General features: G+C 44.3%; 1 protein-coding gene across 1 annotated transcript; it reads right to left on the bottom strand.

The window, feature by feature from the left end:
* Positions 1-34,175: 34,175 nt before the first annotated feature.
* Positions 34,176-89,071, bottom strand: LOC144767691 (chemerin-like receptor 1). Its single transcript, XM_078651086.1, has 2 exons — positions 88,973-89,071; positions 34,176-35,742 (listed from the first exon to the last, which is right to left on the bottom strand). Exon 2 carries the CDS (start codon positions 35,718-35,720, stop codon positions 34,527-34,529), a length of 1,194 nt encoding a protein of 397 aa, XP_078507212.1. The 5' UTR covers positions 35,721-35,742; positions 88,973-89,071; the 3' UTR covers positions 34,176-34,526.
* Between the last annotated feature and the right edge of the window lie 55,108 nt (positions 89,072-144,179).

Here is a 144,179-nt window from a genome sequence, read left to right as displayed (position 1 = left end):
GCCATCCTACAATACTGCTCCGAATAACGGTGTGGGGTGCCCGAAGGGGGGGGGGGCGGCGTGAACGGGCCTTCCTAGGTGGAGGCTCGTCTGCTGTAGTGGGGCGCCCCTTTACCGTTTCAGTTGCCATTCAGCTGAGTTTCGGCCGCTCTTGATGCTACAGCGACAGGCGGCTGCAACAGGACTCTCAAAATGGCGGCCTGTTCTTTGGATTTGGGCCTGGTCTACTAAAATGGCCCTGGGACACTTTAGAACTCGGACGCTCGATTTTTTTTTTTCCTTTCCTGTACATGCAAAAAAAGGTAAATTCCCGGTACGTTACACGCTTCATCTGCCACGATGTACTCTCCAGAGGAACCGAAAAAATATATAGTTATGGTAACTATACCATGCATCGTCATATGGAGAGGTGGCACCAATTAATTATAGTGCTGCATAAAAGAGAGATTTGGAGGAGAACCCCTGACCTGCCAGTACATTCATCAAAGAAATGGCACTGACAGCATCAGAGGCAAGGGAAATGGTCCCAAATATTTAGAACTTTGGAAAGATTAAAATGACATGTTTAGATTGTGGCAAATTAATTTCATGTGGACAGATGAGTGTTACTCTAATAAATACAGCATATGAACATCATCATAGTCGATGGTTGGTAGAGACATTTTGACTATATCCTGGACCTGCCCGTCCTCGCCCAAAATGGCGCCGGAATAAATGGGACTCGTAACTCCTTGTTGTGTACTGGTTGCAGAACCTTGAAATCACGAGATACGTATGCAGTTTTGAAGCATATGGCGGGCGGGGACGAGAATTGATTGAATATTTCGACATCCCTATTGATATTAAGTTCTGATGTGTTATTGATTACTGTACTATTGAAAGTTCGAATTAACGTCACCCATGGTACTTGCCCGCAAATGTATATCTAGATAATTTTATTGTAACTGGCCCTGTCGTATTTTAATTATAAAATGTACGTCCACCGATTCCGCAACTGTTAGACACCTTAGTTCTTGCAACCTAATGGCCCGCCCGTTACGTTCCTCTACAGTGTAAATGTCTACTCATCATATACGATTACAGTTTGCTCCGTGGCCGGCCCACGTGGTTATAGGCTCGTATTTGTATAATGAAATTTTCACAATAAAGGTTTTTAAAAGAAAACATGGTAGTAGTATATACATTGGTAACGTTTTTAATAATAGTCACTGTTTTAGAATCATTAACAGGCAAGTGAAATAAAGCAGACCAATTACATGAAGGGTAAAAGGTATAATACGCAGGAACGCAGTAAAGATAAATGGTCAAGGGCTGTTGTGTTTTCTACTCCTGCAACATAAAGTGATCGATAAGAATCTCATATTCAGGCGTATCGGCGACTAAGACAGCAGGTCGACCCTCTTTTGCTCAACGGCTCCGTCATGGGACGAAGAAACGCTCTTTTTCTCGAAAAAAGAATATATTTTACTTGCAGGACAGTTGTAAATTTTCCGGGAAAGTACATTAGCCTGGAACATTATAACATATATTTAAGAAAAAATAATGTTCGGAAGTAATAAAAAGCGTAATTTTTAGGTCATATGACCAAGCCTTTCATCATTAGAATAAGAAAAGTAAAATGAACCAATGAAAAGTTTTATTAACAAGTCACATGACTTTCAGACTGAAGCTGGGGTTAGCATGAGAGCACCACCATTTCGTAGCTCCGTCGTGGCCATTCCGCAACCAATCATGGCAGCCGCTCTTTATCGTTATTTTGGGCGGGGTGGGTGGCGGAGCCGAGCTGTTTTGCAGCCATCATTGTGTGGAGTTCAGTTCATCTCACTAGTTTTGTATTTGTCATGAGGGGTTGTTCCTAATGTTTCTATTTTAGCGAGGTCAAAAAGAGATCCCATTAGTGGCCTACTGATTTTGCTCGATTCCTTTTCTTTTTTTTACACGATTTTTCGTTATCTGCAAAGACTAAACAGAGTATTGCGACTCTGTGTTTGTTTGTAAATAGAGAATGAACCAAAGAGAACCAATTCTAAAACAGTAAATGCTTGGATAACAATCAATCAAATGGAGAGAGAAGCAGGCACGACGTATTACAACGGGGGCAAAGGCCTGCGTTAACTACCTTTCACTATCTGCAAAGAGAGAGTACTCCTAATAGAAATAAGGGGGGGGGCACCATTCAAAGCAGATCAGTGTGCATAAACACGAAAATGTTTTCACTTACCACGTACTTGAGATGAGATGTCATCAGTGATGTCATCAGTGATGTCACTGACCATGTCATGAATGATGTAATATGTGACATCATCAGCAGTGGATTGCGGGTGCGCGATATATAGTTAGTGCAACTAACTATATATGGAATTTCAATGGTTTTGTGTGAGTAAAATAAGGTTTTTTTAAATGCTAATTCCTAACTATATATGGTCTATAACCTATGGTTTTTTCAGTGAATTTTCAAGGTTTTGTAAATGCTAATTCCTAACTATATATGGTCTATAACCTATGGTTTTTTCAGTGAATATATATATATATATATATATATATATATATACATATATTACCTACTGGCGGTCGCCAGTAGGTATATATAGTTAGGATTTTTTCTCTATGGGATTTTTGAAAATTCTATGTCTAATAACTTTGGCGTTTGTGGACGGAATTGGCTGAAATTTTCAGGAAAATGGCACATTGTGTTTCTGAGCAGCCCTTGAAAATTTGGGGGGGGGTTCGTCAAGGGGGGGCCGATAAAAAAGGGGGGTCCCAAAACGTGTTTTTAACATTGAGTTTTCCATAGGGCGGTTGGTCTCACTTTTAGCCCGAACGGCTGAATGGATTTGCACGAAACTTGGCAAAATTGTAGGGACTGGTAGCCCGATGTGCCTTTTGTAGGTCTCAATATATGTGCTCCAGTGGATTTTGAGAAATTAACGTTTAAAAAAAGATATATATCTGTAACAGCGGACCGGGCAGCGCTCCAGTACGCGTACTTTTCGCGCAACGGAGCTTTGTGAAGCGAAGCTGATTGGTTCTCCGGCGTCTGTAAACATTCCAAACAGTCCGTAGCGGCCGCCATCTTGTCTCTCGGTAGGATCGAGAGACAAGAGGAGGCCAAAGCGAAGGGGCAAATGACCATAAGGGGGAATAGTAGATCCTCGCTGACCCCCTAGGTTTGATGTGGAGGTTTTAAAAGGGCCCCGCGGGGCAAAAAAAAAAAATAATAATAATAATCGAACGGCTGAATGGATTTGCACGAAACTTGGCAAAATATTAGGGACTGGTAGCCCGATGTGCCTTTGCTAGGTCTCAATATATGTGCTCCAGTGGATTTTGAGAAATTAACGTTCAAAAAAAGATATATATCTGTAACAGCGCTCCGCTTCGCGTAACGGAGGTTTGCGAAGCTGATTGGTCATTCTGTCACTGGGCTATAGTTGGGCTACTTCTGGCTGATATTTGGGCTACATCTGGCTGATATTTGGGCTACATTTGTTTTTTTTGTCTCTGGCGGCCATCTTTGGGCTACATTGGGCTACATTGGGCTTCATTGGGCTTCATTGGGCTACATTGGGATACATTTGGGCTCCAACATATATATAGGCCAATGTAGCCCAATATATATTTTTCAAAGTTAATTTTCGTAAAAACCACTGGAGCATATATCTTGAGACATAGCAAAGGCACATCGGGCTACCAGTCCCTACAATTTTGCCAAGTTTCGTGGAAATCCATTCAGCCGTTCGAGCTAAAAGTGAGTCCAACCGCCCTATGGAAATGAAGGAAATGAATGGGTAATTTGTAATTAGCAAATAGCTCATCGCAAACTAGGAATGGTAAAGAATCGCTATTTATTCCTTAAAGTTCGCTATTTAGGAAATGCAAAAAACTTTGATGATACATATGGCGGTTCATCTCTAACAAGATAAGAAGCATAGGGATAGATTTATGATGACTGGCGCATCACCAGGGATGTGTTAGTCATTCTGTGCCGCTGTTCCGTCACCTATGGTGTGCTGCATTTACAATGCGGCGCATTATGGGGCAAAAACAGCACAGATGCGTGATGTATCTGTGCCGTAAAGGTGGCGCATTGCTGGAGTTGTATCGCAAGTGTGATGAAGCTCCAGCAAGGGTCGGGGGTGCCCCTGTCGCAGGGTTTCTGTTCTCACACAGAACTGTGGACAGAGGATTGGAACCTCGGCGAATTAGGGTGCCCCAAAACTCACCTTAGTAATCAAAAACCCCTTAGCAAGCTAGGTACAGTGTCACATTGGATATAACAAACTCTCAATCTTTAGACAATCCAGAATATGAAATTATAGTACCTCAGGATACGTGGAACTCATGAACAGTCGGTTGTTATATATTTCTTAGAAACCAGAACATGGAGTTAAGAAGAACACATGTGTATTTGAAATGTTTATTTACTAATGCCGTCTTCTCAGGCGTAGTATCTTAGATAATACAAGTACACATATTATCAGTAGCAAAATTACCAGCATAGTTACTAGTACATAAAAAGCGAATGGTGACAGTATGTTAACATGCTGTAAATGAATAAGAGTTAGCAACACTTATAAGCAGCCGCGGGCCGTGGAGGGAGTTACGGTGGGGCAGGGAGGCGGGGAGGGGGAGGGGCAGGGTGGAGAGGGCTCCACCCTGCCCCTCCCCCTCCCCGCCTCCCTGCCCCACCGTAACTCCCTCCACGGCCCGCGGCTGCTTATATCTCACCCTCCCTAATACACATATTATATTATTTGCTAAGAAGGTCTCTTTGTGTTGGTTTAGGGCGTGCCCATACTTTAGTGTCTTAGATTTGAAGGAATCACATCAGCATACACCAGCTCTCTCTTCATGTGAACCGCATCAACTGTTGTGTATGTGTGTTCGGCAAAGCAATATAAAACCCGCCTCATGCCCAGAATTGGCAGAAGTTGCACTTATGTTATGAGTATGAAGTCGTGGAGATCAGACCTCATAACAATTCTGTATCGTGTTGTTCTTGAAACTTCAGCACTCGCTGTACAGATATAGTTTAACAAGCAAAGCAGATAGTAGAGCAATAACATATTATTCTCATGTAAACCACGATGAACTACTAGGTTGAAAGCTAAAGCAACAACTAAGTGTCGTGTGCAGAAGTTGCAAAAAAGGAAAAATGGCGTTTAAACCGGTAATGAGCCCATGCTAACTTAACACGGTGTAAAGATATCCAGGACCTAGATGACAGCTCCTCATGATCCGGAAACGAACTGAATAAGATAATAGAAGTGCCATCTCATGAGAGCAGATTGCAAGTTTATATGTGGACGGTCCGCAAGGTAAAGCATTAAAAACTAGGAAAATGTAATGCTAAAGAAAAATAAAACAGCCAAGTACTTTATCGAGTCTTAAGCCAATAGGCAAGCTAAATAATAAAAACTTGACAAATAAGTCAATGAATTGTCAATGAAATGCTAGTACTCAGCATATCAAACATGAAAAAGGTCTATGACATAACTGTGTATGCAAAATAAGCTGCAACAGCCTCCAATAGGAAGTCACCGTCTTCATCCGAAAAGAGTTCAGCCATCCAATTTAAAAGCGGAAAAGAACATACGTGCTCTCCCAGCACCGGATCCTCTATCACCATCAGAGGACAGCTCGGTGGGTTTCAAGAAAGCTCTGTTCCAAGAAAGACTGTGTTGCCGCCAGTAAATTCCAGGGACCAATTAGTCCATGCATCAATGCCACAGCCATAATCCTTTCACCAGGACAAACCAACTCGTGAGTAATGATAGGAGTCATAAGCTGATTAAAGTCGACGTCAGGAGAAACCGGTCCGCAGAGACACAAATCAATGGCCCAATCGAAATCACAGGTCAGGCAGTGAAATACAGGCTGGACACAGGTGAAGTAGGAGAATCGAAAAGATAATCCATATGCCGTGCTTAATATCGCCAACGGCATTGTGCAATAATATTCTAGCATGCGATTGCGGAACAGTGTCAGCAGCTGCAGGGCGGGAGCTTGCACAGGAGGGACATCCATATTTAAAAATGTAAAAAAGCACAAGAGCGTCCGCTGGTAATGCAAGTAAAAATGGGAATCCACGAAGCAGAGTGGAAAAAATAGAATGAAAGAAAGCAGGGATGACTCCAAAGATTTTCTCAAATGAAGTCACGAGACCACTGGTAACAACTTTAAAAAAGTGCGCCAGGGCCTTTGTGGAGGACGCGTTAAAGATAGTCCGAACCATCTTGCTGAAATGGAAAGGCAAATCTGTATTGAAAAGGGTCTGCACCTCTGTACGGGTGTTCGCTATGTGAAGCACGAAAGTTTCACGGGCTGAACTCAAGGCCACCTCTCTCTGAGACAAAAGAGCTCTTATTCTTGCCATGCCGTTGAAATCTGCTCCCAAGGTTGGTATTTGTGGCGAGATTGAAAACTCCCTATGTTCATGTGTGGGAGGAAATAGAACATTTCTGCAGCAAATAACCCGTTCACTTACTGTTACGATAAAAGGAATACTTTTAATTAACCCAGAACAATCTTCATTATTGAGCATCAAATAACTACCATTTTCCAACAACTTGAACGTGGGGATGATAGCAGGAACTGGCGTGCCTTGCAACACGCAAGCCATATTTGGTCGGTGTTTGTTGCATGAACCGTGTAACTGTATGTGCCTACACATTAGTGAATGATGTGGCGTCTCAGTGCATTCCTCTCCATTCAGATAAACTTCTTGATCATCTTTGAAACATCTGTATGTGTATGGAAGCGACCAGACCTCATGAAGAAAAGCACTACCTAAAGATTCATAACGACCTATTGGTATATATTTCATACAATTTGAAAACTTATATAAAGCAAAAGGCAGCGTTATTAAACCGTGGATAAGGCACGCTGCCAAAAAACCCGCAATCCTCTGCTGATGATGTCACTGAGCATGTCATGAATGATGTAATATGTGACATCATCAGCAGTGGATTACGGGTAATAGTATCTCTAGTTTACTCCCCTATAGCCGTCTTTCTTTTAACATAAGTGTCTGTTTCCTTCCCTTATACTTACTGTTCTTTTTTTTAAAACCCATGCACTCAGTGAGACACATTTAATCACTCACTCATACAGTCAGTCATGCACCTACTAAATCCTTCGTCCAGACACTTATACATCCACTCATTCTTCAATATGTAAGACATATTTAAACTTTACAGAAACATAAAATCACTGGATGTTGTTATCAGTGATGTCATTTGAGATATCATCAGTGATGTCATCAGTGATGTCACTGACCATGTCATGAATGATGTAATATGTGACATCATCAGCAGTGGATTGCGGGTGCGCGATATATAGTTAGTGCAACTAACTATATATGGAATTTCAATGGTTTTGTGTGAGTAAAATAAGGTTTTGTAAATGCTAATTCCTAACTATATATGGTCTATAACCTATGGTTTTTTCAGTGAATTTTCAAGGTTTTGTAAATGCTAATTCCTAACTATATATGGTCTATAACCTATGGTTTTTTCAGTGAATTTCATTGGTTTTTTAACAGCTAATATCTGTAGCTGTAAAATGTATTCTTCTTTAAATCCAAAAATATATTTTATATGTTTATGAATAATTTTTTTTTTAAATATTTTTTTTTCTTCGTTCCCGCTTCGCGAATCGGGAAGCTTCCCGTTAGCTGACCTTGATGCCGCGAAATAGACCGCGAGCCGGTAAACGTTTCTTTACCGCAACTGCCGCGTTAGAAAACAACATCGTGACGCCTCCCGTCCGCATGACGTTTCACGTTGTCGCGTGATACGTCATATGACGTGCTACGTTAGCGAACTGGTACGCGAAGCGAGTCGCAAAGCGCAGGTTTCTGGAAGCAAACCGGGAGGCCCTGCAAAGCGCTTAACGTAAACACAGCAGGTCATGTGACTTGGTAATAACACTTTTCATTGGTTCATTTCACTTTTGGTTTCCTAATGATGTAAGACTAGGTCATATAATCTAAAATGAACACTTTTCATTGGTTGAGAACTCTTGTTTTTCCCAAATGATGAAAATCCCTCCTTCTTTCCTCACTCTGACTTTCATCATTGTGAGAGAAAGACCCTTTGTTACCAGTGAGCAATGGCTTCTTTAGTAGCTTCAGCTGGTGCTTCCCCACCACCTCCACCACATCCAAGGAAGAGTGGACCACCTGCTCAAGTTATAATTCAACAAGAAGAGGAAGAAGAGGAACAGGACGACGAGCACGAAGAGAGGCAGTTTTTGCATTAGGAGCCCAGGACGTCTCACCGGAAAGAAAACTTCATTTGGCAATTTTTTAAAATTCCCAAAGGTCAGAAAAAAGTAAATGCAAGATACGTAACTTGCCTTATATGTGAAGATAGACTGTCCAGAGGGACCGAGAAAAAATACAGTTTCGGAAACTACACAATGCATCGCCATATGACTAGGTGGCATCCTAACAACTACAGTGCTGCACAGTTTCGGAACGACCTAGATAATCTCCCTATTATGGCCAGAAGATCTGTTGTACCGGAAGTAACGGGACCAGAGGGCAGGGAGATGGTGCCAAATATACAAATGAGATTTGGTGAAGTAAAACAAGTCTGCGTACATTGCAATGGATTCATTTGCTACAGAGAAAGTAGCATCACTCTGATCAACAGAGCTATTGACAATCATATGCAAGTTTGTACGAAACGCCCCAAATAATAAATACTTTTTTTTTGTTTTGTTGCTCCTGTTGAGCCCTTTACAATGAATCGTTTTCATTGCCCCCTCCAAGAAAAACCCCAAAAAATATAAAACTGTTCAGAAAAATTCAAAAAAAGTAAAAAAATGTACAGAAAAATAATAAAAAAAATATAAAACAACAAAAACAATAAAAAAAAAGTTCTTTTCAGAACTACCTCCCCGTTATTAAAAAATTGGTACAATATTTGGAACTGTGCCAACCTCTATTTCTCGTAGTTCGCTTCCCAGTTCGCTCGCCGGTACGCGAACCGGAAGTGAACCAAAAATTTTTTTTAAAAAAAAGAACAGTAAGTATAAGGGAAGGAAACAGACACTTATGTTAAAAGAAAGACAGCTATAGGGGAGTAAACTAGAGATACTATTACCCGTAATCCACTGCTGATGATGTCACATATTACATCATTCATGACATGCTCAGTGACATCATCAGCAGAGGATTGCGGGTTTTTTGGCAACGTGCCTTATCCACGGTTTAATAACGCTGCCTTTTGCTTTATATAAGTTTTCAAATTGTATGAAATATATACCAATAGGTCGTTATGAACCTTTAGGTAGTGCTTTTCTTCATGAGGTCTGGTCGCTTCCATACACATACAGATGTTTCAAAGATGATCAAGAAGTTTATCTGAATGGAGAGGAATGCACTGAGACGCCAGATCATTCACTAATGTGTAGGCACATACAGTTACACGGTTCATGCAACAAACACCGACCAAATATGGCTTGCGTGTTGCAAGGCACGCCAGTTCCTGCTATCATCCCCACGTTCAAGTTGTTGGAAAATGGTAGTTATTTGATGCTCAATAATGAAGATTGTTCTGGGTTAATTAAAAGTATTCCTTTTATCGTAACAGTAAGTGAACGGGTTATTTGCTGCAGAAATGTTCTATTTCCTCCCACACATGAACATAGGGAGTTTTCAATCTGGCCACAAATACCAACCTTGGGAGCACATTTCAACGGCATGGCAAGAATAAGAGCTCTTTTGTCTCAGAGAGAGGTGGCCTTGAGTTCGGCCCGTGAAACTTTCGTGCTTCACATAGCGAACACCCGTACAGAGGTGCAGACCCTTTTAAATACTGATTCGCCTTTGCATTTCAGCGACATGGTTCGGACTATCTTTAACGCGTCCTCCACAAAGGCCCTGGCGCACTTTTTTAAAGTTGTTACCGGTGGTCTCGTGACTTCATTTGAGAAAATCTTTGGAGTCATCCCTGCTTTCTTTCATTCTATTTTTTCCACTCTGCTTCGTGGATTCCCATTTTTACTTGCATTACCAGCGGACGCTCTTGTGCTTTTTTACATTTTTAAATATGGATGTCCCTCCTGTGCAAGCTCCCGCCCTGCAGCTGCTGACACTGTTCCGCAATCGCATGCTAGAATATTATGGCACAATGCCGTTGGCGATATTAAGCACGGCATATGGATTATCTTTTCGATTCTCCTACTTCACCTGTGTCCAGCCTGTATTTCACTGCCTGACCTGTGATTTCGATTGGGCCATTGATTTGTGTCTCTGCGGACCGGTTTCTCCTGACGTCGACTTTAATCAGCTGATGACTCCTATCATTACTCACGAGTTGGTTTGTCCTGGCGAAAGGATTATGGCTGTGGCATTGATGCATGGACTAATTGGTCCCTGGAATTTACTGGCGGCAACACAGTCTTTCTTGGAACAGAGCTTTCTTGAAAACCCACCGAGCTGTCCTCTGATGGTGATAGAGGATCCGGTGCTGGGAGAGCACGTATGTTCTTTTCCGCTTTTAAATTGGATGGCTGAACTCTTTTCGGATGAAGACGGTGACTTCCTATTGGAGGCTGTTGCAGCTTATTTTGCATACACAGTTATGTCATAGACCTTTTTCATGTTTGATATGCTGAGTACTAGCATTTCATTGACAATTCATTGACTTATTTGTCAAGTTTTTATTATTTAGCTTGCCTATTGGCTTAAGACTCGATAAAGTACTTGGCTGTTTTATTTTTCTTTAGCATTAAATTTTCCTAGTTTTTAATGTTTTACCTTGCGGACCGTCCACATATAAAGTTGCAATCTGCTCTCATGAGATGGCACTTCTATTATCTTATTCAGTTCGTTTCCGGATCATGGGGAGGTGTCATCTAGGTCCTGGATATCTTTACACCGTGTTAAGTTAGCATGGGCTCATTACCGGTTTAAACGCCATTTTTCCTTTTTTGCAACTTCTGCACACGACACTTAGTTGTTGCTTTAGCTTTCAACCTAGTAGTTCATCGTGGTTTACATGAGAATAATATGTTATTGCTCTACTATCTGCTTTGCTTGTTAAACTATATCTGTACAGCGAGTGCTGAAGTTTCAAGAACAACACGATACAGAATTGTTATGAGGTCTGATCTCCACGACTTCATACTCATAACATAAGTGCAGCTTCTGCCAATTCTGGGCATGAGGCGGGTTTTATATTGCTTTGCCGAACACACATACACAACAGTTGATGCGGTTCACATGAAGAGAGAGCTGGTGTATGCTGATGTGATTCCTTCAAATCTAAGACACTAAAGTATGGGCACGCCCTAAACCAACACAAACAGACCTTCTTAGCAAATAATATAATATGTGTATTAGGGAGGGTGAGATATAAGCAGCCGCGGGCCGTGGAGGGAGTTACGGTGGGGCAGGGAGGCGGGGAGGGGGAGGGGCAGGGTGGAGCCCTCTCCACCCTGCCCCTCCCCCTCCCCGCCTCCCTGCCCCACCGTAACTCCCTCCACGGCCCGTGGCTGCTTATAAGTGTTGCTAACTCTTATTCATTTACAGCATGTTAACATACTGTCACCATTCGCTTTTTATGTACTAGTAACTATGCTGGTAATTTTGCTACTGATAATATGTGTACTTGTATTATCTAAGATACTACGCCTGAGAAGACGGCATTAGTAAATAAACATTTCAAATACACATGTGTTCTTCTTAACTCCATGTTCTGGTTTCTAAGAAATATATAACGACCGACTGTTCATGAGTTCCACGTATCCTGAGGTACTATAAGTTCATATTCTGGATTGTCTAAACATTGAGAGTTTGTTATATCCAATGTGACACTGTACCTAGCTTGCTAAGGGGTTTTTGATTACTAAGGTGAGTTTTGGGGCACCCTAATTCGCCGAGGTTCCAATCCTCTGTCCACAGTTCTGTGTGAGAACAGAAACCCTGCGACAGGGGCACCCCCGACCCTTGCTGGAGCTTCATCACACTTGCGATACAACTCCAGCAATGCGCCACCTTTACGGCACAGATACATCACGCATCTGTGCTGTTTTTGCCCCATGATGCGCCGCATTGTAAATGCAGCACACCATAGGTGACGGAACAGCGGCACAGAATGACTAACACATCCCTGGTGATGCGCCAGTCATCATAAATCTATCCCTATGCTTCTTATCTTGTTAGAGATGAACCGCCATATGTATCATCAAAGTTTTTTGCATTTCCTAAATAGCGAACTTTAAGGAATAAATAGCGATTCTTTACCATTCCTAGTTTGCGATGAGCTATTTGCTAATTACAAATTACCCATTCATTTCCTTCATTTCCATAGGGCGGTTGGACTCACTTTTAGCTCGAACGGCTGAATGGATTTCCACGAAACTTGGCAAAATTGTAGGGACTGGTAGCCCGATGTGCCTTTGCTATGTCTCAAGATATATGCTCCAGTGGTTTTTACGAAAATTAACTTTGAAAAATATATATTGGGCTACATTGGCCTATATATATGTTGGAGCCCAAATGTAGCCCAATGTAGCCCAATGAAGCCCAATGAAGCCCAATGTAGCCCAATGTAGCCCAAAGATGGCCGCCAGAGACAAAAAAAACAAATGTAGCCCAAATATCAGCCAGATGTAGCCCAACTATAGCCCAGTGACAGAATGACCAATCAGCTTCGCAAATCTCCGTTACGCGAAGCGGAGCGCTGTTACAGATATATATCTTTTTTTGAACGTTAATTTCTCAAAATCCACTGGAGCACATATATTGAGACCTAGCAAAGGCACATCGGGCTACCAGTCCCTAATATTTTACCAAGATTCGTGCAAATCCATTCAGCCGTTCGATTATTATTATTATTTTTTTTTTTTGCCCCGCGGGGCCCTTTTAAAACCTCCACATCAAACCTAGGGGGTCAGCGAGGATCTACTATGCCCCCTTATGGTCATTTGCCCCTTCGCTTTGGCCTCCTCTTGTCTCTCGATCCTACCGAGAGACAAGATGGCGGCCGCTACGGACTGTTTGGAATGTTTACAGACGCCGGAGAACCAATCAGCTTCGCTTCACAAAGCTCCGTTGCGCGAAAAGTACGCGTACTGGAGCGCTGCCCGGTCCGCTGTTACAGATATATATCTTTTTTTAAACGTTAATTTCTCAAAATCCACTGTAGCACATATATTGAGACCTACAAAAGGCACATCGGGCTACCAGTCCCTACATTTTTGCCAAGTTTCGTGCAAATCCATTCAGCCGTTCGGGCTAAAAGTGAGGCCAACCGCCCTATGGAAAACTCAATGTTAAAAACACGTTTTGGGACCCCCCTTTTTTCTCGACCCCCCCTGGACGAACCCCCCCCCAATTTTCAGGGGCTGCTCAGAAACAAAATGTGCCATTTTCCTGAAAATTTCAGCCAATTCCGTCCACAAACGCCAAAGTTATTTGACATAGAATTTTCAAAAATCCCATAGAGAAAAAATCCTAACTATATATACCTACTGGCGACCGCCAGTAGGTATTATATATGTATATATATATATTCACTGAAAAAACCATAGGTTATAGACCATATATAGTTAGGAATTAGCATTTAAAAAACCTTATTTTACTCACACAAAACCATTGAAATTCCATATATAGTTAGTTGCACTAACTATATATCGCGCACCCGCAATCCACTGCTGATGATGTCACATATTACATCATTCATGACATGGTCAGTGACATCACTGATGACATCACTGATGACATCTCAAATGACATCACTGATGACATCATCCAGTGACTCTGTGTTTCTGAAAAGTTTAAATATGTTTTACATATTGAAGAATGAGTAGATGTAGAAGTGTCTGGATGAAGGATTTAGTAGGTGCGTGACTGACTGTATGAGTGAGTGATTAAATGTGTCTCACTGAGTGCATGGGTTAGTGACTAAACTGTCTTAATTTGTGCATCATTATGTCTGTTGTTCTGTAAACTGCTGCATGTGTTGGTCAGTAGCTATATGAGTAACTATATGGGTTATTGATTGATTGCCCAAGTATTTGTATGGGAGACTGAGTGTGTGTGTGGCTGGCTGGGAGGTGTGTCACTCTGTGCAGATCAATGTGTACTTGTATCAATGATTGTATAAGAGAGTAAGTATGTGTTAGTATATGTTTCAAAATGTAAGGTGCTCTATGTTTAACTGTATAGATTAGAAAATGGAAGTGTGATTGATTATTTACAGGACTGACTAGGTGTGTGAGTAACTACATGGATGAGTGACAGAGTGTGAGAGTCTGTATAGGTGTATGAGTGCATATGATAGTGTTGTAAAGATGAGTGATTGTATGTATGAATGATTGTATGGGTAAATGAGTGAATGTGTGTGTAAACATAGGAATCACTGAGTGCGTATGTAGTAACTAGTATTGGTGTGTCAATGGTTTCAAAAATTATACTCTGTATTTAACACTGGGTGTAACAGAGGTTATATTAAAGTGTGAGGAGATGCATTGTATTGTCACATGAATGATATCATCAGTGATGTGGTCATTGATGTCAAATGAGATGTCATCAGTGATGTCATCAGTGATGTCATTTGAGATGTCATCAGTGATGTCATTTGAGATGTTATCAGTGATGTCATTTGAGATGTCATCAGTGATGTCATTTGAGATGTCATCAGTGATGTCATCAGTGATGTCACTGACCATGTCATGAATGATGTAATATGTGACATCATCAGCAGTGGATTGCGGGTGCGCGATATATAGTTAGTGCAACTAACTATATATGGAATTTCAATGGTTTTGTGTGAGTAAAATAAGGTTTTTTAAATGCTAATTCCTAACTATATATGGTCTATAACCTATGGTTTTTTCAGTGAATTTTCAAGGTTTTGTAAATGCTAATTCCTAACTATATATGGTCTATAACCTATGGTTTTTTCAGTGAATTTCAATGGTTTTTTAATAGCAAATATCATAAGCTGTCGAATGTCAAGTACGTGGTAAGTGAAAACATTTTCGTGTTTATGCACACTGATCTGCTTTGAATGGTGCCCCCCCCTCATTTCTATTAGGAGTACTCTCTCTTTGCACATAGTGAAGGGTAGTTAACGCAGGCCTTTGCCCCCGTTGTCATACGTCGTGCCTGCTTCTCTCTCCATTTGATTGATTGTTATCCAAGTATTTACTGTTTTAGAATTGGTTCTCTTTGGTTCATTCTCTATTTACAAACAAACACAGAGTCGCAATACTCTGTTTAGTCTTTGCAGATAACGAAAAATCGTGTAAAAAAAAAAGAAAAGGAATCGAGCAAAATCAGTAGGCCACTAATGGGATCTCTTTTTGACCTCGCTAAAATAGAAACATTAGGAACAACCCCTCATGACAAATACAAAACTAGTGAGATGAACTGAACTCCACACAATGATGGCTGCAAAACAGCTCGGCTCCGCCACCCATCCCGCCCAAAATAACGATAAAGAGCGGCTGCCATGATTGGTTGCGGAATGGCCACGACGGAGCTACGAAATGGTGGTGCTCTCATGCTAACCCCAGCTTCAGTCTGAAACATGCAGAAACACTGTAGACTACCAATTCGATCAGTTCCGGTAGCGCCCCAATGTAACCCGGTAGAGAAGAACTAGCCCTCCCCTCTTTGACTGATGGTTCTTGTTGCCTGTCCCTTCTGTTGTCATTTAACAGAACTATTTAGCCTGCTGAAAGGGGTTGTGTTCCGACCGCTGGTTGGTGGAGACATTTTGACTATATTCTGGACCTGCGTTGTCGCGTAATGCGTCATATGACGCGCCGCGTTAGCGCATCCGGAAGTCATCCGGGGCGCGCAGCGCGTAACGTAAGCATAACAAGTCATGTGACTTGTTAATAAAACTTTTCATTGGTTCATTTTACTTTTCTTATTCTAATGATGAAAGGCTTGGTCATATGACCTAAAAATTACGCTTTTTATTACTTCCGAACATTATTTTTTCTTAAATATATGTTATAATGTTCCAGGCTAATGTACTTTCCCGGAAAATTTACAACTGTCCTGCAAGTAAAATATATTCTTTTTTCGAGAAAAAGAGCGTTTCTTCGTCCCATGACGGAGCCGTTGAGCAAAAGAGGGTCGACCTGCTGTCTTAGTCGCCGATACGCCTGAATATGAGATTCTTATCGATCACTTTATGTTGCAGGAGTAGAAAACACAACAGCCCTTGACCATTTATCTTTACTGCGTTCCTGCGTATTATACCTTTTACCCTTCATGTAATTGGTCTGCTTTATTTCACTTGCCTTTTAATGATTCTAAAACAGTGACTATTATTAAAAACTTTACCAATGTATATACTACTACCATGTTTTCTTTTAAAAACCTTTATTGTGAAAATTTCATTATACAAATACGAGCCTATAACCACGTGGGCCGGCCACGGAGCAAACTGTAATCGTATATGATGAGTAGACATCTACACTGTAGAGGAACGTAACGGGCGGGCCATTAGGTTGCAAGAACTAAGGTGTCTAACAGTTGCGGAATCGGTGGACGTACATTTTATAATTAAAATACGACAGGGCCAGTTACAGTAAAATTATCTAGATATACATTTGCGGGCAAGTACCATGGGTGACGTTAATTCGAACTTTCAATAGTACAGTAATCAATAACACATCAGAACTTAATATCAATAGGGATGTCGAAATATTCAATCAATTCTCGTCCCCGCCCGCATTGTGCTTCAAAACTGCATACGTATCTCGTGATTTCAAGGTTCTGCAACCAGTACACAACAAGGAGTTACGAGTCCCATTTATTCCGGCGCCATTTTGGGCGAGGACGGGCAGGTCCAGGATATAGTCAAAATGTCTCTACCAACCATCGACTATGATGATGTTCATATGCTGTATTTATTAGAGTAACACTCATCTGTCCACATGAAATTAATTTGCCACAATCTAAACATGTCATTTTAATCTTTCCAAAGTTCTTCTAAATATTTGGGACCGTTTCCCTTGCCTCTGATGCTGTCAGTGCCACTTCTTTGATGAATGTACTAGCAGGTCAGGGGTTCTCCTCCAAATCTCTCTTTTATGCAGCACTATAATTAATTGGTGCCACCTCTCCATATGACGATGCATGGTATAGTTACCATAACTATATTTTTTTTCGGTTCCTCTGGAGAGTTCATCGTGGCAGATGAAGCGTGTAACGTACCGGGCATTTACCTTTTTTTGCATGTACAGGAAAGGAAAAAAAAATCGAGCGTCCGAGTTCTAAGGTGTCCCAGGGCCATTTTAGTGGACCAGGCCCAAATCCAAAGAACAGGCCGCCATTTTGAGAGTCCTGTTGCAGCCGCCTGTCGCTGTAGCATCAAGAGCAGCCGAAACTCAGCTGAATGGCAACTGAAAAGGTAAAGGGGCGCCCCACTACAGCAGACGAGCCTCCACCTAGGAAGGCCCGTTCACGCCGCCTCCCCCCCCCCCCCCCTTCGGGCACCCCACGCCGTTATTCGGAGCAGTATTGTAGGATGGCCACACCAGTGCGGCAACTTGCTAGACATCACCTCGGTGGTAACCGAATCTCAGCGCCTTGTGGTGTCTTCTATTCAGAAAACATTGTTGTGCTGCCTTCGACCTATTCGCCGCAAGTGCGCACGCAACTCAGCTGCATAGCTTGCTAGACACCACCTCGGTGCTAACCGAATCTCAGCGCCTTGTGGTCTCTTCTATTCCAAAAATATTGTTGCGCTGCCTTTGGCCCCATTCGCACATCGGTCCGCTACTGCCGCCATCTCACAGGCCAACGGGGCGCCCCACGCCGACTTTCAGCATTGTAGGATGGCCACACCAGTGCACCTTACTAGACACCACCTCGGTGCAATCCGGATCTTGGCATCTCAGCGCCTTGTGGTGTCTTCTATTGAGAAAATATTGTTGCGCTGCCTTTGGCCCCATTCGCACATCGGTCCGCTACTGACGCCATCTCACAGGCTAATGGAGCGCCCCACGCCGAGTTTCAGCATTGTAGGATGGCCACACCAGTACAGCAACTTGCTAGACATCACCTCGGTGCCATCCGGATCTTGGCATCTCAGCGCCTTGTGGTGTCTTCTAGTCAGAAAATATTGTTGCGCTGCCTGTGGCCCCATTCGCACATCGGTCCGCTACTGACACCATCTCACAGGCCAACAGGGCACCCCACGCCGACTTTTACCATTGTAGGATGGCCACACCAGTGCCACAACTTGCTAGACACCACCTCGGTGCCATCCGGATCTTGGCATCTCAGCGCCTTGTGGAAAAGTAAATTTTGCCATGTTCTGTGTCCCTACGCGTCCTCCATCATATGTTATCTGTGCATGATTAATATGCATATGTATTCCCCATGTTCGATTAATGACGCAATTACAGTTGTGTCCATCTCTAGTATGTCTATTTCCAGTTCTCGTGAATACTACGAATATCAGGCCTATGTAAAGCTACGTTGCCACGTTTCTCAATGTGCACGTTATTTCATTATAAAGTCCCCGTTTCTAGGCCTCAAAAGGGCCCGGACACTAGATTCAGCTTCTGTCTCCTGAGCTTCGCTGAGGAGCGATACAGCCCCCACCTGTATTTTTGACCCTTCACTCACTTCCTGCCTCGCAGTGCCTGGCCCAGCCTGGCTCTGCCTCTGAGTCTGCCAAGAGTATGTTATGATTCTAGTTATCAGTCCAGCCCTCCTTCTCTGCATTCCTAAGCTACTGAACCGCATCAATAGTTTCCGTCATTGTCTAGCCTTTACGTCTCCATGTAAGAGAAATACTGTATTAATGGTCATTTAATATTCTTCATCACGCACTACATGTAGAATAATGCATGCTCCAGTCTTAGAGTCTGTTAGCCTTTACCCCGATAGCTTTTGGATTCTATCAACATGTTCTCTAAACATCAGATACTAGATACTGTTTAGGTACATGTCGCCCTGACTCTCCAGACTTCAGTCTCTGCTCCTAGCACAGAGTTCGTAGCCCCCAGCTTCTCCTAGTAATACGTCATTGCCAGTTTGCGCGCACCATCAGGTTAGAGGTCCCGGCTCCTTAGGTAGCCCCCTCCATGTTTCCGCCCCATTCATGACATATTCTGTTACGTTTGCATCACATATCTATGTATACGCCCTGTTACACCCACTTTCACCCTTATCTTTCGCGACTGCTACGCGTCACACCCTTTGCTCCATCCACCGCTCCGCCTATCATATGTACTGTAATGCAACTGTTTTACTATATATGCTTGTGTATTGTTATTAAATGCTAGCGCGCTCATCCCAGATCCAGCCCCGGCAGCTGCCGGGCCCTGCCATCCTATTCCTATGCAGGTTGTCCTGTTCCTGTCCTTTATGCTGTAATAAACCTGCAGACTCCTACTACCTCGAATCTTGACTCTTATTTATTGAGCTATCTGTTATTACTATGCCTAGTCAAACCTAGATCCGGTATTATTTATTTATATACCACATAATGGCGCCCGAACAGGGACTTGCCCTTTCCCCACGCGTCGGTGAAGCCACGCCGGCCCCCTGACCCTCTGCAGTCGTGACGGAACTCTTCTGCGCACCGGCAGATATTTCTGCTTCAAGTATCCCTCAGGCCCACGGAGGAGACGGAGGAGGCGGTCCAGCATCCAGACGAGACGGTGGAGGAACGCGGCGAGTCCCGACCAGAGCCCAAGCCGAGAGTCCAAGGTCCGAGGTATCCGGAGGCCCACCCGTAACAGAAGTCCGAAGTTCGTCCGTCCGGCGTCGAAGCAGTCCAGTCTAGTCCGAGGCCTTCCGTTCTTGCTGCCCGGTGAGTACCGTTGCTGGGGTAGTATCTAGACAGGGTCAATCTAAAATTGTCTCTGGTCCGATGGGTCTGGGTACGCAGATCTGAAACGAAGTGTTCACCTAGGTGGATACGGGTCTTGATGCGTCCCTTTATGGGACCGGTATGTTCCGTGCTGTTTCAGCAGCGCATCCAGTAATTCTAGTCTGTTCCGTTCTCGAGAAATTCATGTGTTTCTGTTCTCAGTGTTCCAGGTAGTATTCTGTCCGAACTGTTGCTTCATAATGTTATTCAATGTATTTTCAATGTCGTGGTATGCCTGAATTGTTTTCTCAATTGTTATTGTTCCTCGTGTATTGTATTGTGTTCAGATTCAAGTTTGCAATGTCCCTCTTTTCGAGATTACGTCAGTTAAAAACTTGAAAGGGTCTGCTAGAAGAAGCAGTTCCTGTCCCGCCTAGGGACAGTCCAGGTCATTTTATGTATCAGAAGCATGGCATAAGCGCCATATTATATCTAGATTTATGGGTAGAGTATACCAAGGAGTTAGAGGAAAAGTATAGATGGCCCGTATCAGGTACGTGGGATGCCGAGTGCATCATGAGAGTAGAAGAAGCATTATGGAAAAAGAAAGCCAGACAGTCACAGAAAGATGCCATCGAGTTATGGCGCAATGAATCTCATAAAAGAACCGAAAAAGAAATCAGAAAGTCAGAAATAAGTCGAGAATCCTTAGAACGAGCCCAAGAAAGGGAATTAATCGAGATAGGTGAACGAGTTAAAACCGAACAGTCAGACAGACAGAGGAACGCCCTCATTAAGGGTATGTATCCTCTTCTTGCCGAGGGCTTGCCAAAAGCGACCCCGGAGGCATCCAGTAATTTTCCGCCACCCTTAGTTCCGACCAAGCTACGTCACAAACCGACCGCAGCTGATATTTTCATTTCGTCCTATTTGGACGACACAGTCCCGGAATATGCAAAACCCGCTCCGCCAGTCCCTGTAAATCAGGCACTTCCTGCTCCTCCAGACACCGGGGCACCCCTTGCAGTACCTGCTACGGTCCCCCAGGTTCAGCCCGCCATACAAGTTCAGCCCGCATTTCAATTTCCCGCCGCGCTAGTACGAAGAGCATCAGTCGATGATTCCAGTTTAGGGGCCGCAGGAGGAGGTCCTCCTGGTACCCCGCCACCGCACCAACGTAAAACGTTGGCCGAGTTACATGAATGTGCGTCACAACGTACGCCCAAATATCAGTCCGCTGCAGATATCCGACGAGTCCTTACTGAATGTCGCTATGATCCAGTCACAGGTGATGATAGTATGATTCTATATTCTATACGTGTAAGACGGGTGCTCGGGTTTTTAGACACCCTACCAGATATGAAAGAAGATCTAGACAGAATATATCGTTTCATCCGTACAGGGAATGATCCAGAAAGTATTAGTGACGTTATGTGCCAAAGAAAAGTTGAAGTCCAGCTCATGCTATTAAAGTTTCTAATTAATTGTCTAATAAGAGAACAAGATTATCCGACCAAAGATCAAGCCGAAATGAGAACCCTGACAAGATGGAGTGATAATATAGCCGACGGTAAGCATAGAACTATCGGTAGTATAGAGAGTATGTACAAGAAAATTCGTAAGGAAATAATAAGGTTACATGATCAACGTAAGGCAGCACAAGTAAGCGAGAAAGAAAATGACTCTGCGGAAGAGGTAGAGGACGAGAATCCCGCCAGAATAGCGTATGTAGGAAAATCTAGATTTCCAGACCGCCATTTACGCCTAGAACACAAGTCAACTTTCCATCGTCCAACACCAGAACAAGGTTCTCTAGAACAAGTATTTCAAGCTACCGACCACATTCTGAAATCACGAATCGGTTATAGCGAGTTAAGTACTATGCATGAACAAGAACTAGTCCGATCAGCAGTCCGATGGATTACTGATTCTACCACTTTTCCAGACGAAATAGTGGCACAAATGTTTCTGAAATTGCCCCCAGCCGAGCAACGACTGGCGGGTATGAATATGATTCAACACCTCATTACTTTGTATGAGGGTCAACATTCTGATCCAGGTCCGTTACACGATGTCCTGAACGAGTTACTCCAGTATAAATGGAAAGGTTTAGGTACCGATTTAATTAGTGTCATTCTAGAACAGCGCCACAAATATAGAACGTTCTTGAACCCGCATTTTGTTCATGTCTCACCCCCAGAAAGTAAACCCTTTTACATAGACAGACAGAATCCGTTACGAGAAGTCCACCCAGTTAGAGGAACGGGTGGCGAACTAGAACGAGTGTTTGTTTACACCCCGATTACAAAGATGGAACTCTTAGAGATGAAAAAGTTAATTCCCTGTCATGATAAAGATCCAGCAGGGTTCCACCGAGAATTGAAAGACATGCTCCGTATGGGAGAATACACGTATCCAGACATAATTAAAATGCTAAAGGTCCTGTTGCCCGCAGGGGTATATGAGAAACTCAAGGAAAAAGAATGGGAGGTGGGAGAGAAAAAGATCGATTGGGCAGTTCTAGAAGCTGAAGATAAGGCACGAGTACCAGGTACCGGTCTTGGAGACAAATGTAAAGAATTACCAGAATTATTAATACAAGTGTTACCCAGGTTATTAACCACTAAAAAGGAAGACTGGGATGCAATCTCAGCCTGTAAACAGAAACAAGATGAAGATATTAGTGATTTTTATTCTAGATTTGAGAAATGTTTTAGCATCAACAGTGGCCTCAAGACAAGTAGCGAGTCATACCCTCACCTTTTTGTTACCAAATTAGTCGAGAATTCAAGTCCACTAATTAAAAAACGAGTTTTGAAAGTCGAAAGTACCTGGCAAGCTAATACCCCGTCCCAGATGTTACAGATGCTTCAATATCACCAGAATAGAATCAGAGAAGAGCAAGAACACGAGAGAAAGCGTATGAAAGACACGAAAATGAAAGTACTAGTTGCACAATCTGTCCCACAAGACAGTCAGAAGAGGGGTCCGAATCAAGCCAGTCATCCTGCAGCTCCCGTTAAAGGGAACTGCAATTATTGTAAACAGCCAGGTCATTTTATAAACGAGTGTGCAGTTCTGAAACACAACATAGCTACCGGTAAGACTAAAGAAAGACCACGTCCGCCTAGACAAGAACAAGTTTCACAGACTCCTCAGCCACAGAATGCACAACAGACAGTTACTGTACCGCAGCCCATCGCTGCAACACAGCATGTTACACAGCAGATGTACCAGTATGCACAGTCCGAGTATCCAGAGTATCAGCCATATTCATGAAACAGCCTAGAGAGGGAGGTAGGCTTGCCTCTCATCGAGATACCTGTAGATCAAGAAGGTCCCTATGTTCACAGTCAAGTACTAGGGAAAGACAGAAAGTTTCTGATTGATACAGGGGCAAGTAGGACCACTATAAGTCACGCCGAAGTTCCAGGGGCTCCGCTCTCAGGCTCTAGAAATGTTTCCCTTGGATTTTCGGGAAAGCCTATTGTAAATGAAATATCAAAGCCAGTTACTCTAGAAGTAGGTCCATTGTCCCGCACTACTGATCTGTTACTTACTAAGTCATGTCCAGAAAATCTATTAGGCATTAAAACACTGAAAGAATTAGGTGCAGTTATATGCTGTTCCCCAGAGGGAATACGATTGTTTCTTCGTGACTTCAAGGGTCACTATGTATTACGAGATTTTGATCCGAGATTGTCCAATGTCCCGCAGCATCTATGGGCACAAGGTCCAACTGATGTTGGTTATATGCAAATCACACCCCATCGTGTGACTCTCAAGCCAGGTGTAGTCCTGCCACGAATCAGACAGTACAGATTGCCACCTGAGGCTGTAGCAGCCTTATCCAAAATTATTGACGAGCTCATGGCTCAAGGAGTAGTGGTAGAAACTGACTCCAATGTATGTAATTCTCCGATCATTCCTGTCATGAAACGTACTGATCCAAATGCACCTCCAGTATATCGATTAGTGATTGACCTTCGAGAACTCAATAAATGTATTATTCCCCAGTACCCAGTTGTCCCAGATATCTCTTCCCTATTGACAGCCATTGATTCCGAAGCCACATTTTTTACAGTCATAGACCTGAAGAACGCGATTTTCAGTGTCCCCATTCATCCGGACAGCCAGTTTCTTTTCGGATTTTGTTTAAATGGAAGGAGCTATATGTTCACACGCGCTCCTCAAGGTTTCACAGAAAGTCCTAGTATTTACAGTCAAGCACTCAAGAGACAACTAGACAATATTCACATGCCAACTGACACTGCCCTGCTCCAGTATGTCGATGATCTCCTGATCACAGCCCGTTCTGAACGTGCTTGCGAGCAAGCCTCACTTACAGTCTTGTATTTCCTTGCCGAGATGGGGCACAAGGTGTCCCCTTCGAAGCTTCAATTCTGTGTCCAGCAAGTGGTCTACTTAGGACACTTACTGTCCAAGAGGGGTAGGCAGTTGACACCAGATCGTATTCAGTTAATAGCGAGTCTTCCTCAGCCCAAGACCCAGAAGGAGGTACGTGCTTTTATCGGCCTTACTTCTTATTGCAGACAATGGATTCCTCAGTATCCATTTCTAGCCAAGCCACTGATACAGTTAACGACACAGGAGGCAGCCGTATCGACTGTTCTCCCTTGGACATCTGAACATACACTTAGTTTTAATGAATTAAAGAAAGCCCTATGCCAAGCTCCAGTTCTAGCTACACCGAACTACAGTAAGCCTTTTACACTTTTCGTCACTGAACGTGAAGGTACAGCATTATCTGTTCTCACACAAGATCAAGCAGGACAATACAAGCCTTGTGCTTATTTTTCGAGCACATTAGATCCTGTAGCCCAGGCTCTGCCTGCGTGCCTCAAGTCAGTTGCAGCCACAGCACTAGCTATCAGACAAAGTGATTCCATAGTCTTAGGACATTCCTTGACAGTACAAGTTCCACACTCTGTGGAAGTTCTTTTAAACCGAACACAAACTCAGCACTTGACAATTGCACGTTTAACAGGTTATGAATTGACACTGTTCCAGCCACACATAGAGATCAGACGCTGCAACGTCCTAAATCCTGCCACATTGTTACCATCAGTTACTTTGAATCCTGCCACACACGACTGTGTGGAAGTAGTTAACATCATGACAAAGCCAAGACAAGATCTGACAGATATTCCATTACCAGATCCCGACCTGACGCTTTATGTGGATGGTTCATGTATGAGAACAAGTACAGGAGAACTAGTAGCCGCGTATGCAGTAACTACTGACACTGAAGTTATTGAAACACACCGTATTGACACCCTGTCTGCTCAAGCAGCAGAGCTAGTTGCTCTGACTCAAGCCTGCATACGTGCCAAGAACCTGAAAGTTAATGTTTACACAGATTCACGTTACACATTTGGAGTTGTACACGACTTCGGAGTGCTCTGGCAGGAGAGAGGTTTCATGACTTCTCATGGAACCAAGATTCAGCATGGTCTCCTTATTCAGGCTCTGTTAGATGCCATACATTTACCGACATCCATTGCTATCATGAAGTGCAAAGCACATACGAAAGTTACTGACACTATTTCCCAGGGTAATGATCTAGCAGATCGCACAGCTAAGCTTACAGCACAGGCTCCAGACATTTCAGTTAAGCCAACACAGACACTTACTCCAGATCCGACTACCTGTATGACAGTTAAGGACCCTACACAAGATGTCATAGACATACAGTTACATGCTACTCCTGAAGAAATCAAGAAATGGTCCGAACAAGGAGGGGTCCAGACAGATCAGGGATGGTTGACGAAGGGAAAAGCCACATGGTTTCTCCCCGACTCTATGGTTCAAGTCATTATCAATACCGCACATAGTCCAGCACATTTAGGGGAAAAAGCAATGTTAAACAGTATCCAGAACATTTGGTTCAACAAGCATTTACGAGCTGCAGCCAAGCAGAAAGTCCGTACCTGTATGATATGTTGCCAGTTTAATCCAGGTAAAAGTGTCCCGGTGGAACAAGGTGGATTCCAGCCTCCTGACCACCCTTTTGAAGTCCTCCAGATGGATTACATTCAGATGGAGCGATGTCGAGGTTTCAAGTATGTCCTCGTAGTTGTATGCGCTTTGTCCAGGTGGACGGAGGCATATCCAGTCCCAGATTACACAGCCACGACTACTGCCAAGCAGTTGGTTCGTGAGTTCTTCCCCCGTTATGGACTCCCTAGAGTCGTATATTCTGACAACGGCCAGCCATTCTCATCTGAGTTGATGAAACATGTTTCCCTGTTGTTAGGGTACCAGTGGAAGTTCCATTGTGTACGCCATCCTGAAGCAGCCGGTCTCGTAGAGAGACATAATCAGACCCTGAAAATTCGCATTGCCAAAGTATGTCAAGAGAAAGGTGTGGACTGGCTAGTAGCTCTGCCGGTCGCCCTGTTCTATATGCGCATGGTCGCACATTCCAGATCAGGTCTGTCCCCGTATGAGGTCGTTTTCGGCCGCCCCCCTAACATGTGGGGTACTCCTAGACCCCGAAGTATTACCGATGTTTCAAGTAATATGCTGACAGATTACCTAGCTTCCTTGATGTCTGCCCTCAACTCTTGTCGTTCACAGGTTGCCGCCGCATTTCCAGACAATACCGAGGTGGCACCGCATGAAATCGTTCCCGGATCCATGGTCTTAGTGCGAAATTTTGATCGTTCAAGTCCGCTGGAGCCTCGCTGGAAGGAGCCCCGACAGGTCCTCCTGGCCACCCGTACAGCCGTGAAGTTGGAGGGACGCAAAGGCTGGGTGCATCTTTCGCATATCAAAAAGTTTTATGGATTGAAGCCCGTTTCAAAGAACATTTCAGATCATTTAAAGGACTGCCAAAGTACTATTCTTAAGGACTGTCCCGCAAAAGACAATGATATTGCACCCTCCCTGTTAGAGGAAACTCCGCAACAGGAGTATAAGCTCAAATTAAGGTCTAGTAAAATAAGTCAGCCAGTTTGATTGTCTAAGTCCTCCCCTAGGTGAAACGGTTAGACCGGTTTCTGACATGTATAAAATAGACCCCCATAGTGAGAGAGTTAGTCAAAACTCAATCCGATGTATCATTTTTCTAAGTTTCATATTATTTCTCAGCATTATGATTTCCTGCACCAGTTATGCATTTTATCTGTATTTTCCAGTTTCTCATGTAAATAAGTCTTCTAATGTTACAGTAGAGCACACGTTTAGTGATCTGCCTTCTCATGAACTCTCTTATCGCCTCGCTGTGCGTAACAATTCTTTTATCCGCATGTTACATTATTCACACCAGACCAGCAATGCCACTAATTGTTGGGTGTGTGGTCGACTCCCCCCTTTCCAGACACCGAAGGGAGTTCTGCCACTCTTTCCTTATCCATTTTCACATAATGGTTCGTGTGGAGCATGGTCCATGTTAACGTCATCCTCAACAGATATGTCTTTCCTTAACAGTACATGTTTCCCAGACAAGCAAGGTCTTCCCCACAGAACAGGGTTAGATCTAGAGAAAATGAAGTTTACAATTTAGGAAATTATTCTTCGAATTTTATGGTCCTGAATGTTCAGTCTGATACTACTCCAGACTTACCTGCTATTTCAGTACTACCAGTCAAAGGCGAATTATGTGTCCGAAATAATGGTTCCGTACATGTAGGACATAGCGATTGTACTACTATTGTCAAGTATAGTGACAGTGGGAAATCTATTTTCAAAGCTTTACGTCATTCTTATTTTATTTGTGGCCAAACCGCATATGTTCGTCTGCCCCTCGATTGGGAGGGAACCTGTTACATTGCCTTCCTACTGCCACCTGTTTTCCTAGCCCCACCTGATTATCATAGAAACACACATCTAGTACACATTAGACATAGAAGGGAGATCGAGTCCCCGATTGTCGATTATACTGAAACTGCTCTAGAACAGTATACAGATTTCAATAGAGGTTTCTTCTTCTTTATAGGACCTATCCAGAATAGCAAGCTAATCCGTAGGTTAACAAGAACCCTTGAAGCTGTAGTAAATGAGACTGCCTCTGCTCTAGGTAACTTAACCGAAGAGCAATCTGCTATGAGATTTGTCGTGCTCCAAAATCGTCTCGTGCTTGACGTCATACTGGCCGATAGGGGCGGGGCCTGTAGAGTCATCGGATCTAGTTGCTGCATTTTCATTCCAAATAACGCGCCGTCTGTTTATTCAGCTATAACCAGACTCCATAAAATTGCCCATCTGTTACACCAAGATCCAGGCACCTGGACATGGTCCGGTTGGTTCTGGAATATAATTTCCGCCTGGGCATGGAAAGTATTGTCCTTTCTAGGTATTGCAGTAGCGATCATATTCAGTTGCTGCCTCTGTATACAATGTGGCCCTGCGATTTGCGGCATTTGTGCTACCTCTTGTATTCCTAGTCCCAAGCCCCGTTCTAAATCCCGTTCCAAGAAAATTCGAGACGAGCAAATGATACTGTATGAAATGATAGATGGTATCATGAATATTGATGTTTCCTGATGGAAACGTAGTGACAAGGAGGGAATGTGGAAAAGTAAATCTTGCCATGTTCTGTGTCCCTACGCGTCCTCCATCATATGTTATCTGTGCATGATTAATATGCATATGTATTCCCCATGTTCGATTAATGACGCAATTACAGTTGTGTCCATCTCTAGTATGTCTATTTCCAGTTCTCGTGAATACTACTAATATCAGGCCTATGTAAAGCTACGTTGCCACGTTTCTCAGTGTGCACGTTATTTCATTATAAAGTCCCCGTTTCTAGGCCTCAAAAGGGCCCGGACACTAGATTCAGCTTCTGTCTCCTGAGCTTCGCTGAGGAGCGATACAGCCCCCACCTGTATTTCTGACCCTTCACTCACTTCCTGCCTCGCAGTGCCTGGCCCAGCCTGGCTCTGCCTCTGAGTCTGCCAAGAGTATGTTATGATTCTAGTTATCAGTCCAGCCCTCCTTCTCTGCATTCCTAAGCTACTGAACCGCATCAATAGTTTCCGTCATTGTCTAGCCTTTACGTCTCCATGTAAGAGAAATACTGTATTAATGGTCATTTAATATTCTTCATCACGCACTACATGTAGAATAATGCATGCTCCAGTCTTAGAGTCTGTTAGCCTTTACCCCGATAGCTTTTGGATTCTATCAACATGTTCTCTAAACATCAGATACTAGATACTGTTTAGGTACATGTCGCCCTGACTCTCCAGACTTCAGTCTCTGCTCCTAGCACAGAGTTCGTAGCCCCCAGCTTCTCCTAGTAATACGTCATTGCCAGTTTGCGCGCACCATCAGGTTAGAGGTCCCGGCTCCTTAGGTAGCCCCCTCCATGTTTCCGCCCCATTCATGACATATTCTGTTACGTTTGCATCACATATCTATGTATACGCCCTGTTACACCCACTTTCACCCTTATCTTTCGCGACTGCTACGCGTCACACCCTTTGCTCCACCCACCGCTCCGCCTATCATATGTACTGTAATGCAACTGTTTTACTATATATGCTTGTGTATTGTTATTAAATGCCAGCGCGCTCATCCCAGATCCAGCCCCGGCAGCTGCCGGGCCCTGCCATCCTATTCCTATGCAGGTTGTCCTGTTCCTGTCCTTTATGCTGTAATAAACCTGCAGACTCCTACTACCTCGAATCTTGACTCTTATTTATTGAGCTATCTGTTATTACTATGCCTAGTCAAACCTAGATCCGGTATTATTTATTTATATACCACAGCCTTGTGGTGTCTTCTATTCAGAAAATATTCTTGCGCTACCTTTGCCCCATTCACACATCGGTCCGCTACTGACGCCATCTCACAGGCTAATGGGGCGCCCCACGCCGAGTTTCAGCATTGTAGGATGACCACACCAGTACAGCAACTTGCTAGACATCACCTCGGTGCCATCCGGATCTCGGCGCCCCACTGCAGATGAAGTGCCTCTCAACTATGAAACCACCACGGTGACATCCGGATCTTGGCGCCTTGTGCTGGTTCCGGCCTATTCACACATCGGTCCGCTACTGACGCCATCTCACAGGCTAATGGGGCGCCCCACGCCGAGTTTCAGCATTGTAGGATGACCACACCAGTACAGCAACTTGCTAGACATCACCTCGGTGCCATCCGGATCTTGGCATCTCAACGCCTAGTGGTATCTTCCATACAGAAAATATTGTTGCGCTGCCTTTGGCCCCATTCGCACATCGGTCCGCTACTGACGCCATCTCACAGGCCAACGGGGCGCCCCACGCCGACTTTTACCATTGTAGGATGGCCACACCAGTACCACAACTTGCTAGACACCACCTCGGTGCCATCCGAATCTTGGCATCTCAGCGCCTTGTGGTGTCTTCTAGTCAGAAAATATTGTTGCGCTGCCTTTGGCCCCATTCGCACATCGGTCCGCTACTGACGCCATCTCACAGGCCAACGGGGCGCCCCACGCCGACTTTCAACATTGTAGGATGACCACACCAGTGCGGCAACTTACTAGACACCACCTCGGTGCCATCCGGATCTTGGCGCGTTGTGCTGCCTTCGGCCTATTCGCACATCGGTCCGCTACTGACGCAAACTCACAGGCCAACGGGGCGCCCCACGCCGACTTTCAGCATTGTAGGATGGCCACACCAGTGCTGCAACTTGCTGGACACCACCTCGGTGCCATCCGGATCTTGGCGCGTTGTGTTGCCTTCGGCCTATTCGCACATCGGTCCGCTACTGACGCCGCCTCACGTGCCAACGTATTTTCTCCGCATTTTATACCCTATGCCGCATAACAGGTCATGTGACTTGTTTATAAAACTTTTCATTGGTTCATTTTACTTTTGGTTTCCTAATGATGGAAGGCTTGATCATATGACCTAAAAACAACACTTTTCATTGGATGAAAACTTTTTTTTTTCCCAAACGATGAAAGCCCCACCTTGTTTCTGGATGTTTCAGACTGAAGCTGGCGTCAGCATGAGAGCACCACCATCTCGTAGCTCCGTCGTGGTCATTCCGCGAGCAATCATGGCAGCCGCTCCCCACCAGAAGCCTACAGGAGTCGGGGGCCCCCAAAACTTTTGATGAATCCTCAAGGCGGAGGGGACGCTTTCGAGAATGGGGTCCAAGACCTAGCAGACAAGCGTCCGATTTCCAAGGTGTCCCAGGGCCATTTCAGTGGACCAGGCCCAAAAAGGAAACAGCCTGCCGCCATTTTGAGAGTCCTGTGACAGCCGCCTATCGCTGCACCGCAAGAGTGGGCGCAACTCAGCTGAATTGCGGCTTTTGACACAGTGGATCAAAAGCGGACGGAATGGCAACTGAAACGGTAAAGGGGCGCCCCACTACAACAGACGAGACTCCACCTGGAGAGGCCCGTTCACGCCGCCTCCCCCGGGGCGCCCCACGCCGTTATTCGGAGCAGCATTGTAGGATACCAAAACCAGTGCGGCAACTTACTGGACATCACCTTGGTGCCATCGTTCTGCTGCCTTGGAACTATTAGCACAACAGTTTGCTACTGATGACCCACCCCCCGCGACGCCCCACGCCAGAAATCTGGACGTTGTGCTGCGTTGGGACTATTCGCACAGCCGACCGCTACTTCGTTGTTTTTCCCTAAAAATGTTTATATGTTATTACTGTTTTTGTTTTCTTGTATATATTTATAAGTTATTAAAGTTTTATAATCTTACTACTTTGTTGGAGTGCTATATATTTTTAATGTGACACATAATTGTAAAAACTTTGATGTACAAAGAGTCATCCCTGGAATCTTCCGCTTCAGGCTCGGTCCCCTCCCCAATCACAATACAGGATGGTTTTCAGATAATAGGAACGCGTCTGCTGTGACGGATCTCATCGAGTGTGGGCCTTGATCTACTATAACTCCTTTGAAGAGGGGTGCTTCTTTACAGCTGGGGCCATAAACTACATCTGCAGGGCTAGCTGATACCCTAGGACCGGCCTGGACAATCGGACACAGAGGAAAAGGAGTGTCAGAGGGTGCGGTAGTGAATAGGGCGAAAGGGAGGTGTCGGGCGGGCACAGGGTGTGATTCTCAGGGAAGAGCAGCGCTGATGGGGGGTGGTTTATTACCCATGCATAAGACAGAGAGCGGGGGTGACCACTGCCTGGGGGAGATGCTTGCGAGGGTGGGGAGCCATGCTAAGGATCGACAGCGTGCAGAGTCTGGTCAAGGCATCTAAAATGACTGCCGTGCACGACAAAAGTGTGGCATTTGAAAAAAGGCAAGATGGCGCAGACAATGTTTTTCAACACTTCCTGATTTCCTTCGAATCGAACGTTAACAGACGTTGGGGCATATTACCAAAGTTAAGCGATATTTATCCCTAACGATGCTTAGCAACGATTTTTTTACCGCTAAGCATCGTCAGAAATTATCGCAGATAAACCTTGCTATTATCAAGGTTTATCGGAAATACGATAAAAAACGACCGCAATGCATTAATATCGCTGAAAACTCAGCGATATTCATGCATTACCGAGCTAATGCTCTTAGCCATGTTATCCACCTCCCATTGGATAACATGGCTAAGAACTGCTCAGGGCAGGTGCTAGCTTTTGGAGATATTCGCGCTTATCGCGAATATTTCCAAAAGTTGATAATAGGAGATAGCGATGTTAGCGACTGTTTCCAGTCGCTAACATCTTGGCATGCCCACTTTGCATGTCATTAGTGATAAATATCACTCACATGCAAAGTGGGGCCCAAGATGGTCGCTATCTCCTACTAGCCGTCGCTAACTGGTGTTAGCAACAGCTAGGTAATACAGATATAATTTTATCTCCGCGAAGCGGAGCGCTGTTACAGATATATATCTTGTTTTTGAACGTTAATTTCTCAAAATCCACTGAAGCACATATATTGAAACCTAGCAAAGGCACATCGAGCTACCAGTCCCTACAATTTTGCCAAGTTTCGTGCAAATCCATTCAGCCGTTCGATTATTATTATTATTTTTTTTTTTGCCCCGCGGGGCCCTTTTAAAACCTCCACATCAAACCTAAGAGGTCAAGGAGGATCTACTATGCCCCCTTATGGTCATTTGCCCCTTCGCTTTGGCCTCCTCTTGTCTCTCGATCCTACCGAGAGACAAGATGGCGGCCGCTACGGACTGTTTGCAATGTTTACAGACGCCGGAGAACCAATCAACTTCGCAAACCTCCGTTACGCGAAGCGGAGCGCTGTTACAGATATATATCTTTTTTTTAACGTTAATTTCTCAAAATCCACTGGAGCACATATATTGAGACCTAGCAAAGGCACATCGGGCTACCTGTCCCTAATATTTTACCAAGTTTCGTGCAAATCCATTCAGCCGTTCGATTATTATTATTATTGCCCCTTCGCTTTGGCCTCCTCTTGTCTCTCGATCCTACCGAGAGACAAGATGGCGGCCGCTACGGACTGTTTGGAATGTTCACAGACGCCGGAGAACCAATCAGCTTCGCTTCACAAAGCTCCGTACCGCGAAATGTCCGCGAACCGGAGCGCTGCCCGGTCCGCTGTTACAGATATATATCTTTTTTTGAACGTTAATTTCTCAAAATCCACTGGAGCACATATATTGGGACCTAGCAAAGGCACATCGGGCTACCAGTCCCTACAATTTTGCCAAGTTTCGTGCAAATCCATTCAGCCGTTCGGGCTAAAAGTGAGGCCAACCGCCCTATGGAAAACTCAATGTTAAAAACACGTTTTGGGACCCCCTTTTTTCTCGGCCCCCCCTTGACGAACCCCCTCCAAATTTTTAAGGGCTGCTCAGAAACAAAATGTGCCATTTTCCTGAAAATTTCAGCCAATTCCGTCCACAAACGCCAAAGTTATTAGACATAGAATTTTCAAAAATCCCATAGAGAAAAAATCCTAACTATATATACCTACTGGCGACCGCCAGTAGGTAATATATATATATATATATATATATCATACATATAGTTTTAGGAAGTTATTGGAACTTTTTCATTCTGTTAACTGTCCTTATACTGTTACTCACTTTCACCTGCTTCTATCTATTGATTATTGCAGCACATATGTTCGACCCAAGAATCAGATGATTCAATGAATATTGAAAATGGCCCCAGTGTATTCCTGTATTCCTTGTATATTTCTCTGAGAGAAAGAGAGCACGACCGCCTTCCTGAAAGGGTTCTAGATCTGTTAAAAGGATACCTGGGAGGGCTCAGGCTTGTCATGTTCTGTTTTTTCCTAAATCATTTGCTACCTACCTAGGTGTAGTGGGGCATATGGTGGAACTGTAGTCTAGCTTGTCTCTAGGACAACATACATGGCGAGAGTGCCTGGAATCAGTCTGGCACCATCCCTACGTTTATGTAGCGCAACAAATGTATGGTTTCTAATGGAAAGTGGGGATGCGTCCATTGCATCATGGGACCACATAATGACAATCCCTTCGTTATTGGCGTCCTGTTCCAAGAATATGTGTGTCTGTGGGCCAGATGGAGAGGCATGGAATCCAGGCACAAGGGTCCTCTGAGGACAGGCTTTGGGCTAGACCAAGAATGAAGAAATTATATATTTACATATATTTAATTTGAGATATAAAAGTGACAATGTATGGTTTCCCCCAGTCACAACTGTGTAAGGAAAGGTACATTGAGAGAGGGCATCTTTCAATTGATAACCAGCACAATGAGCCCATTGCGCAATCACAACATAGTGGGACAGCTAGACATCATTCTGAGTTGCTAGATGACAAAGGAGTCTTGATTTTCAGCTGTGGAAGACGTTCCATATTGCTGAAGTTGTGATTCTACCCTAGAGATGGATCGGGATCTGCTGCGGGCTCTAGAATGATGTTCTTGCACAGTAATGTCATTGAAGGCATTCTCAAAAAGAGTTATGATTGAAACACGCAAACTCTCTTTAAAATCACGGCCATTGTAGACGTAGATGATGGGGTTGATGCAGCTGTTGAGAAAGGCCAGGCTAGAGGAGATTGGGATCCCAATGGCCAGTACTGTCTGATCCTGCCCACCATTAGCAACATGTGATAGTTCTAGGAAGCAGAAGACATGGTATGGAAACCAACAGAGGAAGAAACATATTATGACAGCGACAATGATTTTGAAGGGTTTGCTGGATGTTGCCATACGGTTCCTATTCAATTTCTTGGCTATAATGGCATAACAAACCACAATGACTGAGAATGGAAAAAGAAATCCAAGAACAAATCTCACTGAAGTTATCGCTCTATGTCTGTTTAGCTTTTTAAACTGATCTTGTAAATCACTGGGCAATCCAAATTCATTATAGCAAAGTATTTTCTCATCGCCGTGGGGGGAACTTGTGGTGCGGAACACAAGATTTGGCCAGCTGACCATCAAAGCTGAAGCCCACACCCCCAGGGCTATGAAGGATGCCAGCCGTGGTGTCCGGTGATTCTGAGCCCAAACAGGCTTTACTACTGAAACACAGCGGTCAATGCTGATTGTGATTAGAAAAAAAACACTGGCAAACATATTGAGTACAACCATCGTGCTGTTGAGTTTGCACATGATTTCGCTGAAGGGCCAGTGGAAGCCCATAGCAGTGTAGGCGATACTGAAGGGGAGAAAGACTGTGAACGTGAAGTCAGCAATGGCCAAGTTCAGGAACCACACAGAGTTGACTGTCTTCTTCATCCTGAAACCAGCAATCCATATGACTATGCCATTGCCCGTCACCCCCAGTAGGAAACCGATGGAGTAAAGGAGTGAGCACACGATCTGCAAAATGTTGACTTCAGGTTTGGAAGGCAGTACTCCTGGCTCATTATACTCCATATAATCGGACGTTACCCCTGACACTGAGTCATGTGTCAGCTGGGAGACTGAAGAAAGAATGGCAGAAGATGTCCAAGTGGAACTCATTGAGTTAGGCGGTAATGTGATTTTGTCCATTCTTGTTGTGGCTATTGGCTTCCTGAAATGCAGAAATAGTCATTACTACTAAGACAAAAACAATGTAAAACGCAATCTTTTGTTGTTGTATGAACATTAACGGGAACGTCCAGTGAATGATGTCACAATACATGTCATAACACAGAATAAAACATGAAGAATGAATAGTACAAAATGTATGCAACTGAAAGAAGTGTCATCTTGAAATCCTTCCCCTTATTCTATTTATTTTATTGTCCATCTATGACTTTTGATAGAAAGCACCATGTGTCCATATTGTTCTTTTTTCCCTGCATCTGGGTACACGAAGAGTTGGTTTTCATCAACTCTATCTCGCTATACCCTATACATCCCTTGTTTTCAGCTAGGTCTCTCTACTGTCGTGCACCACAAGGTGAAATCTAAGGTCAGTTTCTGTTTGCCATTAAAATAGACTTAATAGCAGTTATGGTCACTGAATCGGGCCTCCCTGTCCACCAGCATGTTTCCACTGTCCTCTGTGGCACGTGCTCCATACCTGAAGGACTGTCCTACAGACCTAGAGATTGGCTTTCCCTATAATTTTTCAGTTTCAGATCTGCTGCACAGACTTCAAGGTAATTGCGCTCAATGCACATTTCAAAGAAAAAATAAGGGATTTAATCAGCCTCTAATGGAATGATGTACACACACGTAGGTGATGCAAATTGTGCTCTTTGCACCCTGCCTGTCATTTTGCCATGGGACCTGTATACTAACAGATCTCAGTGCAAAATATCCATTTCGGAACACTCGCAAATCAGCCTGTTTAATGAATACTAGTTAGAATAGTTCTCGCTTCTTCACAGAGATTGCGGACTGCATGGGACAGCAAACCTGCATCCTGCATTTGCATTTCCAAACAGCAAACAGTGCTTTTTTAAAGCAGCCTGTGTCTCTTAAAGGACCAGGTTCAACTTTTTAAAAAAGTGCTTTTTCGGAAGATATCAAGGACAGCATGCAGTGATGTCCAGGTCCACTATCTACTCGACCTAAAGGGAAACTGCTCAAGCGGGTCAGCTTCCAGCCTAACTGAGGTATCAGTTGCAGTTACAAAGCATTGATACATATAGTGAATCGCAATTCTAAGTGAGTCACAGAACATCTTTTCTAAGTTGGGAATGCTTTGCCAACTCGTAAAAGGGGTTTAGTACATTAACCCCTTCACTGCGGCGGCTATTCCGCCGCAGTGCTAAGGGGGCGGGGCGGCCGCATGCTGGTGACGGAACCGCTCCGTCACCAGCGTCGGTTGAGCCGTGCTCATGACGGAGCGGTTCCGTCACGGCCCGCCCCGCTCAATAGAACCCTCAGCGAGGCGCGGAATTCGCGCCGCGCATGAGCGTTCTATCGAGCGTTCTATCGAGCGGGGCGGGCCATGACGGAACCGCTCCGTCATCAGCACAGCGCACCCGCAGCTGATGACGGAGCGGTTCCCTCATCAGCGTGCAAGGGGTTAAAAAGGTATATCGCATTTGCAAACACTGTGGGCCCGATTCACAAAAGTAATCTGCGACAAAATCCTACCTTTATGACTTTATGACTTTTGGTATTCACATAAGGCATTTAGTAGTAGTAAAGTTAGGATTCCTAACTTTACTACAACTAAACTGAGAAAAATCTTAACTTTACATAGAAAAATCCTAACTTTACGACTTTCAGTATTCACAAAAGGCATTTAGTAGTAGTAATGTTAGGATTCCTAACTTTACTACCACTAAACTGAGAAAAATCCTAACTTTACGACTTTCGGTATTCACAAAAGGCATTTAGTACATGATCCCCAAAGTTGGCATATTCCAGCATTCTGCGTTTTCTATATGATGCCATTGAACTGCTGATCCTCTGGTATGAAATAGACTTTCCCCTGGGAATCATTTAAAACCTTGCAGTCATCATGTTACAAGGACTCAATTTTTAACTCAACAGGAACTGTAAAATGGAAAGTGCCCAAGGGGCGTGTTGTAATTTACTTATGCTTGTTTTCAAATACTACTGGTGGTGTTATGACATCATGGAATGTTTGTTTGTGAAAGACTGAATTCAGTAGGAGTTAGCCGACCAGTAGAAGGAGGTATGAATTGTTGGTGCTGTGCTGCTGAACTACAATAAATCTTCAAGAATTTTAGAGTATTCATCATTTTAACATTGGCAAAGAGGACCAGAACTGTGCCTGATTGGGGACAGGCTACTTCAGCATCAACTCCCCTGTTTTGGAAAATTTTCATTATTTTAACCTCCTTGGTCTACAAACTTTTGAATGGATTACTTTGCACTTGGATTACCTTGATCAGCTTGTTTACTGTGAGTAATTATTTGCCATTGCGCAAGACTGAACTTGTCCCACGACTGAATTCGTTTGTTCGAGCGTGTTACTGGCTTTACTGGTCTGTTTTGACTGAACCGGCTCTTCTTTGTTAAATTGCAATTCAAGCCCTTCCATATTGGGTGCGCCTTGGATTGCTTTCTCCTTTTATTTCCGAGTGCCACCAGAAATTTCTTCAGCGTATCTTTGTATTTTTTGAAATTACCTCGAGCTCTTCGCATCTTTCTAAAAAAAAAAAAAAACTCACCAGTGCGCGCTGCCTGTGCTTTGATTTGACTTATGGAGTGGTGTGGCTCACTGGTTAGAGGCGGCAGACCCGGAAGCAGAGGACGGCCCAGGACCAGGGTTCAATTCCCGATGCGGCAGGGTCGTGGACCAGGTTCAGCGGACTCGATAATTCTCGCCTCGGTACCTACTCTAACCAGGGATCACACTCGGCAACTCTGGGCATTAGCTTGCCTCATCTCCACAACGGCCCCCCACATACCCCGGGGATGCCTGGTTTCACCTTGGAGATACCCAGTAGGGACCATCTCACAGGGAAAGCCAGGACGGGTTCCCCAGCGGTCTACAGCGCGGGGATACCCCATGTGGGGTGATTCATGTGCTTTACAAGACATCATTACATCATTACGTATGCATAACTTCAAATTTCCGTTGGCAAGGCTGATCGTGATACCCGTGGCAGTTCGACTCCTGGTGGGAGCGGTGGAAATGAAAAGAATATTAAGGATGTTTCTAAACCTCAATGTTTTAGGTGTGGGAGCTTCTCTCACTTATCTAACTATCCCCAGTGCTATGCCAAGGATGCGGTTTGCATGAAGTGTGGACTCAAAGGACATTATGCTTGTGTGTGCAAGTCTGTGCACAACTCCGGTAAGGGTACTGAAGTGGTGTGCACAGTGATAAACAGCATTTGGGATGTGGATGGTCAGGTTGATGCTGATAAGATATGCATGCCTGAGTGTGACATTTCTGTCAATAATTTTTAGTTTGTTGTTCTAGCGGACTCTGGATACCCTTTTACCATGATAGGAAATAAACAATGGGATGAAGTGGTGGGCTTAAGTAGTATGGTTTTGAATCCGCCAGACATTAATCCTGTTAGCTATGGCGGCACTAAAATTAATGTTTTTGGGTATGTTGAAGGGTGTATAAGGTTCAAAGACAGGGAAACAGTGGGTAAGATATATGTGGCTGAAAGAGGTGATCATTTGCTTGGGTTGAGACGCCAAAGGGATTTGGGTATCATGTTGAATCCCAATGCCAAAGATCCCAAAAATCAAGTAATGCTGGTGAACTGCGAGAAGGTTGAAGGTGTGTTAGAAAATCAGAATAGTGAGTATTTCAATATAATTTAAAAAAATAATGCTGTGCCCTCTGTGCACAAAGTGAGGAAGGCACCCAACATGATGATGGGCCCACTCAAGGCTAAGCTAGATAGATTACTGGAGTTATCAAGGAGATAGAGGCATCGGAATGGTTGGCCCCGATTGTTTTGGCCCCGAAGGATGGTGTGGCCAACATTAGGATTTGTGTGGATTTGAGGGGTTTGAATGAGTGGATCTGGGTTGATCGTCAACCCTTGCCTAACATTTCAGAGTCACTAAGTACCCTTAAGGGTGCCCCCATTTTAGTGTACTGGACTTGTCGTCCGCGTATCATCAGGTCTCTTTACACAAGGAATCAACACACCTCACTTCATTTGTGACACCTCTGGGGGCTTACTGTTTTTTAAGAATGCCTTTTGGATTGGCGTCGGCCGCAGCATGTTTTCAAAGGGTCATGAAGAAAGTTCTAGAAGGTGTGAGCAACATAATGTTCTTTCAAGATGACATTTTGATTTAAGGGGAAGACGACACTTTAATGGAATTCCTTGGCAGGTTGAAGAGCAATTGGTTGACTGTAAGGAGAGAGAAATGCCGTATTGGGGTTGAGAACGTATCATATCTAGGGCATGTTATTTCTGGGGAGGGAATACAACCGAAGTTAGAACTTGCCCAAAGTGTGTTAAAGGCGTCTGTGCCAAATGATAGAGATCAAGTAAGGTCACTCCTTGATCTTGCTGAGTTTTACCCCAAAGTTTGTGCGTGGATTTGCAAGTGTGACTGTACCAATTAGAGTTTTGTTAAAAAAGGGTTCGCAATTTTCATGGTCAAAAGATTGTCAAGAAGCCTTTGATGTTATTAAGAGTGAAATTGGTAATATGCCAACCTTAGGAGATTTTGATGTAAAACTTAAGACTGTGTTGACGACTGATGCTAGTCTTAAGGGGTTGGGGGCGGTTCTGTCTCAGTTTGTAAATGGAGAAGAGAGAACGGTTGCGTTTGCTTCGCGTGCGTTAAGAGAGGCAGAGTGCAATACTTGTCTGGGTACAATAATAAATCTGCAGATTGCCTCTCTCGCCTGCCGGCTGGTGAAGGAGTAATTACAGAAGTGTTGCATAGGGGAGTCTAGCGTTTTTTGGGTGTCTGAACCATCTTTATCAAGAGAGGAATGGATTAAAGGGGTAGAGGAAGATGAGATTTTGATGATGATAAAAACATGGGTTAGTCAAGGTTGGCCTGAGTACAAAACTCTGGATCAGAACTTGAAAACATATTGGGCTGTGAGAGAGGAGTTGTCTTTTAATTGTGGGAATTTATTGAGAGGTGACAGAGTGATTCCTCCTATTAAATTCAGGAATAGAATTGTAAACACTGCACATGAGGGTCATCTTGGGAGGAGTCTCATCAAAGGTAGGGTGAGACACCAACCATCTGGTCCATGCCAGGTGGCCTGGCATGGACCACATGGTTGAGGAGGTGGTGAAGGATTGCTCAATTTGTGCTGAGAGTAATAAGTCTCATGTCATTAACTGTGCGCCTTTGTCTCCAGTGGAAGTACCATATCAGGTGTGGTCCAAATTGGGTCTTGATATTATGGGACCTTTTGAGCTGTTGCCTTCTTTGGAGCGGTATGTTCTCCTACTGGTTGACTATACCTCAAAATGGGTTGTTACCAAATGTTTTTCTTCAGTTAATACAAGGATCGTTGTAGATTTTCTCAAAGATGTGTTTGTCTCAGAAGGGGTTCCTAAATTTCTGGTGACTGACAATGGGTTGCAATTCGCTTCTCAAGAAATGGGTGATTTTCTCAAAGATAACAACATTGTTGATTTGAAAACTGCATTATACTCACCGCAAGCTAATGGTCTGACTGAGAGAATGAATAGGCTTGTTAAGGACTGTGCACAACGTGCTCTTTGCATGAGGTCTTCTATCACTGCCATATTGAAAGACACGTGGTGGGCTCTCCGTACTACTCCCAATGCCATTACACGAAGGTCTCCTTTTGAGGCTTTGAGAGGAAGAATAGCAGTTTCGAAACTTAACCCTAGTTGGTTGCCTGAGAGTTCTAGTCAGGGGTTGAGTTTGGAGGAGCGGCGTTGCCGAATAGTAGATTATCAACATAGGTACAAGGCTAGGTATGATCTAAAATGAATGTGAAGAACAAGAAATGGAATGTGGGGGACAGGGTTTTTGTGAAAAATCCAAGACATACCTTGAAAGGGATGAGTACCTTTATTGGTCTTTCACAATTGTGTCTATTAAAAAAAATGTGGTGAAAGTGGATACAGGATGTACATGGAGCATGTCAAGATTGGTAAAATGTATGAAACAACATAAAGATGACTTGGAACAACATGATACATCATCTGTGGAAACATGTCCAGCTGAGGATTTATTGGGGTTTTCTCTGAGATCCCCCCTAGATCCAAGAGAATGCCTTTAAAATTTAGAGATTATGATTTAAGTTAGTTTTTGTTCTGTTTTAGTTAACCTTTATCTTAGTTGAATCTTTTCATTTTGTCCCTAGAAAGGGAGATGTGTTGTAATTTACTTATGCTTGTTTTAGAATACTACTGGTGGTGTTATGACATCATGGAATGTTTGTTTGTGAAAGACTGGATTCAGTAGGAGGTAGCTAACCAGTAGAAGGAGGTATGCATTGTTGGTGCTGTACTGCTGAACTACAATAAATCTTCAGGAATTTCCACTTATTTTGGAGTATTCATCATTTTAACAGGGCGCAACGGGCATGTGCGCCCCCGGGGCAATTTGGTATTACAGAAAGGGCTATAGATGGTTGTTTGGCCCTTCCTGTAATACAGATTAAACTGCCGCATATATAGTAGCACCAGTGCTATCGCTGAAGGGTGTTCCCTCATTTACATGGGGGTGCGCAAATGAAGGAATCCCTTTGCATCTGCCCTGTGCTTTATTATAGACACAGGCGCAGAGGCAAAGTGGAGTGGGCTGGCTCACTGGTTAGAGGCGGCAGACCCGTAAGCAGAGAACGGCCCGGGACCAGGGTTCAATTCCCGACGCGGCAGGGTCGTGGACCAGGGTCAAAACGGACTCGATAATTCTTGCCTCGGTGTCTACTCTAACCAGGGAACACACTCGGCAACTCTGGGCATTAAGCTTGCCTCATCTCTACAACTGCCCCCCACAGACGCCGGGGATGCCTGGTTTCACCTTGGAGATACCCAGAAAGGGACCATCGCACAGGGAAAACCAGGACGCGTTCCCCAGCGGTCTTCAGTGCCAGGATACTCCATGGAGTCGCAGTGCGCTTTACAAGTACAAGTACACCCACAAAGAAACTGTCAAGAGGTGCACTGACAGTGCACCATCTAAAAGGTGGCGTACTGCGTCCCCTGATGGCAGTCATCTGCAGGGAGAAAGATGACCCAATGGACCCCGCTAAACATCCCTGTCAGGGAGGTGCAGTCACTCACTACAACCACCTGCAAGGGGATATCTCTTCCCTCTTAAAGTTCAGGCGAGTTGACGCCAGCACAGTGAAATATGGAGCGGCAGCTTCAAAACTGCTCTGTTTTTCACTTGAATTCACTGCCCCAAGGCAGCACAACTTCAATGTAATAGGGCACACTTATCCTGTTTTGGGGCCGGCGCACCCGTTTTAAGGTGGCACAATCAGGAAAAGTGTGCCCCATGTGTGAAAGGGCGAGGGGTGCCAAAACCTTTGTCACGTTTCTTATTCTTCAAAAATACATAGTGGACTTTAAAGGAATACACATCTCACAAGGGTTATACGCCACAGGTTTGAGATAAATAACACCAGCTAGCACAAATATTGCATCCACAATATTGACTTTCACTAAATAGTCAATGTATACACAGGTGTGAAAAGTGCCTATTTTTGCGTGTTCACTCCCATTTTTTGCTGTTTTTTTTAAACTCTGCACAATGGAGCACAGCTTTGCAGCCCGCAGTGTATTTGCTCTGACTCATATAACGTGGTAAAATTGCCTACGTACTAATCTGCAAATGTAACTTCCCAGTAAGGCCATAGGAAATAGTGCAGGAAATACACCAATGGCATGTAAAAGTTAGATTTCACTTGTTGGCCGCAGCACATGTGCCATCCATTAGGCATACAATGAAAATATGACTTCAGGACTTCCTGTGTAGTCTGACTACTGCAGCTTTTAAACATGGTAGCAAACCTGTACTAATAAACCTTTTTTGCAGAAAAGAACCCTACTTTTCCAATCCAAGATCTTTTATTGTTTGATTAATTAAAATCTTTAGAAAGAAACCGCAAATTCATACAGTACTAGATTATATACATTTAAATCACAATATATCGTTAAAAATGCATTTTTGATAGCAGTCAATCTTAAAATTGTATACATCCTATATTAAAAAAAACTGTTTTTTTTCTTGTTTAAAAAAGATTAGTATTTTAAAGCTAAAAATAAAGTATAATCATTATTAGTGTCCAATTTTGTGCTGTTCTAATTTTTTCCATACTGTTGTTACGAATTTTGTCAATGCAGAGTTAATGAGAACATCATCTGAACGAAGACATTGAATCAAAGCCTGCCTACGTGTCCTTATCCCTCTTTCATTAAATAGTCTTTTTAGTATTGTTAATCTTTCATTTTTTAGTTTTGGACATAGACACAAGAGATGGATAATATTTTCTTCTCCAGAGTTACACAGCCTACACAATCTCTTATTTTCAAGTTTTTTACATGGTGGTACATGGGATTCACCCGGCCATACTCCAAATCATGCTTTAATGAAAATCTGTTTGCTTTTCAATGACCATGCCATGATTAAATATTGCTGTACCCTCTTACTTGTGTAACCATTTATTACGGACAATGCATGTTTCCTTTTAACTAAGGTAGCCTTGTCGCTTATCAATGATAGACAGTCTGATGTTTTATTAACAACTTTTTTAAAGGATTCTTGGGTTATGGAGGAGGCCCAGATCTCCCTGACCTCAAATTCATCAAGAGCCCCGTCCAAATATCTCCAGGCAGATGATTTATTATTTCCTTCAATTTCTTTCCACAGTAGTTGCGACATCAGGTTCTCCTTATCATTTTTCACTCTATTCCATACTTTGATTACTTGACCCTTTCGTGCATACTGCTGATTATTCAAACCGAATTCCAGCCTAATTTGGGCTTGTGACACATTTTATGGAAGGTAGAATAAAGATCTAATAGTTTTTGAGATAGCGTTATTAATGATACCTGCATCTATTCCATTTAAGGCCTCACTGCCACAGGATAGAGAGGGTAGTAGTTTGGCAGATATCGCCTTAAGTAAAGGTTGATAAGTTAGGTTACTTGTTGATTTTTGAACAATCCTAAATGCTGCTGTTAAAGCATTTGCTTTCCTGTTGATATCAAGTTTCTGTGGGGTAAAATTACCATTGTCGTTGAATATGACTCCCACATATATATAGGTTTCAACTTGTTCCACGTTCTCCTTTCCCAGAAACCATTTGAAATTATGTTTCTGGCTTGAGTTTTTTGTGATGACCATAACTTTAGATTTGGTTTAATTTATTACCATCCTATTTTCTGTGGCATACTCCAGTGTGCGTGATATTAGACGTTGCAAGCCCACCTTTGTATTGCTTAAAAGAATCACATCATCTGCGTAGAGGAAATTTGATATGTGTTTATTGGCTAGCTTTGATGGGTGAGCATTTATGTCGTTCAAGGCCTCTGTCATATCAGCTAAAAACAGATTAAATAATAATGGGGCCAATACACACCCTTGCTTCAGTCCGCCTGTCGTTTGTATTTCGTTGGTAAGTGACCGACCATTCCCAATACATACTCTGACCCAAGTGTGTATATGCAAAAGACGGATCAGGTGTAATAACCAAGATGGAATCCCTTGTATACGTAGTTTTTCCCACAATCGTTCTCTATCGACACAATCAAACGCTGATTTGAAGTCAATAAAGCATAAATACAAAGGTTGTTTTTTTGAAATTGCCTTGTCGATTAGGACAGATAGAGCTAAGATGTTAGTAGCTGTTCCTAGGCCTTTAACAAAACCGGTTTGGTTAGGCGGGAGGATGTAATTATCCTTTGCCCAATCTGATAGAAATGTTAACAAAATTCCTGCAAATGGTTTTGCATCAGTGTCCTGTAGGGTTATTGAACGATAGTTCTCAGGCAGGGCCCAATCTCCTTTTTTGAAGACGGGAGATATTAGGGACCCTCTCCACGTTTCAGGTATCACCCCTATCTGGACTACTTCTTTAAAAACTTTGGTAAGGTGTTCTGCCCATATATCTGGATCCTCCTTATACAGGTCAAATGGAATACCGTTCGGGCCTGGTGCTCCATCTTTTTGTTTTTTTATTAACTTGGCAACATGTTCTTGAGTAATTTCAAATTAATTTTCTTGCTTTGGATTAGATGTTTCCTTCCATATGTAGTTGCCTTCATTTTCGATTTTCCTGCTTTCCAAGTTTAAATGGTGCGTCAGAAATTTTACCCATTCAGTCTCAGTCAATTCCGAAGAAACTATAGCTTTATCTGATCTTGTTAAGCTGTTTATCATCTTCCAAAATTCCCTTGAGTTTCCTTGGTTACAGGCATAAAAAAGTTGAGTTCAAAGGTCATTGTTAACTTCATTTTTTTCATTCCAGATTAATTTCAATGTAATGCCTTTATATTGGTTTTAGTTTCTTTGTTGTTAGGAAACTTTATCAGCTCTTTCCTCAGTTTATTTCGACTCCGTTTCAATTTCTGTACCGCATAAGTAAGGTTGATGTTAGTTACCTTTTTATCTATCCCTGTTTCATATATGTCTTTAGACTCGATACGGTTAGCATGTTGGTTAAGCAATCTGCATATAAAGCTTGCCCATTGTTCAATTACAGATGTTTCCGGTGTTTCCAGGAAGCTTTCGACCAGCAATTTGTTTGATAGATCACTAGTCAGTCGTTTGTCATTTGATTTACAGTTTAACTTTCGGTAATTAATGGTTCCGATCTGACCTTGCGTTGTTAAATACACTTGGTATTTTGTATTCTCGAGCGATGTAGTGATTATTTGCTGACAGTGATCGCTCTCTGGGACCTTTTTTAAGTGGTATGCGGTACAGTTATTGAAAATATTCAGCCATACCATTGTATAATTAATTCGAGATCTTGCATTGTGGGTGTAACAGGACCATGCTGGAGGAGAATCATTTGGAAACCTACCATTGAGTATTCGTAGACCCAAAGCTTCGATATCCTTAACTAGAGTTAGGCCAGCTTTATTTTGTCTTCGTTTAGGTGTGGTCTCTATTGCTTGGACGGGTATTAACCATTGCTGATCTTGTGACTGTGTCACATCATCTCTTGTAAAAGGTATTAACAGGTTTAAATTAAAGTCTCCTGTAATTATAAAATCCATAATGGGGTCCTCTATCCTCTGCTCTACTAGGTAGGTGGAAAGAGAAGCACACATGGTCTTCCTTGAGGTAAATGTCGGGGGGATGTATATATTCATCAATTAATTTTGCTGTTGTATCCTGTATTTTAAGATTACCGTCTGAACATTACAGCTGTTCGTAACCAATTGCATGTGTTCAGCTTTAAAATCAAGTGAGATGAATGTTGCTAAACCCCCACATGGGCGACTGTAGTTGCTTTGCTTAATCGCAGGTTCGAAGTATCCTTTATATCCATAAATACTAAATGGAGCGGTTGCCCAGGTCTCTTGTAGTAAAATTATCTGATAGGACTTAAGAAGTTGGGTTATATTATCCATATTTTTTCCTTCTCCATTTATGTTCCATGAGCAGATCGTTATAGTCTTATTGCCATTTTTTTGGTGTTTGAGTGTTGTTTTTTGATTTCCTTGTCATTGATTTTCATTTCCATGCAAAGCCAACGTAATCCATGTTTCATTATTCCCATTGACCGTCTCTGTCTTTTTGTCTCTAGTTGGATTTGCGACACCTCAATCTTGGATTTTTCAATTCAGAGAAGGATGGTGACCCCTTTTTTACTTTTTCATTTGTTAAAAAATGTTCTGTTTTTATCAATGGTGTGTGATATTCTTTCGGTACAACTTTACTAACCAGTATTCCCCAACTACGAAAAATGTCTTGTTCGTTCATAATTTGTTCTACTACAGATGAGGATGTTACCGTTATTACTGTTAACGGCAGTGATCCCTCAGTGTTTTGTAAAAAGCCGACACATTCGATGTCTTTGGTTGACACATTAGCTAGTGATGGAACATTTTTTTTTATTATTACATATCATCGCTAGGCATGCCTTCTAGTTCACAAGGTAGGGTGCTAATATTTAAAAGTGGTACATGCAATAATTTAGTGTTGGCATGTAATTTCACTGACTGACTCCCAAAAGTTATTTTCACTGCTTAGGGCTACAGCTGTCCCATGAGAAAGAGTTAAGTTCAGAACAAAATCACATCTCTGTTATCTTTGGTTTAGAGCAAGCTAGTGAAATAAATCAGGAACTACTTCTACTGTATAAGATAAACTCTAATTCAATGGTAAAGTTTGATTTTTAATAACAGTTTAGGAAAAAATGTCTTTTAAAAAGTTACACTTTGTCTACCTGAACCTCGGGTTGGCTAATTAGCAGTAGCCTGCCAGTAGTTGACCTGCCAGTGCTTCCAATTAATGAGATGTGAAAACTGCAGAAAGACCTAGGTATGAGGCATGTGCCAAATTTCAGCTCAGGATTGTCAGGTGGGGAGGATTCAGGAACTTAATTAACTTGAAAGGGACCAGGTTGAGGCCTGCCCATTCATGAGTATGTGTAAAGGTAAATATAGGTCTTTGGTTTGATAGGCACTAGCCCAGTGGGAGGGGAACCTGATTTGAGAACCTGTAGGAGACTGCTTATCTCCCTAAACTTACTCATGGCTGCCACACAGCCACCTCCAGGAACAAAAAGGGTGTGTTATGTTAGATTTTACTTATAATAGTGCACTTGCAGAGAGGTTGCAGTATGCAAACTGACAGTTCTCAATATGTGTCCAAGTTCACCACTACCCACTTTCTACTATATCCTCCAAAAGAGGTACCTCACCCCTAGCGTATCTAGACTTGTAGAAGCACAAAACAAAACTGGACTAGCAATTTTGGAACTTTTTGAGACCTGAAGGGCTGCACCCACTCCCACTTGTACCCAAGACTAAGATTTTCACTCAAAGGGTCACTTGGCCTCCTGTGTGACTACAGGGATTCAAAAACTTCAAGTAACCTTTTTCTGAAGTGTCCAGCTGACCACTAGCCACTGACCGTGAACTGGATTTTGTTGCTGGCCCCTACTGGATGGAAGACTGGCCCCCTACACGCTGTCCATGATGTCCTGGGAGCCTTAGTAGTGATCAAGAGATGCTGCTTTAGAAATCTGAAATGTTGGGACTTAAAATATTCCAGAATCTCTAGAGCATTTATTTATTTATTTAATTTTCATTTTTATTTTATTTTGAGAGTTTTATATAGCGCTAGCTAGACCCGGAGGTATCAGAGTGCTTTACATAAGGTTCCACAGAAATTACAAAATTACATCAGTTGCACGTTACATCAGTTACTAGGAAAGCAATATTTTTGTTGGCCAGGGAGAAGATCTATGATCTTGCCAGGCCAGATAGGAGGAGGGCTGGGAAGGGTTGTGAATTTTTCATCAGACCAGACTTTTGCCCAGTAACTGTTGAGCGGAGGTGGCAGCTCCGCCAGCTAATTGCTCCATTTCAGGCTAAGGGCGCGCAGTCCTTCCTGCTCTTCCCTTCCAAACTGAAAGTAATCTTTCAGAGGCAAACTAAGTATTTTATATCCGAGGTCCAGGCAAAGGCGGTTTTGAGTTATATTTAGTTAATAATCAGTTTTTTCTGTTCACTAGGGTCGGGGCACTTGATGTTGATGACGCATTATAAGGCGGGCTGGGCTGATCTTTTTCTTTCTTCTCTATTTTGCTAGGCATTTGCTTGTTTAGGCGATCAGCTCTGGTCCTAAGATGTTGATAAAGGGGAGGTAGGATCCAGTGGAGAGTGGTCGGTACCAACCTAAACCATCGCATGGACGTCGGTCCTGTTGCCGTATAAGGGGGTTGTGGCGATACGGTGGGTCGGAGGGGCTCGGGGTGGGCTCAGGGTGAGGGGCTCCGGGGGTGTGGTGGGTGAGGTGGGTGAGTTTTTTTCTGGTTCTGAGTCCTAGTTGTTGTACCGGTGTTGTCAGGGGTAGCAATAGCTCGTTTCTTATCTCTGGGATTATGATAAAAAAATATGTTTTATATCAGTGGAGAGTAGGATCTAATTTCTTAGCTAATGGGGCAGAATAGACTGCGACTCAGCTCATGGAACATCTGCGGGCTGAATGAAGGGAAAAAGCGTGGTTTGTTGTCTAAGATTGTCCAAACAATGCAGGTTGAAATTTTGTGTCTGCACGAGACACACATACCATTGGGGAAGCGCGACTCCTTGAAATTATAGCTTGTTCTCACCAGACATCCATGATTAGAGGGGTGGCCATTCTGCTAAAGAAAGAATTAGGGCTCAGCAAGAAAGTTAAAAAGGATAAGGCGGGCAGGTGGGCGATAGCTTAAATTGTCATAAATAGTAGGTCTCTATCTGTGTGTACGATCTACAGGCCCAATTGAGACGATCCAGAAGTTCTTAGATATCTAAATCTCAATTAGCAGCATAGCAACACCCAATGTTTTTTTATGGGGATTTCAATATTAATCTATCAAGTCAATTTATTTTGTCGAGTGATCAAAAGTATTCTGGCAGGAAATCTCGGGTTTCAAGGCTCTCAAGACCGTAGTCTTAGAGCATGGGCTGATCGATGCCTGGCATCGTCATAATCAAGACGATGACGGCTATACTTATTACTCCGCCCCCATAACAAAATGGCCCGTCTAGATTATTCTTTTGTTTCTGATCAGCAGGTAGGGGCGGTCACTATTGTCGCCCTGTCAAGGACCCTATTAGATCATAATGCACTGGTAATGGAATGTCCTTGGGAGCGCCCTACTGAAATTCCTAGATTTTGGACATTCGAAAGAAAGTTTCTTTTGGAGCAATCTTATCGGGATCATCTGGAACGGTGGATTGATGAATTCATGAATATTAATAGGGGAACCGCCTCCGACTGCATTGTCTGGGATACGTTCAAGGCCTCACTGCGTGGTGAGACCAAAAGCTTTGCAGCTTATCGCTGGAAGAGTACTCAGGCGCAGATTAAAAGCCATTTTGAGGAGCTGGAATTACAACTAATATTCAGCTTGGTCGTGAGACCGTTCAGAGTCAGCGGGTGGTTGCCATATTAAAATCTAAACTCCTTGAGTTTTTTGGTCTGATCTAGCTGCAAAATACGTGCAATTTCGTACGCTAATGTATGAATTTTATGAAAATTCAAGCAAAATTCTCACCAAAAGATTACAACAGAAAAGTATTGCAAATCAAATTGTCTGAGTTCTCGATCAGCTGGGGCTCATCCAGGATACACCAGTGGGGGTAATGGACGTTTTAAAGAGTTTTAATACTATGTTGCATGATGAGGATTCCGGTAGCTCTCAAAGTGAGACTTTGGCAGATGATTTTCTGCAGACCCTTGACACCTCTGTGATTACACCAGAGCAGAATGAGGTACTCTCTGCCCCAATTACTTGGGAAGAGGCTGAGTCTGCAATAAAATCTTTGGCTAATAGGAAGGCCTCCGACCTGGTTACTATTCCTTTAGAATTCTATAAGACGTTCTAGCCATTGGTTAGTCAGGATATGCTGTCAGTATTTAGGGCCGCGCAGGGCGGTGCTATACCGGATTCCTGGCGTCAAACTACGGTGGTATTGTTTAAAAAAAAAGCTACGCCTGAGCTAAATCCTTCTTCCTATCGCCCAATTTCACTTATAAATACAGACAGAAAAATATATTCTAGAATCTTATCCTCTAGACTTGCACAGGACATCACCCCCCTGGTTTCGTTGCGTCAGCATGGGTTTATCCCGGGCAGGGATACAGCTGATCATGTGGGTCGAGTCATTGAGCTTATGGACTGGGCCCAGACCACAGGATCCCCCTTGGTGTGATCCTGTTGGATGCCGAGAAGGCATTCGACAGGGTCTCCTGAAGGTTCTTGTGGGCTGTGTTGCGCTGGAAGGGCTTTAGTCCCGAGGTCATACGGGTCATTCAGTCACTATATATCTCTCCAGTTGCCACAATTCGGATCTCTGGGCAAGAGTCAGGGTGCTTTAACATCAGCAGGGGTACCAGACAAGGATGCCCCTTCTCTTTGTCCTGTACATCATGCCCTTCCTTAGCAAAATTGAAGAGAGCGTAGACATTTGTCCGATTAGGTTTAGGGGGCAGAGTATAAGACACTGGCTTATGCCGACGATATGGTGGTTTTAACTAATGATGTTGGATCTGCTTTCCTTGCCTTAGAGACTCTTGCTGCACAATTTGGGGCACTTTCAGGTTATAAGTTAAATATTGCAAAAACTCAGGTCATCAAGTCGGATGTCATGCCCCTTTCTGATGTGTCTGTTGTCACAGAAGCAACATATCTCGGGGTCAAAATCTTCCCTGCAGTTGCTAAAATTTCCGATTTAAACTTCCTTCCGGTTGTCGACTCCGTCAACACTAAGTTGGAGAGGCTAGATCACTTGCATTTGTTACTCAATGGTCGCTGCAATGTTTTGAAAATGTTAGTCCTTCCAAAGTTTCTCTACCTGTTCAGGACTATTCCTATGGAGATCTCACAGACAATGCTGGCCAGGGCTGAGAAGATCTGCCTTCAGTTCCTTTGGGGATACCATTGGGCACGAAGAGCTGCCAAGTGGACTTGCCTTCCCAGGGATCGAGGGGGCTGGGCGGTCCCTAACCTTTTATTCTACTATTGGTCTTCCATGTTACAACACTTAGGGTTACCATTGTTGGGCGATCGAGCAGATGTTCCCTTGTGTACTAAGCCGCCCATATATGAGATAGCCCTGGGTCAGGCGGCTAAGGGCATCCTAACACGTATGTTGGAGCCTAGCTACTTCAAAAAAATGAGGTTTCAAATTATCTGGGCTATGTTTTCAGTCTGGCAGAAAATTCTCATAAGTTCACTAATCCTAAGGTCCATGCTTATTTGTATTTGTATTTCGATTTATATAGCGCACGTTTCACCCAGGGGTCTCAAGGCGCTTGCTTAGGGAACCCGTCCTGGTATTCCCCTGTGAGAGATACCCCGGCAGGGTATTCACAAGGTGAAAGCCAGGCATCCCGCCGCGAGGGGCCGTAGTGGAGATTAAGCAAGCTATTGCCCAGAGTCGCAGAGTGTGACCCCGTGAGTCGAGTAGGCACCGGAGCAAGAATTGTCGAGTCCGTGGAATTTTTGAGCCCGAGACCCGCCGAGGCGGGGAATCGAACCCTGGTCCACGGCTGATCTCAGCTTCCGGGTCCGCCGCCTCTAACCACTGAGCCACACTTCTCCATACGCCCTTTAATTCTGTAGGTGTGTTGCCATCTATATTTCAGGATAATATCATTTTTAAATGACAGAGTCTGGGTCTGAATTATATTGGGGACTTGGGTTTTTATGGGCAGTTGGCCTCTTTCTCCTCTTTAAGGAAAAGTTTAATATGCAAACCAGCGACTTTTTCAAATATCTTCAAATCAGGAGATTCTTAGATAAATATCATCATAATATTCCCACCATCTATGATAAAATTGTTCTAATTGAACTGGTTCAAAGGAGGGCCAAAATAGGTATTATCTATCAACATTTCGTATGAGGCCTTCCTGACGACTTGGATGCTCCGAACATTAAGTGGGCGGGGAAATTGGGTATGGCAGGAGTGGATTTCCGACCTGCGTTGGAATTAGCTAGCTATGTCCTAGTATTTGGCAGCTTACGGACGCAAAGCTCTATGGCTATGTTTGATTTATATTTCACTCCTGCTAAAATTGCTAAATGGGGGGATGAAGAAAGGGAGACTCTTGTTCTAGGTGTAGACTCCAAGGGTCAGACACAATCCATATGTTTTATTTGTGCCCAAATTTGGGGGACTTCCTGGGTGATATTGAGGTCTTTATAAATAAGGTGCTTGATATTCCGGTGGAGATTTCTCCAGAGTTGGTCATAATGGGGTGCGAATGCTCTGGAACTACCGAAAGATCAAGATATACTAGCGCATTTCTGTTCATAGCTATCGCAATGATACGGCTCTGCATAACTTCACAGTGGCTAAGCTCGGAAGCTCCTACCTTTTTTAATTGGAGAGCTAGGATGTTAGCTTGGTATAATTTGGAGTCTTCAGTATTTTCATTAAGGGGGAGAAGAAGGCGTGTGCTGGCCTCTAAGATATGGGCCCCTCTAGCGCAGTGGTCCAAGCTTTAAAAAATCTCTCCATTTGATATTTGTTTCTCTTTCTCGATTGTGCTTGTTATATTTTATAGCGTTTATTGATGTAACTCTGGTATTTTTCTCCACTACTTTCTTTTTTTTATAATTGGTATCTCGTATTGATCTAGATTTATATTTCTGTGTATTTTGTTACCACGACTTGGCATATTTTGTGTTGTGTATTTTTTCTGAAAAGAATTAAATAAAGTAAGAAGTTACTAGAAACACATTTAAAGAGTGTAGAAGACAAAATAAATGGAGCTTAGAAGGATAAGGGGGTGGGGTAAATGGGTAGAAGGTAGATCAGATGGAGAGACAAAAGGAGAGTCTGCCCAAAGTCCGGCTGGGTAGGTGACGGCCGAGGGGGAAGTCCACAAGCCCATCTCCTCTTTAGCTATTAAGTAGCTCTACCGGGCATCAGCCAAACAGCTAGGTCTCAACGGGAAAACAATTAAAGAGCAAAGAGGGGGAATAAATGGAGCGTAAGGAAGAACAGGGGTGGAGTAAAGGTGTAGGAGGGAGAGTACAACGGAGAGGCGAAGTAAGTTCTGTCAAAAGACCGCCTGGGTAGGTGACGGCTGAAGGGGTAGTCCATGGCCCATCTCCTCTTTAGATATCAAGTAGCTGCACCGGGCATCGGTCAAAAAGCTAGGTCTCCACGGTCAGAGGTAGGTTCACATATTCCATATTTTGAAGGGGTGGGTGGTGGGTATAAAGGAGAGACTAAGGAAAGTCTGCCCATCGTCCGGCTGGTTAGGTGACGGCTGAGGGGGAGTCAACAGCCCAGCTCCTCTTTAGCTATCCAGTAGCTCCACGGTGCATTGGTCAATTAGCCAAGTCTCCATGGTCACGGGAAAGATCCCAGAGTAAATGTCTAGAAGGGTGAGCAGGAGCAAGGTCAAGTGAGGGCTGTGATCAAGATCAAGGTCGAAGGCCAGTAATATTGTCCAGGAGTAGTTGAGCATCATGGAGCGACCAACTGAGCCAGCCATCTAGAGGTCAGGTATGGGGATTGTGTCCATGATGTATTAAATCAGTCGGTCCACAGTTTTCTCAAAAACTCGAAATGCAAAGGGGGTGTGATCTATGCAGTGGTGCGGCAAGATGACAAGGCCCTTGTTTGCATGATTTAAAAAGGGAGCAAGTGAGTCTTTTGCTTTCTTGCCCTAAGAGCGCCGGGTATGCCCAGAAGTGGGTTGTGGGCAAGCTATCCTGGCTGATGAGGGGTGAAACCCCCAAACCAGGAGTAGGATGCTTGTTTCCTGTCCGGAAAGGATCTGGCTTGGCAGTTCGGGGTGGACTGTTCCCAAGAGGGTGGTACCTCCGCCAGCTATTTACCCCCTTTCAGCAACTAGGAGCACAAGTATTTCTCATGAATCTTGCCGAACTAAAAATCATTGTGAACAGTTCCTCATGTACTTTTCTATCTGAGATCATAGAAGCCCAAGAAAATCTCTATGAAATTAAGGCTAGAAAAGGGCAAAGCTAGTTATTCTCATGTATACAAGCCTAAAAATCTGGATGTTATACACCCTTCTCTTCATCTCTTTTCTTTTCTGAAGGAGTAGAGGCCAGGGATGGGATAGGTACTGGATAGGCTTTTTAAAAGGGTCGAGGTGGTTGGAAAGAGGCACAGAAATCTCTGGGAATCTAGGGCCTAGGCCAAGCCAAGGTCGAAGGCTACAAAGTTAGGAAAACGTTTTTTCACCTTTCATCCCTCCTTTTCTTTAGGCTGTTTTAGGCTAGTATTCTATCCTTTCTCTCTATTGTCTTATTGGCCTGAAAAGTCTTTAAACATTGTTTGAAAACTTGGCGGGTCAGGTGGTGGGGTTTTACTACAGGTATGTATCATTTAGGTGTTACCTCATTGCTCTATTTTGGGGTGGGGGAGGGGACAGGGTTAGGGGACAAGGGCTGAGGAAGGGTGAGTGGTGTAGGGGGGGCGGTAGGTGGGGCTTTAAGAGCTTTTTTTGTTTTTTATTTATGTGCCAATTTGAGTATGAATTAGAGCTTGAATTTCTCTTTTGAAGCAACAGAATTTGCAACAATCTGGGACCTTAGCACTAGTGGGTCACTTACCAGGGACCCGCCAGGGCTGCCTCTGCATGCAATCTATAATATTGTAATATTTTGATACTACAAATGCAACTCATTTTAAAATTGCTACTTTGAATATTTGCGGTTTGAACAATGCTCTAAAGATACAGAAGGTCTCCCAAGGACTGTGTTTGATGGGGGCTGACATGGTCTGCCTCCAGGAAACACATATAGAGGGTTCACAGATATATCTCTTAAAATCAATAGGATGCAGCCTAATCTGGGGAACGTCACATGGCGAGCTCACGAGGGAGGTTGCTATTTTAGCACAAGTAAACGCTTTCTACAACCCACTCAACCTAAATCTGATCCTCAAGGGAGATAGGTTATAGCAGAATGCCGGTTAACTCCAGCATATTCTTTTACCCTATGCTCCTTATAAGGGAGTATAGTGGATGACCCCGGAGTGATCAACTGGGTTTCTCGGGAAATTTGCCCACTCGGCTCTCCTGTTTATTGTATGTGGGGTACTCAACATCAATTTGGCCAGTAACTGGGTAACGAAAGATCAAAGAGGCTATACAGGTAAAAAAACAAAGGTTCTACAAGCCTTAAAAAACCTGCTACATATACATGGGTTTGTGGATGCCTGGTCCTATCTAAAACCAAATCTGCCAGGGTATACTTTTTATTCTGCACGTCATCACTCTTTTGCAAGATTAGATTATTATTTGGTTTCACCTTCTTTGATTCACAATTGCTATTATTCCTCGATTTTTGTCGGACCACAATCATCTAATTTTTAATGTAGGGGCCTGGCTACCTCTAAAGAAGTCTCGTCCAGGAGTTTTGAGAGAGCATTACTACATGATGCAGGATATCAAACTCACATGAAAAGATGGATTCAGAATTTCCTAGATACTAATATTGGCTCTGCACAAATTATGATTGTGTGGGACACTTTAACAGCTTGCATTCAAGGGGATACTTTACAGTTGTCACTTAGGAAGAATAAACAGGAGAAAACACAGATTACAGAACTCCAGAAAAAATTAGCAAAGGCTGAGGAAAACCTTATTGGTGCTGTCCAGTCGGGGTAGCAATAGAATCAGCAGCCATGAAAGCAAACATTGGCTCTATATTGGCTGAGAAAGCTGCTGCCAAGTGAGCTGCTGCACGTGAAAAAATATACAAATGTACCAAGCAGATTGGCCACCAGCTTGCTATGAGAACTAGACAACAGTTTACCATCAATGGGATACAGACCAGTAGGACTTCTGCAGTAGTGATCACTAGTGACCTGGACGAAATTCGAATAGCCTTCCGAGAATGTTATCAAGGCCCATACACAAAAGAGGGAATTGGCATACAGGACAATAGGAAGTTAGAGATTGACAATTTTCTTGATTCTGTTTCTCTGTCACGTCTTGACATAGAGGATCGTGATCACCTGGAGGACACTCCCTCTTGGGATGAAATTGCCATGGCTATGACAAACTTACCAGATGGCAAGGCGGCAAGCACTGACTGTATACCTGTTGATTTTTATAAAGTCTTCTCCTTCCAAATTAAATATATTTTTAAACCCCTGATGACCCAAATGGTTAATGGCGTAACCCCACCTTCATTGTGGGCAACAGGCTAGATTCTTGTCTTTCCTAAAAAAGACAAAGAAATCTTGTTTAGAAATGGGCTAGAAATGCCCAATCACACTCATCAACGGAGACTACAAAGTCTATTCCCAAATCCTTGTGTCCCGACTCTCAGTGAAAATGAAAATCTTGTCTCTAAGTGGCAGCACAGGTTTATCCCCCATAAAATTACAACAGATCATATCTGTTGGACTATTACTCTGTTTGACGCGGCACAGACCAGAGGTGACCTGATGGCCCTAATTCTTCTTGATGTCGAGAAAGCATTCAATTGGGTCTCCTGGATGTTTCTGTCGTGCGTTATGCAGAGAATGAATTTGGGGCCCAGAGCTATCCAGGCAAATAAGGCTGTATACCTCAATCCTACAGCTAGGGTTTCTATTAACAGGCTATTAACTGAGCAATTTGATATCACAAGCTGGACCTGCCACGGCTGCCCCTGCTCCCCTTTGCTTTTTGCAATGTATATTGATCCCTTCATATAAAAGTTGGTAAAAAACGGGAAATCTCAGCTATTCATACACATGGTCTAGAAACTAAAATTATGGCATTTGCGGATAATTTAGCCATTGTGAACCTGAGAAAGCTATAGTAGCAATAGAACAAGAGGCTCAGTGGTTCGGTGTGGTCTCGGGATATACACTAAATAAAGAAAGACCCAGATTATAGTGAATAAAAAATTAACTGAAGGATATAAGAGTTGTCTCTAAGGCAAAATGCCTAGTGGTGAACATCTTGGCCGAAACAGAGTCAATAGTTAGCAAAATCTTGGACCCCCTTGATGCAGAGACAAAGAGGGCTTTAAGCCGTCCCAAATAACTTACACCTATCTATGGTGGGCCGGTGCAATGTCCTCCAAAAATATGTTTTGCCCAAAATGTTCTATTTCTTCAGAACTATCCCTCTCGAGTTTACTAATATAATGTTGCTGAAATTCAACTGACTATTTTCTCAGTTTATATGGGCATACTCTCAACCAAGGAGAGGGTTCAAATTTGTATCTCTTCCCCAGGAAAGAGGGGGCTGGTCACCCCCAAATTTAAGACTATCTTACTGGGCTACGGCCTTACCCAAGAATATATGCCCAATATTGATACAAGAGCAACCTTTAACATCGACATCGGAACTCCCGTCACCTTTTGAACTTTTACTTGGGCCTGATGCATGGATGTGTTTGTGGCGTCAACTCAAATTTTGGTACTACAAGAAGGTAAATATCAAGATTCTTATGGGAACCTTTAGGGTATTTACCACTGTGCGTAAACTCTTAGGAATTGGCAGATTGAACTACTATACCCCTACTAACAAGAACGCTAATCTACCAGGTATTTTTGAGGGATCATACTTTCAAAATTGTCTTATATCCAGCATAGATAAACGGGGGGTCCTGTATTCGAATGAAGGGGTCCTGGCCTTTGAGGATCTTAAAACCCAATTCAACTTGAATAATAGTGAGGCCTTTTAAATATTATGCCATCAGGGCCTTTTTAATCACACAAGGCCGGTGGGCCCATGGGATTTACTAAATGTGAACTAATTGAGAGACTATGCGAAACCACTGCTCCTCAAATCAGATCAATATGTGGGTGTTTAAATAGCCTAATGCCTGATGACTTGAAAATAATTTCAAATAAATGGCAACAAAAACTAAACATCACCTACATAGTTTTTTGCCTAGCTTTTAAATTCGCACAAAGCGATTTACTATGAGCCAATTTGCAGGTGCAATTTTATAAAACTTGTTTCTTTTATACCTTACACCAAGCGCCTAAGGCAAGCCTGTCTATGTCCCGGGAGCGGGCAGTGCCATCCATGCTGCCCGTTTGTTTGCTAAGGCGCCTGGCCCAGGTCTCCTTTACAGCTGCAATGAGCTGTGTGCCCTTTGCTAGAGCGGAGGTGAGTGTGTTGGCAGGTGGGCTTTTGAAGATGATTCGCATCTGACCTGTGAGAACTGCAATTTTAGCTTGTATACTAAAGGAGCATTACAGGGTCCATGTACTTCTAACAATATTAGATGGCACACCATTCAGGCTGCATTATTCAATGCTCGCTCCTTGGTCAAACACACCTAGGAAATCCATTAACTACTTTCTGATGAACAATTGGATTTATTTTTCATTACAGAAACATGGCTTAATGAGTCTTCAAATCCAGCCATTAAACTCACCATTCCAAGGGGGATAAGATTTCCAGGGCTGATCAGAATTTGGGAAGGGAGGGTGTTGCTGTAGTGTTTAGAGACAAATGGACCTTCTGACGTGGCGAGATCTCCACAGTTGGAGAAGGAGAAGCTCTTGACTTCTCTATTACTATCTCGCCGCATTTTACGTTGGGTGGCACGGTGATCTATATACCCCCAGGCCCCACTGGAGCTTTCCTAAAAGCACTTGATGAAATTATTGTTCCTCAAGCACTGCAATTTTCTAATTTTTACTTCTTGGGGATTTTAACATCCATATTGATTGTGTAGAGGGGAGGGACACCATGGAGCTACATGACTCTCTGACCCTCGCCCAACTTACTCAATGGGTTAATGTCCCTATGCATCAGGGAGGGCATACTTTAGATCTGGTCTGTTGTAAGTTTCCCTTATGCATAAGTCAGCCTCTCCAATTAACATGGTTTGACGATTTTTTTATCCATTTTTCATGGCCCATTCAGGTGCCCCATGTTCTAATAAGCAGGTTCAGGGGATGCCCATACATAAAATTGATCTCTCGGCCTTAAGCTTAACCTTGATAGACTCTTGTCCTCCTACTTCTACCAGCATGGAAGGAGCCGTGAAATATTTTGAGAGCTGGATTTCACATATGGTGGAACAGCTAGCTCCGCCCGGGTCTTCCAAGCGGGTCAGAATCTCTCCATCCAAACCTTGGTTTGCAATGGGAGCTTAAAGAGCAAAAAAGATATTGCAAAAAATTGGAATGTGATTGGAGAGTGGCCTACAGCCCTCTTGCCAAAATAGCACTTCGAAAGGCTATTACGCTTCTATCAACCTAGCTAAAAGTCAGCACTATGCAGAGCGCATTGCCCAGTCCCAAAATAATTGCAAGGACATTTTCTCCATCGTTCAAAGAGTTGTTGCCCCTAGGGCAGAGGATATATCCCTACCTTCGTCAGTCTTATGGTGTGAGAAACTCTCGAGTTTCTTCATTGATAAAATTCAGTTGATACAAGCTAGTTTTGATGTTTCTAACTCTGACCAGAAATGAGCTATCCTGCAGAATACTGCCAGTCCTAGCCATGATGTCTCCAGCTCGTCCTTCTTCTTGTCTGAATTCTCTGCTGTTGCTCACCAAGATACACTGACTATTTTGAAATCACTGAAATCGGGCTCCCCAACAGATCCCTGTCATGCCCGGTTGCAGGCTTCTGTGGCAGAAGTTGTCAACCCAGAAGTTAGTTGCCTCATTAATTTGTTCCTCCAATCTGCCATGGTTCCGCCTAAATGGAAGCAAGCCAAATTTCTCCCTCTGCTTAAAAAGCCCTCTCCAGACCTGGCCAACCCTGCCAACTATCACCCCATTTCCCTCCTTCCAGTTGTAGCTAAGGTAAATGAAAAGGCAGTCTTTAAGCAGCTGCCCAATTTTGTAGAAACTTCTAGATCGTTACATCCTGCTCAGTCAGGGATCAGAGCTACCTATAGCACGGAGGCGGTTCTTGTGGAAAAATCAGAAGCTATCAGAGAGTACCTGGATGGGGAGCGGCACTGATTTGACCTCTCTGCCATCTTTGATTCGTTGCCACACTCTCTGTTATTAGCTCGCCTTGCAGACATTGTAGTTGTTGGCCTAGCATGGGACTGGATTAAATCATTTTTGGAAGATAGATCACAACAAGTGGGGCTACCCCCTTTTTCATCAGCCCCACAAAAGGTGGCTACCGGAGTACCTCAGGGTTCTATCCTGAGACCCCTCCTTTTTTAATTTATATGTCACGACTTTGGTCTATCTTGCTGAGGAGCTGGGAGCAAAGATAATTGCTTACGCAGATGATAAGCAGCTCCTCTTCACATGGAAGGACTCTGATACTTCTCCAACTAAAGCAAAAAACTGTCTAACAGCCGTTCTTAAATGGCTTGCAGCAGCTCAGTTAAAGTGTAATGAGGATAAGTCTGAAAACCTCTTATACGGATCCTTTCCCCCACAGTTCAGGGAAGCCCTCTGGCCGCCAGACTACCCACTTCCCAGTTCTACGGGACAGGCTGTTAAGAACTTGGGTGTTTGGTTCGAGGAGAATCTCAGGTTCTCTACGCAAATAAATAAATTGGCAGGCCAATGTTTTGGCACACTGAAGGAAGTTTCTACCTTTATTACCTAGGACTTCTAAGAAGATGATCACGCGTGCTTTGATCCTCAGCCGCCTCGACTATGCCAATGCACTTTACATAGGCCTACCAGTATACCAGCTCAAGAAACTTCAGGTAGTAAAAAATGCTGTGGCCAGAGCTCTGATGGGCATTCCGTGCAGGTCTAGCCTAAAACATCAACTGCGGGATATGCACTGGCTCCCAGTGGCTCAAAGAGTCAAATTTAAGGCTCTCACGATGGCCCACTCAGCCCTTAATGGATCAGGGCCACTCTACTTGAGGAAACGGTTGAATTTGTATGCCCCTCGATGACATCTGCACACCGCCTCACAGTGTCTGGCATCGATCCCTTGCTGTTGGCTGGTTAGAATTGGAGGTAGTTCTCTATCTTTCAAAGAGGCCGAATCTTGGAATTCTCTCCCTCTCGAACTGTGTAGCACTCACGACCCCTGCCTGTTTAACCCCTACCGCGGTACCGCGTTTTCCCGCTGTGCGCTAAAATTCTAAAAATGGCTTGTTTATAACAAAGCCAGCTCGTCATCCGCGCAGCGCAGGTAACGTTGATGACGAGCTGGCTTTGTCATCAGCGCCGAAGGGGTTAAGAAAAGACTAAAAACGTTTCTCTTTATTTATTCAGTAATTTCTCTCAGTTCCCTACAGCTTTCAATTTTGGCCTCCGTGCCGGGACACTCATGAGTAGCTGAGTGCGCTATAAACCACTGTAACATAACATAACTTAACAAGCAGAATTGCAAAGTAGGGGACTGGTAAAGGTATGTACTGTCCACGATGTGCTGAATATGATGCAGATTCAGTCCATATGTTTGATACTTGTATAGAGCTTGGGCTTTTATTAACCAAGATACAAGACTTTCTGGACTGGTTTTATCTCGAGACATTTTGTTAACCCCTAAGACAATTCTGCTGGGCACACAAGATACGATTGATAGAAAGAGCGGTATGGGCTCAATATTTATGCTATGGCAATTCAATTTATAGGCTATGAATAACCTCTGCATAACCCTCCTTTATTCTCACAGTGGCTGGCCCGGTTATATTCAATATGCACCCTTGAAAAAGCTTTCTACTCTAAAAAGGGCATCCGGGCCAAAAAGAAAGGGTTAGTTATCTGGGAACCCCTATCTTGTTGGCTCCATCAAACAAATCCTCAGCAAAGTTAGGGAAAGAGGGAAACTTCCTTGATTTTTGTGCATGGGTAGCATAAATATGAAAGTGCAAATGTTCCCACACAGTACAACGACCCCCTCCCCTCCCTCCCCGAGCCTTAATAGTCCAACACTGGCACATGTTGAACTATTAAGGCTCGGGGTGGGAGGGGAGGGGGTCGTTGTACTGTGTTGCTTGGTTTTCTTTGTTAACGGTATATTTAAAAACCAATACCAAGTTTTTTAAAAAAAAATTAAAAAAGAAATTGAATGAAAAATAAAATTAATGTATTCCTTCTCTCCCCTAAAGGAGCCTGTCCCACAAGACCCACATGGAACGGAAGTGTCTGTCATTCAATGGACATCTGATGCCATCTTTAGAGCCAGATCGCATTGCATCAAACAGGTTAGCTCTCTCACTCCTGCCGTTCTCACTGTGCAAACTCTATGAATTGTGTTAAAACCCCATTTCCCTAGAGCAGTGTTTCTTAAAATGTTGACTTCTGTGGACCCCCTCGGTATCACAACTAGAGCTAGGGACCCAGGCCAAAGCAGTTTGTAACATAAGAACTTCAAAACCACGCACAAAATACAGACAAAATAAACATCATACAAATACAGACATTATTCAATTCACCAACAAAACAATGAACAAATATTGACATTTTAATGTTGTTGGCACGGTTGGAGCTTTTCAAAATTTTATTTTATTTCTAAAAAAATAAGTATTATGATAGACTCTAACAGATCACTTCTTTTTTGCTCCGAATGCATGTTTTCTTTTTGTTGGCGCATACAAGTGCTTTAAATGAGGTCAACAATCGTCTAAGCTATGGATAATAATGTAATTTTTGCTCTCCAATTTCAATTTCCCTCAAATTTACAGTGCTTTTAAAATATCAAATTGTACACTTCTTTGTATGTATGTATTATCAAGCTGTTAATAATAGTTAACTTTGTAAACAGTGGTCAACACTGGACCACAAGTTTAAGAACCGCTGCACTCGAGAGTAAAATGCCATTTTTAGGTCTGGCTTTACAGTGCAGTAGAAGTGTGACACAGTACCACAGAATTCTATGGCTGTTTACATTTATTAGTTATGTGTTTTGCATTTTCTTAAGAGTGAACATGGATGTTTTGCAAACCAAGAAACCAAATGAATATGTATGCTTCATTATTCTAATTTCTATAAAAAAATACGATACTACTAATTTTGATGTAAACTATTTAGTTGGTGGGTTCTGCAAATGGAGTGTCAATTATCTATAGATTGTGACATAGACAGGAGTGTTTTTGACTTTTTATAACTTTATGAACAATATGCCATTTCAGAATATGTGAAATTTATAACATTTTTGTACGGACTATAAGGATGGTGATAATGTTAAATGGTTGAATTTTGTGAATTTATTTTGATTTATTGTCCTATTACTTTCACAGCCCTGATGATGTACCTTGGAGGACGAAACGCGTAGGCTGTTTTTGTTTATTCATCTATAAGAAAATTATTGATTTCGGGAGTGTGACATCCCCAGATTGGATCATTGATATTTGACTGAATTACTTTTTTCTGTTGGAAAATGAACTTTAAGTTCTACTGAAAAATAAAAAAGAACAAGGACTACAACTGTTGACCTTTTACTTTGTCAATTGGGTGCTCCTTCCATTAATATTTACAGCAACAGCTTCCCCAAAGCGATCACGAATTTCAAAAATTGGGATGGAGCCACAAGTCCAGGTAGATGACTGCTGACTGCTGACTTGTAGAGATATGCTGAGTGTAGCATTCCTCGGAGACCCTGAAACATTGGTGGGCACTGGAAATAGTGTTGACTGCCTGAGGTATGTTCCTTACAAGAGGGAGCAACCATGGAGGGTACTTTTAGACCTTGGCACATCCTACTGCTATAGCTGTGGATGGTGGGCCAGAGACAGTCAATACCAGGTGGTTTGGGAAAGACCGCCAGGTGTTGTCATGTTCGGCCTTAGAGGCAGGGGAAAGCACCTATCTCAACCTTGCAGGATCCTCCTTACCTTGCAGTGGGCATAAGCATATTCACGAATGACAAAGCATTCTAGGCTGTGGATACTGAACTGGTGGAAAGTCTACACCCTATTTCATCTGACTGCCAATGGGATGAGGGCCTCTCTTCCACACGCCATCCTTCTCCACCTCATAATCCCTCTGAGAGCCTCTGTTACACAGACCCTCACTTGACGAATTGCACTACAAAGCACACCTACACATTGCACCAGGCTGAGTATCCATGCCTCTTCAAAATCCTAGGAACCTTGTCTAAGCCACCGTGACAACCGCTCTTCACAGAGGCTCTGGTAGGGAAACCACACATGATGCAGATTGAGCACATCACATCTTCAGCTGAATCCACCTTCGAGGCCACGCTGAAAGAACTTTGTGCCCTCTGACTCTCCATGGCACCGGCGGGAGAAACCACCACCAAAACTGCAACTGTCATCCTCTCCGTCCACATTGACATTGCATCCTTTAACACTCATCTATTGTCGGTGGAGGACAGACTCCAAGTGGCCGAGCAGAAAATAGCAACGTCAATCAATTGGGAACAGGTTCATTGGTTTCTCTGATGCAAAGTTATGAACTGGCAGTCCAAAGCTGTCAAGACATCCTCAGCTTTTCTGGATTAAAAGAACAATAGGTGGGCATGGGCATGATAGCCTTACTAGCTTCCTGCTTGCCCAAACTCACTTTTAAAAATTTACAGCACCCTTAGAATTTCAGAGGGTACATAGAATAAGAACCAGGTGAGCAGCGGCATCTGAGAAACCCTGCCAGATTAACGCATGCTTCCTTCACCATGAGTGGAGTCCGCCAAATTATAAGGGAAGCAAAAAAACATGGTCACCAACACAAAGGCATTCGTATTACAATCACACAGGACTTTTCCCTCAGCACTGTCCAACACAGAAAGGGGCCGATTATGAAGGCGGACGGACCTGAGTCCGTCTGCCACCATAGAGTAGGAGGGACCGTCCGCAGGGGCAGCGGCGGTCCCTCCGTGCAAATTAGGATGTGACCGCCACCCTGGCAGTCACATCCTGTATTTTTAACATTGCGGAGGGTGCTGCTTGAAGCAGCACCCGCCGCAATGTTAAAAATGTAAGTTGTGCATTTGCATGCACAAAGCGGCAGGCACCCCGCGGTGCCTGCTGCTTTGTTCACGCAAATGCAGGGGGGTACCATAGGTACCCCCCATGTGCAACCCCCACCGCCCCTTCACACAGGGGGCCCGCAACGGGCCCCCGAGGTGAAGATCCACATGCTTTTCCTAGGTGGAGAATCCGCCGCGGAAAAGCATGTTTACACAGCCATCCTAATATGTCTGGCGGTGTCTGAGAGACACCGCCACCATATTAGGCCTTTTCCGCCGCGGTTGTAAGCCAACCGCGGCGGAAAAGCGGCGGACATAAACCAGGACCCACCAGCCATCCTAATGTGGCGGTGGGTCTTTGGTGGGTCCGCAGAGGATTTTCCGCATCCTCCGGGCCGGCGGTGGCTTCCGCCGGCCCAGAGGATGCGGAAAATCCTCCATGGTAATGTGCCCCAAAGTGTTTATGGCCCTGCGACTGTGTCTAAGAAAAAAGGACATACAGTACGGACTCAACCATGGATGCAACCACCACAGAGTCACAACATTCACATTCACCCCAGTACCCACTTGACAGTATGGAATCTCTGGAATACTACTGCAAGCGAAACACAATTCATGGTCACTCCATTCCTGTGACACTCTCAATATGATAAGAGGGGGAACTCAAAATCCTCCAAGCCTGGAGACCACAACTCACTGCCTCCATCCCATGTTAAACTGATGGGGCCCATACAACTTAGGGATGCCCTGATGTCCTCCTAGGACCTGGTTATTTCCTGGATGAACTCAACCTCTACCTGTTCAAAGTCTGATAAATACACAGAGGCCACTTTGGGGCCGGGGTGATTTTCCATTGCCGTGCTCTCTTCCCCACTAGTCAGCACCACAGGTGCTCACCCTTTTCTCCACACCTACATCTCAGACCCAGACTCGTTGGCTCATAAATGCACATGATCTGCACCTCATATACACTTAGAGTAGTTTTGGTCAACGTTAATAACCTGATGCATTTTAACCGATGGTAAAAAGTAATAACATACCTACACATTCACTCGTGTGTTTTACGCTTGATATAATAAGCTTTAGAGACTTCCATTCGCGCTTCCTTGCGCTTTGTGTCCCTTTCCCCCCTCCCTCTGCCTCCGGACCGCTCTCGGCAGAGTATTGACGCTGAGGGCTGGTTCCCTGTTTCTTGGCGGCCATATTGGGTGTGGGCCAGGCGGGTGACGCGCTCTAGCAGCGCTTAAAAAGGGATTAGTTTGCCGGTGCGATTGATAACTAATCAGCAGCAACTTTCCCCTCCTGAGGCGGAAGCTGGGAGGTCTCTTTCCTTTTACTTTGTGTAATTTGTATTTTATTGCACTTTTAACTCGTGTGTTTTACGCTTGATATAATAAGCTTTAGAGACTTCCATTCGTGCTTCCTTGCGCTTTGTGTCCCTTTCCCCCCTCCCTCTGCCTCCGGACCGCTCTCGGCTGAGTATCGACGCCGAGGGCTGGTTCCCGGTTTCTTGGCGGCCATATTGGGTGTGGGCCAGGCGGGTGACGCGCTCTAGCAGCGCTTAAATAAGACGGCTATGACTCCGTGCAGCGGACGCGTACAGCGGACGCGCCGGACCTGCGCCGGAGTCGTGCCAGAGTCCTGCCCGTCTGCGCCCGTCTGTGCCCGTCTGCGCCCGTCCGCGCTCGGTCGGGGTCAGGGGCCAGGACTTCTGGTCGATGACAGGTATTTCCATCTAAAGACTTGCTAGACATGGATATGGGCAGGCAGAGTTTAGACCCTATCACTGTGACTAGATTAAATGACTTAAATATTTTCCAACCTCGCAGGGGTCGTTTGGGATTAGTCCCTCTCTCCTTGAAGGTAACCTGTTTAAACACTAGGTCTCTTCAAAAGCACCATCTTGAGGTATTCACTCTTCTTCAGGATGATGCTATTGATATTTTAACTCTCACGGAGACATGGTTGGGCGAAAATTCCTTGCCAGATATTATAGCTGCCCTTCCCAGCAACTATGATGCGGTATGGCACAACCGCACGGAAAATGCCCGGGGTGGGGGGGTAGCAATTCTATTTAAGAAAAACCTAAAAGCTGTCAAAATAATTGCTGAAACCATAGAACTAGCTGATATGCTTGGAGTGAAGATTATGCTGAATAATTCATGCTTAGTGATCCTCACCGTGTACCGTCCTCCAAACTCCACTTCAGTATTTAATGATCTGTTCACCCCGATCATGTCTGACTTATGTACTAGATACCAAAAGATTGTGGTGACAGGGGATTTTAACATAAGATTTGAAAGATCTGCCAACTAGACATCTGGAGAATACTATGTCCTCATTGGGTATCAGACAGCTTGTGGATGCCCCCACTCATGTTAAGGGACATATCTTAGACCCTATCTGGACATCAGACTCAAGGGTAAACCTTGTGGACATTGTACCCTGTATTTGGTCGGACCACTACCTGGTGAATTGTGAGATCCCGATTTCAAGCTATTCGTCCCAAAATCCTCTTAATTGAAAAAAGTCCGGCAATGGACAAAAGTGGATTTGCAATCTTTGACTTGTAGCCTTCCCGACCGTGTCCAAACATTAATCTCAAATGGAGATCTAGAACAGGACTATAAGGATTTAATGCGGAATCTGAGTCAGGCAATTGACCAGATAGCACCTGAGAGACTACAAAAAGTAAAAGGAATAGTAAAACGTGCCCCATGGTTCACCCCACTTTTGAGGGACCACAAAAACTCCGGTGTTTAGAAAGGACCTGGAGGAGAACTAAAGTCGGGACAGACAAGGAACAATACAGAATCTCACTTAAGTCATATAAGAAATTGATTGTGGCAACAAAAGCAGTTTTTTATGAAACTCGTATAAGTCAAGCTGACAATATTCAGAAGGAAACATTCAAAATCTTAACTGAGTTGAGTAAAAAATCAGAAATGTCGGAAACAACAATAACTGCCGATAATTTTCAAAGTTTCTTTCTTGAGAAGGTGGAGATTATCCTCTCTGAGATTAAGAATAGTGCCCTGAAGGGCCCTTGTCCGTTACAGGAAGCTCAGCTTTCCCCTGAAGCATATATTTCTAAGCTTCCTGAATTAGACTCTCTAAGTCTTGAGCAGATCATGAATAATACCAAGTCAGGCTCCCCAGCGGACCCGTGTCCCCCTAGGGTCTTTCGTTTGGCGCGCCCTATCCTGGAAGATCATATTATCTTCCTTCTTAACAGCTCATTGGAGACCGGTTATCTACCATCTAGCCTCAAGGAGGCACGTGTTAGGCCCCTGTTAAAAAAGCCTGGAGCCGACCCGGCCATTTTAAAAAACTATAGGCCGATATCCCAACTGCCCTTCCTGTCCAAGATCCTAGAGCAACATGTGCTGAGGTCCCTTTCCTCATTCCTGGAATTACACCATCTTCTCCAGGAGCGTCAAGCGGGATTTTGCGCACACCACAGCACCGAGTTGGTGATGCTCTCGGTGCTGGACGAGCTGAGAGGCATGGCTGACAGTAAGAAACCGAGCGCCCTGATACTTTTAGATCTATCGGCGGCGTTCGATATTGTCAGTTATCCCATGCTACTGGACAAATTGGTTGCATTTGGGATAAGGGGTCAGGTCCATCAATGGCTCCAATCTTTTTTGACGGGTAGGACCCAGAGGATCCAACTGGGGGATGCCATTTCTAAAGTGGGTATTCTGGAGTGCGAGTCCCTCAGGGTTCCGCACTATCCCCACTGCTTTTCAACCTGTACCTCCAGCCGCTGATAGACTCTCTAGCTAACATGGGTTGTCGTGTATTCAACTACGCTGACGACACCCAGTTGCTGCTGAGTATTGATAATACGACCTCGGCACAAATTAGTGCCCAGAACATTCTCAGACACACGGTTAGCTGGATGACGGCCAATTTGTTAAAAATAAATCCGGAAAAAACGGAAGTATTGGTGGTCTCCACCTCAGCCTCGCCCTGGAGTGATCTCTACTGGCCCCAGGAACTAGGGCCCTCACCGATACCGAGTGACAAAGTAAAAAGTCTCGGAATCAAGATTGACAAGGAGCTGTCAATGGCCAGTCAGATCTCGCCTGCCTCTACTGCCTCGCCGCCTGCCTCGCTGCCGCTGACCACGCCCCCTCCTCCGAGCGGCGTGGTCCGTGCTCGGCTGCCGGCCGCTTTTGCCTCTGTCAGTATCTGGTCTTGTTTTGCCATTAATTTGTGCTTGTATCATCGTATTTTGTAACTTGTGCCCGTGTTATCGTTTTTTCCTTCCTGTTTGTCCGCCTACCTCGCCGCCCTCCGCTCTCCCTCCCCGCTTCCCGCCACCGCCGATTACCCCGCCCCTTTCTCTTCTGTACCCTCCCCGCTCCCGCCTCCCAGCTGCTCCGCCCACCCGCGCACTTCGCCTTATATGGAGACCGTGCGAACGCGCAGCGGTCACGCGCAGCGGGTGCGCCGATTGTGCGCCGAAGGCGCGCCAAAGGTAAGCCCGTCTGCGCCCGTCCGCGCCTGGACCGCGCCCAGTGCCAGGACCCCTGGCCCCCGCAGACCCCGACCGACCCGCCTGACGTACTCCGCCGCCACCCTCACCGCACTCAACACCGGCCGACTCCCAGAATGCCACCAAGCCACACCACGTCGCTCCCACGGACCCTTCAGCTGCCACGCCTGCAAGTACACCTGCATCCGGACCTGCCTCGCTCCAACACCCGCCAAGTCGACCTCCAGCAGCACCCACCTCAAGTGCATCCTGCTCAACACCCGCTCCGTCCACAGGCACGCCATCGAACTCTGGAACCTCCTAGACACCACAGCCCCTGACGTTGCCTTCCTCACTGAGACCTGGATGAACGCCTCTTCAGCTCCCGACATCGCCATCGCTATCCCAGAGGGCTACAAGATCGTCCGGAGGGACCGCAACGCCAACCAGATGGGAGGAGGCATCGCCATCATTCACAGGAACACCATCCGTCTCTCGACCAGCACCGACAACTCCCTGACCACTGCGGAACACCTGCATTTCCAGATCCACACCGACCCCAACACCACCCTCAGTGGCACCCTGATCTACCGACCCCCGGGACCACGCACACAATTCAGCGAGGACATCACCGACTTCATCAGCCCGCACGCCCTACCCTCCGCTGACTACATCCTCCTGGGGGACCTCAACTTCCACCTGGAGAACAACAACGACCGCAACACCAGCGCCCTGCTCGACAACCTCGCCAATCTTGGACTCAAGCAGCTGGTGTCCACCCCCACCCACCTCGCCGGACACACACTCGACGCAGTCTTCTCTTCCAGCACAGACATCGACTTCAGCCACGCCACAGAGCTTCAATGGACGGACCACAGCTGCGTCCACTTCACCTTCAAGAGAACGAAGACCCACCACCACCAGCAACAGGCCGCCCGCAGAAGCTGGAACAAGATCACAGCAGACCAGCTCGCCACCTCCCTGAGCCAGCACCCTCCTGCCAGCTCAGCGAACCCCAGCCAGGCCGCCGACAACCTCACGAAGTGGATCAGCATCTGCGCGGACGAGCTCGCCCCGCTGAGGACCCCGCCCAACAGACCCAGCAGCAAGAAGGCCCCGTGGTTCACCGACGAACTCAAGAGCTCCAAGAAGAACTGCCGAGCCCTCGAGAAAGTCTGGAGAAGGGAACCCACACCGGACAACAGGACCACCTTCAAGCTGGCCACCCGGAAGCACCACCAGCTGATCCGCGCCGCCAAGAAAACTGCATTCAAGGACCGGCTGGACAACAACGCACACAACTGCAAAGAACTCTTCAACATCGTGAAAGAGCTATCCAACCCCAGCGCAGGAAACAACGACATCACCCCATCGCAAGACCTCTGCAACTCCCTCGCGTCATACTTCCACAACAAGATCGCGGACATACACAACAGCTTCAACAACCAACCAACGTACACCAAGACCGAACAACCACCCCCCACCACCACCCTCCACGCCTGGACCCCGATCAGCACCGAAGACACCATCCGCACGATGAACTCCATCCACTCCGGATCACCGACCGACCCCTGCCCTCACCACGTCTTCAACAAGGCCGACGCTGTCATCGCACCCCACCTGCGAGACATCATCAACACATCCTTCGACACCGCCACCTTCCCTGAGAGCTGGAAGCACGCCGAACTCAGCGCTCTACTCAAGAAACCCACAGCGGACCCCACCGAACTCAAGAACTACCGCCCAATCTCGCTCCTACCGTTTCCAGCCAAAGTCATCGAGAAGACCGTCAACAAGCAGATGGCAGCCTTCCTCGAGACGAATGGATCCCTCGACCCCTCAGAGTCCGGCTTCCGAGCCAATCACAGCACCGAGACCGCCCTCATAGCCGCCACCGATGACATCCGAGCCCTGATGGACAACGGAGAAACAGTGGCCCTCATCCTCCTAGACCTCTCCGCGGCATTCGACACTGTCTGCCACCGCACCCTAGTACAGCGCCTCAGCAACGTCGGAATCCAGGACAAGGCACTGGAATGGATCATCTCCTTCCTCGACGGAAGAACACAGAGAGTCCGCCTACCACCGTACAAATCAGAGGCCACCGAAGTCATCTGCGGCGTCCCCCAAGGATCCTCACTGAGCCCCACGCTGTTCAACGTCTACATGAGCCCCCTCGCGGCCATCGCACGCCAACACAACCTCAGCATAATCTCCTACGCCGACGACACCCAGCTGATCCTCTCCCTGACCAACGACCCCGCCGCCGCCAGAGCCAACCTGCACGAAGGGATGAAAGAGGTAGCCGAGTGGATGACGACCAGCCGCCTGAAACTGAACTCGGACAAGACGGAGGTCCTCATCCTGGGCTCTTCACCCTCCGCCTGGGACGACTCCTGGTGGCCCCCCGCCCTGGGCACCGCACCCAAACCGACAGACCATGCACGCAACCTGGGCTTCATCCTGGACTCCTCCCTCTCCATGACCAGGCAAGTCAACGCCGTCTCCTCGTCGTGCTTCAACATCCTACGCATGCTACGGAAGATCTTCTGGTGGATCCCCACCGAGACCAGGAAGACCGTCACCCAGGCCCTCGTCACCAGCCGACTGGACTACGGCAACGCCCTCTACGCCGGTACCACCGCCAAGCTCCAGAAGAGACTCCAGCGGATCCAGAACGCCTCAGCCAGACTCATCCTCGACATCCCGCGAACCAGCCACATCTCCGGACACCTGAGAGACCTTCACTGGCTCCCCGTCAACAAAAGAATCACCTTCCGCCTCCTCACCCACGCACACAAAGCCCTACACGACCAAGGCCCAAGCTACCTCAACAGCCGAATCAACTTCTATGCTCCCAAACGCCACCTCCGATCAGCCAACCACGCCCTCGCCGCCGTCCCCCGCATCCGAAGAGCGACTACAGGAGGAAGGTCCTTCTCCTACCTGGCCGCCAAGACCTGGAACTCCCTCCCGGCCGACCTGCGCCTGACCCAAGACCATCTCTCCTTCAGGAAGAAGCTGAAGACCTGGCTGTTCGAGCAGTAGCGGCACCCCCCCTCCCCCAGCGCCTTGAGACCCTACGGGTATGTAGTGCGCTCTATAAATGTCATTGATTGATCTCCTCAGTAGTAGGGATGTGCACTGGCTTGATCAGACAGTTACGAAAGTTGGCCCCCCTCCTTTCCTTTTCCGCACTCCGTATGGTAGTCTCGGCCACCATTGTTTCGAGGCTAGATTATGGAAACGCCCTTTATCTAGGCCTACCTAAAATCTTGATTAACAGATTGCAGGTGGTCCTGAATGACGCGGCTCGTCTGACCTTCAAGTTACCTAGAAGATCCCATGCCTCTCCTTTACTACTCAAGCTACATTGGCTTCCCATTGAACAGAGGGTGGAGTTTAAGAGCCTTTGTACAGCCCACAAGGCCATCTATGGGCAAGCACCTGCGTATATCAAAGAGCGCTTGGAGCTGTACATCCCCAAGCGAGTCCTGCGGTCTGCCGAATCCCAGCTCTTGGTCTGCCCTCGGTATAAGTTAAAAACCAAAGGAGGTAGATCTTTCTCGGTTCTGGTTCCGCAGATCTGGAACAATCTACCAGAATCACTTCGGAAAGAAGCGAATCCCCTGCGTTTTAGGAAGCTGTTAAAAACTTTTTTATTTAGGGAGGTACTTGATCCAGCTAAATAAATGTTATTATATGCTCCTGCCCTCTTCTATCCTCATGCACGGTTGTTGCTGTCTGGTTTGAGCGCCTAGAGACCTGTAGGTGAGTTGGCGCTATAAAAGACTAAGTTAACAATAACAATAACAATAACATTCTCCGACTCAACGTAGTGCTGTTCCAAGAAACTTACAAATCCAATGCAGAAAGTTTGAAACTTTGCCTTGATTGGGTCAGGATTTATGAGAAATGTATGTCTTGGTTGACTGGGGTGTTCACAATCCCTTACAGTGTGAACCCCAAAACGTCACTAAATCAGTGGCTGCTTAACCCTGGATAGCTTGACAAAAAAATCTGTCAGATTTAACTTATAAGCAATGAGTAAAATATTTATGCTGCATAAAAACAGTAATAAAGTTAAAACACAATAAAAGAAAACTCCTACACCAACTTACAGAAAACCTAGTGAATTATTTGACACCAAAATGACAATAATCCAATTATTAGAACCAGAGTCATGTATTTTGAAAGTCATTATTAAAATCTAGTGACTTAAAGATCAAAGTGCCAACAGTGAACATCTAGTCGCACAGGTCAGTCAAAGACAAAAAATATGGCCAACTGGGATGGAGCACAGGTCGGAAACTAAACGTTGACGGTTGTCAATTGAAGGTTGCCTTTGGACTTAAAAGAATTTTCTATAAAAATGTGCTAACATGGTACAGTTCCACAGGGAAAGGCTGTAGGCTGTGTCTGAGGAGAGATTGTCATCATTCGACAGCTGATGAAAGAAGTTGAGATGAAGATTTCTACATTTTAAGTAAAAAATCTCAGTGGAATAAGGCAGGAGGCTATAGCCAATGAGAGGTATAAGAGGCTGGATATCCCTTTGCCGAAAAATCACTTAACAGACTTGCTGCTGCCGAGAAGAACATAGGGAAGCAGCAACAAAGTCAGGCCGACCATTGATTCCTTGGGTGGATTGACGAGCAGGTAAGTCGCAGTCTTCCCTCGGTACCTAGAGCATTTTTTAGCCAACCATTCATAAGTTTTGGATTTTGGCTATCTGGCACTTTTAGCACAACCACCCAAGGCCCAAGACTGGAAGGGCTCCTCTTGCAGGGTAAGGACTCACTCAGTTGAGTCAAGTTACAAATTCAAGACGATGGGAGCATGTTATGCCCCTGTGACTATGAACAGGAGACTAGCAATCCAGCCCTTGGAGTCACTATGTTAGTCCTCGGTTCAGAAGACTAGCTAGCCACCACCCTTGCCCGAAACCCACCGACAGACACTACCGACACACACTCTGCCACCCGTAACATCAGGTGATGGATCAACGACTGCGCCAACACTCTTGCACCGATCAAGAAACCCTCAAACAAATGCACCAACAGAAAAGCCATCTGGTTCACCGCCGACCTCCAGGCATCCAAGCAGGCCTGTCGCAGGCTTGTGAAGAAGTGGCACCACGAACAGACACTGGACAGCAACACAGCCTACAAGAGTGCCATCCGCAGACACAACCAACTCATCCAAACTGCCAAAAGGACCTCCTTCCAAGAGCGCATCGACAACAACGCACACAACAGCAAAAAGCTCTTCAGCATCGTGAAGGAACTCTCCAACCCCAGTTCCAATTCCAACAACATCCCGCCATCACAAGACCTTTGCAACTCCCTAGCCACCTTCTTCCACCACGAGATCGCAGACATCCACTACAACTTCAGCAACCAGGAGCCCCCGACATACACCAACACCTCAGTACGACCACCCCCCGCCACATCCATCCCCTGTTTTACTGGACCCAGGTCATCGACGATGACACCATCAAAATCATGAGCACCATCCACTCCGGCTCACCATCCGACCCTTGCCCACTCCACATCTTCAACAAAGCAAGGTCCACCAGTGCACCCCATCTCTGCAAGATCCTCAACAGCTCCTTTGAGACCGGCATCTTCCCGGAGAGCTGGAAGAACGCCGAGATCAAAGCCCTACTCAAGAAACCGAATGCAGACCCCAAGGACCTCAAGAAGTTCCGGACCATCTCCCTACTCCCGTTCCCGGCAAAAGTCACCGGGAAGATTGTCAAGAGGCAACTGACCTCTTCCCTCAAAGAGAACAACATCCTGGACCCATCCAAATCTGGATTCCGCAGCAACCACAGTACCACGAAGGAATGAGGGCCATCGCCGAATAGATGATGAACAACCTCCTTAAACTGGACTCGGACAAGACCAAGGTCCTCATCATCAGATCCAACCCCTCTGCCTGGGACGACTCATGGTGGCCGGCCGCACTGGGAGCTGCACCACTCCCACACATGCAATCTGGGGGTCATCCAGGACTCAGCATTGTCTATGACCCAGCAAGGAAAGGCCATCTCCTCCACCTGCTAAAACACCCTCCGCATGCGCCGCAAGATCTACAGATGGATCCCCACCGGTATCAGAAGGACAGTCACCCATGCCCTTGTCAGCAGCAGGCTTGACTACGGCAACGCTCTCTACGCAGGAATCTCAGCCAAACTCCAGAAATGACTACAACGCATAAGAAAGCCTCTGCAAGTCTGATCCTCGACATCCCCCACCACAGTCACATCACAGCCCACCTGAAAGACCTTTACTGGCTCCCTGTCAACAAGAGGATCACCGTCAAGCTCCTCACCCATGCTCACAAAGCACTCCACAACTCCTCACCAGTGTACCTCAACGAGCGTCTCACCTTCTACACCCCGAACCGGTAGATCATTCTCCCACCTCACCGCTAAAACATGGAACACCCTCCCCATCCACCTGCGACAGACCCAGGACCTACTGGCCTTCAGAAGAGTCCTCAAGACCTGAATGTTCGAGCAGTAGCAGCCCCTCTCAACCCCCCATCCCCAGTGCCTTGAGACCCTCATGGGTGAGTAGTGCACTCTACAAATGTACTGATTGATTAATGAAGAAGAGGGGTTCAAACAAAGATTTCGCCTCTGAGGGTTCAAGGCAGGTACCATGCAGCAAAGCAGTCCCTCCAGGTGTAGCAAAGCAGTCTTGTTGTGGACAGAGCAGGCCACAGCAGCAGGCAGTCCTCTGATAATCCTTCAGCTCGTCCAGAAAGTAAACAGAAGAGTCGGTCTCAGGGCCCTATTTTTGTACATGTGGCTTCCTTGAAGTTAGGAGAAGTTTCTAGAGATTTATCTTTAAAGAGCTTAGAATTTCCTTACTCTCCTGCCCTGGCTTCATGCTGGCTGCAGAGACAAACCCCTTTGTGTAAAGGCATAGCACAGCCTACTCAGTTGCAAGTGGGAGTGTGCCCATTTCTGCTCCCTATCCTGCCAGCAGATACCCCATTCAGGCACTGAATGGGAGAAATTCACCAAGTCTAACTGCCAACTGCAGTCAGTCATGTGACCCAGGGGAGACTGCAGGATTGAAATGGCTAAGGGCAGGCAAATGCCAAATTTCTAGAAGTGAAATTTAAAATCTGACTTACGATTAATGAGGATTGTTTATTACAATTCCATAGATTCCAAACATGAAATGCTTATTTGTGCCCAATCAAAAGCTAGCACTTATTAAATGTAACAGGGTAGCCCAAATTAGGTGAAATGTTCTTGTTTCCACAGAATCAGGATTTCCTCTATGCTTGTAACGAAGACTGCAGCTAAAGTTATGCCTACAGGAACAGTTTGTATGTTGACCTCTCTAAGAGACTAAAAAACGTGACTGGGCACCTTCTTTAGGATTAAAAACAGGACCAGTCTGTATCCTGGACCTCGAGTCACCACATGACCGGGGTAGCAAAAGGAGATCACATACCTTAGATGATAGAGGCCATCACATGTCTGAGTATTTGTCCCCATCGCAGGGGCTTATTTAGACCACTGGTTCACCCGCTGTATTTAGGATTGGGCAAACCATCATATTTTTCCCAGCAGAGCCCCCTCATGCTATGCCAGGCTGAACTTAGACCAACAGCTCTATAGATATAGGACCAGCAGTCTGAATATCTCAAACTATCCTTCCTATTTAGAGCAGACTTATGACATGCTTTTACCTGTTTTTGACTACCAAGAACAGCCTGGCAGGTTCCAACAGAAAAGAATTACCCACCTGCCATGGGAAAAATCTCGTAGGTGTAGGGCCCATACGAAAAAAAAACCAAGAAATCAAACTCCCACTTTGGGAATTTGTTTTTGTTAAACAAGAAAAATTTCCTCAGTGCCTTCATGAAACATGGAGGGCACTCATCAAACAATCATTGCCATCTGATGAGCTATTGTGACAGTGGCTCTTTTGAAGGCACACCATTTTGGCTCCTTTGAAGGCCCAGAGAGATCTGCCAGGAAGATGGAGATCTTAAATTCAGCTCATGGTTATTCCATAAGGCGACAGAGGTTGTTACCTCTGCCACCCTAGTGGGATGGCAGGCTGCTGGCAATACTCAAAATACCCCAGTGGTAAGAATTCTGAGTAAGGCAGATCAAAACGACCAAATATAATTTTCTCCATCTGATTTAAAGTAAGGTAGGTTTTTAGAAACCACTGTTTTCCCAGCTATACAACCATATCTGATACCTGAGTCAGCTTCTCTGGCAGAAAAAAGAACTTCCTCCTCAGCCCTGCACTACCGCCAGTCTCACCACCCCAAACACAGGACCCTACTCAGAGCAGTTGGTAAATGTATGCATCGATATTTTGTGAAATTGGGAATTCTGTGTGGTTATAGGGCCAGAACAATCAGGTCCACATGGTAATACCCCTTCCCACGGACTTATACTTCTCAATGCATGGTGTGGATTTACCACACTGCAATGGTACAACTGCATGTAATTATGCCTTTACCCTAGGATCATGCAATAACTAGTCTTGTGTCTAGCCTGTGTTTGCACGTCCTAGGAGAACATACCTTGGAGGAGAAAATATATCGTGATGAGTCACATGTTCCTTGTGATAAAGAGATATAACTTGCTAAAAGTCCCTGAGGTGAGAGGCGTGTGGCAAGAAACCAAGAGAGTTATCTTACTTGTCTAGTTTTGCTGAAAAATGTTTCCTGCAGCATTTTTTGAGGTGCTATTTTTCTGTTGTCTGAATAGTTTACTCTCTGCTTTGACATGATGTTAATTGTAAATTGATTTAGCTCCTGTTATATTTGGTAACTTTTGCTGCAGGTGCAAAGTGGCAATTTAGTGAACTGTTGCTCACTTTACATGTAATATATTTAGATACAAGTGCATGCAACATGAGCACTCCAAGCATGCAACACTCACATGAAGTCCAAACTTACAAATGTTGCTTACCATTCAATCCACGTTTGGTAAATTAGGGATCTATAAAACATTTGTCATTTTGTATGCACCCTCTTTTTGAGTCGACCTCTGAGTTCCAGGGACCCCTATGCAAAGAAGATAACCTCAATGTAGAAAAGTACATAAAACCCAAGTGTTCTAGGGAAAACGAGGCACAAAAACCATAGAAAAAGACCCACAGTGACAATACTAAATCAGTGCCACCACAAACCAAACTGCTCTCAGTTAAGAGGTAATACAAATATTTACAACACACCAAATGCAGGTTGGAGACCTAACCTCCTATATACAGTACAACCACACCCACCCACTCACACACACATACACACACATATGCACCCTTCACATGCACGCACACACACACACACACACACACACACGTTCAAACACAGATACACTGGCACAGATGGCCCTTTAGCCTTTCTCTTCTACACATTTGATTGGTGTGGCTGGAGATAAGGGTTGGTAAAAGTCATCCATCTCATTTATCTTATGCCCTCGTTGCAGAAAAAGCATGTCACAATGATAGGTGGGTTCAATCAATCAATCATAAGGTCTTGTAACGTGTGACTTGTCATCCCAAGGGGTTTCCAGGCATTGGGGTTCTGTGAGCCTCTGCCTAGTGGCTGTGGTGGTTGAAGAGCCATGTTTTGAGCTGCTTCCCAAAGTCCTCCAGTTAAGCGGAGCTGCGCAGGTGGAAGCTGTTCCATGTCTTGGCAGCAAGGTAGGAGAAGCAAAGACCACCGCAGTGGGTTTGATGTGGGCCAGGGGGAGGGTGGCGGAGCGGAGCTCCCTGGTCGGCTGGTGGAACGTCAGGCAGTTGTTGATGAAGACTGGTCCGGAATTGTGGAGGGCAACCTGACATGACTAAAGCCTGCTATTGAGACGTATTGATGGCTGTGACCAGTAACAAAACAGTGATTGATTGATTGTGGGTTTCTAAAGTGCTAGAATTGACTCCCGAAGGAGTATCTCTGCGCTGTAGACCGCTGGGGAACCCGTCCTGGCTTTCCCTGTGAGATGGTCCCTATTGGGTATCTCCAAAGTGAAACCAGGCATCTCCGGCGTATGTGGGGGGCCGTTGTGGAGATGAGGCAAGCTAATGCCTAGAGTTGCCGAGGGTGATCTCTAGTTAGAGTAGGCACCAAGGCGAGAATTATCGAGTCAGTTGACCCTGGTCCAAGACCCTGCCGTGTCGGAATTGAACCCTGGTCCCGGGCCGTCCTCTGCTCCCGGGTCTGCCGCCTATAACCAGTGAGCCACACCACTCCATGACCACCCTTACCGGAATATTGACACAAAACTATTAACTCTTTAAAAATAGGAAGAGCATGCTTTAGGCACTGAGTGAAAGTCATCCTTTGTTAGCTCAGTTATCCTTCTATACATTAAAGAGATACATTTGATGTACATCAGCTGAAGATAACATCTCCATGTTTTCACCACATTTCTGTATGTAACAATATATAATGCTTTGGTTGATTTTTTTGACTTGTAGATTCATTTAATATTTAGAAAAGGTGGTATTTTTACGTGGACAGTTTGCAGCTGTTCCCCTCTACAGTACCACTGCAGTCCAATAAATTTCAGGATAATGTTCAAATAGGTCCAGCAGCTTAATCTTAACACGGTAAAAGCTGTGAATGTATGAGAGCTGTGCTGCAGGCATTGATAAGCATGACAGGAGATGGGTGGTGGGTGTGTGGTGCTAAGAAGCACCTGGTATGCTGGCCTTTGATGTGCTGTGAGCGAAGGGTAATAAGCAGACATGGGAATAGCAGTTGTGTGTTGTTTTTTTACTTTGAAAGCTGCAATTTACTCCCAACACTAGTTGAGGCTGTAATATTTATATTAAATGAATAACTTGTTCATGTGCTTATGTGTGTATTAGAAGAGTTCGATTTTTGATGCGTGAGCGATAACGTTAAGGAATACCTTGGGGGGCGTGGTTAGCACCCAAAGAAGATGGCGGCCCGTCCCTGACTCTGCCAGGACTGCGGTGATGGGGGCAGCACTGAAACGTGAAGTAGCATGTGCATGGTCGCTGAAATGAGGGGTTAATCTTTGGAAACCTTGATGCATCACAAGAAATGCTCCATTCTGCCTGTGGTGACCCGTAAGCTACATTTTTCATTCATTGTGTTGCACAGAAGCATTGCTAATGGAACAGGCCAGCCATTTTATTTTTCCCGTCTGAGGAGAAACGTTTTTGAATGCCGAGTAAGAAGAAATGTGCCTGTCAACTGTTTTATTAACTGAGGCTGCATTGCTTTGCTTTATTGGCACTATCTTTCTCCAAGTAAGCATTGTTCTGCATAGTTATGCATCTTATTTTGAAACTGAAATTTTCCTTGTCATGTTGATTTATATGAAGGACAATTCAATATGTAAGGCATATTTTCACCAGCTTTCCTTTAAATAACAAATATTGCCTTGTGTAGCTTGCACCAGCTCTTCACACATGCCTCACCAAAGTTGACATCTCATGTCTCACTTCCTTGCTATTTTTGTGAAGTACTAAGACTTATAACAATTTACACCAATTGAAACCTGCTTGTCATGGTGTAAACTTCTTTCAACTTCCCTCAACACATTTGAAGCACTGCATTTTCTCTAAGTATATTTTCATATATTTCAGTGTTGAAGGGATATTTTTGATATTGAGGAAAATCAAGTCATATACGTACTGGTACTACTAACCTTCTAAATACAATTCTGCTCAGTTGCATGGGCAAATTAATTCAAGATTCCTCTCATTCAAAGTCATCGACAAGCAAGTTCTTAATTCGCTCCAACTTTTGTTTTAAGTGTCTCTCCATGGATGACTCAATGAATGCTTCGCCCAAGGGCGCCACAACATCTGCAACCAATATATCCTCTGGTGATATTAAGGCGCAGAGCAAACATTTAAAGAAGGACTCTCCTTCTCCTCCTAAACAATCTTCCTCAGTCTCAATTGGCTTATTGTTAGAAGAAATTAGAGCTATGTGTCCCTTTGTTGAGGAAACTAGTTCTAAGCTCCTCACAGAAAGATGGTCTAGCCTGGAAGACAGAGTCACCATAATGGAACAGAATATTGATTCTCTGAACTCATCTACAACAAAAATGGAATCCTTGCAATCTCAAGTATCCGTATTACACAAGCAAGTTGAACATTTGGAAAATAGGAATAGAAGGAACAACCTCCGCATTTGTGGACTATCCGAGGGAGTGGAGGGAGCAGACCCAATTACTTTCTTCAAATCCTTCATTCCAAAAATCTAAAAATTACCAGATGATACGTTTCTCAACATCCAGAGGGCTCACCGATTGGGTCTAGCTCCTTCAATGTCTTCTCACGCAGGGAGAAAACCGAGAGGAGTGATTCTATATTTTTGGGAATACACAGACCTGATCAAGATTGTATCAGCTGCCAGGGTAATTAATCGCATCAATTGGTCAGGCAACTCCTTATTCTTTTCTCAGGATTACTCCAAACAATCTGCGGATAGACGTAAAGAGTTCTAAGCGATGAGGCCGCAACTTCGTTCAATAGGTGCACGTTATGGCCTCTTTCATCCTTGCTTGTTTAAGGTGACCATCAACAACAAGATTACTACACATGAGGACCCAGAGAGACTGAAAAGTTTCCTTAATTCTTACCATGCTGATTCTATGGATACTTCTTCATCACACTCCTGATAGATGTCTTAGAGTTTGGCATGCAATACTCTTTGTGTAATGCTTTAAGTAGTTAATAATTGCATTTGCTTACAAATAGTTTATAACATTAGTATTTTTGATTCTAGTGTTAATTTCCTTTTTTCTTTCCTGCAGGTTATATCTCCGTGTTACACCTCCCCTGTGTTTCATTACCCGTTGGTTCAGCTCTCCTTTCCCCCTTCCCGATTGAGGTCTCGATATGTCATTGTTCCATGTGGCCTCATCTCCCCCCACCTATCATATGTCAAGGATTACTTGTAAGACTCTAAATTTGTTTCTTTTTCTTTACTTTTGCATTCTTCTTATTTTCTATCTTCTTTTCTTACAGCTTTTTTCTACTATTTTCTCTTCCAAATACTCACTCTTCGTTTCTGTATTTCAAATGTTGCTTATTCATTTAGATTCTTATTTTTTTTTCCTCTCAGTTCAATTGTTTCAACGTACATACAGTCGGTTTGTTATTTGGTATACTTTATGTTGCCCAACAAATTGCCTTGATTGGTATCTGTTGTTCATCCACATCTTTGTCCTATGTCTTTAAAACTTGTTTTGTGAAATGTCAGGGGTTTACATTTGCCCATTAAAAGACAGAAAGTTCTTACACATTTGGCTAAATTGGGGCCAGATATAGCATGTATACAGGAATCCTATTTGACTGCTGAGGAGTCTTTAAAATTAAAAAGAAGTTGGGTAGGGGATGTCTTTTTTTATCCAGATGATGGCAAACGGAACGGCGTTATCACTCTCTGTCGTAAATCACTTCCTGTTAAGTTGTTATCTCAATGTGCTGATAATGATAGTAGATGGTTGTTTGCTAAATTGATGTTGGGGAATGCTCCGGTCTCTTTACTTAATATCTATGCACCCAACGCTGCTGATTCCTTTTTTTCGATATACTTATCTCAACAAATTACACATTCTTTTGATAAGAACTTTATCCTCACAGGTGATGGCAATCAAATCATTGACCCTTTTTTAGATTGCAACTTAGCAATATCCTTAGTCCCTCATAAAACTCATAAACATTTCACACAAACCATTTAGCAACACAAACTTATAGATGCTTGGAGACTCTGTATTCCGCATTAGGAGAACATGCCTATTATTCTCCAACATATCACACCCAATCATGACTAGATTATTTTTTCATATCACTCAAAAAATTTCAATCATTGATGTCAGCAAATATTGGATCTATTCTAATGTCCGACCATGCTCCCATTACCATGCAATTGGACATTCTACAGAAACCCAATTTAACTCAGAAGTGACATTTCAATAATGCTCTCCTTTTAGACTCAACATTTACATCCTCCTTTGTTTCTTTTTTCCATTAATATTTCTCCTGAATCAATCTGATACCTTTCTAGAAAGCATAAAAAGGCACAGGAATTCACTAATTGCCTTTTGGCCAAGATAAGGAGATTGGAACATTCTTATTACTCCTCCATGTCCAAAGCTTGTTTGTCGGAACTTATGGATGCTAAATTTCAGTTTAATAAGGAAACGACCATCTTGCGCAATAAATTTTATGGTGGGCAGAATAAGGCTGGGAAAGTATTAGCTAACTATTTGAAGGTTAAGCAAAACAAACTCAAGATAGAGTCTATTTTGGATGACAATCATACACTAAAATTTAAAGATAAAGATATTTTAAATGTATTTCTCCACTTTTATAAAATATTGTGTACGTCAGAATTCCCTTCCACAGATCATTATATCTCTCAATATCTATCCGAAATTCTGCAACCTTCTGATACACAACCAGACCTTGCACTCTTAGAATCTGATTTAACACAACAGGAGCTTCATGCTGCTTTATAAATTCTCAAGAAAGATAATTCTCCTGGTCAGACAGTTTTACTGCTTCCCAAATTACATATTCTCATAAACAGTTTTTTACAATCAGGTGAATCTTTTGGCTCCTTTTCGGATGCCCTAATTTGCCTTATTCCCAAGGATGTTAAAGATGCAAAATTTTGTAAAAACGATCAACTTATTTCTCTAGTCAGCATTGACTACAACATGTTTTCAAAAGCCCTAGCTTTATGTTTGAAATCCCACATGCCTGATGTATTAGGAAAGGAACAATCTGGTTTTTTCAAAGGATGTATGATCACAGATAACACTCAGTTGTTTTTTGATATTATATCCAAAGCTTCACACATCCAAAATTCCTTAGCAGCAATAGGTTTGGATGCAGAAAAATCATTTAATAGAATGGAATGGCCCTACCTTTTTCATACATTTAAAGGGTTTGGTTTTGGTCCAAAAATGATTTCTTTAATATGGATCACTGAAATAATATCGAGGGACAGAATTTCGACCATCAAAAATATCGTTGACAAAATATCGACAGTCAAAATATCGAGTTTCTATCTACAAACAGGTATGTACAAAAATATTGAGTTAAAAATATCGTTTACAAAAATATAGTTGTAAAAAATATCGTATTTACTAAAAACAGTGTTAAATTAAATTAATATTAATAATTATTTACTAAAATATACTTAAAATTACTTAAATTAACTTATAATAATTAAATAATTAATGAAAGTTAAATAAATATTTTTTTATTTCATATTTATTAAAACATATATATATAGTAACAAAATATAATAAAATAATACCCAAAAACTGAAAACTGACCCTGAACCCTAAAAATACCCCTTTACCCAAAAACCCAAAACTGACCCTGAACCCTAAAAATACCCCTTTACCCAAAAACTGAAAACTGACCCTAAACCCTAAAAATACCCCTTTACCCAAAAACTGAAAACTGACCCTGAACCCTAAAAATACCCCTTTTCCCAAAAACTGAAAACTGACCCTGAACCCTAAAAATACCCCTTTACCCAAAAACCCAAAACTGACCCTGAACCCTAAAAATAAAAACGAATTTTTTTACTATCTATATTATATACTTACATATTTTGCCTTTCTATATTATTTACAGTCGATATTACTTCACTTACCTTAAAAACGATATTTTGGCTGTCTATATTCTGTCCTGTCGATATTTTGTCCAAACGATATTTTTGACTCGATATTCTGTCCAAACGATATTTTGGAGTCGATATTATGTCTGTGCACCCTTTAATATCCATTCTGTACTTTAATCCACATGCAGCAGTGTGTGCAAATGGTGGTATATCTTCTTGTTTCAATTTAGGAAGGCGTGTCAGACAAGGTTGTCCATTATCTCTGTTTCTTTTTAACTTAGCTTTGGAACCTTTTTTGTTAAGAATACGTCAAAATGAGAACATCCATGGTGTTGATTCTAAGGAAACTCAAATCAAAATGGCAGCTTATGCTCACAACGTCCTACTATTTGTCTCACAACCTCAATCCTTTATATCCGCCTTTCTGCAAGAGGTTGATTTTTTGCAATCATCTCTGGTTATAAATTCAATAAAGACAAATGCTAAATGTTACCTCTAACAAAATTTTCTTTCAAAGCTGACTTTGCCATCTCAGGTTTTATATGGAGTCCCAAACATATTAAGTATTTAGGCTTACTGTTTACTCCATCTATTTCAGGAACAATATCACATTGTATGGATAACTGTACACAGAGACTGTCATCTCTAACCACAAAATGGCATCCTCTATACCTGTCTTGGTGCGGTCGCTTAGACACCATAAAGATGATGGTATCCCCCATAATTCTTTATACAATTTCCAACATTCCACTTTCTATTCCCTTAACATTTTTTTAAAACTTTACTCTATTTGTCCTCTTTTTTATGGAGTACTAAAAAATCAAAATTGATCCGTCCAAAATCAGAGGTTGTTAATTTCACTAACTTCCCTATTTATAATAAGTCTTTTTCACTTCGTCAAGCATTGAGATGGCTCTCCGAGTCTCTTGTGGATTGTCCTATCTGGGCTAGACTTGAACAATATTTCCTTTCTCCTTTCTAATTTCAAGAATACTTATCCTTCACATGTAAACCACAAACCTTATCCACCCCATCATTAAACATACTTCCAAAATCTTACCACCTGTCTCACCTTCAGACCCCGATGGACTGGAACTCTTTTCTCAACCCCACCATATGGCATAACACTAAAATATTAATGCACAAAAAACCTTTATATTGGAAATCCTGGCGGCAACGAGGTTTAATTTGGGTATACCAATTATATGTTCAAAATTAGATTGTCTTTCTCGTAAACTAGTAGTTCTTTTGTCCTGCCTGAATCCTTCCAATCTAATTATACTGTCCATACAAGCCAATCAGAATGCCATCACACATTACACAACTTTCTGTCCTTCCTTGGACTCTGTGGGCAACCCATCTAATAAATTACATACTCTTTTAATTACTAATCCCAAGGCCTTTGTCATATATAAACACTTATACAGTACACTTACCCCAAGAGAAAAGACTAACGTAGAACTCTCTTAGGAAAAAGATTTGGAAGTCTGTTGGTCTGTAGACCAGGTCTAGAGCAGCAAACACTATACAGTTACTCTTTATTATATATAACAGACTACTAATTTCCCCACTTACTCCAAATACAAGACATGCTGAACTCTCAGATGTTTGCTGGACCTGCTCCTTACCACATGCAGATCTATGTCACTTACTTTTCACTTGTGCACCTGTTCATAGCTTTTGGAAAACAGTATGGTCTCAAATTAACTTGATCTTTGATTCCAAATGCCCCTTTTCCTCTTCTCATATGTTCTTAGGAAGTTAATCTCCTATTTGGGCGAGTTGCGATTTTGATGTTAAGACAATAGACTTGTTGTTAGCAGTTGCTTTTCAACAGATAACCAAAAATTGGAAAAATTTTACCAAACGGTCCTATCGGGTGTGGTGGTATGCTGTCTGTTATAACCATAGACTGGATACAGCTTTTGTACATCCCATACATATGGCATCGAAACATTCAGATTTATGGCTACCTGTTACATTGTATATTGATACTAGCGCCCCTTCGCTCTTTGTCTCTGGAGCCTTTACAGCAAGAAGTGTCTAAACCTCCATTGCTCCCCTTGTATTTATATTAAATTATACGGTCATATTTCATTTCATATTACGACTTTGACATAGAATGTAACTCTCTTATGTTTTACCGACTAGTTGTATATTATTGTTATTCTCCTTTGTTTGCTGTGGTAAACTGACTTACATATTCATTTTCTTTCTTTTTCAATTTTAGATTGCTTTACTGTATGTCTTTTTTTACTACTATCATATTGTTGTATTACTACTTTGCCTTTCCTCAATAAACGTACACTTTTTTTAACTTAAAAGGCATACCTTGCATTCCAAAGTCACGTGATATTAGTGGGAGACTGTGGCTCAGTGAGAAATGTGTCCCACAGACAAAAGGTGGTGTGAATTTCCACCTCCCCACAAAATGTAATGACTTTTTAGAAAATTCACTCAAAAAAATAAAACAATTTGACAGGCATAAGAAAAATTCACCGAGACCTAGTGTTTTTGTTTTTGTGTGAGCTTGTGAACGTGCATAAGCTCATTGGGAAGGGTGATGTGTGAGGTGGCATACATATACATTTTTACTGACAGCAAAAAGCCCACCTTTGCATGCACATTTGTGCCCATGTGAACAAAGTGCCCGGTGGGCCTACCCACACACACACACACACACATGCACACACACACAGTGTCCACTGTTTTCATTTACTGTGGCTCACTTTTGTTCACCACATGTTTGTTTTACCCTTTCTCTCTTTCCATCTCCACACCTCTCTAAACATTTCCCTCTTTTGCTTCCTCCGTTCTCACCTCCATCCAAGTCACTTACCTTTGCTTGTGACTCGAACAGTGAGCAGGTCCTTGCAGAGCTCCGGTTGTGAGTGCCGGGCGGTGTCTGTGAAACTCGGGTGATATCAACAACAGTGAGATAACAGGTTTGTAGAGATTAGTAGCTTACAGGAACTTATTTCACAACAGATGGTAGAGGAACAACATAAGCTATAGCAGGGAGAGGGACCCAATGACTCTTACAGCTTAGTCACTTGTGGTTTCTATGCATTAACCACAGAGTTTGACACCAGTGCAGTAATTCTGAAGCATATATAAAAAACAAGTATATTTTTATCATAAAGAAACATCTGACACAAAAGCAACAATTTGAAAACTGGGTGGCAGGATGGGATAAAACAAGTCTCCCTAAAGCAGCGAATGTCAAAGTAAAGTTGACAATGGGAGGGGTGGCAAGGCCTTGCTTTTATATATAGCCCTTGATTTTTAATGCTGTTAATAGAAATTTTAAAATTAAAGCATAGGGTACGCAATTTATCAAAATAGATTCTAAATGCACCTAACTATTGTTTATACCGCAAAGCACAAATTCACACAAAGCATCACGTACAGGTTGGTTATATGGGGCAATATGTAAAAAATGTAAGAATTGCTTTCAAGTAATTGTGATTTTTTGTAAATCGCAATGAGGAAATTGCTATTCCTGCATGAAACACAGTGATTTTCATTTAGTGATTCCTAGTGGGTCCCAAATCGACATACCGCATGAATATAAATGAAACAGGTCACAGTTTGCGACCCATTAGGAATTGCAGTCATCACAGGGATGGTGACCTGCAGGGGCCAGCAGACCACCATGTCTGTGATTGCTTTTTAATAAGCGATCTATTTTTTTTTTACTGCAGCCCGTTTTCCTTTAAAGGAGAACTGGATGTGTTTAAAAAGAAAAGCAGGAAACGCTCAAGTTTCCTTTTTTAAGAGTAGGCAGTGGTCCGTGGGACCACTACCTTCTCTTGAAAAATATTCGTATCAACATTAACAATGGGGGAGGGGTCCACTGACTCCATGGTTAACAACTCCTCTAAGGGGTTGATAAAAAATGTTTTGTGACTGTAATTTGGTCACAAAACATTCATACCTATAACTGTAAATCAATATTTGGAAGGGACAATCTAAACACGCCCCTTCCAAATACCTATTCACAAACCCAAATAGTGATTCGGTAGGAGGTTACTGAATCGCAATTTGGCTTTTGTATGTTTTTGGCAGTCTAAAATGTCCTGATACTGTGAGGTTTGTGACCTCAAAATTGGTTTTGTAAAGAGGGCCCTTAGTTATGTGACCACAAGAGGAAAACAAGGATTATCACATGTCTTTCATTATTAAGGGCTCCTTCACCTAATGTCAATCATACCCATGTTTGTGTTTGTGTATTCACTTTGCACCTCTGCAGAGGAAGTGTGTAGTTTTGTTTCATTCCTTGTTCGGTTCTATAAAAGAGACATGTACTAGTGGGAGCTAATGTTGACTGTAAGTGTTGTATAAAGGGAAACCGGTCTATAACAAGCATTTGCAATGCAAGCGGTCTTGCCTTTGGGACCTTATATGTATATAGCTATGCAGCACATTACCCTGGGTGCTGAAACATCTACTGCTCTTTATCATGGAGGGAAAGTAAGCAGCATCCTGTGTGACATGACAGGTATGGAAACACATGGAGAGAAATATTGACTTTCAGCAGGAAATGGTATAGTCCAAAGCTCTGTTTTTTTATATAAAAGCAGGGCCTTTGGTGGCCATATCAATGAAAATACAAGATTTGAAAAAAATATTATTGTCTACTGATGGCGCGAGATTACCAGTTCAAATCATCATACTCACCTGGACCCATAAACATTCACACTTTGAACCGGAAATCAATTTTTGTACCTGCCTATCAGAGTTTTATTTACCTTTAGGACTTATACGTATACACCATGACTTACCAAATACTTGTCACTTTATGCTCTAAGTCCTAATGCTGATGGGTCAAAGGTGTTAGAATAATAGGCATAGCATCACACTTAATTTTCATGGAAAATAACCACAGACTCAGGAAAGTTTAAACACTTTATCTATGCAATATTTTGTGAGTCAGATGCCATAACAGTGAGATTAAGGACTTTGCAAGTAAGGTAATAATTATTTAAGCAAAAATCTTGTGAGACTTTAAGCAAATACCTTTGGACATTGGTACCTGCGACGGGTGAGAAAGGGAAACAGTACAAGAACATATCACATAGATTATATTTACCTAGAATGATGCGAGGACCAACCCTGGCCACGGGCTGGGACAAGAAAGGGCTCCTGACTAATCAGGTGCCAACAGGACAGGTGCAGGACAGGTGCAGGACAGGACAGGTAACCTCCGCTAAGTACAATGCAAGTGTCACACCCCCCTCTACAGCTACTCTCGTTCCCCTTCTGGGTGACAGAGTCATCTCCCTCAGCAATTTCCTGATTCTTCTTTCAGAGTGCTTGACCAGCCCTCTGAGGTCTGCGGCATCCACCATTCTTCTCCAGCATACTTCGGGTAAGTGACAGGTCTGTGACAAGTCGGACAATCTAACTAATTAAACCTACTTTAGTTATACCATTTTCCAGGGTATGTGCCACTCCCAATGTTGCGAATATGTGTATTCCCTTCATTTGATTGGTCAGAAAGGCGAGGAGAGGTCATCACACCATACCAGTATGAGATCATTTCTATTTGATGTAATTGATGAATGTTCCCGCTCATAATTTACTTTCCCATGATTTTTATTCCACCCAGCAATATTAACTTCAATACATATACAATGTATTAAATTCTGTCAGTATTTCTTCCTCTCCTAGGGTCACACAGTCAGGTTCCCAGAAACATTTTGGGTAAGACAGGACTTTGGCTGCAGTTCAACAACAGTACTTCAAGGTTTTCTGTTTTCATGTGCGCAGACGCAGCCTTTTCAAAATGGAGTTTGCAACACCCTTCAGGCCCAAATACGAGCTAATAATAAAGTCAAAGAGAGACATGTTAGAATATGAAAATAAATGTATACCACTTATTTCTCCTCTAACCCCATTACTTTATTTTAACTATAGCATTAGTAGTTAAGCAGGACATATAAAGTTTAGTTCGAGCAGGAGCATGTGCATTAGTATGTGAAGCATGAAGCAGCCATCTCTGGCACTAGTGCGCAGCTGCAAATAATTCCCACCAAAAGCATAGATGCATCACACCACGTAGATGTAGCAGACGCATGTGCAGAAAGGTTCTTGCGTTTTCGGCACCCATATTAGGACACTCGAGTTACTGTTAGTAAAGCACATAGGAAAGCTTCCCCTAGATACTGAAATGTCATGTGATGCAATTATTGGTACCCACAAAACATGTTGATTAATAAGTTACATGTTATTTCGAGAGGACTGAGTACAAGCAAGTATCTTTACGTATGAAACCTTGCTCCATCACTACGGTTGCTGGTGGAAGACAATTTCTATGGAATCTGGAGAATACTAATGTGATTCTGGTATTTTACTGACCTCTGCTGGTCGTTTTCTATCAAGAAAGTTAAATAGAGGCAGTTGTCAGAAAAATTAAAAAAAGAAAGTCCTTCAGCAAAAAAAAAATCAGGTATTTTACTGACCTCTGCTGGTCGTTTTCTATCAAGACAGTTAAATAGAGGCAGTTGCACAGAAAAAAAAGTCCCTAAGCGGAAGCAGACAAGTGCTAGGGTTGATCTCCAGAGCCCACAAAGTACATACACATATAAGTATATATTAAAGTATATATACTAAAGTATATGCTAAAGTATATGCAAGAGGTCTCGAATGCTTGCCCTAAAAAGGATTTATATTTCCAAGAACAAAGCTTTTTTAACATTACCTAGACGAAAATGGGTTGACGCGTCAACGTTTCAGTCTTTGGTGTTACCCAGCTAGATCTAGATCTCCATCTCTTGGGAGGAACCTATGCAGGATCGATGATATTACACAACAGCTTATGCAGTTCAGCTTCTGTCACTTTAATACACAAAGGAAATCCGAGAATGGCATTGGGGGAAGTAGACAGTGGTCTAAGAGACCGCTCCAAGCTCTCCTTGACCTCTGTCTGCTCAACCCCAATGCTGATAGCCCACATACTTATGAAGCTTCCATAGTGTGCCTTCACACCATCACAGTCTGGATGTTGATATACAATCAAACGTTTATGAATGGAATTGCGGCGCTCACCATTTCTGCATTAAATTGTGCTGTGCACGGAGGATTGGGAGACATTTTCATGTGCCCTTCTGCCTCCAAATTCCAGTTAGTCACAGAGTACTGTTTCTGGCTAACGAATGTGCCATTAGCATGTTACAAATAGCCTGTTTGTATTAGTAAAGCCTACAATTTTGTGAATCACAGGCTTGGCAACAGCAAAACGGCTGTATATATACTTGCAACAGGCGTTCATTAAAGCTACCTGACTTATGGTCTGTAATTGGCTGTGAACACGAAGACTTTGAGAGACAGTGCCACAAGAAAGATTTACCTGAGCAAATTTAGTATTGTCCATATGGTGACCAATATTTGGTGATATTTATGAAATGTGGTTCCTTGCTATAAACATGAAATCCTGTGTGTGATTCAACAATTCAGAGAGGTGTGAGCTCCCAGGGCCACTCTGGCACATCACTTTTGCTATGATTCACCTCTGCTTTATACTAGGGCCTCCATGGATTCAGCCTTGGGATAGCTCTCACTCAGGATGACTGAGCTCCTAGATAAACATCAACATGTTAAGGTAAGTGATTCGTCGTGGTGCAACATTCAAGGATAGGTGTCCATGCACCCACCTTGACTTAATCTAACATTTCCCATTAAGAAGACCTATAGCTACATGTCAGCGTTCTTCTGTTTTTACCCCATATAGCATACATTAAATTTGCTTCCATTGGCTTCTATTTAGTTCATCCCGCTAACATTCATTAGAAATGATTATCTGCCTTTGTTGCAGGGATTGCACGGAAACACAGAACGATGCTTAGGATTAAGGGACCTTAGTATGTAGCGACTGTGTAATCCTACTACCTTAGTACCCATGAGCCGAGGACGGATAAGCTATGGTGTCTCATTTGCTCTCCTACTCACTTACAGAGGAACCAGTGATTAGACACCCGAAAACACAACACTCCAGACTGTCTCAGGAATCGCGGTTACAAGACACACCCTTTCACTCACACTCTTGTACTAGTCCACATTAAGATCTGACAGAGACACCAGCAAGTTTAAAATATTTATTTTAATTAGCATGCTCTAATATGCAGTATAACTGCCACAACAAGCAGAAAAATGCATAACTCAAATACAGTCATTATAGAAAGTAATCCATCATAAAAGGAGCGTCATAGTGAGAGAGAGAGTAGTGTAACTTCTCTCCCCTTGCACAGACGCTGGATAATTATATATTAGAAGATTTCTGGGTATTATCTGCAGACCCCGTACCTCAGTCTATAGATGATAGTTCTACATCATAGGTGCTGTCATGCTCTGCTCCCTAGAACGGTACCTCTCCAAGTGTGTGCTTCTTATCCGTGTATTCCAATAAGACCAAAATACATATCTGCATCTGTATGTTATGTCTCGGTGCTAGGGCTTGACCAGAACAGAACAACAAGGGGCATTGTTGTTCGACCTTGTTCGCACTGTTCAGACTAAATTCCAGACATCTACAAAGCGTGACCACAACAGTGGGATCTTATGCGAAAATATCAAAAAAGGCATTTGCAAAATAAGTGCATGTAGTAACGAGTGCAATACAGCGGACAGTCTGCAGCGTGTTCATGCTAACTTTGGGAATACCACTATGTCAAGTTGTTTTAATAGTTTGCTGTTTGCTCTTCGTTATTTTAAAGCCACTGTTTTGGCATTTTATTGATTGCACACCGCAATTTAGAAGCTGTAGTCTTTCTACATTTTCTATGGAGACCTTCATTTAGGAATTCCATAGGGCTCTGCCAGTTAGTGCACTAGTTGTTCACCTATTGCCCCAGTAGGAGCTTCTATAGCACGCAATTCACATCTACAGTTAAGTGCCAAATTCAATCTGTAAAACTCACTTGCTGCAAATTTACTAACACTGTTCACAAGTACTCGTTTTCGGTGTTATTTGTGATGACCAATTTGGGGGAACTCCAACCAATTTTTAAGGGGCTAATTTGGGTGAAAATTACTTTGCGATTTTAATTTATTTAGTTATTTTAAAGTAACAGAGTCTGCTGGTTAGTGCACTAGGTGTTTTTTGCCAACAGAAGCTTGAAGCACAGTAATGCACATTCGCGCAATAGGTGCACCAGTGGTGTGCATTTGTGCCTGTCCGTGCCAGGATGCTGCCTCTGCATGGCATGCTGGTGGTTTTTCCCTACGACCGGTCGCAGACCCTAAGGCTAAGGTTATTATCATCTTACAACAATTCTGCCCATCAATCTCTTTGGCTGAAAGAGCTGTTTCCCATAAACAGTGTGCTGGAATACATTTGCCAACGTAGGCCTAGATGTATCAAGATTCCATTTTGCGAATCTTAAATAGCGATTTTTTGCGAATCGCTATTTAGAATTCGCAAAATGGAATGTATGTAAAAAATCGCTTTTCTTTAGCGATTCCTTATTAGTCTTTATTTGCGAATTCGCATTTTGCGAATTCGCAAATAAGGAATAATTTCCCATGCATTCCTATGGGCCAGGAGGCCCATAGGAATAATTGTGGAGTAATTCTCAAATTGCGAATTCGCAATTTGCTAATCGCAATTTGAGAATTATTTCAAGGGTGCAGGGGTGTCTCATTGACACCCTGCTGCACCCCTGAAACTTACATGTGTGTGCATATGGCGCACATACATGCCCTATGGGCATGTTTGTGTGTCACATGCCACCCTCAAAATTGCCTGATTTTGGGTTTTGAAAGGATTTCGCAAATTAACACGAACCTCAAATTGGTGTTAATTTGCGATTCCTTAACCTGAATTCGCAGTTTAAAAAAAGCATCATACATGGCATTTAAGGGATCGCAAAATTGCGATTCCTTAAATGCTTAAGCAAAATAAGGAATCGCAATTTTTTGCGATTCCTTATTTTGCTAATTTCACATACATTCCAAAAGATGCAAAATGTCCGTTTGCGATTCGTTAAGGCCGAAATTTTGCGAATTTCGGCCTTAACGAATCACAAAAGGCTTCATACATCTAGGCCTAAACCTTAAGAGAAATGGGATTTTTAGGTTACCATCCATTCTGCCTATATTTCCCCTAAACAAACAACACATACTGAGTGACTCATTTACATGCCCCTTGCACCGCCGGTCCATGACTTTTTGTAATACACCAGCATTGCAACCTTCTACTCTATATTTATAAGGAAACGTAAAGCCACCCTGCATTTCTTTTCGTGTCAAATCGCCTACATTCACGGCCTTGATTCTATTTTTGCCAATTGTGATTTACCTGAAGTGCAGTTGCTTATGGCCTGGACTTATCATGTTGCCATACCATTCAGGATGGCTCTCAATCCCAGGTCTGTTAATTAGGTAAAGACCACTTTCTAAGGAAAACCGACCTTTAACTCTTTTTGTCCAAATATTATAGGCTCAGAAATTTGAAGCTAGTTAGACAATTTAATATTAACTTCCCTTAACAATTAGAATAATGAAACATTGACCTATTTTAATATGACTGTTATTCAAATTTTAGAAGAAATAATATCTGAAAAAACATAATAAGGAAATCTATAGAACAACTGTCCAAATGTAACCTACAAACACGAAGAGCCAAAAGATGCTGCAGAAGAACCTACAATAAGATTCGCTTGATCACGCTTTGCAGTAGCACATCGAACAGATATCAAATCTGCAAAAAGAGGACTATTTTACTTGACATCTATCCTGGACCCTTATCTGAAGGACTGTTCGGGATCATCAACAATCTTGCAGAACCTGTTGCTGGCACACAGGCAATCCCTTCGAACCAGTCTTTATCTGAAGAGCCTGTTTGTTTTTTTCTGTCAAAATAACGAAATTTAGAGGTGAAATTGAGTTTAGCCCTGTTGATCACCTTAAGTTTAGAACAAAAGTCTAATTGAGACCAAATGTTTAGTAGTAGTAAAGTAAGACTTTTGGTCTAAATTTTTGTCTAAATGTAGTCCAAAAGTCTAACTGTACTAGTACTAAAGTTAGTCGTTTGGTCAAAGTTGGACTTTTGGTCTAAACATAGACCAAAAAGTCTAACTTTACTACTACTAAACTTAGACTTTTGGTCTAAATTAGACATTTGGTCTTAGACCAAAGGTCTAACTTAGACCAAAGATTTAGTAGTAATAAAGTTTTGGTCTGAGTTAGAATTTTGGTCTAAACTTAGAACAAAAGTCTAACTTTGCTACTACTAAACTTAGACTTTTGGTCTAAGTTAGACTTTTGGTCTAAACTTAGACCAAAAGTCTAACTTTACTACTACTAAACTTAGACTTCAGGTCTAAACTTAGACTTTTGCTCTAAGTTTACTTTTGTGAATCAGGCCCCATGTCTGTAATACATAGAGCAATATTTTGTTATTAACCCACTCTTATGACCAACAGATTCTCCTGGCATAGACGAGGGGCATGTAGCCGACATGGCAGCCCCTCAGGAGACACACAGGGGAGAACGGCAAAGACATCAGCAAGAATGGTAAGCAGTGCAGTGGCAAGAGAGGGCACAGGAGAGGGCAAAGGGCAGAAGTGAACCCCAGCCAAAACATAAATTTGGGTACCCAGCTATGAGTGGGCAATGTGGCAATGCAGGGGCCGTGGCCCATGTACCCCCCATGTCAGGCAGGACTAGGGCACCAGGACTTCCAGGGGGAGGCCTGGAATGGGGGGCAGCATATCCACCAGCATGGGGGCCATGGACGCAATTGCCTGGAGTAGGTGCCCCCTTCAGTGGTAACACCCCATGGGCTCAGGGGCACAAGGGGCCAGCGCAACCACCACCACCAAAATGGGGTCAGTAAACCAGGCGCAGCATAGGGAAGTGAGAGGAACAGAGAAGCCACACAGGGGGATAGAGGGGCAGAGAGCTCAAGTACAGCCAAGACGGGGGTGTCGAAAAGTCAGCCCATATCGCACCTGATGCCCAGGCTGCTGGTGCAGGGCGACTCTTAGTTCCCATCTTGAATAATTACCAAATAAAGAGACGGGCACTGGAAGCAGGAAGACAAGAAAAAAGGTTTATTTCTCATGAGGAGAGCCTGTCATTTCGGACACTCGCATAGTGTCTTCGGGAGGTGCTCTAACAAGTTTCTCTGAGGCTTCGTCTTTTATACACAGGTTTGTGGCACACAGGCATCCTTTATTACAATCAAGACATTGTGAAGTACGAAGATATTCCAACACGTGGCTACAGTAGGGGCCCTTATCCTTCATACAATAGGAGGGAGCTGTCATGCAGCTGAGTGTTCTGCTGATTCCTTTGGAATGTGTGCTCCTGATCGAATCTCAGGGGGTGGGGAGGTCATGATCAATAGTGGCTCTTTTTAAGAGAGGCGAGTGCATACAGTAGTGGGCAATAAACTGTATCCTCAGGCTAAGGGGGTGACCAGCGGTCCATGTAGACAATTAGGTTCGGAGGAAGAGGTCATCAAAGGAGGGGTATTCATGGAGGGAAAGGAGGTGTTGGTCAGGCGCGGGGTGCGATTTTCAGAGACAGAGTCATGCGGGAGGGGAGGGCTCATGACTTGTGCATGTGAGAGCGGGGGCGGTCAGGGTGCATGGGGGAAGCTTGCAGGGTCAGGGAAGGGCGCTGGTGATCGATCGCAAACAGAGAGACCACGGTACCTAAAATGGCTGTTGTATATATGTGTGCATGGGTCTATGCTGGCGGGGTAACACAGTCAGTGTTTTGCAATGTCCATTCTGCTTACGACAAGAGGTACAGTGAACACAAATGAACGCCGCTTATGTACACATACATTGCCATTTTCAACAGGGGGAGACCAAGACACGAACGGTAAGCCAGCCAGTGAGTACATGCGAACCTCCCATGACCACAAAGCTCTTAGGGCTGGCCAACCTCATCCCCCTAACAGTCAAGGGGAGGAGTTGGAGAAAAGAATTCATCGACATCTGTTCACTACTGGAAGTGCGACAGGGAGGGTTAGACCTTCCAACACAAGACAAGAAGGAGCATGACAGGAGGGTCACCCGGAAACCCAGAGTAGAGCGGTCAATAGAAAATTGGCTAAAAGCGTTCAGAACATTGGCATGCATCTTCATTGAGAAATTCCCTCAAAGCACAGCAGAATGGATCTTGTACGAACAGAAAGTATACGAGGTGCAGCAGAAATATCAGGGCGATGCATAGATAAGATTTGATGAAGGCTTCAGGGAAAAAATGCAAGTGTGGCCGATTATGGAGTGGGACTGTTAGGACATGCAGGGTTTCCTTAAGCACATGGTGGCGGCAAGGGAAAGCGTTGGGGCGAAGGAGAGCAGTTTTCATCCTTACAGGAGTAATGCCAAATTCGAGGGGCAAGGATAAGAACTCAAAGGGAAAAACCAGGCAGGAAGCAAGACAAACAAACCATGCTGGAAGTTCGATTAAGATGAGTGTAAGTGGGGGGCATCATGCAGGCTTAAACACACTTGTGTGACATGCGGGGGTCACCATTCCACACTACGCTGTAGACGGGCCACAGGAGCTGGGGCCAACAAGGACAAGACAGGCACAAAGAAGTGAGTTGCAGGACCCAACGGGTAGGGACAACGGGGATGGGGGCGGGGACCGATGCTACCGACACCCATCAAGGCAAGCAGGCTGTTATATTTGTTAAAAGAGTACCACAAAGTAGAGGACAGGCAGCTGTTGCAGAAGGTTTCATGCAGGGTTTCCCAATCCCCTACAAAGGACCCAGGAGCGCCCGGGAGAGTCTGAACCTGAAGTCAGTGAGTGATAACCTGGGGTTGGTTAAACAGAAAGTAGAGAAGGAAGAACAATTAGGGCGTGTGGCCGGCTCTTTCACCTCCCTCCATTGAAGGATATGGTGATAGCATTGCTCGGAGTCATGCCCAAAAGGGAGTCTGGGAAATTCCGGCTGATCCCTCACCCGTCCCACCCTGAAGGGAAGTCCATCAATGACTGGTTAGAACAAGGAGCATGGACGGTGGCCTACGCAATGGTGGACGATGCAGTAGAGCTCATAAGGCAGGAGGGTAAGGGAGCCCTGATGGCAAAATCTCACAAAGAGTCAGCCTTTAGGCTATTGTCAGTGCACCAAGACTGCTACCTCTTATTGGGCTTCAAATTAGAAGGGCGATACTACTACGACAAATGCCTACCAATGGGGTGCTCGATATCATGTGCACACTTTGAGGCATTCAGTAGTTTTCTAGCGTGGGAACTGGGAGCCCACACCCCGGATGGAGGGCGGGTCCACTACCTGGATGATTTCCTTTTCATTGAGAAGGCAGGCTCAGGGGAATGCGACAACCTCCTAAATAATTTCATAAACTTGGCCCAAGAGGTAGGCAGCCCCCTAGAGCAGGACAGGACAGAGGGGCAAACAACAAAACTGCCTTTCCTGGGTATAGAGGTGGATTCTGTGGCAGGGACGTGCAGATTGCCGCCAGAAAAAGTAGCCGAGCTCTGGGAAATCATAGGCAGACTAAGGTAACAGAAAAAAGCTATGCTGGGTGAAGTACATCAGCTGCTAGGCAAGCTGAATTTTGCCACATGGGTGATCCCAGCGGGGCGCACATTTGCGAGATGGCTAACCAGAGGCATGACACAGAAGCACCACAGGGTCCTCATCACACAGGGGGTCGGGAAAACTTGGGGCAATGGGAGAATTTCTTGTCAGAATTCAACGGCACCTTAATATGGTGAGAACCGTGGGTACAAACAAGCGAGCTGGAGCTCTACACGGACTTGGCCGGCTGATTCGGCTTTGGAGCAATCCTAGTAACCGCTTGGTCAGCAGGACCTGGCCAGAAGCCTGGAAGAAGGCTAGGCTCTCAAAAAACATATCCATTTTGGAGTTATTCCCGATAGTAGTGGCCCTCCACATTTGGACACATCGGCTAGCTAACAGGCAGGTAACGCTATGGTCAGACAATCACGCAGTGGTGCAGGCCATCAATGCAGGGTCAGAAAAGTGCCCTGCAGTGTCAACCCTACTGTGGAAGCTGGTCGGCTGCCAGCTTAGGGGGAATATCGCACTTAGGGTGAGACACATCCCTGGGGTAGACAACTATATGCGCCGATGCCATTTCTCGTTTTCAGTGGGTGAAATTCTGAGAGCTGGCCCTAGACGCAGACATGGGGATGACTCCGATGCCATAGAAAGCGTGGGCATGGGTGGACCTGGGTTGAAAATATTGCTGAACAGTGAACTGGCCCCGAAGACGGACACCCGGTATCCTAAGTGTTGGGGGACATTAAGGGCATGGGCAGGTTTAGAAAGGGGCCAGGGCTTTGGACAGGAGGAAGTCCAATTTTCACGTCAGGCAAAACAAAAACCTGGGCACAGGCACACTTGAACGCAGTGGCATATTACATGAAAATGGAAAATAGGGAGGACCCAACTAGGTCTTTCCAATGCCGGATGGCTATGAGAGGCTGGGGTAGGCTACAGCAAGCAGAAAAATGCGCAAGTCGGCCCATCCACTTTAGCCTGCCATGAGGAATGATGGGGGCCATGGCAGGGGTATGCGCCTCATGACAAGAGACAATGCTCTTTGCAGCAACATTCACACTGACATTCTTTGGGACTTACAGGGTCAGTGAGTTGGTAGCCCCATCAGTCAGTAACCCAGGAGCAGCATGCATCCACAGCAAAGACGTAGAAATGAGCAAAGGGTGCATGGACATACTGCTGCGGCGGTCCAAATCAGACCAGACGGACAGGGGAATGAGGACAAGAATAACATTGCATTAGGGACACAACCTGCTACCAAGTGTGTTTACTGCAGGGATACTTGGGTTGGAGGGGGGTGGTGAGGGGCCAGTCTTCAGGCACAAAGACGGGTCATGCCTCAGACACTTTCAATTTATAGCAGTGATGAGGTAGACCCGTCTAGGTCCAAACAATGCAAGAAAGAAGGTGCAGATTATGGGGCACTCCTATGTGTCGCGGGCTCAGCGATGGGCGTCGGACAGGTGTGAATTTGGCGGGATATAGCTGCTGGACACTGAAGTAATGTGGTGGGGGCGCCCGGGAATTAAATGGGGTCAACTGCTACCCACGCAAGAAGCCTTAGACAGACTGGAGGCAGTGGTGGTGCACCTGGGGGAAATGACTTAGCGGCGGTGGGCATGCGGGCCCTCCTAGAAACCATGCAGAAAAGCCTCGCGGCCCTGGCACGCCTGATACTCCCGGTGGAGGTCATTTTTTCAGAAATAATAGTGCAAAAGGCCTGGCGGGGGGCAGTGGACATGGGGGCGGTGGAGAAATCCAGACGAAAATGTAATATCACCTTGGCAAAAATTTGTAGGGCCAAATGGTGGGGTTTCGTTAGACACTGTTTCATAAACCTGAGGTCCCTGGGTTACCACCTGGAGGACGTGGTGCACCTTACTGGGGTAGGAATGGACATGTTTCTGCTAAACAATGTAGGGGTGCTGGAACAGAAGGAGTTCAACTAAGAGCAGAAGAAGGGAGACCAGGGCAAGGGGGATCTCCCTCTGGTCGGGAAACCGTAGGTTGGGTGGCGGAACAAAGACAAGGAAGGTAGTAAAAACAGAGAACTGAATAAAAGGTAGATGGAAGGCTCTCACAGTGTCCTTTGGATGCCTCACGGCAGAGGCGCTGAGGTATCCAAGGGGTGGCGTGCAGCCATAGAAAGAGTACATGTGATGCTTCCGCAGGACCCTGGGGGGTGCATCACAGCAAGGGTACCGAGGGAGGAATATGCAGGGACTCCTCAGGAGATAGAGTATATGCTCAAGTAAGGGCCATGGGATGCCACACGGCAGGGGCCCCTGGGAGCAGGGAGTACCCACGAAAGGGTGCAGGGTGAGCGGGACAGCAGTTGCAGCCCGGGCAGGTCCAGACGGACACCCTCCAAGTCGGTAGCAAGCTGAAGCCTAGATCCATGAATCAGAGGCCCAGATAAGGGGTCCCCCCTCCCGGGAAAATTGAGGAGGCTGGGTCCATACTGCAAGCAAAGAGAAATGTAAATAATGTTAGTATATAGCATGAACATTGAAGGAACAAATGCTATGTTCATGAGCGTACCAAATGTGCAAGCATGTGAAATTTTGAATAAACTGCGACCTTTTAAGGCACCAAAAGCATGTTGCCAGTGGTGATTTAGGGTTAAAAGGGAGCGCACTTTTTGGGGGATTGGTAAGGGGCAGGAAAGGGAGGGTGATTCGCCACCTGGAAGAGGTTGTAACCGGGGCCAGGGAGGGAAAGCGGGACCCTATAGGGGCTCAGGTCAAACGATGTCTTGGGGCGGGAAGCTCGCACCCCAGCCAATGTAAATTATGGATAGAGAGTGGGCAACCAGGATTGGTCCGCCAGGGGCAAGCACGGCCTCCCAATCAGGGGACATGCAAGCTAGGTTGAGGGGGGATAAAAAGGGCCAGCAGGCCTTAAGCAGATACAACCACCCCACTTGCAGAAGAATCAGTAGAATCCTACCCACCCAAACCAAAAGACGTGGGCGTCGCAGCACAAGGGTAGAGGGGGAGCAGAAAAAACACAAGGAAGGTAGTAAAAACAGAGAACTTAATAAAAGGTGCTGTTAGGTTCTCACATTATCCTTGGTATGCTTCATGGCAGGCGCACTGAGGGAGCCAAGAGGTGACGTGCCGACATAGAAAGAGTACATCTGATGCTCCCGCAGGACCCTGGGGGGGTGCTTCACGGCAGGGGTAGCGAAGGAAGAAGACACAGGGACTAAGCCTCAGGAGATAGAGTAGATGCTCAAGTAAGGTCCTTGGGATGCCACACAGCAGGGGCCCCTTGGAGCAGAGAGGGCCCACGAAAGGGTACAGGGCAAGCAGGATGGCACATGCAACGATCCAAGTCGGTGGCAAGCTGACGCCTAGAATCGTGAATCAGAGGCCTAGACAAGGGGTCCCTCCCCTCCCTGGAAAATTGAGGAGGCTGGGTCCATACTTAAAGCAAAGAGAAATATAAATAATGTAAATGTATAGCATGAACATTGAAGGATCAAATGGTATGTCCATGAGTGTACCAAATGTGTAAGCATATGAAATTTTGGTAAACTGTAACCTTTTAAGGCACCATAAGTATGTCGTCAGTGGTGATTAAGGGTTAAAAGGCAACACAGTTTTTTGGGGATTAGTAAGGGGCAGGAAAGGGACGGTGACTCGCCACCTGGAAGGGGTTTCTTCTGATTCTTCTGCGAGGGGGGGGGTGTGTCTGTTTAAGGCCTGCTTTCCCTTTTTATCCCCCCTAGCTTGTAAATCCCCTGATTGGGGGGGCCTGTGCTCGTCCCTGGGGGACCAATCCTGGTCGCCCCCTCTCTGCCTGTAATTTACATTGGCGGGGCGGGCTTCCGACCCCCGGACGGCATTTGACCCGGGCCCCCATCGGGTCCGGCTTTGCCTCCCCGGCCTGGGTTACAACTTAGACTTCAGTTCTAAACTTAGAATTTTGGTCTAAGGTTACTTTTGTGAATCAGTCCCCATGTCTGTAATACATAGAGCAATATTTGGTTATTAAGTTAACCCATTCTTATGACCAACAGATTCTCCTGGCATAGACCTTACTGAACATTAAGATGAGCACAACAGTTTTTGGTAGAATTCCCCAAATCGCAAACCACCAGATATAGAGACAGAGCATTCTCAGTTTCTGCAGTGAGATTTTGGAATTGTCTTCCATTTAACCTGCAAGCGTTGCATCTCTACCTCAGTTTACAAATACCTTAAAAAGTTTCTTTTCAAATCATAGCTCTCCAGGAACAATAAGAGAACCCTTCCTGTGTTAAAGTTCTGTTCTCTAAATACCTAAAGATACTAAGACTGATAGAAAAAGCATAGAATCCTTGGCCATTCATACTCCCAGCCTGCCATGTGGGGTCTTACATGAATGATGCACATTTTGCTGTGGAAATATCCAGGAAGCAAACATTTTCCAAGCATCTGCATCACATACTAAAAATCTAAATAATGATACAAGACCCACAAAAAACAATGATTGTGGCACCTGAACAAGAAAAAGTAAATATAAGCTAAAAATAATTTGCTATGATCACCTAAAAGGATAGGTTTATGGAATTAAAGATAGCATATTTGGGATGCTTGAAGTGAGGGCAATGGTTGCTTAAAGTACCCAGTACACATTGTTTGCTGTACCAAATTCATTAGTATTTTCATTAAATTGTTAGGTACTCCTCTCATCCAAACCACAGCACATAATTTTAGGACAAGAGGAAATGACCCAGCATATTTCTGAAGAATGTAGATGCGCAACTGTGAAAACACCAAAGAAGGAGGATCTTAAATACTTCCCTCTTTGCTGTACAAAAATAGAATTCATAGAAAACAGATTAGTCTTAACTTACAAGTGATTTTTAGTGTGACATTTCCTGGTAATTGTTGGTTTAGTCATATTATTCCAACCACACATTCCTACACAATTCACTTTGTGTTAGCAAGTAAGTGCTGTCTCATACATGTGTTTGTTAGTTTCAAATCACACTTGCTTTAGAATGAAGAAACCTGGGGAGACTGGTGGTCTGCACTCCTCTGACACAACCCGAAAAATACATTCACAGATCTATAGATAGCAATGTGGCAATATCTAGTTATTTGTCTAATTGTGGATCCGTTCCAGAATTTCTTTTTAAAATTAATGTACCCTGACAATGGTCTCTATATTAATCACTAAATCTGTAACTCTATTGATGTACCTCTGTTCATCCTATGTACACCACTTATGGGAGCAGACTCATCTGATCTTCTAATGATCACTTATGTCAGATTATCCATCCTTTCTTATATGATATCAGTTTTAACAAGGTGGTCAAGATGGATCCACTCTCTCTGGGGCTAATTATTTGATTGATTCAGCATTCTGTCTATCATCTGTTCTTTTTCCACTCTCTCTTGGGGCTGTCCACAAAACTCAGCTCCTTTTTATTCACACACTCTTAAATGTACACAATGCCCTTTCAGGCTATGAACCAAATCTTCATATCTGTTGTACACTAACAAAACCCAGGTTCATCTGCTGATTGGAGGAAATTCCAGCAAGACCTAATTGGAACTGTGTGTGCGTTTGAGGTAAACCACAAGATTATATGGTTGGTGCCTCCGTCCACAGATTCCAGCGCATCAATCCGGTGTCCCATCATAAGCGTCACTTAACTCTAAAAGACTGATTTTTAGTTTACTTCCATCAGCAGCGTAGATTTGAAATCCAAATTGATCACACTATAAATGTCCATGTCTACAAATGTAGACACTGTCAAGTTTTCATTTCTGAAAGATGGCCATCCTGGGGCCTAATAAGAAACTCACAGACCTGTTCAGAACGGGTTCCTGAGATGAGCAGTAGGTTTCAGTGGAGAGGTCTGATACTTTCAGTTAATGTGGGCTTAAACACGCTATCAATAGGCAAATTAAATTTCCTGTGAGTGAACTACTCTAAGAAGAACTCTACAGAAAGAAGGCCATTTGTGGCTCTCAATTTATCAATGTCTCTTCCTGACTCCTGTGATTCAGAGATATCAGTATGTCTTTGCCCTGTCACAAGTGCTCTCTGTCTTTATGTTTACAAGAATTCAGGAAGCTGCTGGCCATCTACATCATCCAACTTCAAACCGTGGTTATTCCTCAACTTTCAATATTCTATTTTTGAGACTAGTCTGAAATAGCTCTCTTCTCATGAGGAGAATCTAAGTTAACAATTTAAATTAGTCTTTTTCCGTTGTCCCATCTACCAGGTGGATAGAACCTGTCAGTGAGGGCCCTCTTAAATAATTTTAGTGAGGGAAAAAGTTGAATACCATTTGTTACAGATTTCTGATGGCTTTGGTTTTGTCTCAGAATAAGAGCTTTTTTAAAATAATGGATTTCAAGCTGGAGGAGAGATTTGCCTCTTCAATCTCTTATTCTCAAACAGATAGTGACCTTGTGCATTAGATGTTTTGAGACCCGATCTGTTATGCCTTGTTCCTTTGAAACACATGCTATTGAGAATATCAGTACCATGGTCAAGTTTTATATAATTTTTTGTGAAACTCTAGCTTTCATATTCTGCCTTAGTTGGTTCGTAAAGTTCACCTGTGACTTTCAGGGCTTTGTTCATCTCTCAAGCTTTGTCATCTATGGACAAACTGAATGATGGGCATTCTGATCATGTACCAACCCCTTGAAGAAGACAAAGACATGTTATTGATTTTATGAAAAGCAAGACAACTTAAGCACCACTGGCTGTCCACTGCCATTACCCATGACCCAGCCCTCCCAAGCCAAGTACCTTCTCATGAGTAACGCAAGGATAGTTAGTTCAATCAGATGACCCACCACACATGTCACACACCAAGATGTCCCTAACACAGAAGCAACACCCCATATGTGATTCTACATGAGACCAATACAGTCTCAAAGCTCTAAGTTTGAGATCCCTCCAATGGTGCCATTAGCAGCCTCGAAATTGCTTCCTTTCATCTCTCGGAGCACACCTTATCTTATCCATATTGTAGAAATGGGCGTCTCCAATTGGCAGAGGTAGGTACTTTAATCCAAGTAGGGACCCTTCTTCCATCTCAGGGTAAGGGGAATACACTTCTAAAATAACCCTGGTAGCTTGGCACGAGCAGACAGTCTTATCTCAGAGGCAGTGTTTAAAGCTTTTGTGCATGCATACAGTTATACAGTCAAAACACTGCAAATAGACACCACATGGTGTCAGCGCGCTTTATAAATTCCCCTTACAATACAATACATCAGTTATGAAAAATAAGAAATCTTTATCTAAAACAAACAAGACCAAAATGACAAAAAACACAAAACAGTAATAGAAATATGACTTATAAAAGGTAGAAACAATTCTATTCAAAGCAAATTGCAGGTGCAACATTTTCAACAAAGTTCCTTGGATGCGTTAAAATTGAAAGCAAGAATAGCCACAGGGAAGGTGATGCATCAGTTCCTTACGCGCAGGGAAGATGATGCGTCGGTTCCTTTTTTCAGGGGAGGTGATGCATCCAATCCTTACTGCCACACAGGGGAAGTGATTCATCAATTCCTTACTTAAGAGGAGGTGATGCATCGGTTTCTTACTGTGCGGGGAGGTGATGCGTTGGTTTCTTACTGCAGCCCCGGTGTCCTGGTAGACTTGGTTCCCAAGTGCGATGTATGAGAATCGGAGATGCTTTGGTTCTTGATGCAGCGGCACAACTGCAGCAGGTTTCACAATGTGTTGGTTCTTGCAGCCACACAGCAGAGCCTGTTCCCAGATAGAGTGGGATGCATTCAAAGTGATGACCTGAGGTCAGTGCATAGCTAAGCCGATGGGAGTTGGGGGCACTCTGATGAGGAAAGTGTTGACAGCAGAACAGGAATTGCATGAATTAGAACAGCACAGTCCTGGGAGCCCAGAGTTACTGTCGGCCCTCATAGATGCCAAGGAGAAAGAGGTAGAACATGTGGAACGATTCTGGTGTTTCAAATATAGTTATTATAAGGAGTGAACTCATGCCGAGAGGGATCAGATGGGATGCTTACAGGCCTGGTTGGTTAATGCAGTGAAATGAGGGTCCGTTATAGTAGAAATTGAGGTGGAGGGGATACCAAGGTATTCAGCTGGCCAAGGAATCAATAATCACTTTCAGCAGTTTTACTCAGCTTTATACAGGAGCACCATGCTGCATGATGAGGGGGTGTTAAAGACCTTCCTGTCGTCATTACCTCACCTACACTTCACAGATGAGGAGGTGGGGGACCTAGGCAGGGAGATCATGCTACAGGAGGTTAGGGAGGCGATTATAAACCTGGTGTGCAGCAAGACATCAGGAACAGATAGATTCCCGGTCGACTTCTACTCATTATATGCTGAGGAGCTGGCCCCCAAACAGGGAATCCCTTACAGCGCATTCATAGTACCTGGGTGTCTGTCGGTCTCTACCCAGGAGGCGTTGGTGGTGCTCCTACAGAAACCTGGAAAGCCCACACCACAACAAATCGTATAGGCTGCTATCAATGGTTACTATTGACTACACGATTTTAAGCAGAATCCTAGCAGCCAGGCTCATCCCATTCGTGACTAAATTAATACATCCTGACCATGTGGGTTTATCCATGACTGTAACACAGTGCTCAACACCTTCCAGGAAGAAATTACGAGAATAGTAGCTACAGTTACAGAAAAGGAGGACCCTGCTTCTCCTGGCCATTGCTTACTGAGCCGGTTCCCTCACACCTCTAAAACCAAAGTCAAGAGTAGATTTCAAGATCTGGCTTTTATATTAGCAAGAAGGGAGAACACTGGGAACTGGAAGGACCCTGTATGTCCCCGGGTGACCACATGCCACAATCAAATAAAGAAACAGGCAGTGTGTGGGGAGCGTGTTTTTAAGAGACTTGTACAACTCTCTGTAGTAACTCATGTGGGCAGGGAGGAAGCAGAGGGTCAAAAGTTCAAAACTATTGCAGGTGATGAATGTGAGAAACTAAGATGTGTTATTGAACATTATATGACAATGATAAAATGTCTGTTTGCCTGCTTTGCATTTGCATTGGAACCCACTAAAATGATGTTAAAGAAAAACATGTTATGGCACTGTCTCTTATCATGATCACTCTTATCATTGCTTTACCTGCTGCCCACAGAGGATGTGATGAGACCTCTGATACATCATTGTCTTTTATTTATTGTACATTGGAGTCTCATCTGGTATTTGGCACTGGGGGACTAAATCTTCTTGTGTCTACCTGTAAGTCAAATGGGGCATGGTCAGCCTGACTGTTGGACTTGGGCCTTAGGGCAGGTTCACCCCTAATCTTTTTGCTTTTGTTTGTGACCCAGTGTTAGTGATTTTTGGGTCTCTGCGCACTTTTTCCCTGTGTCCCAGAGTAAAGTGCGTGCGTGTAGTATGGCTGGCCTGCCCTCCCATAGGAATGCATGGGGAATGTGTGTGTCCATGTTAGTTCCTGATCTGTGGGGAGTGCAGGCTCGAGTTTGGTATGTGTGAACTCGTGAGAATGAATGCTGCGAGATGGTGTATGCGGCATGTATGTGTCTAGAAGGGAAGTGCTACTTCTGGACATTGATGTATGTGTGCAGTGAGGGTGCTAGAGCGTGATTGGCTGGAGCTGGCTGGCATGCCAGGCTCCAGGAAGTCTGGATGGGTCTGCCCGGTGGTGAGTGTGAGATCAGCATGAGTGATGTGTGGGAGGAGTGCACCTGGGTCCTGGATGGGCTGGGTTTTTCCCCACACAATGCTGGCTCCGCCCCCCTGTGGTTTGTCTAACGACCCAAGCCTCCCCAGTGAATGAAAGGGGTGGTTGGGCCATCAAGGGTACTCCCAAGCCAGCTGCAACTGGTTTCCCCCCACCCTGCACCCTGAAGACAAAGGAATTTACAGTATAAGAAGGGGCTGTGTCCCCTTACAATTTGTTCTCTGTTCTTTCCAGGATCCTTGCCAGAGGGGGCTGTTGCTGTTGCTGGGGCCTGGAGGACCGCCACTTGGCTTGTCTCCCTGCCTGGAGACCCAGTGTGCTGGCTCTGGCCCTGCCTTGCCATATTTCTGAAGAATGTAGATGCGCAACTGTGAAAACACCAAAGAAGGAGGATCTTAAATACTTCCCTCTTTGCTGTACAAAAATAGAATTCATAGAAAACAGATTAGTCTTAACTTACAAGTGATTTTTAGTGTGACATTTCCTGGTAATTGTTGGTTTAGTCATATTATTCCAACCACACATTCCTACACAATTCACTTTGTGTTAGCAAGTAAGTGCTGTCTCATACATGTGTTTGTTAGTTTCAAATCACACTTGCTTTAGAATGAAGAAACCTGGGGAGACTGGTGGTCTGCACTCCTCTGACACAACCCGAAAAATACATTCACAGATCTATAGATAGCAATGTGGCAATATCTAGTTATTTGTCTAATTGTGGATCCGTTCCAGAATTTCTTTTTAAAATTAATGTACCCTGACAATGGTCTCTATATTAATCACTAAATCTGTAACTCTATTGATGTACCTCTGTTCATCCTATGTACACCACTTATGGGAGCAGACTCATCTGATCTTCTAATGATCACTTATGTCAGATTATCCATCCTTTCTTATATGATATCAGTTTTAACAAGGTGGTCAAGATGGATCCACTCTCTCTGGGGCTAATTATTTGATTGATTCAGCATTCTGTCTATCATCTGTTCTTTTTCCACTCTCTCTTGGGGCTGTCCACAAAACTCAGCTCCTTTTTATTCACACACTCTTAAATGTACACAATGCCCTTTCAGGCTATGAACCAAATCTTCATATCTGTTGTACACTAACAAAACCCAGGTTCATCTGCTGATTGGAGGAAATTCCAGCAAGACCTAATTGGAACTGTGTGTGCGTTTGAGGTAAACCACAAGATTATATGGTTGGTGCCTCCGTCCACAGATTCCAGCGCATCAATCCGGTGTCCCATCATAAGCGTCACTTAACTCTAAAAGACTGATTTTTAGTTTACTTCCATCAGCAGCGTAGATTTGAAATCCAAATTGATCACACTATAAATGTCCATGTCTACAAATGTAGACACTGTCAAGTTTTCATTTCTGAAAGATGGCCATCCTGGGGCCTAATAAGAAACTCACAGACCTGTTCAGAACGGGTTCCTGAGATGAGCAGTAGGTTTCAGTGGAGAGGTCTGATACTTTCAGTTAATGTGGGCTTAAACACGCTATCAATAGGCAAATTAAATTTCCTGTGAGTGAACTACTCTAAGAAGAACTCTACAGAAAGAAGGCCATTTGTGGCTCTCAATTTATCAATGTCTCTTCCTGACTCCTGTGATTCAGAGATATCAGTATGTCTTTGCCCTGTCACAAGTGCTCTCTGTCTTTATGTTTACAAGAATTCAGGAAGCTGCTGGCCATCTACATCATCCAACTTCAAACCGTGGTTATTCCTCAACTTTCAATATTCTATTTTTGAGACTAGTCTGAAATAGCTCTCTTCTCATGAGGAGAATCTAAGTTAACAATTTAAATTAGTCTTTTTCCGTTGTCCCATCTACCAGGTGGATAGAACCTGTCAGTGAGGGCCCTCTTAAATAATTTTAGTGAGGGAAAAAGTTGAATACCATTTGTTACAGATTTCTGATGGCTTTGGTTTTGTCTCAGAATAAGAGCTTTTTTTAAAATAATGGATTTCAAGCTGGAGGAGAGATTTGCCTCTTCAATCTCTTATTCTCAAACAGATAGTGACCTTGTGCATTAGATGTTTTGAGACCCGATCTGTTATGCCTTGTTCCTTTGAAACACATGCTATTGAGAATATCAGTACCATGGTCAAGTTTTATATAATTTTTTGTGAAACTCTAGCTTTCATATTCTGCCTTAGTTGGTTCGTAAAGTTCACCTGTGACTTTCAGGGCTTTGTTCATCTCTCAAGCTTTGTCATCTATGGACAAACTGAATGATGGGCATTCTGATCATGTACCAACCCCTTGAAGAAGACAAAGACATGTTATTGATTTTATGAAAAGCAAGACAACTTAAGCACCACTGGCTGTCCACTGCCATAACCCATGACCCAGCCCTCCCAAGCCAAGTACCTTCTCATGAGTAACGCAAGGATAGTTAGTTCAATCAGATGACCCACCACACATGTCACACACCAAGATGTCCCTAACACAGAAGCAACACCCCATATGTGATTCTACATGAGACCAATACAGTCTCAAAGCTCTAAGTTTGAGATCCCTCCAATGGTGCCATTAGCAGCCTCGAAATTGCTTCCTTTCATCTCTCGGAGCACACCTTATCTTATCCATATTGTAGAAATGGGCGTCTCCAATTGGCAGAGGTAGGTACTTTAATCCAAGTAGGGACCCTTCTTCCATCTCAGGGTAAGGGGAATACACTTCTAAAATAACCCTGGTAGCTTGGCACGAGCAGACAGTCTTATCTCAGAGGCAGTGTTTAAAGCTTTTGTGCATGCATACAGTTATACAGTCAAAACACTGCAAATAGACACCACATGGTGTCAGCGCGCTTTATAAATTCCCCTTACAATACAATACATCAGTTATGAAAAATAAGAAATCTTTATCTAAAACAAACAAGACCAAAATGACAAAAAACACAAAACAGTAATAGAAATATGACTTATAAAAGGTAGAAACAATTCTATTCAAAGCAAATTGCAGGTGCAACATTTTCAACAAAGTTCCTTGGATGCGTTAAAATTGAAAGCAAGAATAGCCACAGGGAAGGTGATGCATCAGTTCCTTACGCGCAGGGAAGATGATGCGTCGGTTCCTTTTTTCAGGGGAGGTGATGCATCCAATCCTTACTGCCACACAGGGGAAGTGATTCATCAATTCCTTACTTAAGAGGAGGTGATGCATCGGTTTCTTACTGTGCGGGGAGGTGATGCGTTGGTTTCTTACTGCAGCCCCGGTGTCCTGGTAGACTTGGTTCCCAAGTGCGATGTATGAGAATCGGAGATGCTTTGGTTCTTGATGCAGCGGCACAACTGCAGCAGGTTTCACAATGTGTTGGTTCTTGCAGCCACACAGCAGAGCCTGTTCCCAGATAGAGTGGGATGCATTCAAAGTGATGACCTGAGGTCAGTGCATAGCTAAGCCGATGGGAGTTGGGGGCACTCTGATGAGGAAAGTGTTGACAGCAGAACAGGAATTGCATGAATTAGAACAGCACAGTCCTGGGAGCCCAGAGTTACTGTCGGCCCTCATAGATGCCAAGGAGAAAGAGGTAGAACATGTGGAACGATTCTGGTGTTTCAAATATAGTTATTATAAGGAGTGAACTCATGCCGAGAGGGATCAGATGGGATGCTTACAGGCCTGGTTGGTTAATGCAGTGAAATGAGGGTCCGTTATAGTAGAAATTGAGGTGGAGGGGATACCAAGGTATTCAGCTGGCCAAGGAATCAATAATCACTTTCAGCAGTTTTACTCAGCTTTATACAGGAGCACCATGCTGCATGATGAGGGGGTGTTAAAGACCTTCCTGTCGTCATTACCTCACCTACACTTCACAGATGAGGAGGTGGGGGACCTAGGCAGGGAGATCATGCTACAGGAGGTTAGGGAGGCGATTATAAACCTGGTGTGCAGCAAGACATCAGGAACAGATAGATTCCCGGTCGACTTCTACTCATTATATGCTGAGGAGCTGGCCCCCAAACAGGGAATCCCTTACAGCGCATTCATAGTACCTGGGTGTCTGTCGGTCTCTACCCAGGAGGCGTTGGTGGTGCTCCTACAGAAACCTGGAAAGCCCACACCACAACAAATCGTATAGGCTGCTATCAATGGTTACTATTGACTACACGATTTTAAGCAGAATCCTAGCAGCCAGGCTCATCCCATTCGTGACTAAATTAATACATCCTGACCATGTGGGTTTATCCATGACTGTAACACAGTGCTCAACACCTTCCAGGAAGAAATTACGAGAATAGTAGCTACAGTTACAGAAAAGGAGGACCCTGCTTCTCCTGGCCATTGCTTACTGAGCTGGTTCCCTCACACCTCTAAAACCAAAGTCAAGAGTAGATTTCAAGATCTGGCTTTTATATTAGCAAGAAGGGAGAACACTGGGAACTGGAAGGACCCTGTATGTCCCCGGGTGACCACATGCCACAATCAAATAAAGAAACAGGCAGTGTGTGGGGAGCGTGTTTTTAAGAGACTTGTACAACTCTCTGTAGTAACTCATGTGGGCAGGGAGGAAGCAGAGGGTCAAAAGTTCAAAACTATTGCAGGTGATGAATGTGAGAAACTAAGATGTGTTATTGAACATTATATGACAATGATAAAATGTCTGTTTGCCTGCTTTGCATTTGCATTGGAACCCACTAAAATGATGTTAAAGAAAAACATGTTATGGCACTGTCTCTTATCATGATCACTCTTATCATTGCTTTACCTGCTGCCCACAGAGGATGTGATGAGACCTCTGATACATCATTGTCTTTTATTTATTGTACATTGGAGTCTCATCTGGTATTTGGCACTGGGGGACTAAATCTTCTTGTGTCTACCTGTAAGTCAAATGGGGCATGGTCAGCCTGACTGTTGGACTTGGGCCTTAGGGCAGGTTCACCCCTAATCTTTTTGCTTTTGTTTGTGACCCAGTGTTAGTGATTTTTGGGTCTCTGCGCACTTTTTCCCTGTGTCCCAGAGTAAAGTGCGTGCGTGTAGTATGGCTGGCCTGCCCTCCCATAGGAATGCATGGGGAATGTGTGTGTCCATGTTAGTTCCTGATCTGTGGGGAGTGCAGGCTCGAGTTTGGTATGTGTGAACTCGTGAGAATGAATGCTGCGAGATGGTGTATGCGGCATGTATGTGTCTAGAAGGGAAGTGCTACTTCTGGACATTGATGTATGTGTGCAGTGAGGGTGCTAGAGCGTGATTGGCTGGAGCTGGCTGGCATGCCAGGCTCCAGGAAGTCTGGATGGGTCTGCCCGGTGGTGAGTGTGAGATCAGCATGAGTGATGTGTGGGAGGAGTGCACCTGGGTCCTGGATGGGCTGGGTTTTTCCCCACACAATGCTGGCTCCGCCCCCCTGTGGTTTGTCTAACGACCCAAGCCTCCCCAGTGAATGAAAGGGGTGGTTGGGCCATCAAGGGTACTCCCAAGCCAGCTGCAACTGGTTTCCCCCCACCCTGCACCCTGAAGACAAAGGAATTTACAGTATAAGAAGGGGCTGTGTCCCCTTACAATTTGTTCTCTGTTCTTTCCAGGATCCTTGCCAGAGGGGGCTGTTGCTGTTGCTGGGGCCTGGAGGACCGCCACTTGGCTTGTCTCCCTGCCTGGAGACCCAGTGTGCTGGCTCTGGCCCTGCCTTGCCCCCCTGCCTGCCTCTACACCCTGCTGGAGCTTTACCTTATGCCAGAGCGCCTGAAAGCGCTTTTATTTGCCTTATAGCGCTGGGAGCGCTTTATTTTGACTCCAGCGCTCAATAGCGCTTTGCTTTGCCTTCTAGCGCTCCAAGCGCTTTATTTTGATTCTAGCCGGTGCCACCCGGCATTTGCCCGAATTTGTGGTGCAGCGCGAGTGCCTATCTCGCTTTATATTTAATTTGGAAGCCGGTGCCCACCCGGCATTGCCCCGTCCTTGGATATTTAAATCATCACGAGGGAGCCCACTCCTCGGATGCTGAGAGCCCGCCTGCCTGCCTGATACGAGCCGCCGCGCTGCCCGCGGCGACCCGGAAGTATTGGGCTGGCCGGCCAATCACAGCACGGCCCCCTCGAGGCCAAGCGGAAGTCCCGCCCAGCGGCCGAGCAGCGAGGAGAGGAGCCGGAAAGCCGAGGCGAAGTCCCCGGCGAGGCTCCCCGAGTGAAGAGAGAGCCCCGCGCTGCCCGGCGAAGGTGAGCCAGCAGTGTTCCTGTCCCCGCATCACCAGCGAGGACCCGGTGAGTGCGGGGGGGCGGGTTCTTTGTTGCTCTTCGAGCGGCCCCAGTTGGCAGAGGGCCGCTCCGACGAGTGGGGCATTCCTGAAGAGCCAGAAAGGTTCGTAGGCATTGCGAGATCCCGAGTCCCCCGTCAGGGACTCCAACCAGCCCGCATTCTTGGTGTGAGGAGCCCCGAGGCTCCTGGGGGCAATTTGAGATTTACGAGCCCCGAGAGGCTCCCGCATTAGTTATTGCAGAGCCCCGAGGCTCTGAGTTGCCAGTGTTCTACAGAGCCTGAGAAGGCTCACAGCGCCCACATTTGTTAGAGAGCCCTGAGAGAGGCTCTTGTTGCCATATTACTTTGTAGAGCCCAGAGAGGCTCTTGGGCGCCACCCCTTGTTCTTGAGCCCACGAGGCTCCAACGTTGCTGTTGGAAAGGGGAGTCTCTGGTTGGCGCAGTGCAGCACTGGCGACAAGCAGGGACCCTCTCTTCCACGTCAGGGCTAAGGGTTACCTTCAAGAACAACCTCTGCTTACCCTCTAGGTAGTGTGGCGCAAGCAGTCTAGGCTAATCTCTGGGGCACATAGGGTTAAACATCTGCAGTATCACACCAAACACCACCAACCCACCACACAATGACACTAGACTGTATTTTTGTAAAAATATCTTCTTTATATATATTTTAACGCAGGCTTGTAAATACGGTCTTGGTACAAAAAATGGTTCCAGTTACTTGTTAATAGGCCACAGTTCTTATTCTGCTTCTTCTAGTCTCTCAAAGGTGTTCTTTGGGGCCTTTTGCCCAGCTCCTGCCAAGTATAGTGCTTTCTAGCGCTTCTGGGTGCTTCCTAGCGCCTCTGTGCACCTCCTGCTTGAAAATCGGGCCCGACCTGCCAAAGCTCACGCTTCTCGCGTGATCAGCGAAGGGCACGGCCGGGGCTGGCTCTCAGGATGAGTCACAGGCTGTGTGGGACTCGCTGTAGAGGGGGCGCCGGCCACAGGGAATGTCAGGGGGGGCCTCGGGGAGCCAGGAGCGGTGCGAGCCTCTCTGAAGAGGGGAGGCTCGTGCCAAGGTGCAGACTGCAGCTGGGGGCTCCCGGGCACACAAGGTCACAGAGGGCGGTGCGAGCTGCAAAGGGCAGGATGCTCGCACCGCTGGGGCACACAGTACCTAGAGTGATGAGAAGAGGGTCGAGGCGGCAAGGTCAAGGTCGGCTCGGTGTCCTGCGTCGCGGTGTCTTCCTTCCTGGGCCAGTCAGAGCGGCGGTTCGGCTCGGGCTTGAAGGTTGGCGTTGCGGCGCGGGCCGGGCCAGAGAGACAAAGCGCCTCGAGTCCTGGAAAGAGGGGGTGGCGCCCCGGGCAGCAAAGTGAGGCACAAAACAAGCCTTGGCAAAGCACAGGGAGTGCTCCTTCTCTCCCCACGCCGCTGCTGCACACGAACGGCGGCGGCTGGGGCTTCAAGGCACTCTCTCCTTCAGGAGCAGGTGGGCAAAAGGCAGAGTCCGGTCTTGCGGTGCAGTCCGCAGTTAGGCAGGCGACAGGCACGGTGCTGGGGCCAGCGAGGCTGGTCCTGGCAATGTCAGCTGGGGCCTGCCAGGAAGCAGATGCGTTGCTCGGCGGGACGGGGGTGCCAAGGGCCTCTCAGAGGGCACAGTGATTCCTTCACAGCGCACTCTGCTTTTTCCTCAGGAGGATTTACCAGGCAGATGCAGATCTCACAGCAGCTTCTCTTTCCAGGGGGGGGTAGCGCCCACTGTTCCTGGGGCGCAGTTCAGGGGGCAAGTTCCACAGCAAGCCCTTGGAGATCTTGGTAAAAGTTTGGCACAAGTTGAATAAAAGCAAAGTCTTTCAGTCTTTCTTCTCCTGCTCTCCTTCAGCAGCAAGGCACCCACCACAGGCCAGTCTCTTGGGGTCAGAGGCAGTACTTCTCCATGCAGCTTCCAGGGTCCTTCTCCTCGGGCAGAGCTTCTTCTTTGCGCAAACAGGATCTAATTTACAAGGAGCAGGGCTCCTACTTTTATACCCAGTTTCTTTTGTTCTTACAGGCCAGGGGGGCCTTTGCCTAACTGCTCTCAGTCCCTGAGCACTTGTGGTGGGTACTTCTGCTTCTACATTCAGTGTGAGGGCAGGCACATCAGCCGCTCCCCAGGGGGGCGGAGCCAGCATTGTGAGGACAGGGGCAGCCTGAGCACTTTGTTGACAAGCTTCGGTCCTTCCTGGGCCAGGTGCAGGCTGAGTCATCAGTCGCTCCCCAGGAGGGCAGAGCCAGCATTGTGGAGGCAGAGCACAGCCTGATGCATCATTCAGGGGAAACTCCCACCTCCCACTAAGGTGTCATCCTGCTATTCACCACCTGTCAACTCCCAGCCCTGTCACTCACACAACTCAGACAGTCAGATACACACAAAGCAGAGGCGGGCTGAAATGGTTAGACAAGCAAATGCTAGCTTTCTAAAAGTAGCATTTGCAAACACAGGATATTAAAATAAACTTTACTAAAAGAAGTATTTTATTATTCTGAGTTCAGGCATACTAAGCATTAATTTCTACAATGTTCCCTGAGCCTGCTGGGATTATAGAGTGTAATAATTCCAGCAGCCCATCTTGCCTAAAAGGGAACTGGTAGCCTTACAATAGTGAAAAACGAATTTGGCAGTAATTCACTATTAGAACATGCCACACACATCAGGGCATGTCCTACCTTACACTTACAATGCACCCTGCCCTCAGGCCTACCATAGGGGTGACTAATATGAAGTTAAGGGAAGGTTTTAGGGGCTGGCAAGTGTGTGCACTTGCCCAGCCAGCATGACAGTACCAGACTGCACGCAGGTTCTGCAATGGCAGACCCTAGACACATTTTAAGGCTGCTTCTGTGGGTGGCGCAACTAGCGCTGCAGGCCCACTAGCAGTATTGGCATTTACAAGCCCTGGCACTCCTGGTGCCCTTTACTGGGGACTAACAGTAAATCCAATGAACCAATCATGGACATCAATCACATGTACACTTTACAGTAGGGAGAGCATATGCACTTTAGCACTGGTCAGCAGTGGTAAAGTGCCCAGAGTCATTAAACCAACAAAAACAGGTCAGAGAGAGTATTGGAGGAAGGCAAAAAGTTTAGGGATGACCCTGCCAAGAGGCCCAGGTCCAACAGTTGCCCAGCTGTATTTACAACTGTCCAGCACTTAGTGGACAGTTGCTATGTTTAGGCTTTGTGTGCTGTGCTGCCTGCGCAGCTTCCCTGACATTGAGACTCAGGGTATTCCAGCCCTTTCGAGGCCAGTTGGCCTGAGGGACATTTCTAGTGTGGTGCTACATGCACCCTGCGCAATTCATGATTTACTGCTTATGTGATTTCTGCACAAATGTTCTACCTGCACCTCTGAATGTGTTTTAATGTTTCATGTGCAATTGTTTGTTTTATCACCTTTGCTAAAAGTGACCTGCTTAGGTGATTCTTTATGTTTTATTCCCCTTTGCTAAAAGTGACCTGCTTAGAGGAATGTTTGTTTTTACCTTTGCTAAAAGGGACCTGCCTAGGTAATTGTTTATGTTTTATCCCCTTTGCTAAAAGTGACCTGCTTAGAGGATTGTTTAGGCATTACCTTTGCTAAAAGTGACCTGCTTAGGTGATTCCTTATGCTTTTATTTCCCTTTGCTAAAAGTGACCTGCTTAGAGGAATGTTGATGTTTTATTGCCTTTACTAAATGTTACTTGCTTAGGTGATTATTTTAGGTTTCCTTCCCTTTGCTAAATATGACTTGCTTAGGTGATGGTTTTCCTTCCATAGGTCCTGATGACAAGGTCCTAGTTCCCTGTGTGATTTCCCTACAGTGTTTAGGGTGGCGTAGGAAGTATTTTCCCTTTACCAGTAGTTACTGGTTGTATGCTACATTTACTATTTCTGTGTTACAGTCATTATATGTTTATGTGCTAAGTGTTATACCTACAAGTGCTATTTCTAAAAGTGCATTCCCCTGACAGTGGTCCAGGTGGCCCTGTCTTGTACATAATCCCTTGTAAATCTTGCCCGTGCCTGTTGGCACATTGTAAAGTGTGTGTGTGTTATCTAATGTGTTCTTATTATTATATTACAAAGGCTATTTTTGATATAACCTTGTGTGGAGTTTCCTTTGTGGTGGGCCTTGGGTGTTGTTGCTGGGGTGCGTGCGCAAATACTTAACTCATACCGCCTCCAAGTTTAGCCTTGCTGCTCGCGCCACGTTACCTAGAGGGTGAGCAGGGGTTGCCTTGGTGTGTGACTCCCTTGCCCTGACCTTTGAAATGGTGATCCCTGACTGACGTTGGCGTAAGCCTTGGCCAGCCAGAGATCCCGTTTCTAACATTGGCGGCAAGCGGTGAGGATAAGGATTTGTGTTTGCGCTGTACCACAGTGGCGACAGGCCACATTACAAAGCTCTACAGTTTTAGATAACCGCATTTTGGGGATTATTGTTTTTTAGGGAAGTTCAGTTTTGCTTCTCCTGAAAGGTGTCATTTTGTAATTTCTGTCCAGTACATTTGTTCCCCACCCTGCTTCCAGAGTTTGGTACCTGTGTCACTTGTGGTCAGGTTGAGAAGTCAGGGGTGGTAGAAACTGCCTTACCGGTCCGAGGGGAGGGTGTGTGTGAATGAGTGGTGTGTTACACTGGACAGAGGAGTGCAAGTTCTCTGAGATAGGAATCTTGCTGATTTTTGTAATTGTGTACTCCTGTGTAAGCTCAGACCCCCAGGTTCCCTGTGTCAAACTCTTCTTGAGAACGTCCGCCAAAATGGAGCCTGTTTTTGATCTCTGTTGTCTTTTTAGGTACAGTAGGTCAGAGCTGGTCAGATTCTGTGAAGAGGGAGGCATGGAGGTGAGTGAGTCGGATACTCAGTCCCAGCTTAGGGACAGCCTGATCCAATGGCAAAAGGGTCAGTGGGATCTTGAGCACAGTGAGCGAGAGAGGGCCCGGGCCACACGTCATGAGGATGGTGAGTCTGTTGGGAGCCCTGAAGAATGTGAAGTGAATGAGGATGACAGTGAATGGGCACCAGCAGATAGTGAGGACCCCATAGATAGGGAGTCCCTTGCTGGGTCCAGTGTCAGTACCAGCGCCCCATCCCTTGTCCTGTCCCCAGAGGAGTGGTTGGATAGAAGGGAGGAGCGGGAGCATCAGCTAGCGATGGAACAGCTCAGGTTGGAGCGCGCCAAGCTAGAGGCTGAAAGGGCCTTGTTCAGGGAGAAGGTAACCCTAGAGGGTAGGTTATCCCCTGAGTGCAATTTTGATTTTCTGGATTCCCCAGGGAGGGTTGAGTCCAGTGGTGGCAGCTATTTAAATATTAATGTAGACAGTCCCACTCCCAGTTCCCCAAGTATGGTACCTGTTTCCCGAGAAGAGGAGTGTAGGTTGAAGTTCCGGAACCTTAGGAAACCACCTCACCAGTCTTGGGAAGATTTTCAGGATGACTGTTGTGTAGCACAGTGTGATTGGTTACGGGGTCCCACAAAATGTGATTGGGACATCTTGTTTGATGTGATTGCCAAAGAGCAGTTGCTCAGTGTTGTTTATCCAGGATTGCGCCAACACCTGTTAGGGTGTGGATTGTCTGAACCATATGAGCTGGCAGAGGGAGCCGACCGATGGGAAAGTGCGAGAGGTTCTTTAGAGTCACTAGTGAGTGATTCCAACAGTAGTGGGTCAGGTGTCCTCCAGCCCAGTGTGGTGGAGGAGGGTGAGAGTAGCCCAGCTAGGTCCCAGGTTAGTGAGGAGGGTGTAGGGGCTGACTGCCTGTCTCAGTGGAGCGGGAGTGAGTGTGTGACCGAGAGTCCCCAGACGCCCGAAGCCCTGTCACAGAGCCTGGATGGTTTCTTTAGGGAAAACCAGGATGGGAACCTAGGCTTGCCTGTTAGTTCACTTGAGGGAGATCTCCTAGTGCGTAGAGGACCTGGAGCATCTGTAAGCGGAGCTTCTATGGTTCTAGAGTCTGGCAGTACCGCTCCAGTAGGGAGGGTACAGGAGTCCAGCGAAAGGAGTGATTGGGGGATAGTATGTGAGTCCCCAGAAGTCCTGGAGTGCCAGGCATTGGTTCCACCAGAGGTTTTAGACCAGAGGTTGGAAGGCCAGGTTCAGGATCAGCCTGACCTGAAGGGTGGGACTACTGTAATCAGTGTCCTGACAAGTTCTTCATCCAGAGGTACCGCCCCGGTTGGGAGGGAGCAGGACTCTGGAAGGGGGTGCAAAGGGTGGGAGAGCCCACCTCTGACCCCGGTGCCACCTGAGGGGTTAAACCCTAGGTTGGGAGAATGGTGTTTAGAGGGTACCCCTTGCAGGAGGAGGAGGAACCCTAGAAGAAGAGGTAGGGGGAGGAGAGCCTTCCCTGAGACTCCTGGTCCGCCTGAGGTTGTAGACCCTAGGTTGGAGAACCAGTGGCAGTCTAGCCCTGTCTTGCAGACAGGAAGGGTGGAGAATGGCTATTATGTGCCAGGGGTTACTACCCCCCACTTTGTGAGTAGGCAGGATCCAGTGGCACCTGGGTGGCCTAGGGCCTGGTCCTGGCCGAGGGCAGCTGGAGAGTACCAGTGGGGTACCCCAGTTAGTCCCTACAGTAGTTTTAGAAGGAACCCTAGGGGTTCACCGTGGCGTAAAACAGGAGGGTGTCCCTGCAGTTGCGGGCCCGCGTCCGTGTTTTATCGCCCCAAGCAGGGAAGCCCATCACGGTGGTGATTGGTCTGCCCTGCGTTTTGGCTGGAAGGGGGTTGTGTTGGACTTGGGCCTTAGGGCAGGTTCACCCCTAATCTTTTTGCTTTTGTTTGTGACCCAGTGTTAGTGATTTTTGGGTCTCTGCGCACTTTTTCCCTGTGTCCCAGAGTAAAGTGCGTGCGTGTAGTATGGCTGGCCTGCCCTCCCATAGGAATGCATGGGGAATGTGTGTGTCCATGTTAGTTCCTGATGTGTGGGGAGTGCAGGCTCGAGTTTGGTATGTGTGAACTCGTGAGAATGAATGCTGCGAGATGGTGTATGCGGCATGTATGTGTCTAGAAGGGAAGTGCTACTTCTGGACATTGATGTATGTGTGCAGTGAGGGTGCTGGAGCGTGATTGGCTGGAGCTGGCTGGCATGCCAGGCTCCAGGAAGTCTGGATGGGTCTGCCCGGTGGTGAGTGTGAGATCAGCATGAGTGATGTGTGGGAGGAGTGCACCTGGGTCCTGGATGGGCTGGGTTTTTCCCCACACAATTCTTGCTTAGGTGATGGTTTTCCTTCCATAGGTCCTGATGATAAGGTCCTAGTTCCCTGCGTGATTTCCCTACAGTGTTTAGGGTGGCGTAGGAAGTATTTTCCCTTTACCAGTAGTTACTGGTTGTATGCTACATTTACTATTTCTGTGTTACAGTCATTATATGTTTATGTGCTAAGTGTTATACCTACAAGTGCTATTTCTAAAAGTGCATTCCCCTGACAGTGGTCCAGGTGGCCCTGTCTTGTACATAATCCCTTGTAAATCTTGCCCGTGCCTGTTGGCACATTGTAAAGTGTGTGTGTGTTATCTAATGTGTTCTTATTATTATAATACAAAGGCTATTTTTGATATAACCTTGTGTGGAGTTTCCTTTGTGGTGGGCCTTGGGTGTTGTTGCTGGGGTGCGTGCGCAAATACTTAACTCATACCGCCTCCAAGTTTAGCCTTGCTGCTCGCGCCACGTTACCTAGAGGGTGAGCAGGGGTTGCCTTGGTGTGTGACTCCCTTGCCCTGACCTTAGAAATGGTGATCCCTGACTGACGTTAGCGCAAGCCTTGGCCAGCCAGAGATCCCGTTTCTAACACTGACTGTATTGCAATTTTTCCTTGGGGGGAGGGAATCTATGCCCTAAAGCAATATAGTGTGTGCCGTGTGCACAATGGAATAAAGTGTATTCTCTACCCTTGCTGTGGAGTAGTCGTCAGGTGCCTGTGAGGTTTTAGTCATTCATATATAACATCTTTTAATAGAGTTCTGTCTAAGGAACTGCCTCTTTCAGTCAGTCTAGGACTGATCCAGGGACTAAGTTCCAATCTTAAGGGTACTGGTAGGGTAGCGGTTCTGCTGCCAGTTCCCTCCCGCCCTCTGACGCGTATATAAGGACTCACTTTCACTGCGCCGTATATTGCCTGCACTTCCCTCCTGAATCGGAAAGCCGGGAGGTGAAGAAATCTTTTTAAAACCTTTTGAGTGACTGTGGAAATTATTTGTTTATTTGATTTTGCTTTGATATTAAATTGCACAATACCTTCCCCATTTGTCCATCTGCACACGCCGGAGAACCGGTGCTCATAGCTTCTGCTGGCCCCCCCGCAGCCGATTGAGGTGCTGCTACGGGGTTCCTGACACAGCAATAGCCGCCATCTTGGGAGTACTGGTAGGGTAGCGGTTCAGCTGCCAGTTCCCTCCCGCCCGCTGATGTGCATATAAGGACTCACTTTCACCGTGCCGCATATTGCCTGCACTTCCCTCCTGAGGCGGAAAGCCGGGAGTTGAAGAAATCTTTTTAAAACCTTTTGAGTGACTGTGGAAATTATTTGTTTATTTGATTTTGCTTTGATCTTAAATTGCACAATACCTTCCCCATTTGTCCATCTGCACACGCCGGAGAACCAGTGCTCATAGCTTCTGCTGGCCCCCCCGTAGCCGATTGAGGTGCTGCTACGGGTTTCTTGACACAGCAAAAGCCGCCATCTTGGGGGTACTGGTAGGGTAGTGGTTCAGCTGCCAGTTTCCTCCTGCCCTCTGACGCGCATATAAGGACTCACTTTCACCGCACCGTATATTGCCTGCACTTCCCTCCTGAGGCGGAAAGCCTGGAGGTGAAGAAATCTTTTTAAAACCTTTTGAGTGACTGTGGAAATTATTTGTTTATTTGATTTTGCTTTGATCTTAAACTGCACAATACCTTCCCCATTTGTCCATCTGCACACGCCGAAGAACCGGTGCTCATAGCTTCTGCTGGCCCTCCCGCAGCCGATTGAGGTGCTGCTACGGGGTTCCTGACTCAGCAATAGCCGCCATCTTGGGGGTACTGGTAGGGTAGCGGTTCAGCTGCCAGTTCCCTCCCACCCTCTTCCTCTATATATGTCTACCTCTTTCCGGCCGCGCAGCGGACGAGCGCGGCGGGTGCGCCAAAGGCACGCCAAAGGCAAGCCCGTCTGCGCCCGTCCGCGACCATGACGCGGCCGGGGCCAGAGACTCTGCCGGTTTTGGCTCCCTAACTACCATCTCTTACAGTAGGCAGATGTTACTTACGCTAAGGCCTAATCACTGCACCTTTCTATACACCATTTCTTCTGATCTTTCTTCCACCTTTTACCCTTGTAAGCCATGCAGCCCTAGATTGGAAGCAGGCAGCCCTGTATGTCAATGCTGACTCTTACAGTCTTCGGCCACGCCCCTTCCAAACAGAAGGGCTTTAACTCTCTAAGCGGGTCTTATCAACTGTCGCTCTCTGGTAAAACACTCCTTAGACATTGCCCAGACTTTAATGGATAATAGGTGGGACCTTCTTTTTCTCACAGAAACTTGGTTGGGTGATGATACTAACCCAGCTTTGTGTCTGGCTATTCCCCCCGGTTATAACATCTTGTGTGCCAATAGGCAAAGTCACAACCATGGTGGAGGCGTAGCCATAATCTATAGGTCTCAATGGACCATCTCATCTTTTCCCTATGGTCAAATCGATTCCATAGAAGCACTGCCTTTCTGTATAAAACTGGCCCCAAATATTACTTGCTCAGGTCTGCTTGTTTATCGTCCCCCAAAGTCCAGTACATCCTGCCTCCCTGCTCTTTTAGATTTTACGCTTCAGGCTAGCTCCCGCTATGCAAATTTTACCCTGCTTGGTGACTTTAATCTCCATGTGGAAGACACTTCCGATCTTACCAGCTGTAACTTTTTATCCACCCTGACTGACGGGGGATTAAACCAGCGGGTCTCCTTTCCCACTCATAAGGCTGGGCATACATTACATCTTATCTGCTCAAACCTAGCGGAAATTACTATCAGTAAGCCCAGCCCGGTGATCTGGTCTGATCACTACTTCATTCCGTTTACCATTCTTCTGTCTCATCAAGACAGACCTAGGTTACCGGCCAAGGAGGTCGGCCGAAACTGGAGCAAGATCTCTCCAGATAGTTTAGCCGTACGTCTTCCTTCCGCGGCCCCTCTGGATGCGTTAGATCTGGACTCTCGCCTGGCCTATTTTAACAAATGGATCTCTTCCGCCATTGATTCCATTGCTCCCCTTAGGCCCATTAAAACTTGTCGTTCTGCGCCTTCCTCACGCTGGTATTCCGATGAGCTCCGCAAGTGTAAATCAGCTTGTAAACTTTTAGAGCGACATTGGAGATGTTCATACTCCCCAGATAGCAAATTTAAATATAAAACAGCTCTTAAAGAATACCGGAAAAAGATTATTGATCATAAAAGAAGCTACCTGGAGGAGAAAATCAACAGAGCTCAAGGCTCCACCAAGGAGATTTTTAATACTGTAAGATCCTTCACGGACCCCGGAGCCCTCAAATGCCATTCCCCGGTGTCACCGTCCCTCTGCACTCGTCTTTCTGACTATTTTGAGAAACAAATTGCATCCATTTATGATTCCTTTCCGTGCAGCAACAGTCAGAGCACGGGTGATAAATCAGTGGATCACCCCGCGTCAGCCCCAGTTTTTTCAGAATTCGAGGAGATCACCTTAGACAGTTCCCTTGCTGAACTTTTAAAATGTTGGTGAGGATCACCAATCGACCCTTGGCCGGCCAAACAATATAAAGTGCTGGCCCCTCTTCTCAACCCCATTCTTAACTGCATCTGGAATGATTCCCTCAGGACTGGTATACACCCGGACTCATGGAAACATGCCCAACTAATTCCCATTTTTAAAAAAGCTAGCTCAGACCCTGACAACCCGGTCAACTACAGGCCCATCTCCTTACTGCCCGCCCCAGCCAAGATTCTTGAAAAGCAGGTGCATCAGCAACTATCTGGCTTTATAGAAACCCATGGCTTATTCCATGACTCTCAACATGGATTTAGACCAGGTTATAGCACCGAGTCAGCCCTGATAGAGATGGCTGACTCCGTACGATGGAAGTTGGACGGGGGTTCAAGAGCGGTGTTGGTGCTGCTGGATCTTTCAGCAGCATTCGACACCGTCTCTCACCCTGTCCTGCTGGATCGTCTTCGATCCATAGGCATTCAAGTTAGGGTCTTAGACTGGCTGTCCTCTTTTTTATCCAATCAGACTCAGGCTGTGTTTACTCCTCCTTACACCTCGGAGAGTCGCCCACTCAAGTGGGGAGTTCCCCAGGGCTCCTCATTGAGCCCTCTTCTGTTTAATGTTTATTTTTCTCCCCTGGCTGAGTTAATTTCCCAGACAGGAATTAAGGTTACCTCGTATGCTGACGACATTCAGCTCTTGTTTTCCTATGATGCCCCTACCCAGTCCACCTTTGACCCACTTAAAGACTGCCTCCGTAACATCGCCAGCTGGATGGACAATAATTTTCTTAGATTGAACGCAGGAAAAGCTGAGGTCCTTTTTATCCACCAAGCTTCTCCCTTGGACTCGAACCTCTGGTGGCCACTAGATCTGAGTGCGGCCCCCTCCCCCAAAGAATCAGTAAGCAACCTGGGGGTTAGATGGGATTCCAGTCTCTCCTTCCATAATCAAGTTCAGATCGTTTCAGCTGCCTGTTTCTCTAAAATCAGGACGATTAAAAAATATATCAACTTTCTTCCCAGCAACACCAGGATAGTCATTGTTCAGGCATTAATAACATCTCATCTAGATTATGCAAACGGTCTTTACCTTGGACTTGCTTCTGGCCTTTGTCAGAGGCTACAGATAGTCCAAAATGCGGCAGTTCGGCTGGTCTGTGGCATGTCTCTTCGAGAGCACATTTCGCCACATCGCCGAAGGTTACATTGGTTACCAGTTCATAAGAGAGCAGAGTTTAAAGCACTCACCCTAGCCCATCGTGCAATCAAGGGAAAGGGATCTTCTTATCTATCCTCCTGCCTCCGTCAATACAGCAACACCAGACATCTTCGATCCAACTCGAAATGCCTGCTGTCCACCCCTAGATTCAAAAAAGCCCGATCGGGGGGGAAAACTTTCCAGGTGTGCGCCTCTTCACAATGGAATAGGCTTCCCATCTCCATCCGGATGATTCAGGAAGAGTTGCCTTTTCGCAAAGCGCTGAAAACTTTTCTTGTCTGCTAAACTCCATTGGACAAGATTTAACACAAGTGCAGGAGCGCCGAGACACCCCGTTGGTGTAGCTGTGCGCTATATAAAATACACTAAATAAATAAATAAATAAGGTTTTCATAATCTGGGTGTTGCCAAACCCCTTAAAGAAACTTTTCCGAATGGTATAGAATTGGGCCCTAAAATAGTTAGAGGCAGATATTATCTGAACTCTCATTATGGCTTTGCATTGCATAGCATACATAGCAGTCATGTGGGTCCTGTCCAACTGTGCAGATAATTAGGAATATTACTCCTTCAACAAGACGCATTATGCGAAGCAGATTGCTGTGAAATCATAGAGCTAATGTTAGGCCGAGAACAGCGACGTCTTTTAATTTAAAAGCAAAATTACAATAAGCTTGACATTTTCAAAATAGTGAGAAAAGTAAAAAAATAGCACTTAAGGAAAATGCATTCTTTTGGGTCAAATTGAAGTACCAAAGAGAAATCCATGACAGCTGGCTTTAATCACGTTTGTGAATCACATGCGGCTATATGTACAGAAATAACTGCAACAGAGGCCATATCTACACTTTGTGGATTAATGCATGCTGACAGATGTGATGAGCAACATCAGCATACACATTTAGCTAATAGGCTACAAGGATTTGATAGATCAGTAGTTCACCTTGTGTCTGCTATAAGTCTCCTATCTGGACGGTCCCTGACATTTTAGTAAAGATGTTGTAAAGGGTAGAAACAATTAGCAATGTGTTGAATGAAATGGAAAATAACCATGCAAAAAGTGAAGTGGGATGTGTACCATAAGAGTGTGAAGAGGCATCAAGCTACAGCAGTTTGACTGCGCAAAATAAGTACAATAAGATACAGTACTAGACAAACCCCAAAAGTACATGCCACTTATATACCAATATATATTGACAGAGTAACATTAATTAAATGCAAGAAAATGAGACAATTTGTTTACTCTTGTATACCATGAAAAGTGAAAAAAATATATCAAAGATACATTTATAATTACACCTTGAGCTGAACAACGAAACTGAAAGAAAAACATAACTTTGGGGGTCATTATGATGGTGGAAGGACCGCCACTGCTGGGCTGGCGTTTGCGGTCCATCTGCCATCACTGAGCATTTTACCCTTGCCAAATTAGGATGGCGGTGGGTATTGCAGCGGAAGCAAAGTCCGTCTGCCGCTTTTCCGCTGGAGGCAATCACACAGATTGCCTGGCAGACGGAAAAGGGCCACTAATATGGTGGTGGTGCCTAGCAGGCACCATCCGCCATAGTAGGATGTGTCCTGGATGAGGCCTTTCCATTGTGGCGATGCTGCCATGGAAAGGCTGGCAGGGATTGGGTTTGGGGGCCCATTGCCGCCCCCTCTGTTTGGGGGGAGGGTTTATGTGCACTGTGGAGGGTAACCATGGTACCCTCCTACATTTCCATGCACATCATGGCATTTTGGCATTGCGAGCGGTGCAGCAGACAGCAGCACCGTCTGAATTGATCAGGGCCCTGGACGCCAGTAATAGACCAGACATATCCTAATGCACCCGGCGGAATGCATCCTTACCAGCGGCTAGTCCCCGAACCGCAACGATGGCGGGTGGACAGATGTCTGCCCGCCATTGTACTGAGCCCCTTTGTTCTTCAATGGCCTGTGTGGAACTGAAATAAACATTGTTTACAATTTAAGAATAACACTATGTGCAAGCAGAAAATATCAATAATAAAAATAGTTGTTGGTGATTTGTGTTCCAACATTCCTGCCATCAATGGCTCTGTTGGCATCTTCATTTTGATGTTCTTCATGATGTGGAAGTATGTCATCATCACTAACGTCCTTTAACACCACTAGAGGCAGCCACCATTTTTCAAGATACGGATGATGTATAATTCAGTGCTGCCCCACTCTTATGCACTCTAAGGCTCCTGAAGTGTCCTTTGAAGAGGCCCAATCTGAGCCCTATTATGGACGTGTTTGTCAGTGTGCTATAGTACATCTTCACTGCTTGGAAACATAAGGATGTACGAAAGGGGTCATAACCCATGGGTGAAGAGTATATGTTACTGTCACCGAAAAATACATTAAATATTATAAGAGAGCCAGCACATTAAAAAAGTATATACATATTTCAAAAATTATATTGTATTGCATACCCAAAAAGAAAACCACCTCCAGGCAGTACTGTGGCCAGATCGGTGTACTGATCACAGTGGCGGAACATATAGGAGTAATACTGTCTAGATAACGTGCTACAATGGAAGTAACTGTACATTCACTACTACACACACTACCTGTATTTGGTCATTTGATTTTTTTTTTCTGCATAAAAATACAGATCTGGATGGGGGACAGATTGGAATGTGTGTTTCATCGATCCAACCAATTTACCTTAGGGAATTGTTCTACTCTGAAAAATAAAACCTTGGTGCCTAGTCGGTCACCTGATGTATGAGGAAACTCAATGTAACTATTTGTTTTTAGCACTGAGGCTTCAAGACATTTTTTTAAAATCTGAAAAAAGCTTGGTAAATCCCTGATGCTAAAAGACACACAGAGGACAGCACTTGTTTGTGAAGGAATGGCCTGGCCTTTAAATGTGTCTCTGTGTAATAAAGGGTGAATTTCATCTATTAAATCTAAAGCAACAGTATTAGTAAGCCTGTACTTTGTATAAATGCCCTCTTCTATTTGGTCAAAGAGTGTAACTCTGACCTTATAAATCCTCACTTCCTGTTCCGTCTCCTTTGTACAAAGCCAAAATGTGCCTCCACCTTACCAGAGACTACAACACAGCCATTGAGAAAAAAGATTAAGCATTCTGCGCACCTTTTTAGCACCTGGTTACCAGCTGTATCGTCCTGGTGGTAATTTTGCGAGTGCAAAGAGGTCACTTTGTGACTGCTTGCAAATTGTGATTGCTTTGAACATACGAATACTGAATTGCTAAATGGAAATTATGTGATTACCTATTTGCGATTCAGAAAATGTTGACATTGCAAAAATGCTAATTAAACAAACTGATGCAAAGTTGTAGTGTATGCAAACCAGTTTGAAAATGGTTTACAACTCACAATTTTTTTTTAACAAAAGACCCTCAACTCTTAAACCAGCATTCTCAATTTTGTATTGTGCGTCCACTTCTTCTTAACTTTGCATTACATGCAGTATACACTGGAGGGCCTTTGGCGCACGCTAATTAGTAAGGGAGCCAAGATTGTAGAGGATACAGGTGGGGGTGTGCTATTTTGAATATTCTGTAACACTGACATGTTTCTATTGGCACTGGCCGTTTGGGTACTTTGGCATATCCTGTTGCATGATGATCTGGCCTTTTCTCTCTGACTAACCTGTGATACTGTCAATCATTTCTCATTCTTACTAGTAGTCCTAGCTGTGTATTACAGTTTCATTAATTGGAGTAATTGGGCCCGATTCACAAAAGTAATCTGAGACAAAATCCTAACTTTATGACTTTCGGTATTCACTAAGGGAAGTTAGGAGTAGCAGAGTTAAGATTTTGTCTCAGTTAAACCTAAGTTTTAATTCAGTTAAACGTAAGACCAAAGCTTTAAATTTAACTGAGATAAAATCCTAACTTTACTACTCCTAAATGCCCTTTGTGAGTACCGAAAGTCAAAAAGTTAGAATTTTGTCTCAGTTAAATCTAAGTTTTGGTTGTGGGTTAAACTTAAATTAAAAATTAACTTTCATTAAGACAAAATCCTAACATTACTACTTCTAAATGCCCTTTGTGAATACCGAAAGTCTTAAAGTTAGGATTTTGTCTCGGATTACTTTTGTGAATTGGGCCCATTGATTTCATTCAGTCTGCATTTACCTACCATTACATTGCCTTTCCCAAAGGCATGAAAACATAAACATTTGGATATTTTCAAACCCTCCAAGTATTGGATAAAGAAATGTGCTCAAGCAGCTGAATAAAGTTGCTCCTATAACTTGCAGCTCCCGTTATTTTTTGGGGGGTATCTCACTTCTTTGGTTCTGTTTCTGCTGCTTTCAGGGTAGAGCTGAATATATCGCCATCCTGATTTCAGGAGCCCACTTACAGAGGTAGGCCTTCTGTATCTGAGTATCTGGGGCTATGTTGAGTGTGCTACTGGTGTTGCAAAAATGTGGTGGACAGTTAATTTGTATTAGTGCCTTGCTGCTCTTCGCTACCCATTTGCAGTTCCACAGTTAGGGGATCAAGTATTTGCAAGAATTGTTCTAAATAGGCCGGTTCTATGAATTCCTTGGTTTTGTCTTCTTTTGTTAAAGTATAGAGACATTAAAAAAAATTGATGTAAATTGAAAATAGATATTAAACATATTTTAAAATTAAATATTAACATGAATTTAATGTATATATTTACTTTAAATATTGAACAAAACAAAAATTGACTGCACTAATAAATTAATGTTGAATCCAAACTTTTATTAATGTAGATGTATTAAATTAGAATTTTAAAGCTTTAAATTAAAAAAAATTCTGACAAGGAATTTTTTGTAATGTGTTTTATTAATTACTAGCAGCCCGTCCCGACCTTGTCCGGGTGGAACAGGCTTCCCCGACCCCTGCCCGCCCCGACATTGTGCAGCAGCCCGGGCCCCCGCCTGCCCCGACCCCCGCCTGCCCCGACATGGGTCCCCTTACCTGAGCCGCCGCTCCTCCCGCCTGTCCGCTGCTCGTACCGCCGCTGGCCTGTCCGCTGCTCCTCACGTCACCGCTCCTCCCCCACGCCATGTACGCCGCTCCTCGTCGCGCTCCTGGACGCTGCTCCTCCCCGCGCTCCTGACGTGAGCACGCACGTCGCGGCCGGCGCTACTTCGGAGGGACTACTTTTTTTTTTTTACTGTGAATTTTTTAAATCACGTTTTTTTATTTATTTATATAGCCTATAACCATCTACACACCCTGACGATTCCAACGGTGTATCGGGTGTGTGGATTGGCGCTGTGGTTCCCGAGTTTACCCGCCTCAAAGGCTGAAAGTTCTTCCTTTATTATAGTAGTATAGACTAGCTTACCCGTCGCGCGTTGCTGCGATCTCTGAAGAAATGAAACTCAAGGGAACTCGTTATGATAACATTCGATTTACATTGTGTCACTTTTATTGAAATGTATTCATTTTATTATGGAAAACTTTTCAAAGTGTCATTTTAATTCTATTTATTTATTCGAGTGCTTGTGGATACACAATTCTTTTTTTCCGTCTGGTGCGTACATCAGTATTCAAAAGATTATGAGGGCCCTGGGGGGCCGATATTTAAAAAAAATGTATGCCAGAAACCTTCGTGGGAGTGTACTCAACAACTTCCCAAAGTTTCCCGGCGATCGGATGAATGCTGTTTTAATTCTATTTATTTATTCAAGTGCTTGTGGATACACAATTTTTTGTTTTTCTGTCTGTACATACATCAGTATTCGAAAGATTATGAGGGCCCTGGGGGGCCAATATTTAAAAAAATGTTATGTCAGAAACCTTTGCGGGAGTGTACTCAACAACTTCCCAAAGTTTCCTGGTGATCGGATGAATGCTGTTTTAATTCTATTTATTTATTCGAGTGCTTGTGGATACACAATTTTTTGTTTTTCCGTCTTGTGCGTACATCCGTATTCGAAAGATTATGAGGGCCCTGGGGGGCGATATTTTAAAAAAAAGTATGCCAGAAACCTTTGCAGGAGTGTACTCAACAACTTCCTAAAGTTTAATGGCGATCGGATGAATGGTCTTTTAATTGTATTTATTTATTCGAGTGCTTGTGGATACACGATTTGTTGTTTTTCCGTCTGGTGCATACATCAGAATTCAAGAGATTATGAGGGCCCTGCAGGGCCGATATTTTAAAAACATTTATGCCAGAAAACTTCGCAGGGGTGTACTCAACAACTTCCCAAAGTTTAAATGGCGATTGGATGAATGGTGTAGTAATGCATAAAGGACAAACAGACAGACAGACATACATTCGTTTTTATATATAAGGATTAAAAGTGATGTATAGAATTAAATAAAAGGAATTTAATTATTATTAACAAAATGTATTGCTACATTTTTAAATTCAAAATATTTTAATAGTAATTCATAATAAATAAGGTCCTAAAATGCTTTTAGTGTTAATTTGTATTTATTTGTATTTGTATTTGTAACTATATTAAATAATTTCCAATGGGCTTTTAGTAGGCCAGTGCAGAATTTCCCTTACAACAGAGTAACCAGAGTAATTTTGATAATTCTGCATTTATCTTTTATGTGGAATTACCAATAATAATGTAATTAAGCCTACTCGCATAATTAAGATTGATTTGGAGGAAATCAATCCTACTGCAGGAGCATATTTAGAGAGCATGAGCAGCCGCTTATGCTCGCTATTCATGTTCTGCTGTATTTAACATTATTTCTTAGCACAAAATGCATCCCATGTAGATGCAAGGGTGCATTCTGAGCTAAGGAAATAGCGTTAAATGCTAGGAGTAAGGTGGTGGAAAATCCTACACCAACATGAACAATCAACGAGCATGAGCAGCTGTGAGCACCCGCTATTCATGTTCCATTACATTTCGCACTATTCCTTAGAGCAAAAAGTATTCTTCTACCAGTTTTGATGTAAGGGGGCAGTTTTTGCGTTAAGAAATAGCGCTAAGTGCAGAATTACTCTTCTCACGTAGTTATACATAATCTCGGGGTAATTCCATATTATTATGCTACATTGAATTACTTGAGTTACAACCATCCATAGTTTTTATTTTAATTCCTCACTTCCATATATTCTATGGGAGAGTGTTGCAGTACCAGTGATTGCACATGTGAAGTGCTGGACTTATTAGTTATTTTTTTTTAGTAGAAACATACACTCCAAGTTTTTGAATGTCAGAAATAAGTAAACATACTCAAAAGTGTAAATTTACTGAAAGGTGTAAGTTACCTTTGTGAATCAGTCCCAACCTTTGTTTTCCTCTGTGATGCTTTATCAACTTAGTGGGTTTAATGTAAATATCAAAAAGTATCTGATAATATTGCTGCAGTATTTAGCTATGAGGCAAACCTTTAGACTCATTTGGATGGATTCTATCATTGTTTCTTGACTAATCTCCGTTGATAAACATTGCAACCATTTCTTTGCCCGTGGTGCTATTTGATCCTGAACTTGCTCCATAAACATGTGATATTAGACAGCTAGTCACCGTGGGGCTTGGTTTATCAGGGTAGTGAATATCAAAGGGAGGCAGCCGAATGCCAGGTCTATATTATTATTCCTCAATACGGCTATGATCTGTAAACATCAAAACATTTCTTTGATGACATTTTAACTCTTCACTGATTACATAGAATGTTTTAAGCACAGTAACATAGAATAAATGATAAGCAAACGGAACACTGATCCAGAAGGATTTCACTATCTCCATTTGAACCCCTAGCAGCCACTTAAAAGTGGGTTACCCGTAAATATTAGGTACCTGAAAGTACTTGATTATGTCCTGCCGAACCTTACCCATGTCCCTCAGACTCTTTTATTTCACATGCTCAGGATGGTGTTTAGAGTCTGATAATTGATGTTATAGGTTTGTTGGTGCATTTACTATCACCTTTGTAGATTATGGGCCTGATCATGAATTTGGTGGTGTAGGAACGGGGCAGCACGCTTCTTTCCCACTCCGACACTACCAAACTCCACCGTCACGCACGGCGTACGACACTACCAAACTCCACCGTCACGCACGGCGTACGACACTACCAAACTCCACCGTCACGCGCGGCGTATTGCAAATAGGGATCCGGGCAGGTGGTCCAGTGACAGCTGGCCCACTGTGCTGCCTTTTAAAGGTTCATAGGAAAGTCTTACCAAGGCAGTGCTTTCGGACAGAGAGAGCGCAGTCAAGCAGGGCATGGATTTTAAATTCCATGCCGGAACATGGAGTGCAGGCAGACATGGGGGCACACCATGTGCCCCCCTATATGCATTCCAAAGGCCCTGAGTCAACAGCGGGATCTGTAGGACCCTCTTTGTTGACTCTCCGCCACCCTTTTCATGGCAGTCTAGCCATCATGAAAAAGGTGGCTGACAGCCAACTCGTAATATGCATGGCGGTATTGCTGATGCAACACCAAGTAAATTGCGGCCTCAGCCTAACGCCTGGGATCCCATATCCCTGATGGTTGTGGCGGTCTCAATAGGGTCCGACAGCCAAAGTTGTTGTGCAGCAGTCAGACCACTGGTGCAGCAGTCCCTGACCACCACAGCACCTCTACCCCGAGTTTGGTGGTCTTATGGACCAATAAATCTCAGTAGAAGTAGTGAGTATTCTTTATATGGGTAGGTGATCAGCTTCCCAACCTGTAATTACAAACTTACTTACAAGAGGCAACACCCATTTCTCCTGAAAAACCTTTTTCTATAGAGTGGTATGCATGAATGTTTTATATATCACAAAGAAGTGAGCAGATGGCACCCAGGTTAATTACTGCCCACACCACATTTCTTGGTTATATATAGTTGCAATTTATATATACACACAGGATTTAGCAGATTTTTAGCTCACTCACATTCCCTACAAACCCACAACTAGGAGCTCCGCTTGCAAATACATCAAACCCACCTGTTCACATTAGGTGTCTGGGCAAGGATCCATTGATGAAGCAACCCACAGGTGGGGCCTGTGGGTCAGGACCCCACATTTATATATGGGCACTAATTTACCTGGGTGCCATACGCTCACTCAAAAAGGTTTTTTAGGAGATCTGGGTGTCCCCTCTATTATTGGAAAACGAACAGTTCTCTTACAACATCTCATTGAACTGGTCTAGGAACGATACTACTATTTAATAAGTGGAATGTGGACTTTCTGGGTTTTTTCATGATTTAAAGAGGAGGGTGAGTCCACATAGTACTGAACTTCTCCATTCCCTTTCCTGTTTTGTTTAGTATGTACAATCATTCTGAACTGTGCCTAAACTTGATTGACAAGGCCAAAAAATAACCACACGTAGAAAGCACTTTGGCATGTAATAGTGAGCATGTAAATTGGACGTGACCTCTAGACACACATATACCGCAGACACTCTTAGCAGGCATAGACAGTGCCATTCATGCATCCTATAGACTGTCAAACTTGTAATTAGGCCCTAAGTTGGATGTGTGCTCTTTAATTTGATAAGTCTTCTAAATAGCGCAGCACAATATTAAAAGTGAAATTTGGATATAGCCCACCCGCAGACAGGTGATAATTGTTGAAATTTCATAGCCCCATTAGGTTTCCTATATGCTCATATGAATGCAGTCATTAGACCCCATGGGTAGCCATTGCTAGGGCCCTATCTCAGATGTTGTGTCTTGAGTTCGGTTAGTGTGTAAATGCTGCTGCACAGCGCAATTGTACCGGGTACCAGGTTGATTCTTCCATCATATTCTCAGTGAGACAGGAGTTTAGTGGCCCTGTCTTTATTGAAGATTCAGTGTAATTGTGATAACGACCAGAGAGAGTTGTGATGCTTCATATTTGTGGCTCTGTATCACTAGCGGACAAATATTTTGCAGGTGAGACCCTCGCCAGATCCTAAACTACAAATTCCTTATGGCTGTGCTTGCAGCATTACTCCAAAGTGACATGAACATTTAATGTAGTCCACTGGACTTGTGGGTCATGTAGTGTTAAAGAAGGCGTACGTAAAATTAACATAAAATTGGGGGCATCGATGTAATCAAAGCGTATCTCTTCCCAATGCACTGAGCCCAGCTGCATTACTAAGTGGATGATATGGAATTTTACTGGACCTAAGGTTCAGTCAGATCCATCTATGACGTTCACTGGTTCTGGAATGTCCTAGTGATGCATGGGACCTTAGTCTATGGTGTGAAGGTTTGGTCCATGAAGTTTCTGGTTGCTCTGGAATCTATTAGTGCTGCTACGTCTATGGTACTCAACTGTACTTTGTTGGGTGTTTTCTAACACAATGGGGGTCTCTCTATCTATTACTCTCAAATTTGTGACTCATGTCAAACTCAAGAGATGTCGTTTTCCGGAAGTTCCTCTCTTTGACCCTGCACCACTTTCTGTCCCTTTGTGAGCTGCTTAGTTTTGACGCAGCGCGTCTCCAGAAATTCTCTATAAACCATCACCTCAACCCAAGGACCTATTCACAAATTACTCATCAGTGGGCCCATAACTCTGTAAATCATTCAAACACACATTTACCCTGCTTCCAGGATTCGGTGAAGACCAAAGAAGAGATGCTTGATTATAGCAGAGTGTCAAAAACTAAAATTTTATACATTATTTACATCTGCAGTTTAATTTCTAATACCATGGTTTTGATTTGAGAAGACATTAAAACACCCAACCCTTATTTGTCAATGGATCAGCTAGTAAAGGTAACTAAAGGATAACAAGACCTGCTTAATTCTCCATGTATTTAACTTTATTTAGAGATTAAATCTCCTAGCATGACCTCTATGTTTTATTTCAAAGAAAATTTAATTATACATTAATAACCTGAGAAGAAAAGTTTAAAATTCAAAACATTCGTTTATTAACATGACAGTTTAGAAAATAAGAAAAGGTCAATATTACCAAAATGTAGACACGCAGTGTAATAAGTGGATTTCTATGATGAATTAGGAAGAAGACGAGGTGTAGAGAAGGTAGGTCTCTTTATTAATTTAGATGGTAAGTATTCAGGTGAGACCCCACCAGGAGCAGCCGCTTGCTGCTCAGCCCGATCACAACTGAAGCTCACGCTCACACACTCAAACACATCATTCTAATCACTCACCAACATTCCATTCATTCCACTCTGGCTGAGCAGCAAGACCAACTATGTTTACACTACCACATCACCTTCCCCCTTTTAACAGAAGCAAAAAGAATTATGCAAGTACAATAAAATATGAATCAACCAAGGGGAAATCTGTTAACATCGCACAAGGAGGAAAAAGACAAGTAAAATTTCTTAAAAGAAAATACATAGCAAGTTTGAAAATTGTTAACATTGTAACTGAAAGTATTTATATAAGGAAAGACTGTAATAAAAATTAAGACAGGTGAAAATTACACCCTGCTGGACTTTAAAATAAGTCCAACGTTTCAGAAACAGATTGTAGATTCTACATACCGTGAATACAATTCCAGTAACGTAAATTAGTAAGAAGTAGGAATCTAACAAGTGATAACTGCGTATCCCAGTGTATATCGCATACTCATCAATAGATGAAAAATCCACTTGTTGGTGGAAGACCCATAGCCGAAGTCTATTTTGGCCATAACCTAAAAAAAAAAGAGGATTAAGAGAATAGAGTTCCTAAATATGAAGGTTGTAGTGCTCCATATACCTACACAATTAATACTAAAGAAGGGTACTTGACTATTAAAACTACAGATGGCACTCAGCCCATTGTGTATTCCTTAAAATAAATATGGTTACACTGGTTAAATTATGTGTCATTGTACATTTCTAAAAGCAAAATTGGGTAAACTGTCCCAAAAGATGGGTACACTAAAGTAAAGTAAAGTCCACATTTGTAAAGCGCACAATTACCCGTAAGGGTCTCTAGGCGCTGGGGGGCCGTCGGGAAGATTAAGCGAGCTATTGCCCAGAGTCACATGGTGCTGGGCTGACCTGCCGCCGGAGCCGGGGATCGAACCGGGGTCCCCAGATTCCAGCGTCAGTCGCCCTGGCCGCGGCGCCACACCTCTTCCACAAATGCCCATTATGCATTTCTAAAAACAAATGTGGGTACATTGCACAACACAAAAGATGGGTACTCAGCCCATTGCGCATTTCTATAAACAAATATGGGTACACAGTCTAACACTAAAGATGGGTACTCAGCCCATTGTGCATTTCTATAAACAATTATGGTTACACAGCCCAACATTAAAGATGGGTACTTAGCCCATTGCGCATTTCCATAAACAAATATGGTTACACAGTCCAACACTAAAGATGGGTACTCAGCCCATTGCGCATTTCCATAAACAAATATGGGTACACAGCCCAACACTAAAGATGGGTACTCAGCCCATTGTGCATTAAAACACTAGCATCCACTATCTATTGTACATAACCAACTAAAATATGTGAATTGAGTCCATTGTCCTAAGACTAACCATATGCACCCCTAACTAATGAATAGGTAGATTGCCTTTTGTACCTTAAAACTAAAGATGGGAACATCGCCCATTGTACATAATACTAAAATTATGTATTCCTATATAAAAAGTAGGTACACTGCCTTTTGAACCTTAAACTAAAGATGTACCGTCCATTGTACATAAAAGGTAGAGGTTTTGTTACGAATGCTAGGCAAGAAGGGTAGAATCAGTGTATAGGTTGTGCACTACCTACACTGTAGATTACCATAAAGTGAAGAGACCGGCTCTAACACAATGAATACCCTAAAGAAATCAAACCATGCCTAGAATCCTCAGGATCGGGAACCTCAATAAATAAATAAAAATTTCGCCATGTGGTTGCAACATGAACAATTTCATCAGTTAAGTATGTATAAACGTGTATAACATTAACTCAATGAATTAAATAGATAAGAACTGTAAAAATTCGTTAAAAGCAGTCAGGTACTCTAACTTAAATTAACTTAAATTAGAAGTACAGATATAGTAATGCCATATGAGTCAAATGAAACATAGAACAACGCCAAAAATTAAAAGATAAAATAGATCCAGAATCTAGTCCGTCCTTCATGGTGAGCGATGTCTCACCCGAATCCACTGCGGCGGAGTGAAGATCCATCAAATTTAAGAGTTGAGAGATAAACCAGCGGCTGCCTTCCACCACATTGAATCGACATCTCAGTAAAATATCCATCGACATTACTAAGGGCCGTCTGAAGAGAAACTTGGAACAGCCAAGATGGTGGCACGCTTTTTGACGCAGAGTCGGGTGGTTCGCAGTGTGTCCGTGCCCGGTATCGTCCAAGAGCAGCAGATCCAGTTGCCATGGAAAGAAAAACGCCTCGAGGAGAAACGTAGGTGTGCTCGAGCACTCAATGAATAACTCGCGTGAGCAGTTTGAGCATGACTCGCGCTGAATTCAAACTGAGACAGAGATCAACTGCCTCAAAATCATTTCATAGTGAAGTCAATAAAAGTAAACAAACTGCTCACCCAGATGAAAATCCACAGTCACCAAAATCACTTAGCTTTCTTCCTCGGTTTTTAAACGTACTTGTAAACAGGACTCATTTGCGGCAAATAAAAGTTCCATTTAAATCTAGTAGATGGTAGCAACGAACCAAACATATACTCCCGATCCGTAAATGATTTCTTTAAACTACCAGTTTTCTTGAGACTTTCAGTTTTCAAAACGATGTGATCGCTCACAAACATGCCTGATCCACTCAGCTTACTTGGGTCTTGAGTCAAATTGAGTCTTCCAGTTGTCAAAGGATGCGAGCGCTCACAAGCCTGCCAGTATACTTTGTAGTCGAATTCTCTTTAGCGCCTCCGATAACTAAATCAGCTGATTTTCCTCGTAGTTCTCCTACCGATCGAGATTTAAAGAGGAGGTCACCGCAACTGGCAGAGCAGGTCCGCATACAGCTTGAGACTTGATTCCTGACACGGCGGGCGACAGATGAAGGTCACTGGCGGGGTCTCTGTGTCAGGATCTTAAAATCGAATAACGTTTCTTGTAAGAGGCTTTTTTTTAAGTAATTCCGTTCTCCGTTCAACCATCAATTAAGGTAGCATCCCACCCTCGTCGCCAGATGTAATAAGTGGATTTCTATGATGAATTAGGAAGAAGACGAGGTGTAGAGAAGGTAGGTCTCTTTATTAATTTAGATGGTAAGTATTCAGGTGAGACCCCACCAGGAGCAGCCGCTTGCTGCTCAGCCCGATCACAACTGAAGCTCACGCTCACACACTCAAACACATTATTCTAATCACTCACCAACATTCCATTCATTCCACTCTGGCTGAGCAGCAAGACCAACTATGTTTACACTACCACACGCAGACATCAGCATAAGACAGAATAGTTCCCAAATAACACCTCAGCTATCCCTCTCAATGTTCCCCTCTTATAGGACTCCCCACTCATTCAACAGTTAAAGTTCAGAAAAATGTCAAAGTCCCTGCGCCATAGGGAAATTGCGCAGTCCAACATCATATCGGGATGCAAAGATTAGACCAAAAAGCAAGCTTACTTCATTGTCCCAAATGTCCTCTTTTATACCCCTTTTCACTAACTTATCTATCTAAAAGTTGAAACTTTAGGGTTCTAGACTGTCCGTGATTGGTCACTTAAGGGGTGGATGAGCATCACCTCATCGCATTACTGTTCAATTTCCACAGAGCCATCGTTATAATTGAAAAAAATAGTAAGCCCATTTTTCATGTCATGCTTCTTCCGTTGTGTCCTTTAATTTGTTATTCGATGCCTTATTCTCACGTTCAAGATGCTGACATTCAAAAAAGTTGGCATCTGTTCCAAATGGCAGGCCACACTGTCCTTGACCCATTCGTACAGGCACAGGCAGCTCGCACTTCTTCCCACGCATGCTCATTTCCTCACAAACTCGGGGTCGCAATTCAGCCTCCATTTCCTTTAGGCCACACAGGCCACAATTTAGGAACTATTATAGAAACAAACACAAATAAACGTAAATTTGAGAAATAAAGTCCTTCTGTTTACCTCCCCTTTTCTAATAAGATCCCGGTTAGTGTTTACCTAGCTTTAAGCAACATGTATGCGTGATTTTACTTCCCAATCTTCATGATTTATGCCACAAATAAACAGATAGAAAGCATATCCATGCAATTGTCCATTAGATTATGACAAATGCGTACTTTTTACGACAAAATGCATAACAGATTAGTAAATTACGTTCGGCAATTACATGCGATTTAGTATCCCACGTGTATTTGTGTAGATGCATTCTATTCTATGTTGGTTAATTTCAAAACCACATGATAAATACATGTTACTGTTATGGAGAATTGACTTTATAAGGGGTATACAACATTTTTGTTTCCACCTTGCTCCATCAGTGTCATTGTAATTGTAATTGTAATTCTGAAGCTGATAAAGCGCATGGTTACACTTACCAGTGTGTCCCCGCGCTGAATAAACCGCTGAGGAACCCGTCCTGGCCTGTTCCTGTGAGGCGCCCAACTCCTGGGCACCCCCCTGGTGAAGCCAGGCATCCTTAGCAATTAGGGCCAGTGTGGAGACTAAGCAAGCTATTGCCCAGAGTTGCAGCCTGGGACCCCATGATTAGAGTAGGCACCGTGCCGAGAATTATCGGGTCCGCGGACATTTGAGCTCAAGACCCTGCCGCGATGGGAATTGAACCCTGGTCCCGGGCCAGACCTCTGCATCAGGGTCTGCCGCTCTAATCAGTGAGCCACACTCCTCCACAACCATTGGTTCTGTTGTAGACCCTACAGTCCTTGACA

The sequence above is a fragment of the Lissotriton helveticus genome, chromosome 7 (genome assembly GCF_964261635.1).
Source record: "Lissotriton helveticus chromosome 7, aLisHel1.1, whole genome shotgun sequence".
Classification (NCBI taxonomy): domain Eukaryota; kingdom Metazoa; phylum Chordata; class Amphibia; order Caudata; family Salamandridae; genus Lissotriton; species Lissotriton helveticus.
Note: the sequence above shows the minus strand (reverse complement) of the source record. Positions and strands in the feature narration are given on the sequence as shown.

Coding starts and splice junctions, on each gene's coding strand:
- LOC144767691 (XM_078651086.1), bottom strand. CDS start 35,720: ATGGACAAAATCACATTACCGCCTAACTCAATGAGTTCCACTTGGACA.